Source organism: Toxotes jaculatrix, chromosome 21, assembly GCF_017976425.1.
Source record: "Toxotes jaculatrix isolate fToxJac2 chromosome 21, fToxJac2.pri, whole genome shotgun sequence".
Taxonomy (NCBI): Eukaryota; Metazoa; Chordata; class Actinopteri; family Toxotidae; genus Toxotes; species Toxotes jaculatrix.
Window position 1 is genome coordinate 1,200,444 of NC_054414.1, and position 144,179 is coordinate 1,344,622.

Consider the following 144,179-nt stretch of genomic DNA (forward strand, 5'->3'; position numbering starts at 1 on the left):
GTGGTGGGAGGGGGGGAGTGTAAGGGGGGGGGGGATCACACACATAACGAAACAAAGAAAAAGAGAAGGTTGAAAGGAAAGCAGGGAGGGAAAGACAGAGTAGGCGTGAAAGAATGTGTCCAGGTCTGGAATGCATTCAGAGGTTACCATCCAAGCACTTTTCCACAGAGACCGGCACTTAGCTACAAGTACCGAGGGAGTCGGGGCCGCCCGGTGACAGGCTGAGAGCGTTAAGACGGACAGCGAGTCTGGTGTAAGCTTACAGTTCAACCAAGGTGCATCAGTTAAATGAATAAAACAGGTATGAGAGAGGATAAAAGAAATGAGGATGTGGCTGGAATTTACACAGTTTTATTTTCTTGTCCAGAAGCTGGGTGTTTCTCTCCAAAACCCTCAGTGGGACATTTCTGGTTTAATAAAGATTAAAAAAAAAAATACAATTCAATCTTAAGCAGTCGTATGAATTTATCAAGATAATTCCAACTCAAGGTCGACCCACCTCGTTCAGAGCTTTTAACCCTATCACACAGCCTTGATCAGCAGATGGATCCATTGACAATTACACAGATTAGTTTTGACGTTTAACTTAATGTCGTAAAGAGAAGTGAGTTAAACACAGATAAATGTTTAAATCAAACATGAGCAAGGAAGCGAAAGCCGACCACCAGCAGCCACTGGAGACACATTCTGGTGTCAGAGTGTGAACTGTCTCAGCTGGATTTACACACAATCTGGATACACCTGGATACGCTGTAATGGGTCTTTGCTTTGGCGCGTTGCCACATCCTCCGCACACACACACACAAACACATACACTCACATATACATGCGAAGCCACCCCACCCACACCCACAAATGCACATTTGTGCGCACACATTCATCATCCAGTTTCACTTTATGCTGGTTCCGTGTATTCCCATGATCCATCACGCTCTGAATGTTTGCTCTGCTATCGGCCATCTTTCATTGTCACCTTCAAAGGGTTATCTTGTCTTCTACGTAGAGTGATGTAGGCGTGTGTGTGTGTGTGTGTCTTTGAGAGTGAGAGAAAAAGCAAGAGATGCTCACTGTGAGGGAAGTAGATGGAAATATCTCGAACTAACGGGTAAAAGGTTTTGAAACGAAAGCACCTTTTCACCAGCATCAGCGTGTACTGAAGAAGGCCAGCTCCCCTTTCATAGGTGAAAGTGTTCAGATAGAGGCTATAGAGATATCTAAATGAGGCGGAACCAGGCCATGTTTCTCTGTGTGTTTGCCTGTCTTTGATGGAGTCAGAGAGACGGAGGTTTCTGGCATTGCAGACGGCCTTCATTCAAAAGCAGAAATATCGGGCTTTAATTCTGGGTTATGGGAGATACAGGCCATAACCAGGGCTTGTTCACATCCACTGGGAAAGAATGATTTAGCCAAACATAATCCAGGTGTGACAGGATGCAAACTCAGACATAGAACACTTCTATTCACCAACCTGACGTCCACTTGTTTTCGGCTTTTGATACAAGATGGACTGTAATAGTGTCTTCTAGGTCCAAAGACCTCAGCACATTATGCTGTGTTGACATTAGATCTGGTCCTGAGAGCTTCTCTTGGCACACGGTCGAACTCAAGTAGGACTTTATCAGTTTTAAAGCTGAAAAGCTCCTTCTCGCCAGAGACAGCAGTAAGCAAAAGACTCGCTGTGTAATACTCAGATTAGCACAGAGATCCAGAGGCTGCTCACAGTCTATGTAATTTAGCAGGTCAGGAACAGTGTGGACAGCAAACTCCAAGCTCGTGCACTTGCCTCATTTAAGCTTAATAACATTTCTGAAAAACACAGAAGTTGCACTGCTCTGGCAGTTAATATCGCACTGCCTTCCTACTGTCACCTCTAGCTTTCCATCTTGTCACTGGTTACTGTTTCACAGTGAGTTGTTTCACATGTTCCCTTAGTATTGCTCTGCATTTCACAGATGAACTGAATAAACTGCCCAGTCATTGCAGAAGGACATGGACATCACTGAGGATTTGGCTGCATCTGCCACGACAAGGTTAAGAGTGTGACAGCTGCATGGGGGACACACAACGCCTTATGTCCCCCCATGTGTTATTTAACTGCAAAATTTTTTTTCTTACTGTGTGTGTTGCGTATGTGTGTGAATGTGCCACTAACACCAGCTGCGTTGTGACTGCGCTCTTCTTTTTTTACAACCATACTTGTGCACTGTGTGTTTAGCTTAGTAAATGCTTGCAACGCATTAATTATGCTTTATATTTATAGTTTAATCGAACGCACTGTCTCGTATCGTAAAGTGAAAATGATCAGATGTGTTTGCCTGTTTGATGCTGCTCCCTGAAGTAAAGTAAAACATGACACCTCCCAGACCTCACTGCTCCCCTTCAATTTACTAAGCCTTCATTAAAACCAGAGGAAATCATTTGCGGCACAGGGGAGTAACAGCGTAGCAACATAACAAGTCTGTAGTTATTAGAGCATCATTTCCACATGCGTGACAGTTGGCACTTGTGCTGAGGGGCTTTTGCTGACACCAGTAAAAGGTAGAGACTGTGACAGTCCCCACCCCCCCTCCCCCCTCCCTCTCTGCATCTCATACTGTTATCTGGCCTGCACATGAACCCTGCTCACCTCGTAACCCCAAAGTAGCAGCATGACTGGCTGTGTGTGTGTGTGTGCTTGTCTTTTTCTCTTGCCTATCACATCCAAACAGATCAGACACGAGTTTTGGGCATGGATAGGTTAAAACAAAAGAGAGACTAGAGGCAGACAATGAGTTGAAGAGAAGGGAAGAATTAAAGAGAGAGGGAGAGAGGTGGAGGTTCGGGGGGGAATGAATTTAGATTCTGGCTCCCTCAGAGGAAATCCAACTGAGGTTCCTGTGCAACAGTTCCTGAGCCCTGGGAAGAGTTGCTGTGATGGAAACAGTGTAAACGTCACAGAGTATAATCACAGGTAAACTTTACCTGGGGATGGTAAAATTGTTGACCTCAGTAACCGCTTGGGGAACCGACCCACCATCCCAGCATCCAGTAAACATCCAGGAACTGTGGAATGAGAGGAACCAAAGTCAGGAAGGAAAAGAACCATAAAGATCGGGCAGATTAGACCAGTCATGGGCTAAAAAACATAACAGTGACTTTTGTCATGTGTGTATTAGAGGTGACACACCTGAGTCTTCCTAACATGACATCTGCTAACACTCATACCAGTACCAGTTAAGCTTGTGAATTTGAGCTCTCTGTGGGGGAAACACTTCCTGCCTCTGATGTACATTAAAAGATCAAGCTACCACATCACAACCTCACACACAGAGACACACAATCTCCTCAAGGGTCATCAGGAAGAAGAGAACAATAGAAGTAACTAAAAGGAGGACTAAAAGACTCCTGGCTAATGGCTCACCACTTAGAGCTGACACACACACACACACAATCACACACAGTGAAGTTGTGGTATGTTGCACACCATACAGGTACGGAGGTAAACTAGAGGTTAGAGAATGGATGAGGAGAAAGAGACGGACGGATGGACGGATGGATGGATGGATGAATGGATGGGCGGATGGGTGGAGGGATAACATCAGGAGGAGAGAGCAGAAGGAGAAAAGCTGAGGATGAGGGATGAGGGGTATGACTGAGTGAGTATTGTCACTGCTGAAGAACAGCAGCAGCAAAGTTAAATGATGAGAAGGAATACTTTATATTTGAGGATTCTGGATTTGACTTTAAATATATTAAATTGTTTCCCTGATTGTGTTGTGGCAGCAGATGTAATAATCACTGCCTGGATCATGTTCAGCGAATGAGGGGTGAACCCAGGCTGCGTTATTTAGAAGCGGCCTACGACTAGAGACGTTGAGGAGACAAGCTCAGTCGCCCACTTCAAACAAACCTCAGACATATTCTTTTTAACTTGTCATAAAGCTAGCATCTCTTTCATTCATAATCACATATGGCAGATCTCATTTTCCACCGAACCTTTAATTAACTCTATTCTAAAGAAGATGAGGAGGGGTGAATAGAGGTGAATCAAGACTAAACAAGACTTTGTGAAATTGCTGGTCTGTAGAAGATTTCAGGGCTGTGGTGTGTGTCCCCGCACCTCCAGCCTCCTGTCCTCTCCCTCTGCTCTTTAAAGGCTCCTCACATGTGTGAAGGGCGTAAAATCACTTCCTGGGTTGGATTGCTTTTGACCCCGTCGCCTTGACGGGAGGTGGGACTGGAGGCCGAGCCTTTCACGGGGCTAAAAGGTGACCGGCTGTCTCATCAAGACAGATACGGACAGATGAGAGGAGGAAGGAGGAGGAGGAGGAGGAGGACAAGATGAAGGTTGTTGATGGTACCAGCTGGAAAACCAGTCAGAGAGGAAGACCGAGAGTTCAGGAGATAGGGAAAAACTGGTTTACGGTGGGAATTTAAAAATGATACTATAATATGTAGGATGTGAAATGTTGAAGAACATAATGTTCATATTAAAGGGACTTAAATTATTTATTTATTCACTCATTTATTGGTTTTGAATTGTTTTTGTTTTTTTGTTAAAATGATCAATTCAAATGTTCTCTCTTTAAGCTGTACCCTCTGAAGCCACCTCAACCTGCAGTACACACACACACACACACACACACACACACACACACACCTCCACCCTGTGACCTGTAGTCAACCTCTGTCCTGCTAACCTGTATTTATTGGCCATTAAAGGCCAATAGTTCACTTGAACCTTGACAACTCTGATTTATAGGCAGATTCATCACAACATGTTACTACAGCACATACACACTTACACGCCTGTGTTGAAACACAAGACATGGGGGGGGGGGGGGGGGGGGTGATGAGATGTATGGAGGGATGACAGACAGATAAACCTGCATGAACAGCCACACAGGATGAGTGATACAGTAAATCGACTTCTCATACACACACATACATACGTGTGTCTATGATAGTAAAGGGAGAGTCCTACCTTTCTTTTAACTGCATACTGTGTGTGTGTGTGTGTGTGTGTGTGTGTGTGTGTGTACCTTAAAATGAAGTGTGTGTTTTTAATTATGGCTTTATTATAGAGTTAACTCAAGAATAAAGGGCAGCCAGTCTGGCTCTGTCCACAATTAAAACATGGAACTACAAACATCTCTATAACTTACTCACTAAAACACTGCATCTTGTTTAGTTCATACTAAACAAAATTTTAAAAGTGGTGTTTAGTGAGTTCAGGAAGAGCTATAGGCTGGAACTGTTTCTTGAAAAAAAACAGCTGGACATGGGGACATACCAGTGACATGTTGGACTACATTCTGATGAATCAGTCCCTCCTGTCCTGTCTCACTATCACTGCATTTCTGTCCATGCACTGAAGTAACCGGGCTATAGTTGGCTTTCTCCTTTCAGCTGATTTCTTGTCATATACCAGGCAGGTAACATTTATCATTGTCTGTATTAGCATTTAAAATGAACAATAACAATCAGAGAGAAAGTTAAAGGCAACTAAATGTTGCCTTCTTAACTTTACTAGGGCTGTGGCCCTCACAGGGGAGGATTTAAATCACCATTTCGCAAAAAGTTTTGCGTCCCTTGTACACACTGAACCTCCAAGCTGCCATTTTGAAATGTACACACCCTGGAGGCCATTTTGGAAAAGCTAAATTTTAGCAGAACCGATTGAACCAGCTTAACAAGATGCATTGTTTATTGTATTCCACACTTTCATATCAGTGATTCAATTTGAAGGGTGGCTCTAAAGTTTCAGTCTGAATTCATGTATCAGGACAGTTCAGTATAGTGTGTGGTGACTGCAGGGTTAAAGCCTCTGGATCAGCAGTGCACTACCATTTGCTGTCCACCTAAACACTCACTTCACACGTACATAACAATCTCTCTCACTCACACACACACACACACACACACACACTGAATTACTGTGGTCTTGAAAAAGGCAGATGTTCCAGTAAAAGAACCAGAACCCAAAACATGCACATGCATGCCTCTGTGTTTATGTGTGTGTGTGTGTGTGTGTGTGTGTGTGTGTGTGTGTGTGTGTGACTGACTTTTTCATGACCACAGTCATGCAGAGTTCAGCTGCAGTTCATCCAGGGTAACACAGGGTACAGAGCGAGGCACACACCTCTCCCTCCTTTCTGTGAAACACACACACACACACACACACACAAATGTTTTGTACACAGAAATATTTCAGTTGAAGCTCTGCTAACAGATAATTAAATCAATTCATTGGACGGTTTGCCAATGTGAAATATTCTTGTGGAGTAATAAACAAATAGCATCTCTGGCTTGAATGTAGAGCATCAGACCTATCATTTCAGATTTACTTTCACAGAGTTGGAACTTTAACATAAAGACAGGGAACTTTTATTGTGAAGTATAAGCCTTTATAAGTGATGCTATTCAGACAGGAAGTCTTTTCACATGTGTTGAGTTGGTCTATCCATAGTCATCCTGATTCTGTTTCCTTGGCCAGACATTAGCAGTAAGTAGATTTTGCTTAACCACATTAGCTAATGTTTGATGTATATATTGGGAAGAAGCTGATTATTGCAGTTCTATATTTGCAATACAGATAGTGTGTTACATCGCTCACCCGTTCCTGTAAAAGAAGCATTGCCAATTATTTTATGTCCATAATTTGTCATTTTTGTGCTATTACTACAGCTACTCCAGGTCATTCACCAAAGCTACGAGAAAAAGCTGGTGTAACAGTCTACAGCCATGCAAGCAGCTCTGTGATGCTGTATTTACATGTAGTGGTGTTTGGAGCTGAACTTTAATCTTGGCATGCTCGCATGCTAACATGGTGGTGTTAAGCAGGTATGATGTTAAGATGCTATAAACCATCCTAATTAGCATCTTATGCAATTTGCTTACAGTAACATCAGCTAATTAGAACAAAAAAAATGGATTGGTCGATTGATAGACCGACAGGTGGACATTGCTATCCTGATTTATCAGAACAGAGTAGAATTTTAATTCATTTCTAATGCAATCATAGGGATCAGTGGCTTCATTTACTGGGCTGTCACCATAGTAACTCCACTCAGCAGCACTGTGAAGAAGACAACATCCTCTAAGCCAACTGCATGTGTAGGAAGTAGTGAATGAAGCTCTTAAATTCATATCTAAATACACAGAACAGCACAAAGACTTGTGTGTGTGTGATCATTTACAGCCACATTGTTTAAGGGTGGGGACGGAGAGCCTCTTCGTTGTGATTGTGTGTAGTAGCATGTCCATGGGAGCCCATTGAGATTATGTAACATCTGAACTTGAATCACCTCCTCCACAGTCAGAGTTCACCACATGTCGCTGCCTCGACCATAGCGACCAAGCATCTACCCCCCACCCTGCTTTCTTCTCCTCTCCTACACTGTAATCAGCACCTCCCGCTGCTCGTCCCTGCCTATTCAGTTTACCAACAGGGAGAACAGTGTCATCACCCTGTGCTTTTGGAAATAGCAAATACTGGAGATAAGGCTCTCTCAGTGTCCCATGCTTCCCATACTGCATGTTGTTTACTGTGTCATTTGAATTTCTCAGCCCTTTTTTCAATCCTGCAGGTTTTTTCTAATTCATGGTGTATGTTCATGTTACCAAGCAGAGCCTAAAAACTACCTACATTCGCATTTTGCCAGTCGTCTCTAGAGTTTATGACACGGACATCATAAATGACCTGAGAACTTATGGAATGACAGCTTTTACAACTGATGAATGCATAAACATTCATGGATGGTGGCTTCAGAGTCGGGCTGGGGATATATGAGACAATATATAATATGCTTAGATGCCAGTAAGACTACACGGTCTATTAACAGTTCTCCAGCTCACCTAGATTTACCATGCTGCTCTCAAGTCCACGCTGAGTCCACCTTATGATGGTCTGACTCATCCTTCGTTTCACCTTTGAAGCAACCGTGTTCTCTCAGATTGAAATCTCATCCTACTGAGATATGATCTGCACTCACACGCTTCCTCATTCTCTGTCTGACCGTCAAACACATTCCTAATACACTCATACTGAACACTGAGGACATGCACAGGTTCTCAATTACAAATCCCCTGTCTCTCACACACACACACACAGATAAAGAGAGAGCCACCTACACACACTCTGCCACACCTGTCCTTCCTGGCCTCTCTACCAGCTGGAGTCAGATTCCTGCAGAATGTTCCGGTAAAATGTTGTGGAGCGTGAAACCGGCAGTCTGTTCCATGGCTGCCAGCCCAGGACTGCTGGTGCTGGAAGGGCTGTGGAGGGTGTGTGGGTGTGTGTGTGTGTGCGTGTGTGTGTAGATATATGTGATGGCAGTGTTTCCTAACCAAAGACCAATGCTCAGACCTCAAGGGAATCAATCATATTAAACTACAATTAAACCAACATGATGACACCGGCACCCACCTCTTCCTCACATCAGTAACATCAGTAAGTGTCAAGCTAACCCTGTCAACATCGTCAGCATCTCTTTTCTTTTGTTTTTTTTTACTTTTGATCATTTACAAGAGCAGTTCACCTTTAAACCTTAAATCTTCAGGTAATCCAAGAAATGTCCGTCATGACCAAAGACACTGGTCAACTCTGAATCTCAGCCAGACAAGCTGAAGCGGTACCTCGGAATGTGTAAAACATTTGATAATATCAGGGTCACCACGCAGTCACCAACACTGCGCACACACACACACGCACGCACACACACACACACACACACACATACAGGACACACCCTCAATTCCAAACAAGTAGCATGTTCCTCATGGCATGTGTGCAAATCAGCTTATAATTTACAGAGAAACCATCTTTTCAGGATCACTTTGATCTCAGGTCAGTGTCTGACACATAACATGCAACAAACATGTCAATGGATTTTTAACCATTTGTTTGTTTCGACACAAATGGTTTGATGATTCAGCTACACAAATGCATGTGCTGTCAATACTTAATCCTACCTGTACTGCTTCTCTCTCTCTCTCACACACACACACACACACACACACACACACACACACACACACACACACACACACACACACATGCAAACACACATGCTAAGATGGGAGCCTCTCGTTCATGTGTAGAAGTAGAGGGGGTCGTTCAGAGGACAGAAACACACAGGCAGTCTCTCGTCTGCCCTCCACTTAAACCCTCGCACACACACACACAAACACACACACACACACACACACCTTCTCTCCTCTCTTTCCCCTCTGCCCTCAACTTAAACCCTCACCCCAATCTTACCCCAGCCCTCTCCACGTAGCCTTAACCCCCACCCAACATCCAATGCCCACTGCCCCGTTACCCCTGTTACCTCTCTTGCTCCTCCTCTGTCATATCAACCCACCCCCACCACACACACACACACACACACAACTATTCAAAATGACTTCAAATCCTTAATTGGTGATATCTGTAGGTGTCAGAAACAGATCATTCAGTGTAGTATTCACTGCAGTGCAACAAATGGAAGAACTATATAAAATATATACATAAAGAATTATAGTCCATAAAGTCTATCAGATGCGTTGAAAGTATGATGAAGTAAATGCAGTCCCCCCAGGTTCAAGTCCAAACTATGATCCCAATCCAGCTAAACCAGTCAACCGACAGGAGGAGCTGAAGGAGATGGACACACTGATACAGAGCTGTCCAACTCTCTGCAGCCGAAAATAACTTAATGTTCTCCATCCTGACTCATGAGAGATGTTAAAGTTACGTACAGTGCATCTTAACTCAACTTAACTATTATCTGTTGTACATTTTACAATTACCACGACTCTGAAAGCCTCAGTGTCCCATCGTGACTCACTCACAAGAACCAGGAAGGAAGAGGAAATAACTTCCTGCTCTCTGATTCATTTCAATCAGAACGCTGCAGGGTCATTGAGTACGAGAGCAAAAGCTCAGCACAGTGTTTGATGTAACACAACGTGACGAGACACTGCACTGGCCTCAATGCAAAATAAGGTTCTCATATTAGAACCGTGGTGAATTTTAAAGTTCATTCCATGTCTCCTCTGTTTATATGTGAATTCATTTGCTCTTTCTGGTGCATACAGATGTACAGTTGTTGTTTTTCTGTTGCAGCCTCTCAGTAACCAGATGTGCACTTTCCTGTTTGTTTTGTGTTGAAATGACAAAGTGTGTAGAATAAACCATCAGGCAGCAGGAATGTGAGACTGAGCTCAGAAACCGGTCTGAGAGAGTGTGAGAGACAAGCACCTGTGGTTCACTTTTACTGGGAGCAAACCTCAGTCAGCCAAATGGAGGCATGCTGCACACACACACATATACACACACACACACACGGACAGCCAGCTGTTGTCAGCGAGCCCTGAGTGAGTTCACGTTGGTGAAGACACAGTAGGAGGCTGCGACCTCCACACACAGTGATCTGATGGAGGAATCAGGGAGGGAGAGAAGGAGGGAGGGAAGGTGGGAGGGAGGGAGGGAGGGCTGTGCATCTGACTGATGTTGAACTCGCGCCTGAGCTGCACAGAGCCCAGCAGCAGGGAGACCTCTAAGCTGGAGGACATGACTCAAATGCAGTATTTTCTACTGATACTGGACTAGACTAGAGAGGGTCTACAGATAGCGTTAGCTGTTACTCCATCCATTTATTTTCTATACCGCTTGATCCATCAGGGTTGTGGGGACCTGGAGCCTATCCCAGCTGACTTTGGGTGAGAGGTGGGGGTACATCCTGAACAGGTCTCCAGTCTATCACAGGACTGACATATAGAAACAAACAACCATTCTCACCTATGGACAATTTAGAATCACCAATCAACCCAGTACGGGTAAGTATTTGGACTGTGGGAGGAAGCTGGAGAACCCAGAGGGAACCCACACAAGCACTGAGAGAACATACAAACTCCCAGGAACCCAGAACCCTCTTGCTGTGAGACGACACCACTAAGCACTGCACCACTGAGCTGCCTGTAAAGTCTGAGTTGCATTGTGGGAGGTTTAGGATTCAGCATACTATACTTGGGTACAGTTTTTGTGCTTTCTTATTTTAGTTTTCCACACCTGAAGCTGCCGAGGCCACAGTCTGCTCTCTCACTTTCTCCATCCAGACTCATCCTGTGAGACAGGGATCGAACCAGAATCCAGAAGCAGTCTCTGTGGTCCGACCTTGTTTACAGGTGTGTGTGTCGAACTCTGTGTGGAGCAGTGTCACTGGATGTCACTCAGACAGGGAGGAGCAGCAGGAAGCTGCCTGCTGTCCACACACACGATTTACGACACTCTGCTTCGCTTTGAAGAACAGTTTCTGTTTGTACACACTGACTGCTGCATGACAAGTCGCTCACACACACACACACACACACACACACACACACACACGCACAATATGTATCTAGGTTGGATGTAAATCATTGTCCCACAGGTCACACACACACACACACACACACACACAGAGTTTGCTCATAAAACTTTATCAAAAACGGTGAAAATATGTTCAGCTTCAAATATGTTGATGTCACGAAATATATGAAATAAATTGTACTAGAAAATTATAAAGCATTGGCATAAGGCATTATAAAGTCTAATCTTTGAAAGCAATAGTGTTGTAGTGTTTGTGTGTGTGTGAGTGTGTGTGTGTGGGGTGGGTGGAGTTACATTACAACTGACCTATGGCTGAACCCTGAAGACACTTCATCTAGTTGTACTTTGGGAGGGAGGGCGCACACACACACACACACACACACACCTGAGTTGTTGTGGTTTGAAAACAAGCAGTCAGCAAATAAGGAATCCTGTTAAAAAGCCATTAACACTGAGGGAGATAAAGAGGACAGGAATGAGGGAATGAAAGAGGGACACTGGGACAGGGTGACAGAGGCAGAAGACAAGAAAGAAAGAAAGAAAGTAGAAGCAGGAGAAATTAGAAATAGAGAAAAGGCAGAAAATAAAACAAAGGGCAAGAAAAAAGGGGAGAGGCAGCAACAGATAGAGAGACAGACAAGAAAGGAAGAGAGGAGGAATGAGAGAAAGAGGAGAGAGAGTGACCTCTGTCTGAACTCAATGGTGAACTTCTGCCTCAGTGTACTCCAGTTAACCTGTCACACACACACACACACACACACAGTGCCAGGAGGCGCAGTTTCAGCTTATATAATGGAGAGCAGGATAATATGTGTGTTTCCAGTTCAGCTTTGGGACTATGAATGGGAGCTGATCCCAGCATTAGTCAAGTCAGCACTGGCTCCTCTCTCTCTCTCTCTCTCTCTCTCTCTCTCACACAGACACACACATAAACACACACACGCACAAATGCAGGAGCAGACAACGGCACAAATGTGACCTCCAGGTTTTCACAAAGCAAACACATCACAGCAGAGAAGACATGGAGTTGGACAGAAAAATGAGCCAAGTGTCCATCCGAGTGTCCATCACTGTCTGTGACAGTGTTATATTACATTACATTACAAAAGAGGTTATCAGGTTATCAGCTGCTGGGGGGGGGGGGGGGGGGGGGTACCTTGTCTTTTCATTAATACCCTTAATTAACACACAAGAGACATCAGCTGAGGTCTCCTGTGTGTTGGTGTAACCCAGCCTGTGAAGCTAAGAGGGACGTGGACCTGTCTTTACTGGACACACCTGTACAGTCAGGACTGAGCAGAGTTCATGAGGTTCTCATTAAAATCAACGGGCTGTGTGTTTCAGGGAAAGTATGGTCAGAGGTGGTGAAGAGACTTTCAGCTCCACAGAGAGATCACACTTCCTTCCAGCATCACATGACCACAGGTACAAACTTCATTATTTCATTTCAAAGTCATATTTTCCTTCTTTTCTTTTTTTTCCTCACTGAAAAGAGCTGGCCCACAATTCAAACCCACACCCAACAACCAGCAGGTTGACCATAGCAGGTTATCAATAAATGTCCACCAGCTTTCCCTTCATCATGAGCTCCTAAACCCAGAGACCAGAGCTGAACCAGTCAGCAGGGCTGTGGGTCTAGATTCTGAGGTAAAAGGACTGGTGGTGTCCTCCAGATCTGGACACATGTTTTTGACTTAACAGGCTCCGTCTACCATAAATGAAATTAAGCTCAATGTGACACCCTGTCACTGGAAACACAGCTAACATTGAATAACAGCACCATCCAGTGGTGATGATCACACAGTGCAAGTTACACTGAAGGAGCAGGTCACTTCCCAAGTCTGTTTCCAAGTCAGGGACCTTTGGCCTATGATACTCAGCTGTTCAGTGGATGGACGTACTGTTGCACTGATGAGATGTCTCTACACCTTGAACAGTGTCCACCTGTGGTAAATTCGATTGTTTGCACACGATCCAGACAGACACACACCTGTCTATGGACGTAGCACTCGTGACGTCACCCACTGGTTTCGGGGAGTCGGTTTTGTGACCAAACCATAGGCATTTGAGCTGCGCCATCTTGGATTTTAGTGGGAGTGTACTTTCCAAATTTGGCGGAGAGGCCGTTACTCTATTCTACTCTACTCTAAATATATATATATAAATATGTGTAATATTTTATATTTACCGGCCTTCACCGGTGCCTCCACCCATTATCCACTTACAGTTACAGTAGCACACAAGCAACAGCAGCTGCTTACTGACGGAGCTGCTCTGTCCATGCAACGTCTGACTTTTTAAACAGAAAATTGAGACGAAATAAAATTATAGCCTAGTATTCCCACAATAAACGGACTCTGAGAGCACAGAACAACAGCGTTCCTAACATTAGCTGCTCCGGTCCTCTATCTGTATCAGCAGCGACCATAAATGGGCAATTAAGTCATAAGCCAGCGGCAAAAGTATGCTAATACATGCTAATTAGTGCAAACATTTGTGAGAAATTTACTTACCGAAAAAACTGCAACACAGACTCCTTCGACGGTCGGTTAGTACAGTCTACACTACAACAAGCCATATTGTCACAAAAACCTATCCGAAAATTGGCAAAAAAACACGGACACTGTCAACCGCTGAAGGTAGCCGGAGGTCTCTGGATGTAGCCGCCTAGCCCAGCCGATGCTTTAGCAAAGAGCTAACTGCCAGTGTCTGTCTATCGGGCTGTCACTCAATGTAACCACGCCCCAATTTATGTAAGAAGTTTTAAGTTTTGAGCCTCGTCTCTTTGTTCTGTTTAATTTCTCGGTTTGTTTCTGTCATTTTAACCGACTGAGCAAAACAGAGGCGCCAGACTCGTGGGTCAGAGCCGTTTATTGAAGCCTTTCTCTCTCCACACTCAGCAGAGAGTGTGAAAACCTCCTGAAAACCCTCAGCATCGAACACACAAACGCCAAACGTCTGATAAATCCATTTTTAATGGAAAATGTAAAACCCTTTTGAACTTCAATGTACAAAGCATGTAACACTTGCACTTTTAAAATTTTGAAATTGAAGCAAGCCATGTTTTTAAAAAAATACCTCAGTGAAAGTAGATATTTACACGTTACAGTTACAGTTTTTCATTATTTTATCTTTTAACTTCAAAGGTTCACCATAGTAAATCTTAACAAAACAACGACAACAAAAAAAACAATTATTTTCTTAAATAAATTACATCTTTTTTTTTTTGTAAATGTCTCCATTTTACAGAGAATACTTTTTCATAAAATGCTGTGTGTGTATAAGCCATTTAGTTTTTTTTTCTTTACATAATACAACTTTACACAGTCTTTACAATAGTTTGGCAGTTCATTTTCAAAAAAATGTATTTATGGCATGAGGACTGTGGAGCATCAACATTTCCCAAAGTTACAGGCATTAGCTGGTGTGTGTGTGTGTGTGTTTAGGTGTGTGTGTGTGTGTCCTCCATCACAGTAGAGCCGTATTACAACTGAAAACCACATAGCAAAAAGGAAAAAAACAAAACAAAAACTGTACAAGTCACATTTACATGAATGCTTTTTTTGTCTCAATAACACGGCATCATCACAGAGCTATAAAATAAATACATCTTCACAGAGGAAATAAAACAAGGTTCATATGGAAAAGAAAATGAAGGACAAAACAGCAACAGACAGACAGACGGACAGAACAAGGGGGGAAAAAAAGGACGAGAACAGACAAAGAACAGAAGGAAGGAGAAACGAGGGAGCAGCAGAGCGGCTGCTGACTGAAACAGCTGAGGTTTCAGTTTTGCATTTTTCCTCCTCACTTCCTTTTTTTCTTGATGCTTTTTTTTTCTTTTTTTTGTGTGTGTGTGTCTTTAAACATCAGAGATGAGAGTTCTGATCCTGATGCTGCTTTCTGCTGGTGATGCTGTCGTGATCAGCGAGAATCTTCTTTTCAGAGACGGAGCTGTGTGGCCTCTGCTGCAGACAGGGATTAAACCTCCTGGCCTTTATAATCCAATGCAGATTACAGTGGGAGAGAAGCAGGGGAGGAGGGGGACAGGGCGGGGGGGGGTGGCGGGGACTTGCTGTTGCCTCTCAGTCTCCCGTCATCACCGCTGCTACCGTCAAACCTGTGCACCGGAAAGTCTGAGTCGCCATGGAAACTGGATCTTAGCAGGATGCGCCATCAGTCACAATATAGAGTTCATCTCTGTTTCAGTGGAGGTGTGTAGTGGCTTCAGTAAGGCTCTGTCCTCTGTCCTCCCTGTGTCCTCTGTCCTCCTTGAGTCCTCTAAAACTCTGAGAGATGGTCGCTGGGGTTTTATCCCTGTCAGTCCAGTGGCCCCCCCCCCCCCCTCTGGTCCTGTGTTTGTCCCCTCTTGGCACTGAAGGTTCAGGGGTGATGATGATGCTGGAGTGCCTGCTCACAGGTCACCTGGACACGTGAGGCAGGAGGAGTCCCGCCCCACCCCACCCCACCCCCCCCCCCCGGCCGCCATGATGTGACACAAGGCCTCCTCGTGAAGCACAGGGTGCAGCGAAGGGAAGGTGCTGATGGGAGTCGTGTCCCTCTCTGGCAGATGCAGACGAGGCTGAAGCGGTGTGTCATGAGTTCTCTTCCTCATCATCTTCCTCAGAGCTGCACCTCTTCAGGGAGCTGACAGCCTCCTTCACACAGTGGTACAGGATGTTCTTCACCTGAGGAGGGAGAGGAAGGAGAGGAGGGAGAGGAGGGAGAGGAGGGAAAGGAGGGGAGAGTTCTGGTTGGTGAACATTCTCTACTTAAAGGATAAGGTCGCAATTTTTCAGATCTGTATCAAAACTTTGGTAATCTAATGATTTCAAATCCTGATTCCAGTGTTTATAGCAGCATTACTGTAACATGGAGGAAGTTCAGAACCACCAGGACTACTATGATCCCAGAGAGCACACCACTGAGACAGGGCTGAGCACGGCATTAGTGTTCACACATACCTTAAATGAACATCATGTTCTATTAGCTCTATGGTTTCTTACTATGGAATCATCATCCAGCTCTGATCAGCTGCTCACTGTCTTTGCTGAGTGGAAGCAAACAGTGCAGAAGATGGATGATGACTCACCTCTCATTTACAGGCCTCTCTGTGGGAGAGTGTGTGTGTGTGTGTGTGTGTGTGTGTGTGTGTGTGTGTGTGTGTGTGTGTGTGTGTGAGGTGTGTGTGTGCAGCGCAGACATCACTGACAATGACTCACTCTACACAGATATGTTCTCTAAAGAGAGAGAAAAGCAGGCTTTGACTGAGACAGGAGGACAGAGTGAGCTGGACTGCAACAGCAGAGACCACATCAGGTTTCCAGTCCTGTCAGCCAAGAACAGAGATCTGAGGCAGCAGTGGACACAGGCTCATTAAAACTGGACAGATGAAGACTGGAAAAACGTAGCCTGGTCTGATGGTGATCTGGATTTCTGCTGAGGCTGCAGATGGTAGGGTCAGAATTTGGCATCAATGAATCCATGGACCCAACCTGCCTTGTGTCCACAGTCCAGGCTGGTGGTGGTGGTGGTGTGATGGTGTGGGGAATGTTTTCTTGGTTCATTTTGGGCCAATCCATCATGGTCTGAGTGTCACAGTGTGTCAGGCATGTGTATGTGTCTCTCACCTGTAGTTTGTCCTCGTAGTTGACCTCCTCACTGTTGGGCCGGAGGTCCTGGGTCAGATGGAAGGAGTTGGCCACGTGTTCAGGAGACACGAAGTCGTTGATGACCTGAACACAGCTGTGGAGGTTCTGGACCTGACAGACAGGAAGAGGTGATGGGGTGTAAATAATAACAACGCAGAGTCAGGTCACATGACACATATCCAGTGAGGTGATCTGTAAATGTGTGTGTGTCTGTGTGTGTGTAAGCTCCGTACCTGGTGCATAGCCCCTGCTGGTATAAGGACAGAGTCCCCCAGGAACTGAACCACAGTCCAGCCCTGAACTCCATGCTCATCCAGCAGCTGCTGACGCTGCTTCCTGCTCAGATACCAGCCCTGCTCTCTGATTGGGTCCTGGTCCAGCGACACCTCTAATCCCTGCTCCTTGCAGAGCTGAGGTTTGGTAAGGGGGGGGGGTTGAGGAAGGGGCAGTTAGCTCAACACTTGTCCTGAGGTTCACTGTATTTTCATTTAAAGCTGTAGCAGTGACTGAACATGCTTGTCGGGATGCTCACCTTGTGCAGGAACTCTCGGACCTTGTCCATGTCTCGGTTGAGGTAGATGTGCCACAGCGCCCCCGGGGTCTCACTGGAGTCTTTGAGCCTCCTCCGAACCCCCTCATCTAGATCCTCCTCCTCCAGACGCTTCAACACTCCTACGCACAGACACACAATCAAATCATCTTTCTTTATTTAGTCTTAGTCACATGACTAGCTTTGCTCTTTCAAAATGTCAAGAAGAGTCAAAGATCCTGAACTATTCAGTTTATAATATGATGCAAACCAAACTTCATTTAATAACTAACAACATTTAATCTTTTTGCTTAATGAATGACTCAACTGTTTTTATATTATTCATGCAAAAGATGATATTTATTCATCCTTTCCAGTCTCACCAGTTTTGGACAGGACTCCGTTGCCCTTGGCTACTCCCACATAGACCAGAACAGACACGACATCTGACACTTCCACGTGGAGGTTGGCAGTCCCAAAGTCCTGATCCTGAGACGCAGCTACACCTAGAGGAGGACGGCGGACAACTGATTGATTAGGAGGACGACAGAGGGGGGGGATTCTACCTGCAGAGAAACTATTCTGATTCATTAAGCTGTGAGGATCTCAGGTCTTTTATATCCTCACTCATTTTCCCTCCGGGAATTTTTCCACAGACAAATGATGAACGTTGCCAAGTAAAGCTACATGTCCCTCTTACCATAGGCACAGCAAAGTCTCGGCCCCAGATCCGGCCTGACGAAGAAAGATGGCAGGTGAGAGGCCAGGTTGAGGCTGCCCTCTGGATCAGAGTACTCCGGCAGGGGCAGGTTCTTCATCAAGTCATCATATCTACAATAAAAAGAAAAAAACGGCTCATTCATCACTCTTGTATTGTTTGAATTCTGCTTTAGACTTTTACTCAGGAAATGTGTGTGGTTACCTCGAGGGCATGAGGGCCATGAACTCCTCTCCTGACGGCCAGTCCTTCAGTCTGTAGACCATAGGCTCTCCGTCCTTGGACTTGGGCCGCTCTGTGCAGTGTATGAAGACTTTAGTCAGACTCAATCAAACAACTGTGCGTCAATGACAGGATGAATGAATGTATCAGTGATGGGCTGGAAGCACATGTCTGAACCAATCAAACCAGAAGAGACTCACTGGTGATGTCCTCAAATCCGTCCCAGAACTCCTTGATCCCGGAGTTGGACACCACCTGGTCTTTGCAGTTGAGCAGGTCTCCTTGGTGGTCTGCGAACTCCTGGTTGAAAGAGTCCGCTTTCCACAGACTCGCGTTCAGTCGCTTATGGATCCCTGACACCAGCACAGGCTGCACAGACACATTCATATGGCTGTTATTATCTGTCATGTACCTACTAATAACAATTGGCACGCTGCTGTTGCTATGACTACAACAGCTGCTACTGCCAGTGAGACTGACGTGTACCTGTCCTTGTCTCCAGCAGTCTCTGAACAGCTTCCAGTTGTTCTGGTTGCGGTGATCTTTGAGCCACAGTAACCGCCTGTTGTTCAACCAGCAGTGGGGGATGTCTGGATACTGACTGGTCGACTCCTCGGGCGCGGCTGCGGTGACAGGCACCGACTTCTTCCTGTCTGGTTTGGCATCCTCAGTGACAGCAGGTGTGGCGGTGGCGGGGGCATTGTTGTTGTTGTTGTTGCCGCCGGCGGAGACGGGCTCTTGCTTGATTGACAGCTTGGTGGTGATGTTCTGGCGGCTGGCGGGGATTTTATTCTCAACGACTGAGGCAATGATGTCATCAAGGATGTTGGGCATGGTCCGCCCACCCTTTCCAGGCTGCAGAACAAGTGGAAGAAAAATAAATATTCAAAATTTTAAACTTTATTTCTTGAAAAAGATCCAGTTTGATATTTCTATATTAACCATATTTGATTTATAGTGTAAACACGTATCTATAAACCTTAATACTAGACGTATTGGATCCGTCTTTCGTGAGTGTGTCTGTGTGTACCTGTGAAGCAGTAGAGTACACCGGTGCGAAGGCGATCCCTGCATCAGTGGAGCCCAGCTTCAGTTTCCCCGCTGTGGTGGTGAGCAGGTCTCTGAGTGTGGAGCCCTGCTCCGTGCTGTTAGAGACCAGTGAGGTGGCCTTACACTGCTGCAGGACCTCCAGGCTCTCTCCCTCCTTGTCTTCTTTCAGTGACTTACCCAGAATCCCCGACTCCTTGTTTTCTGTTAGAAAGCAGCAGAGGAAGAGGGAGGTTACTGATCACCATCATATTTTCTGGAGGGGAAATATACTCGAGGGCTTCGTGAGGGAACATGGCCACTGATCCTGAACCTTCCCCCTCACCTTTCTTTTCCTCCCTGGACTTCTGTTCCGCCAGGTCGGCCAGGAAGTGCAGAGGGGACTGGGACTCCGGCGGCGTGACCGGAGCACTTCCTGCGTCGCTGCCTGGGCTGCTCCCTCCGATGCCTCCTCCGTTCGTCTCTGCCTTGGTTCCTCCAGGATCAGAGTTCTGCTGAGAGCCCGGCTCGGCCTTCACCAGAGACAGCTTGTTACTGTGGTTGAGGACGTTCTGCAGAACCTGACAGAGAGGGGCGAGAATCGGAGGTTAAATAAGAACAACAAGATGATTTTATCTTTTTTTTTTCATGTATATACATTAAATAAAGAGGAAATGCTCAACTTCCTCTGCACATGAATGTATTGACAGCTTACGTTCGTCCTGTCTGCTTGAGAATGAACGAAGGCACATTAGAGTATCAATCAATATCATTGATCAGTCTCAATCAATAGAATTAAGTAGTTGTGGTGTGCACCAACAACCACCAGGTAGTTTCTGCAAGGCCTCTGCAAACCAGGTGGAGCCCCCGTGGGACTGTTAAAGAGACAGACGGTAAAAACTTCATCGATTTTCTGACGGTCCATGAGCCCACTGATGTGGTGGGGACTATTTCCAGTGGTCCCCGATAACCAGAAAGACTATGACAGACAGGGTCTGTTGTCAATGGGAAAGAGAGAGGGAGGGAGGGAACAAGGAGGGGCTGAGGGAATCAGTGTGCCACGCCACACAAAACACTCTGTTTTTCATGTTATCGTGAGAAGTGGACTTTAGAAATTCACTGTATTTGGAAGCTAACGTCATTTGGTCTTCAATACATTAGGTGTCTAAAAACATAACTGTAACTTTATGGTGACAAACAGCGTCCCAGCCTTGGAAGTGGACTGGATTGGTCCGTGGTACCTGTGAGACTCCATTGGTGGCTGGTAGCTTGGTGAGGAGGTTCTGTTTGCTGGAGCAGGGACAGTGGGACCTGATGCTGTGTTTGTCTCTCAGCAAGTGCATGGAAGTCACCAACTCTGTCAGCACTGAAAGGTGGAAAAGACGCAGCACAATTTTCACTTTTCAGAAACAGAAAAACGACCAGAAAAAACAAACCTGGACCTTTAATAAAACGGAAAGTGATCCAGTCAGTGGGACATGACGAAAACATCTTTAATCACACACCAATCTACTGTATGTGTGCTCAAGAAATAGCGAGTGAAAGCAGCTGAGAGAGGACAGTGGAATGGAGACAGTGGTGGAAACAGGAAGATAAAAAGACAGCAGTGTGTGGGGTTGTACCTGTGCCAGGTATGATCTGTGTCGGCATCAGGTGTTTGTGATCGTGGGGTTGGCCTTTCACACACTTGAGCCAGGTGTACAGTTCTTTATCTAATCAGAGAGAGAGAGAGAGAGAGAGAGAGAGAGAGAGACACAAATCAGACGTTGTAATAATACACACGTGTAATACTACTGTTAGTCTCGTTATAATTAGTTCTACTATTTTTTTGGTTTGTGTTATTACTCGTCACCTTTGGAGCTCCTTCTCTCCTTGGCCTTGTAGCAGTCCAGGCAGACAACAAAGCCACACTTCTGACACACCCAGTGGATGTTGAAGAGCGTCGCCTCGCAGGCGTCGCACATCTCCCTCACCCCTCTCACCGCTCGCTTCCACGCCAGCTTGGCTGGAAAACAGAAAAACAGCTTCAATATAAAAAAAAAAATGCAGTAAGCGTCAGCAAATCAAAATGTCTTTTTTTTGTTTTTTGTTTTTTTTAAAGACAACCCACCATCCTTCTTGACCCAGGTAGCTGCAGTGTTCTCAGTCACAACCATCTGACAGAACTTGTCTCCTATGAAGCTGAGGATGTACTTGGCTGTGGTTTGGTCCAGGTGGCTCTCGTCCATCGCCCCAGGGGCCCACAGGGCCAAAGCCTCATCGTCAAACTGGTCTGGAGTGGAGAAGCCATCCATCCGAATGACTCCATTTTTACTATAGGAAAGCCTGGATGGGGAGAAAGAGGTCATAAGCATGACGGCATTAGAGAAATATGATAGATAGATAGATGTTGATAATATTTGAGATTGTGTAAAATTTTAAGGGTGTCCGAAAACTTTTTTTCCACCACTGTATATACACACACACACACCCTCAGTGTGAATTAAGAGTCAGTATCTGAATGAGAGGATGTTTTATCTTGAGGAGCCTTCTCTCCATAAAACCACCACTGTCCTTGGTGTCCTCAAATAACCCGATCAGCTGAGGTGAATGTTTGTATGAAATCCCAGTCTGCGTGGTCAGACAGTGGAGATGCAGAGAAGGTGGGGTGAGGTGGGGGGACAGGAGGGGGTTGAGGTGGGGGAGGGGGTTTGGTGATAGGGAGAGATTGCAGTGGCAGCAGTTCTGCAGTGAGTCAGTGAGGAAAAGATTATAGAGCAGAAAATCCTCTTTGGCAGATTTACCTTGTTAGACCCCAGACTGCAGCTGCTGCTTATCCAACACACAAGTGCAAGTCTGTCTCATACACACACACACACACACACACACACACACACTTCCTGTGTGTGTATGAGACTTTCACACAGAGGCAGGGCATACTGCACAAGCCACGTGATTAATAATCTATGTGTTGTAGCTCAAGCTGAAAAAAAAAAAGACTCTCTTTCCTCTCTCTTCATTTGTGGTGCTCTTTTCAGACACGCAGCCTTTTAAACCAACCACTTACTCTCTTTACAGAAAACTGGAGTGAAGGTAAATGTATGACAGGGCATCATAGAGGGACTTTATGTCCTTGAAGGGTAAATGAGGGGCATGCTAGGTGGATGGATGCAGCTGCCAGTGCAGTCAGGAAACTAGAGGAAAACTGTCAAATGAAGACAACTGGAAAAGGAGACAATATAAGGGGAAAGGAAGCAAATGTAAAGTAAGCGAGAGCTTTACCGTCGGAAGTAATAGAAGCGACAGAAGACGGGAGAATGTGCCTGCTCCTCTCCCTTCTTGCTGCGCACCACCCTGCACTCCCGACACTTCTGCAGGTTGGGCCCGATTTCTGAACACGAGTCGTCCTGCAGGAAGGACTCCCCCGTCTGCTTCAGCTTCTTCACCTTCCTCCAGTCCTTTAGCACGGAGCGGGGGATCCCGTCTGAGAAGAGCACACACACTCTTAAGTCATTCACAGTACTAGGGCTGTGCCATGTGACCATATGTATTGTGTGACGACAGAAAAATATGGTCATATTAGTATTATTTTTAAGTCAGAAAGTGTTGAGGGAAACTTTAGAAAGGCTGTCAGTGCCACAGTGAGTGTCTATGTAAGACTTACTGCTGCTGGCCAGTTTGAGTTTGGTCTTTTCTCTGGCTGATCTGAAGATGCCGTTGGGCTTCACGTCATCCTCCTCCTTTTCATTGTCTCCCTTCTTCTTAGCCATGTCATTCTGTTTCTTCTTGTAGGTTGGTTTAGGCTGGCGTTTGGCGCGGCCCTCCATCTTGCTCTCGCTGGCGTCAGAGTCGTCTCCGCCACTCTCGGAAGCGGACTCATAGGACCGCTTGTTCCCTCGCCTCAACGAGGAGGCTGTTTTCCTTTCCTCCCCACCTCCTCCTCCTCCTGCTGCCGGAACCTTGTCCTCCGACTGTCTCTCCCTCTCACCTTTCCCTCCACCATCCTTGCTCATTTCCACCTCGCTGGAGGTGGAGGCGCTGAGATTGACTGTACAGGGCTTGATTATTTCTGACATGGCTGTAGTGTTACTCGTGTTGCTTGTGCTGGTGGTGGTGGTGCTGGGCACTTTCTCTTGCTTAGTACTGGTGGAGCTTGTTGTAGCAGTTGTGTTCCTGTCCTCCTCTGAGTGGCGGGTTAGCCAGGCTTTCTTCAGCTTGTGGTAGTTGCTGGGCTGCCCGCTGCTTGCTGAGGCCGGTCCTGAGGACTGGCCGTTCGGCAGGGGGCTGGACTTGCCTGGAGTTGTGTTCCCGCTCGCTGAACCACTGCTGCTGCTGTCAACCGATGAAGATGATGATGATGATGATGATGATGATGAGGCTTGGCTAGAGGTGGGTGGAGGCGGGGAGCTGTGAATGGGAGCTTTGTCCACTGAATCCACAGACAGGGAGGAGTTTCCAGTTGTGATGGATGTGGGCACAGAAGAGAAGTTGCTTCTGGACTGAGCCGCAGCCAAGGCAGCTTTGTGCTTCTTGAGATGGACAAAGGAGGATGAGAAAGGCTGACTGGAGCCAGAAATGGAGCTAGGTGTTGGGGTGAGGCTTGGACTGGGTTGAGGTGTCCCTGCTGGACTAGGGGGAGGTAAAGACCCCCCTGGAGATGTGGTACGTGAACCAAAGCCCTCCTGGTAATCTCCTGGTCCTGACTGACCCTGCACCCAGCCGCCGATGGCCGTTTGTTTGTGGGCTGCAATCTCGCCACGAGCCGAAATAGAGTAACCCAGCTCACGGGTGGCTGAGCCACATTTACTAGGTGCGTTGAAGTTTGATAAGGCTGAAACGACAGTCCTGCACACAGAGTTTGTGGTACTGGCTCCCATGGCTCCCTGCATGCCACACATAGAAGTCTTTTTTTTATACTGGACACAGATGTCCTCCATGTTCGAGTTGGGCTGGATAACCCTGCCATCTCTATGTTCTCTAACAGCCTCCCCTAACCTAATGCATTCCCCCTGAAGGTTGGATGGGTAAAACCTCCCCTGGGGGAGATCCTGATGGATAATAGCACCAGATTTGTTAGCACCGACAGAACTCTCGTACTTAATGGCCGTCGATGGACGTACAATGACCGACGCCACCGCGGCTTGGGGCTTGCCCCTCAACGCTCCTTTCTCCCCAAGGTACACCCCTCCTCGTTCCTGAATGATCTCCCCACCTCTCCACCCATCTGCTGATGAAGTCATCATCTCCCCACTCATGGCAGAGGCCATGGAGGTGATGGCGACGATGTTTCCATGACCTTTGATGTCCCTGAGTTCCGGCAGCAGCGTCGGGGGTTTCTGCTGCTCTGCTGATGTTTTGCCACCGCTTGCCACCAAGTTAACGGGCTGGATGGGTGTGAGGGTTGGCGGAGACAGGCGTCCACCATAACCTGCTCGCTCCCTTTCTTTCTCCCTCTCCTTCTCCCGCTCCCTCTCTCGCTCTGCGGCCTCTTTCCGTTCCAGCGCGTGCTGTGTTGGGGGGTGGAAGACGGGCGCTCGGTGGAGAGATGGCATTGCCCTGAGCTGCTGCTGCTGCTGCTGCTGTTGGTGGTGATGGTGGTGGTGGTGATGATGGTGGTGGTTGGGGGCAGAAGAGGAAGAGGAGGAGGAGGAAGGAGAAATGGCAGGGCTGCGGCGTTCTATCCTGTCTATACCTGCGTGGTGCTGATGTTGAGGCTGGACTAGTGTTACCTGCTGGCTGAGCTGCTCTGTGATTTTCCCTGCTAAACCCTCTCCTCCCTCTGGCTGGTGCTTAATGAGAGGAGGGGGCTTGGAGAGGGAGGCTTTGGAGCTGTGGCTGCCCAGGGACAGAGCTCCCTGGCTTGGCACGGCAGCCCCTATACTGGCTACAACCCCTGGAAGTCCAACAGATGCTTTCTCATAGAAAGGGCTGAGCTCCTTGGAGGAGTACAGCCTGGGAGGCTCATTCACCACACTGTTGGACAGCGTGGTGAAGTAGTTGCTCTTCTCTGACTGGATGACGTGGGGATGGGCGAGGCCGGCCTTGGGGTTGGGGGAGGTGAGAGCTGATATTCGGACAGGGAAGGCGGGATCTCTGCCTCTGTCCCTGTCTCTGTCCATCCCGGGGTCGCTGGAGCGCTGGAACTTGGCAGTGAAGGGAGCGACTTCGATGCTCTCTTTCAGGATTTGCCGATTCTCCTCTTTGTATTTGTTGGCTCGGTCCGAAGCCTGAACAGCATCCTGGGAGAGAAAATGCCATCACTGTTAAGGAGGGACTTTCTAATTTTAAGGTAATTTAAAGGTAAGGTAAGAAGGGAGGGATCGAGATTTCGAATGGTTTTGTAAAACAATATTGGTAAAGTCGAGTAACGATGCTCATACTAGTATCAAAGTGCAGTGTACCTGTGTGTTAGCCAGGCAGGCCTTGCTGAGGGGATCTAGGTAGAGGCGGTGTGAGTGAACGTCTTTCCCCGTCGGGGTGTGACTCCTGTCCGTGTGCTCCTGTTTCAGCTGGGCCAGCGTCAAAGTCCGGATCGGGTCCATGAAATTTTTCTTATCCACATCGCTGCATACAGACACGTCATTAGGTTTCATTCCATTTTACGGTATATTTCCACAAACTAAAAACAGACAGCCTAAAAAAAAATGGCAGCTCGTGCTTTTCTTTCCTGTCTTTGCCTAAAAGTATTTTACTTTATCAACATGTGAAACAAGCTGAAAATTCATTCATACATCCCGTAAAAATCCAATTTGGACTAGTAGCAAACTACAGTTAATCTATTATCCACCAAACAAACAGAGCGTTACTGCCTGTTCAGCAGTTTTAACGAACACAACATAACGAGGCGGGCGAGACAGGCCAGTGATGTATGATGCTTCCTCGGTGATGCTGTGTGTCTGTGAATATTCAGTGGCATCTGAATAATGGCCGGTGGTTACATAAGGAGAGCACGGGCTGCTGAATGAACAGCACTCTGTCTGAACCGCTTGAATATTGGATTAGTGCCACTTCACTAACTCGGCTCTCTCTCGCTGCTCTGTGCGCACACCGAGCGTTACAAACGGAGAGGAGCAGACCGTTCGAAATGTCCACAGCAAATATTCCCTATCCTCGTTATTCCCCAGTGGCTTTTCATTTCATTCCATCTCCCGGGTGTTTCATTTAACTGCAGACAAAAGGAATGCCTCGTTCTCCCACTGACTCTATGATCTTTTGCAGAAATGTTGTTTGTACTTTCTTAGTTGAAGCCAATCCAGCATTCTCTTGAGAAGAACTGATCTTTGTACTCACTCTTTATGAACATCCACGCCGACTTTCGAGAGCGGAGGGCTTGCGTGCGTGTTGATCTTGACAGAGGGGCGGTGGGCGTCAGCGCTCGCTGGCCGGACAGGAACATGGCTCAGCAGACCCAGACCGTCACCAGCGCTACTGGCAGCCTGGTGCAACCATGGACTGGCTGTGTTCTGTACACACAACACACACACACACACACACAGATACAACATCACTGAAATAGTACGTGCAAACACACCCTGTAAAAAGCTAATGTTTGTCACCATGAATTGCACCTACACACACATTCAACAACATTGTCTTAAACTATGAACACTGATTCTAATTGGAGGGATGGTGTGGATTATTTTCACATAAGCACACGAGCGAATCCTCCTCCCACACACTCCTTCTGGCTGGAGCGGTGAAGTCAAAGTCAGAAGTTTTCTTTTATGTAATGTAACGTGTAATGTGGGCACACACACAGCTGACATGCTAACATGTCATAGACTATAACAAGAAAGCTAACCACTGAATCATGTACAAGTCCTCCAAAACACACACACAAACACATGCTAACACGAATTTGCCTACCCTCCGGAGAGAGGCCTCGGAATTCACGGTGACGGGATTTTCCGGGTGGACCCACTTAGCTGTAGGAGGCAGGTTGAGTCCAGGGGGGTAGGAGGGTGGTGTTCCATTGGGGTACTGCCAGAGGATGGGGTACAGGCCCAACCCTGCTGCCCCGCTGTGAGCCTGGGTTAGTAGAGGTGGGGGAGGGGGGCCCTGACCCTGAAAACAAAAACATTTTTTTTAGCTTATCTTTTTGAGAGAATGGTGTGAATAAAGTTCATAAACCCCACCCCCACCTCAACCCCCACAGCTGGTTTTTACATAATAATCCACAGCGTAGTGTGTAGGTATCTGGAGTCAGACCTGTAGGAACTGCTGCTGGTGTGCGGCTGCCGGGTGAGGTAGGCCGAGGTGACCCAACGCGCCGGGTGAGTCGAGCCGAGGGTGGCCCCCGAGGAGAGAAGCTGAGGGAGGGGGCATGGCCGGGAGCACCCCAGGGGGTAAAAGGTGCGGATGAGGTAGGGCGGAGGTGTGAGGGGCAGCGAGGAGGTGGGAGGTGGCGTGGGGGTGGGTTGCAGGAGTGAGGCACGGGGAGTGGGGGGATGGGGAGTGCAAGGTGTGCAGGTGGGGATGGAGATAGGCCGCCACGTGGTTGGAGGAGACGGTGGCGGCTACAGAGTTTTCTGCGTCGGAGCGCACCAGCGCCGGGTCCCTGTAAACGGTGAAGGTTTCGTTCTTGTCGATGATCAGGGGGCTCTTGGTGCTGCTGCTGCTGCTCATACTGACTCCCCCCGACTCGGGCCGTACCGGCACCGGCTTGAATCCAGAACGCAGAGGTTCTGCCGGTTCAGCTTTAGCGGACAAGCGGCCTGTCGGAGGCGGCGAGGTGTCGGGGTACTTCGGTATTTTATGTTTCGAGACCTCTGGGGAGGTGTTGGGTTTAGGTTTGGAGATGTCCAGCAGGCCCGGGTGGGACTTAGCTTTGAGAAGTTCAGAGGGGTTTGAGTTGGGGTAGGGGTGGCTCTGAGAGTTGTTGGGGTGCTGGGGTTTCTGTTTCGCGGAGTCGGGCTGTGGTGGGTTGGGGTTCGGGCTGGGGCTCATTTTGGATTTGGCTAAGTCGGGCGAAAGGACTGTGTTCATCTTGTGGGGGGGCGCTTGTTGCTGTGGGTGTTTTCTCGTCTCGTCAGACAGAGACGGGCTCTTAATGCCGGGGTGGACAGATGTGTAGTGTTGCTGCTGCTGCTGATGATGCTGATGATGCTGCTGCTGCTGCTGCTGCTGTTGATGATGATGAAGATGATGATGAGGAAGGACAGTTTTCTCCTTCTCCACCAGCACCATGTTATCAGCCACTGATGTGACAGACCTAAAAAAAAACAAAAAACACAGAACAAATGGTATTTTGAGGCTCACATACAAGACTCCCTTTACTTTTTATTTAAATCTAAATTAGGGAAAATGCTCTGGTTTTACTCCTACTGTTGCATGAATGAACATTAGAATTACACACAGAAACTGTTGGTCATATTATTACTACATGAAGATTTTTTTTAACAACAGGGGAAAAACAGTTTTCACAGACTGATCTGATGTCAGAAGATAAAATGGGCTCTTTCACAGTGTGTTGTGCTGCTGCAGTCCTTTCATTAATTCTCGTAATATTGTTGAGACTTCACAACAAAAATTCTCCAGGGTGCTGATTTAGACAAGCGTCTAAATCGACTCACTGGGTATTAATAAAGTTCTATGAATTGAATAGTAGATTTCTGTCCTCACCTGATGACCTCAGAGGGAGCAAACTCTATCTTGCTGCCTGAGCTCCTGGATGCTGCCATGCAGCCTCCTATGAAGGTTTGCTGCTGCTGCTGCTGCGGGTGCTGTTGCTGCACGGGAGGCTCAACATCCGCCCTCCGGCCTCCTTCTGACGGCGAGGGGGAAGGTGGAATGGGAGGCGAGGAGACCGGGGAGGGGTTGAGGGGGAGGTAAGGCGAGAGGGCCGTGGACTCGGCCTTCTGAGAGGCCAGCAGGGCTGACACTGCCTCCGAACTCTCGCGGTGCACCGTGGCCTGGGCGTCATCTGTGATGTCGATCACGCCGCTGCTGTGTAGGTGGGACGATGACGGGGTCTGGGATCGAGAAGACGCTAAAAAAAAAAAAAAAAAACATGAATAAACTATAAGGATGAAACATTTACTCATAATCATATATATATATATGACAGTCATCATGTATCAGATTGTACCTTTCACAGTGTTCTTGCTGGCCTCCATAATACCGCCCTGGATGGCGTCAGACATCAGAGACTGTTGCCGTGGAGACTGAGTAATCTGCGTCACTGCCACCAGTTCCTCCACCTCCTTCATTATCATTTTGCCCGTTTCCTTAACCACGCCCTTCTTGCTCTCCTCTGCCGCCTGAAGATCCACCCACGGAGACAGCCGGCCAATGACGGAGGACGAATTGTTCATTTTGGCGCCCTGCGTCAGCGGCTTCTCGTCCTCCTCCATTTTGGAAACGGCACTTGGTTTCACATCGCTGCTGCGAGTCTTTAGTTCATTCTCAGAGTTGGGCTCTGAGGAGGAGGAGGAGGAGGACGATGACGACGAGGACGATGAGGAGGAGGAAGAGGAGCATGAGGAGTGGGCGGTCCTCTTGTTGTGTGGGTTTTCCGAGTCGCTGCTCTCCGACTGATCCGACGTCATGTCGGTCTTCAGCCTCTTTAAACCTGCCTTCTTCTCATCTTCCTCGCCCTTCCTCCGTTTGTTCACCGCCTGCTTCACCTTGGATTTGGAGTCTGGACAAATGAGACAGAAACAGATGTGACTTCCCTTCAACAACTGGTGTCAATCTTGAATCCTGAAGCCAGAAGTGTTTCTTTTTTTTTTTTTACTCTGTATTAACGTTGTTTATTCCAACTAGAAGAAATAAAAAAAATGTGTGAACTGACGTACGTAGAGCCTCAGAGCCCTCCCCCTTAAATATGTATATAGAAACTTCTGATCTCAGCTTTACAGCGGGGTGTGACAGTGACTGTCCTCACCTCTCCCTGTGGTCTCCTCTCTCCTGTCCTTGTCTTCCTCTGGGACGCTGCTGTCTGATCCTTTCCTCCGGGACGAGCGAGAGTTGCGCTGCTCCCTCTGCTCCCGTCCTCCGCCGCTGCCGCCGCCGGGCGAGTGGTGCGACTGGCCGGCCGGATTCTGGCTCTGCTGCGACTGGCTGTGCTGCTGGGCCAGCGTCCCCTGTGAACCTTTTGGGTTGGGGCCTGATGATGATGTCATGATGGGGCGGGGGCTGTTGGCTTGGGCTCGCGTGTAATGACTCTGTAAGAATTCCAAAAAAAAAAGGTCAGAACATGCAGACAAACACACTGACCAATCACAAATATTCCTATGATTGTTATTCTGGTGTTATATTGGACTTAAACTACACCGGGTTTATTAGGTCCTCCAGCCTAATTCAATAGTCCTACAAAAAAAAATCTAACCTTCATGGAGGTTTTAATGATCAGTTGGTGTTCAAACTGTTTTAGAGCAGTGTTCATTCCACTCCATGGAAAACTGGAGGCTGTATTTTGTGCTGCAGGTCACCGTCGAGCACCATACACCATATGAAGGGTGGAAGCAATCCAGAGGAAACATAGCAGAGAGAAGGATCCTGTATCCTGCTGCACTGATGAGATGTCTCTACACCTTGATCAGGGTCCACCTGTGGTAAATTCACTTAACTGGACATGATCTGGACAGACACACACCTGTCTATTTAAGGTCTTACAGGTGACAATGACTATCAGAGCAAAAAAACAAGCCATGAGGTCCAAGAAGCTTCCTGTACAGCTCAGGGACCGGACTGTGTGGAGGCACAGGTCTGGAGCAGGCTACAAAAATAACTCTGCTGTAATGAAGGTTCTCCAGAGAACAGAGACCTCCCTTATTCTTAGATGGGAGAAGTTTGGAACAACCAGGACTATTCCTGGAGCTGGCTGCCCGGCCAAACTGAGCAATCAGGGGAGAAGGTCTTTGGTAAGGGAGGTGAGCAAGAACCTGATGGTCACTCCGGCCACGAATGACATCCTCCAAAACGATCATACAGGCAAATCAGTGTATTAGTTTCAGCTGGGAGGATCTAATTCAAGTATTCTGCCCCCAGTTGTATGTTAATGGCAATGAACAAAATATATTTCTATGTCATGTAGTCCAATACAACACAATGGTGTTCAGTCAGCTAGATATATATATATATCGCATCAGGTATAACAAAATTTCAGTCCTCCAGGAACTGTATGCACGGAAAACTATACTGCAATGTTATCACCCTCTGCAGCAATTCAACTATCCTTTGTAAAATTCTGTAAAATTCAATTTGTAATATTCAATTTTTCTTCAGTCACAAAGCAGGTGAAGAGACAGTATTAGCAGAGTAATATGTGTTTGTTTTTTTTTTACACATTGGATTTGAAACCACATGAGTGAAAGTGTCATTTGACTGAGTGAAAGTGCTGATTTTCAGCTTAAAACCCGAGCCAAATCACTCAGACAAATTTGCATCATTACTTCTGTTATTATTTCATTACTTCTCTGCAGAAGGTAGAGCCATGAGTAAGTAATGCGGGCCTGGTGATGCAGCAACAAGGAGGAACAGGAGCAGTTAGGCCAGGCTCTGAGTCCACATAGGGGACAGTATCTGCAGGGGTTTGTTATGTATGGAACCTCCTCGGCCCCTTGTGCCAAGAGCAGGTCAGCGCGTCCCCGTGCTCCGGACGCTGCTCCGGGACATTGGGTCATTTTCAAACATGCTGAAAATTGCAGGGCGAAGTGTCAAATGGGCCTGTGACTGTGTGTTTGGCTCACACCCAGGTGAATTTACAGTAGCATACAGAATGCTGTGCAAGTACCTCAGCAGAGGAACTGAATATCATGGGCTGTTCCAAAGAAGCTCAGAATATCTGGCACAGTGAGTCCGATCCTAGTTATTAATGAAAGGCTAACGAACGCTACTGGACCTCAGCACTCTCTTTGTGATCCTAACACAAGCTAATCGTGCACTGGGCTGTTGAAGTGGATGGACAGGCTAAATAAGAGCAGCAGACAGGTCACTGTTGGACAGAATTAGGAACGGGATCTGGTTTCGGGATTTGTATCAGCATAAAGATTCTGCATTTGTCATCGACCTGTAAAGCTGCACTTTGCAGATATGGGTTCACATATGTCAGCTGGAAATATGTAAAGGTTAAAGGTTACATGGAGGCTTTGAGAACGTTACGTCGTCTGTTAGGGTGACTGGTGGCCAAATGATAAAAAAAAAGCAGCAATGGAATTAAAACACTGATTCCAGATTGCAGGAGCGTCCGTTCTCTGAGAGAGTTTTCGTTTTTGGTCTCTCTGAATTTAAATTATTTACTTAAATTGGTCCCGTGCTGAAACTTCCTGCCAATTACCTGTGACACTGTGAAGGACAGAGAAATCTGAGACACCTCAGCCTGTTAACGTCCTACACAGCTGATTGATGGTCCATGGATGTGTCAATGTAGACCGGGAGTTTTAAAATATGGCCCCCCAAAATGTCACTGCAGCTCAGTAACGATGTTTCTGAATCACAGCTAAATGTCAGAAACTCAACAGTGAGCTGGGAGGCAGTGTTCAGATTTGGGGCTGTGCCCTGGGCACTCTAAGAAAAGCAGTAAAGTGGATCTTCAGGTGGTGGGATGCTAAAATATTTCAAATAAAATACTACTACTACTAATAAAACAAGAAGCTTTGAGTCTACAGTTTAACAGACTTAAATAGACCTTGTCTCCATTTGTAGTGGATTGTGGAAAACATGGGTATGGAGGGGAGGGGTGTGGGGTGGATGTGAAGTGGATGTGGGGGTTTGGGGGTACCTGAGTGTTGCAAGTGGTCCCGCCGGGTCTCCCTCCTGCCATCTTTAACGTGTTAACCAACAAGAAAAAGAAAATCAAAAAAAAAGAAAAGAAAAAAGAAAAAAAAAAAATAACACAATGAAATTAATATAAAGAAAATGTGGGACAAGGAGAGATTTTGTTAATGAGTGCGGGACCAGAAATGACTGGCTGACTATTCAACGGACCGGTTCACCACTGAGCTCCTTTCATCAACAGGGCGTCTTATCATTTTTCGACCAAACAACGCCAAATTCTAATTAGCGTTCTGCCGACTCATGAAAGGAGCCGACTGGTAACCAGTACAACAGTGTTTGTCTGTGTGTGTGTGTGTGGTGAGTTTTAATGTGAAGCTAAACCAAACTTCTTTTACACTACAGCTATCAGACAGCAGACATGGGACTAACAGCTCTAAGAGAGAATTCAAAGATAACCATAGTTTATTGTCTGATTTTAGGAAACAAAAAGGATCTAAAATGTAGTGGAGCTCTCTTGGTGTGGACCTGTGCAATGGTAAAAGATTTGGGAAGCTATGTGGACCAATGTCTGTGAGACAAAGAGACAAACAGACGATGATGCAGACGATGCTGAGGGTCTAATGAGTGGCTGGTGAACAGAGACGAGCAGCGGTCTTCACGCGAGGACTGGAACGCAGCAACGAAAGGCTCGTGCTGTGGCTGCGTTCGGCTAAAGCAGACAAGAGAGCGGCTCAAGGGTTTCTGACACTTTGATGAATCAAGGGAATAATCTGCTGATTCATCGCTAATGAAAATAATCAATAAGTTGCAGGTGTGTAGATGAAAAATGTGAAACAAACTGGCCCACGTGTTCATGCCGTCTTTGTCCTCCTTTAGCACGAAAAAGGGAACTGTCACCCGTTCACCTGCTTGGCCTTCATACACCATCAATAATCCATTCATTTCATATCATCTGGACAAAATCATGTCCTCAGACAGAGGCCCCAGGCTTGATTTGAAGCTTTGTGAGCTATGTGAGCTCTGCTGACTGTACATGAAGCTACATTTCCAAACTTCTCTTTCTATATGATACACAGCACCGCCAGCTGACGTTAGGAAGAGGTTAACAGCTGTGCACATGTGCGGTTGTGTGTGTTTTTCGTGTGTGCATGTACTCACATGGGCAGTGTTGTTGTTCTGGCTGGATCGTGACCTTCGCCTGGAGGTGATGCCGATGTTTTCTCCTTTCAGCAGGGAGTGGACCACGTCATCCAGAAAGGTCATCTGGACCATGGACGGATCCACGTTCTGAGGCTCTAGCACCTGAACACATATAGGATTTGTTTTACACACACACAAAAAAAAACTAACTACAGAAATCTTACTGCAGGAATGTTATCCAAGGTTTCAGCTCAGTACAGCTACAATAATCACTAGTGGGCAGGAACAACTGGATTCACTGAGGAAGACATTCTGCAATTTACTGTTACACAGGTTACACAACATTTAATAGACGTATGGTGAAAACTGTGTGCGTGTGATCGTACCTGGTCATTCATAACGACCATGTTTCGACTGAAGAGGTCGTGGTGTGTAATGATGCCAGTGAACCACTGGGTGGCTGAATCTTGTCTGTACACACGCACACGGTAGCCATTCAGTGAATAGGGACCTGGAAGCAACAGGACACAGCAGTTTCATCGCAGTGTTGTGCTCTCACTGCAGAAGACGACTGACAACATGATGAAGAAAACGGGCATCAAAAAAAAAAAAAAAAAAAAAAAGCTTTGGAACAAATAACAGTCGCAACTTCTCGCAATGCAACGCAATCCACTGTAGCAGTGACACAACCTACGTGTAACGCTTAACCATTTAAAAAAGGACGTCATTAAAAGCTTACCTTGCATGAAAATTTCCTGCACCTTCTGGTCTTTGAGCCAGCTCTTTACCTCTTCATGGAGCTGAGGGTTGTCTCTCAACACTGGGTTCTGACTGTCCACCTCATCCTGAGAGAGAGAGAGACACACACACAGAGGATGTAAAACACACACTGTTCACACCATTTTTACTCCTTCAGCTGGCAAACAACAAAACACCAAGGACGTGGACAAAGCCCCGTTCTGCTGAGACTCATCTGGTTCAACATCTGTTCTGTTCTCCTTCAGCACTGAAACTGGGATTCACTCATTATTTTCTTTCTGTTTTAAGACGCCTGATTTCTTTTTCTGCCACCTGTTAAGTTTTATTTCCTTTCAACATTATTTATTTAGGGAAGTTTTCCTGAGAGCAGCGCTCTCTTCTGTGGGAACGCAGCCATCACACACACACACACACAGCGATGCACCTTCTCCTCCATCAGAGCCGTTGGGGTGGTTTCAAGGCCTTGCTCAAGAGCACCTCAGCGGTGGTAATGAGGTTGAGGCAAGTGCGGCTCTTTCATTTTTACAAACCAAGATTTATTGTGCAAACGTGGGGACTGAACCGGTGAACTTCTGGTCCAAAGCCTGTAGACCGTCACCCACCTCAAAGGCAACTGTAACTCACACACAATGTGAAACTTTATTATGAGGCATTGTTTAGGAAAATTTCTTGTCTTAACCACTCGAAGCACTATTACACTACATTCACACACATTCACACACCAATGGGCACATCGGAGGCAATCTGGGGTTCAGTATCTTGCCCAAGGACACTTCAACACGCGGACTAGAGGAGCCGCTCTATCTCGACAGTTCAAGTGACATTAAAGGACACGGCCATGCAGAAAGGAAACACGAGTGCAACCTGAATATCTCCTCACAAAGCTGAGCTCACAGAGAAACACGGAGGCTGAGACTCAGCAGGAAGCAGAGCAGACTAAATAAGTCTTTCATTTCACCTCCCCATCTCTCCGTCTCGTTCGCTCTCTCTCTCTCTCTCTCTCCGTCTCTCTGTGCAACTACTGCAGTGTTCTATTTTCCCAGCCTCGTCCAGCTCTAACTTTAAATCAGCGTACACACTAAAAATAGCTTAGCGGAACGCAGTGCTACAGAGGTCAGAGTAGATGCCTCCCATATTTTCTTACTATTTGTTACTTTAGTCATTTCTCTTGGTGCCGTCGTGCCAATCATCCATCAGACAGACAATGACGCTGACTCAGAATGATGAAAGAATGGATGTCATGTCATCTTCTGACCCTAGATTCACCTCAGCTTAAAAAGCTGTCGGTACATGATAAAGAATTTAAGCTATTTAAGCTAACAGCTATAAAACTTTATGAGTGTCTTTGTGTTCACCACTGTTTTAATTCTCTACAGCCTTCTTCATATATCACCGTAGGTCTGGACATTGACCTTTCACACATGCAGCACACAAACAGGAGACTGTCCCTGTGAGACGTGAGATGTTCTCACCTACTGGACATACTCTGTTTGGTTTAAGAGAAGGGTGGCGCCTGGGTAGAGCCTGCAGAGGGCAGGACAGAAACCTCAAAACAACGCTGTGAATTCTCCCGACACTGACCTGGTCCATTTATACATGGGCTCAATCGGGTTAAGTCTGTTCAATGTCCAGTTCAACTGATTTAGGGAGCCATGTGCGTTAAACCATTAAGCTCCAGGGGCAGGCTTACAGCAAGAAGGTTCTGGGCTGGATCCACTTTTTCTGTGTGGAGTTGACATGTTCTCCCCATGCTAGTCCTCGTAGGTGCCTTCCTACCACTATGTCTATGTCTAGAAAAGTTCAGGGTTGCAGTGCATGTGTAAATACACTGTCAACAAACACAGTAACTGGAGGTTCACCCACTAACACTGATATAAACAGAAGTTTTTTTTTTACACAGCCTCATAAAACCCTTACTTTCCTGTGGTAACTATGTTTAGCTTCACACTGGCCCCAAAATAACACACACATGTCTGTGCCTGTGAGTCTATTTCTGCGACCACCACTGCAGTCTACTCTGGCTCACCATAGGCCTGTTGAGACACGATACACGCAGAACAGGTGTTACCACGGCAACACGGGCCACCAGAAATGGCATACGAGCACAGACTCTTGGGTACAGATGTTCACTAGGTGGGATTCAAGCATGTCATCATGTTATAGATAAAACCTTCTATCACAGTATGCAGCGTAGTATTTCATTACACAAAACGAACACTAAATGTTCAACACAACAACAACGCAACACAAAGACATGATCTGATAGGAAACTAGCCTCTGGAGTGAAACCACTCTCTCGTTATTCTAAATGGACTTTAACGTCAGAGGTGATCAACATAAGCTGAAGATAAAGACCGGCCTTCTGACAGTAAAATGGAATTTCTTTTGTGCTTTAAGATCATGATGCTGTTACTTGATGATCCACTAATGAAAATACACTATGGATAACAGCTTTAACTGCTGTCTTCAACCTCCTCCTGGGGTTGATTCTGTGACTGAAGGCTATTTTGTTAAAGCTCCACTGTGGATACAACAAAGGCAGACACACCACAGTGTGACATAAGGACTTCTTGTAATTAGCAACAATACAATAAATAGCAACAACAATAAATACGACACGCGTTCACGTATACAGAGACAAAGAAAAATGGCTTGTTAAAGACCTCGAACACTATTCCTTTCAGCGACAGTGCTTGTTGCCATGGAGACGGTGAGGCTGAAGCAGGAGGTTACAAACTGCAGGAGAGTTTCTGATGCTGTTGGTCTGTTAAATCCAATGGTTATAGTGTTGCTCAGGGTCTGAAATGATGAACATGTGTGGATTGTCCACTCCATTCCAAAGGCTTTTCAAAAATTGAGGTACTGGAAAATTATAAAAACACAATTTTTGATGTCACAGTAAGATGATAAATCAGTTTTAGTTTGATAACTGTTGGTTTATTGGTATACTGTTGGTATGAATCAATGTAAATGTGTTTTTACACCTAATTTCCCAGTCTTGAATTTCAGCTGTCTTCAGTTGGTTAGTTATCTACAGAAAAGTGGGACTGCTGGTTGCTGTTGGAGCCCCCTGGTGAGATACAGTTACAGTCTAAGGCTTTTATTGTAAAAAAAACAAAAAAAAAATCCAACTTTCTAGTAAGCAGCTACCATCTGGGGGCTTTTATTTTGAAAATCTGCCATACCCAGCCTTGGCCCAGTAAATTCTAGCATCCCTGACTCCCTGTCTGTGTGTGTCTGTGTGTGTGTGACTCCTAGCTGAGGCTGCTCACATACTGTATATGCATCTTTACACAAAGAAATAAAAACTTGTTTAAATAATGAAAGCAGCTGAATAGTATTAACAGTTACAAACGTGTAAAACGTTTTTAACATTGAATGTCGTCTGAGTGTGGTTTCTATTTCATACAGCTCCCCCATGTGTGAATCCATCTGGTGTCGAATGGGAGACTCAGAAATCCAAAAACAAAACACAATCCAAATCCCGAATTCAACTGAGCCAATTCCAAAGGTCTAAACTTAAGCAGTCCAACAACAAGGCAGCGTACCTCCTTAAATATCTGCCGTCTAAAGCTTGCTAACATCTGACTACCAGATTACTACTCTAGGAGGCACACTTTACCAATAATGAGCATGTAAAGCAGCCTTCTGCACCTGAACTACACCACCACACTGAAACAAAGCCAACTGAACTGAACCATCACTTACATGTTGCATGTACTGTAGGTTCAGTATCCAGTATGTATTGAATATGAATTATTACTTTATAACTATTATTGGCAACTGCATTTCTGTGTATCTCTGAAACCTATCTTCAGCCACATCGAAATAGTACACACATCTGCTTTAACAACAAAAAAAAAACACACACACACAAATCAGAACACAACCAAGAGTTTCATTTGTCCTTTACACTGATTATGAATTTAATGTTAACAATCCACAGCTGTTACTGCAGATGTTATTTCAACCAGCTAAAACAACTGTTAAAGAGCTGGCAACCACATGGAAGGCAAGCTCCATATATTTCTAGCAACAGTGTGACCTGATACCACAGGTATCTGTGTGAGCGTGTGTTTGGGTGTGTGTGTGAGTGTGTGTGTGAGTGTGTGTGTAAGCACATGAGATGCTGTCACAGTAACATGACACTGGAATGAATGTGGAAGCATGTGACAGCAGGGGAGGAGGGAGCAGGTCCAGGAGAGACAGACCAGAGCGAGACATAAAGACACAGATTCAAAGGACATGGTGTTTCTATCTGCGATTGATCTGAAATCTTACAGTATTCCTAACACTGATCACACGATTTGTGATTTGTGTAATTCACATGCCAGTTCCCATGCCAGTGAAGCCCCTTTCAATGGAAATGAATGGAACTGAGAGAGAGAGAGAGAGAGTACTTTGTAGTCAGAGCACTGCAGGGCAGAAAGCCACGAAGTTCCACCAAGGCAGGACTGTCAACTGAACAGCATTCAAGAAAAGAGAGAGTGTGTGTGTGTGTGTGTGTGTGTGTGTGTATGTGGTTTGGTCAAACTCTTGAGTCAGCACTAACAGTTTTATTCTCCACCTCCTGTCCCTCAGCCTCAACACACACCATAACTTTCTACCATCAGACACTCACACACACACACACACACACACACACAGACAGACTTGAGCAGCAGGCTGGGTTGGCCCACTACACAGTGACTTCATTGTACCGTTTATGCCAAACAGATTGTAGCCCCCTCCCCCTCTCTCTCTCTCTCTCCCCCCTCCCCCTCTCTCCCTCCCTCCTCTTCCTCCCTCCAGTCTTCCTGTCCAACTGGAAAAACAGAGAGGGGCGTGACCATGGCTTCACTGCTCTGAGTGTGTGAGAATGTGTGTGTGTGTGTGCATGTGAGGGGGGGAGAGAGAGAGAGAGTCGGAGTGTTTTTACTGCTCTGTGGGGTTCAAAGGTCTCCAGAAGAATGGGCAGCTCTGTACGACAGGCAGAGGAACGACAGAGGGCTGGAGCTAGAGTGTGTGTGTGTGCATGGAGGGGTGAAAAGACACACACACATACGCTTGTGCGGTTATTTACTAAAAGTCTAACACGTGTGTGTGTGTGTGTGTGTGAGATTAGTATAACTCAGCCATGCAGGCCCATGTGCATGCACATCATCTGAACTCTGTCCATCTAAATGTGGACCACATTAGAAGCCTGGTGTGAACGATTATTGAGAAACTTTCGATATTGTGTATTTGGTAGTCAGTCTCTGGTTGGTGTGTGTTCAAGCTGTCACTCTCTGCAGCTGAGGAGCGACAGAGTGTCTTGCTCTAACACAACACAACACAACACGTTGGGGTGGGATGCAGCCGTCTGCTTTCTAGTGCAGCTGGGTTAGCAAGTTCCTCTGTGTTACATAACGCGCCGTCTACTATAATGTGTTTTGTCACTAGTCCTCTCTGTCCAAAGACAGGACAGAGAGGACATAGATTTTTTTTTTTCAAATGATCAGATTAACTGAAGCTCAGTATAACAGGTCAAACTCTGAGTCAAGCGGTGGCTGCAGCATCACAGTGTGACAGCGTGAAAGGTGCCAAGACACTAAATGGACGGGCTTTTACTCTGAAATACAAGCAGGACATCCTCCTTTATCCAACTCCTAAGTAAAACATATTACACTATCAAGTTACACTGTCTTGACGCCGTCCAGTTTCCCCACATTTAACACATTTCAACACACTCACCCATTTCAACTGTGGATGTGTGTACGCTTTTAAGACTCTAGTTTAGTTCAGTCCCGGTCATGCCAGACTCCATGGGGAGACAAATAAGTCTACAGGCTGTCACTGTCACAGATATCAGCTGTGTGTGTGTGTGTGTGTGTCAGCTTTCTGTGGTAAATAGGACAAGACACTGGGGATAAGGAATTAATGCAGACAGTAGACTATAGGCACAAAGAGCCAAACCTAACACTAACGGTCAAAAGTTGTAGAACACCCCACCTCCTGTTGCTGAAGACTTCCAAACCCCTCTGTCTGTGCAAAGACAGTGATGGATCAAACTGTGTCCCTACATCCTCTGATGCTTTATTAGGACAATACTGTCCTCTGCAGGAAGTAGGACTGTATATTTCTATCAGAATGAAAGACAAGAGACACTGACAAAGGAGACAGAGCTGGTTGGTCAGAGCTTCATCCTACAGCTAAAGATAATGACCCAGAACATTGGAAGAACCGAACCAGACGGTGGAGAACAGCACAGTCTCCAGACTTAAACCACACGGAGTACACTGAGACATTAAACTATACGAATTTCAGTCAAAAATGGAAGTGTTCTAAAGCTTCTGACTGGGTAGTGTCACACGGCAGTGATTTAGGAATGGACAGCCTGTTCCATAAAAAGTTAGCTAAACACACCGCATGCTGTTATTTTGGTATAAAGACGAGAGTTGAACGCTCCCTCTAAGGAAGCATCACCGTCCAATGTGGACAAAGCATGCACCACAACACCATCAACCAGACCAGGAGCGAACCTTTAACCTCTGCAGTACATCTCGATAACTGACTGATACTGGCATTTGCTTTGCACCGCAAGGGGACAGCCACAGAAACGGAGGATTCAAAGCGGGAGTCACCAGAGGACACGGAGAACGGCGGCTCTTAGCGTCTGACTGGCTGCAAACAAAAGGAAAAAAACTAGGAACAGTGTTTTACTCCTGGTATTGGGAACGTGTCTCTGAGCACAAACTGATGAAGGATGGTCAGAGTGTAGAACACAGTCTCCCCGTCTGGTTGACACTGAGTGGAACATGGTGTTCCAGCCAGCACAATACGAGCTGTGTTCGGCCATGGAGCGCTGACACCACACACACACACACACACCCACACACACCCACACACACACTCGTAATTAAATACACAGAGGCACAACAGAAGTTTTACATCCCTGTGAATTACTGCAGTGTGTTGTGAAGATACAGCATCTATAGCTTGTGTCTGTGTATCAGTGGGTTTTAATGTATGTGGATGTGGATGTGGAGCACAGCACCCAAAGCTGGCGGCTCTCTAGGGCCGATGGAACTCCACGGTGGGAACTAATCGTGGGTGACTAATTCTTCGTCAGCAAATGAGATCCAGCTAAAACGTGCACATCTGCCAGAGCAGACGACACAACGGAAACCTTTCATTCACGTCACAACGGCAGGTCGTTTTTTTTTTTCATCACGCTCCTTCCAAAATCAACACTCCTGCTGTGCTTTAATCCACCACCTCTACAATTCAACAGCTTCCTTACTCCATATCTTTGTTCATGTGGATGTTTGCTTGTTGAAGACCTCGCTGATCAAAACACCGCACTACTTTCAAATACCGCAGAAATTTCAGTGTGCAGACAGCCTCTTCTTTTCTATATGTACCTGACCTCTGACCTCTTCCAGGGACCTTAAGTGCCTGGTAATACTCCTCTGAACACGGCCAATGAGCTCGATTTCATTTTTAAAAAGAGGCAAACTGGTGGTGGTAGAATTTACTGAAATGCATATGAATAATTGCTGAATCACTGTGCCTATGACCCTACGGCCAACTCCAGGAAGAGTCCTGGTGGTTCCAAACTTCCTCCACTTCACACATAGAGCTCCTTGCTCTTCATGTCTTATGAATTGTGGGACCTTATATACACAGGGGTGTCCAATCAGCTCAAAGTTAGCACATATGAGCTCCACCTAACAGGATGCACCTGAGCCACAGCAGAGCAGAACTCTGAAAACATGTTTTCAAAGGGTCTGAATTCTTCCTGAAGCCACTGTATCTGGTCACACAGGCCCATAAAGCTACTTCACAAGTCCTGAGTAACCACTGGGTGCATTTCTGAGCGTGATGATTACCTGGTACGGCTGGTAGGTCGAATGGTCCGACAGGAAGTCCAGCTGTTGGTCTAACAAGAATTCCACCGCTGTTACCGAAGACAACAGGCTCTTGCCCACCACTGGCTTAAACGCCTGCACACACAGAAGAAGAAGAAGAAGAAGACATGGTCAGAAAACAAAAAAAACATCTGCACTGTAACATAAAAAGAATGAACTTATTTTAAGCACAATCACAATCAAAACATCCCTTCAGAATCAATTCAGGGTATGTGTTTTGTAGAATCCATCAGTTCTATAATAAATATGTAGTAAACAACGCATGTATAATTTATTTTGGAGCTGCAGTTCTCTGTGAAAAAAAACAAAAAACAAATGTCAGACAACTGAGGCAGAAGAAATGAAGGAATAGAGATGAATGAAAGAGCAACATAAAAGTTTAGAGGGAGAAAACTGCAGCAGAGAAATGATGAAGAGCGAGAGAGAGATGGAGGAGAAAGAGAGACAGAGCCGGGGATAGAAGGAGAGCTCCAGAGTGGTGAATAAATTAATGAGCAGAGGAAGTCTGACAGTTCAAAGGCAGCACACTCCACTTTGATGTTGCTTCTTTTACCCATACACACACACACACACATGCACACGCACACACACACCAATGATGTCTGTCACCCCGCACATACAACACAGACGCCAGGCTGCACTGGTTTCCCTGCTTCCTCTTTGGATCTGTGTGTGTTCACGTGACTGTAATGCACTCACACCATTTGCATTGCGTTCATGGTTTCTCTGCAACCACATCACTTCTCATTTCCTATTTTAATGCATGATGTCAGTCAATCAGTCCGAAAACGATGAACAGAGTGTGTGTGCGTGCGTGCGTGTGTGTGTGTGTGGCGAGGGTCGGCGCTGCCATGATTTATGGTTACATCACAAGGTCAGTCTAATAGAGAGATGAGACATTAGAGGTGAGGAACATGACCGCCATGACCACCCCCTCCTCCCCCCATCCTCCCTCCCTGACAGACGCGCAAACACACACCCAAAGGAGGCAGGAGGGACATTGTGTGTGCAAGCTAAACATGACAGTGTCTGTGTGTCTATGTCTGCAGCTCTATTTCCGTCTGTCTATACATATCACAGGCCACGCTGCTGTTATTATTATGATTATTATTTTCAAAATGATTGCTATTTATTTTTTGTGTCCAGCTTTGACAGTGGACTGAGTCTTGACCTGTGTCCCGTTCTGGAGACTCCCCGGGGACGCCACACTGACAGTGAAAGTGTGTTAACATACACACTTCTAACTAAAGAGACAAGCATATTAAACCAGAAATGCCAGTTGGACGGTCAAATAGATTCAGACAACCTCCCCTCACTTCCCCGCCCCCACATCCTTCCACTGTGTCCTCCATGAGAGACTGTCTCAGTCTGTCCCCCGTATTGGATTGGTGGAATCAGTTTGTGCCAACAACAAAATAAGTGCAGCCGTGATCAGTTTCCACCTGTGGATGGATCTTTTGAGTGTCCACTGCACATGCTGCTCTTATAACCTGCATCTGTTACAGATGCATGATGGGAAATACTAATGAGACTTACAGACCGGATGCAGGGCAGAGACAGTTGTCATAGAATTGTAGGTGTTAAAATTTCCACTTCCTTCAAACTATACATATATATATATATGTGTGTGTGTGTGTGTGTGTGTGTGTGTGTATAGAAAAGATCATGTGACACAACTGAAAGTTCACCAGCTGCTTCAGACTAATGGGCCCTGTGATGAGACTGTATCAACTGCTCTTTCCATGGGTAAAAAAAAAAAAAATAAAGCTTCCACACTAAATTATACACGTGTTGCTTCTGTTGTCAGTAAGGAAAACAAAGAAAAAGTTGTCAGGATGAACGATTTCCAGTAATGATTCATGTCCTGACTCACTTTAACATCGAGTCATAGCTTTGATTCTTAGTCATCTGATTTCCTTTAGACAAAAAAGGCTTTTTGTGTTTGCTATTAAACTTATAAAGAATAAATTAAACAAAATCAAGGCCAAATTTACTCTAATTGACTTTAACTGTTTGATGAAGCAGACCTCCACTGCTGAACCTGGACCGGATTCATCTGGACTCGCTGAAAGGCCAAGTACGGGGTGAAAACATGAGACTTTCGCTGAGCTGGATTTAAGACGTTTGATTTTGAACATGAAAAAAAAAAAACTTCGCAGCTTCAAACACAGAGCACGGCTGCTCTGATTCCCCTCTCTCTCTCTCTCTCTCTCAGGCTGAAAGGAAATAACAGTTCCTTCATCTCCTCTAAAATGACTTGTCTACACACATACACACACACACACACCCACCACACTCAACCACAATTAGGTCACATCTGCCACAGTGTGCCAGGAAAAAGCACTCTGTCACTGTGTATTTCCAGACAGGCTGCAGGAGAGTGGATGAACAGATGAGAGACACGTTCACTTACTGTCAGTACACAACACGCACTAAAGCCCGTGGATCCACATAGGAAGAAACGCGCACTAATGTCTCTATAAAGAGAAGCAAAGATGTAATGACAAAGCATATTTATGGCCGCACAAACACACACATACACATACACAAACACACACACACGCTCTCTGGCTGCATTAACATCTGAAGAGGACAGACGTGAGAAAAAGAAGCAGATCAGTCTCCATGAAAACATGTGTGTGTGTGTGTGTGTGTGTGTGTGTGTGTGTGTGTGTGTTGAATAATTGATAAGGAGAAGTGCTGCAGAATGTAAAGGAAATGAAGAAGGGATGATGGAGTTCATGCATCACTAAGTGACCTAGAGAGGCTAACACACACACACACACACACACACTAAAGCTTTGTCATCCAGGAGGCCATTATCTGATGAAGGTCAGACACAGAGAATGAGAGTGTCACGAACAGACAGAGTGTGAGAGTTATATTTGTAAATTGGTTTAGATGTGCATCCTGTGTACATCTCCGTCAGTCTGACTAACATTCAGGATGTTGTAACCAGAGAATGTCTGGTATTTCTGCTTGATTGCTGACTTAGGTTATAGTATAAAAACTCCTTCTAACATGTCTTCTTCTAACAAACATGTCCTAATGTGGATGTGTGCTGTCAGAGGCCTCTGTGATCCACATCCTCATTGAACAGCCTGGCAGAGATAATCCCTTCTAAAGTTTCTGAGTGAGCCTTCGCCCCCTTCTAACCAAACATCACACATCTTTGGACTACTGTCCAAAGTACTGTCCAAAAAATGTGGCTGTTGCCAGCAGGATCTACCACGTCAGGCTCACTTCATGTCCTGTCCAACAGGCCTGGACCTGGTAATGTTTCAAATTTTGTGTATGGAGATTGTCATGTGAAATTGTAACAGTGAGATTCAAGCGGTGGGGTGGGTGTAGGGCACAGATATGTACAGAGCATTGTCACATTTGGCCACTTAAGCCACATGTGTTATGTGTTGTTGCTTTGTAAATTATTTTTCGGTAGTGATATCTCTCCACGGTTTGAGGGACAGTGGGTGTCTCTGTGGTCTCAACACCACAGTTTCTAATAATAATAATAATAATATGACAACATCCTGACTTCTAGAGATGAATTGTCCCTGAATGTCACTTCTCAAATAAACAACGCGTACACACTGACTTCATTTAATTGATTTTATACTAATGGAAATGTTTTATCACCGATGCCTGTCAGCATCTGACTTGTATTCAGCCCACGTGGAGAGCAGTGCTGCAGTGGAGCTGACCCGTCCACACTAATCACTCTATTTGCCCGATGTCTTACCGTTAGACATGTGCTTTTTAAGCTAATGAATGTTTAAATCTGTTTATTAAGTCAACTGTCTTATTGTTTGGACTTATGTTTAGGACAGGACATCAATTCAAAAGTTCACTGAGAATGATATAAAAACTAGTTTTACAGAATTCTAGCATAAACAGCACAAAAAAAAACATGTTAGAGGATTTGCAGGATGTGTGGCAGTGCCGCACTGATGAGCCATGTTCTCTAAATAGGTCACAGTACAACAGCTTCTTTTCTACACACACACACACACACGCCCACAGACACACACAGACACACAGACACAGACACAGACACACACACACACACACACACACACACACACACACACACACATAAGGACAGGTTGTGTTCTCATCTGCTTATTGCTTTGATGGTAAATGACCGGAGTTGTCAAAATACAGCTGCTCACGCACGCACGCACACACACACAGCAGCGTTCCCATCACTTCAGCTGGACATTAAATTGACTTCCATTCATTTCCTGGAGACTTAGCCTAACCATAACCATAATCACTACTTGCTAAACCCTAACCCTCAGCCTAACTTCACCTTAACCTTAAACCAAGTCTTCATCCTAAACTTTAACATTTGGGAAACTTTTCTTTTTGTCCCTAAAAGGACGATGAGTCCCCACAATGTGACTGCGTCACTATGTTTATGTCCCCACAGAATCTGACAGCAAAAGTCCCCCGTCATATCCAGTCAGATAGCAGCAGCTCATACGGTCCAGCTGTATAAGGGATGAAAGACACGAACAGAAGCAGGTGGCTGAGTGCTTTTCCTCTGCGACACTCAGCCACCCAAACAGCTACTGCAGGTGGCAGCTCGAGCACCGGGTGACGACCTATATCCCACGGTCCTACGTAAGATGCAGGCAGAAACAAACGAGGAAGACTTTTCATTTTGAAAATCACCCACCAGTGAAAGAGGCTTCTAAAATGTCGGAATTATGTTAGAAATCCAAGCAGCAGAATCACTCAGCTGTTCATGAGGTTCATCGGTCAGAATAACAGGTGTTTGGAACCATGAGATAACACACACACACACACACACACACACACACACACACACACACACAGAGCTTCCACAACTGCCACTGCATCACCTCCTACACATTTGAATTATTTCATGCGAGGGGGAACAGTCACGAGAATCGTGACATCTGCCAAAGACAAAAAGTGCGTTGATGCAGAGGAAGTGAGGTCATGAACTGAGCGTAAGTGACAGAGTAGTAAAAGTGGTAACAGAGGAAACATATTAGAAGCCACAGCTGGGGCAGAAGATGCAAATGTGAGCCATTTCATTTGCCTGTTTTCCTTCTATGTGACTTCATGTGTGTCTCTTTCACTTGTCTATGGCCTGTATGTATGTACACACACATATTAAAAACATAGCCTCAATCTGCAAAATGAATCCTGCTGCACTTATTTGTTAAATGGCAATCTGGACACGTTTCCATCTAAATGTGGAATGAATATGTTTTCAAAAACACAGCAAAATAAAACACAACTCGTCATCAATGTGTGTTTCCATGAACTGCTTTTATATTAATAAATTATAATGTTACATACTTATTTTGTAAGTTGTGTCATCTTGTTGAGGATATGGCCCTCAGGCCTCCAAATGCTCATTAAAGAGTTATTCCAACAATTCAGAATGGCCCGTCCATACAGCTCCAGGACAGGAGACAGAGACTGTGGTTTTTTAGCTGCCAATGAGTCAAGCTCCAATTCTACACATCCCATAATAAAACTCAATGGTGTCTCACTGCCCTCTCTGTATACCCCCACATCTTTCCAAGCACCATGCCCACAGTTGGTGGCCAGACTTTCCATTAGAAAGCCTCTAGCCAAATCCCAGATAACCCTGATGACATTCTCAGGGTTTGTTTTCTCAGACTTGACAAAGCTGCTCTGGACCCAGACTGAGCAGTACACCCTCAGTCACTACACGACCAGCCGGGTAGTGTAAATAAAAACTATGAGGGAGACCGAAATTAGCCGTCGCTATCCCATATGATTATGAATCAGACACACACGCCATGTGCCGAGCCACATGATTTGAATAAACTCAGGAAAGAAGACAGAGGTAACTTCTGCTCATCATAACACAAAGTCAAGTGCTTGAGATTCCAGAGCAGAGTCTGAGACACTGATGTGGTGAAGAAGAATGTGTATCACAAAAAAAAACCCCGTCGCAAGAATCCAAACAGGAACAGATTAGGACTTTTTTTTTTTTTGTAGTAGGTATGTAGTAAGGTGGTATAGAAAATGCAGCTACCTTACAGCATCTTCAGAGAGCTTACAGGCTTGACACACTGCTGCTACACAAACACACAGACTCACACAGATACACCCTACATGTCGACTGCGAGGACAGAACAGATCAGGATGACCGTACGTTCTATTCTGGGAAATATCCACAGTACCACAGGCGGTTTGTCGCTTCAGTCTCACGGACTCTGGTTTGATGGACAAATGAGAAACAGGGAGGGGGAAAAAAAAAAAAAAAAGACAGAGGATATAAAACTGTAACATTACCTTGCTCGTCCGACTCCAAACAACGTCAAGGAGCAACGGCTCCGAAGAAAAACACTTGACAAAACTAGCTTTGATCCAACAAGCAGAGAGGAGAGAGACGGGAAGAAGGAAAAGAAAGGATGACGAGGGTACAAAAGCGAGAGAGAGAGAGCAAGAGACAGAGAGAGAGAGAGTGTGTGGTTTCCTCTTGTGGTAAGAAAAGACAGATGGCCAAGAGGCAGAGAAAGCAGAGCAGAGGACGAGCTACACAGCCGACATTTTAACTGCTGCTGACGCTAGGAGGGACAGAGAGGAGAGAGGGAGGGAGGGACAGAGGCAGAGGCAGGGCCGGCCGACACACACTTCCCCTCTCTCTCTCTCTCTCTCTCTCTCTGTGTGTGTGTGTGTGACGCAGGCTTGTTTTTTCTTACTCACTACAGCCGTCTGACTTGCTCTCTCTCTTTCACTTTCTCACCCTGCCTCTCGCGCTATATAGCGCTGTCTCCCTCCCTACTCCTCCCCCTCTCTGATCTGTTCAATTCAGCTTTATTGCGTCATTTCCTTACAAACACATACACACAAATCTCTGTATTAAGACACAGCAGTAAAGGAAAGACTGAGGTATGTTTCAACAGGGTGTGGGTAACGTGTTAACACTTTCTAATAGGCCGCCATCGGTCCAACCATCTGCACTGACCTCCACCTTATGAAGGACGCCTCTGCTCGAAACAAACAGGGTGGGGACAACAGATGCTACTGAATGATCAGACTGCACAATCACACACAGACACACACATAGTTATTGGCCTAGTTCTCAAATGTATGATTTATGAATTGCTTTTCAGCACCAATCGATCGTGAAAATGCTAAAGCAGACCTGAATACCACCACCCATAGTTTCCACTCAGACCATCATTTCTGTATTTATCTATTTCATCCTGTCCAGTAATGTTCATCATCTGCACAGAATGACAGGGACAGGTAAAGCTCACCGTGTGAAACTGATTCATTACATTGATCTAATACGTTTATGCAATTGTGTTATTACAGTCATGGACAACATGGATCCAATTACTCTGTGTAATGTGCATGAGGCTGCTTTGGAGTGATGAACTCATGGAGAATTACCATCGACTGTGCGGTTCCCCTCAGGTCTGTGGGGCCTTTTAGCCTCTATTATGTTTATATGTTTACATCTTCACTGTTTGTTCAGTCTTCAGAGCACTCATCAGCCCGGTATCCAGCAGCAGCAGGCAGCTGTTTTCAGGGGAAAGGCTCTGATAAACCCACCGTACGCTAACTGCCCGGCAGCAAACAGCAGCGTTCGGTGCACAAAGGCTTGCGCGGGCAGGCGTTAGCGACTATAATGCAAGGAACACAATGGCTAGCAGATGTGCAGGAACACACCTCTCATATACTATCACGTTAGCTCTGGAAATATACACTCACGGGCTGAATATAAACACTAACAGTGTATGAACATGGGAATACACTGAGCTCACATGCACAGAGAAGGACCAGGTACAGGAGATGTGGGTGGAAAGCATGAACAGAAGAATGGCCTTTCATCAAATGCAAAGAACCCACCACTAACCCTGCTGAGACATCATATAGTTACATTCTGACCCGGGTTTCATGTCAGTTTATCACAGTGTGACAGATAGACGTACGTCTGTGTGCTTTAAACACATATAGAGCATTCGCCAATCCTTGATGTGTGCTGCTACTATGGCTCCACGTGTTGCAACATTAGCTGAGAGGAGGGATTATTATTTATCAGGCCAGTTAAGCCTACAGTGTTCTGCTGTAATCCAACCTATGAAGCTGACAGGAGTGATGCTGAGCTCTCTAGAATGGACATACCTAGCTGTGTACAGTCAGTGATGGGCTGAGTGAAGGTATGGAGTTTCTCAATTAAAACATTTAAACATTGTATTCCAACAGCGCTGTCAGACACAGGGACAGTTATACATTTGCCTTAACGCGCAGGATTCTTTACCAAACAATAAAGAACAAATAAAGGGGAAGACAAGTATTTAAAGACTGCACCGGATTTGGATTTAAATAGACCTGACTGCCCTGTTGCTGAACTCTGACACAGACAACACACACATTCCTAACAGTCACCTTTGACCTCCTCAGCTGACCACAAACCAGCTCTGATTAATCTGGCCACCCGCTCGGGCAGATTTACGCTCTGCTACTGTAACAGCACACACACAGAAAACACACAGAGACGCACGTACGGGTGCTGCGCGGTAATATTCTGCAGTCCATCTGCCACATGGATGGATTAAAGCTGCGTTCACACACATTCCACACACAGCCTGCTGTAAACCCTGAATCACAAATAATAATTTAGAATAAAGTGGATGAAATGGTACACTCTCCATCTACTCTCTAACAATCTTATTTTCTGAACTGGCATAAAAAAAAAAATGGAGGCCTTAAAGAAGCCTGAGCTAAACTGAGTGAATTCAAAGTTCGACTCAAATGCTTTCTTGTTGTGCTGCTACTGTTTGTCAGTCTGTGCAGGGATAAATGGGTTTTGTTTTTTTTTTGCTGCAGCTCTTGCTGCCATAAAGGTAAGCTATAATTACACATGCACACACCGATCCACGGGAGGCAGGAGATTACACTAGCCCAGCTCCATCTGCTCAGGGGGGGGAAGAGGGAGAGACAGAGGAAGAGAGAGAGAGAGAGAGAGAGAGAGAGAGAGAGAGAGAGAGAGGGAAGGGCGGGGGTTGGCATTTTTATTGACCCAATTTCCACCCACACGGTCGACTTGTTTCCTCTCTGGCTGGCTGACAAGCCTATGAGCAAGGCACAGGCCCCCAGACTGTTGCGGTTGGGTATGCGGCGTGGCGGCGTGTGATGAGGCAGGCTGTGTTATGGTGGACGCAGCTGAGAGAAACAGCTTTCAAAAGGAGAGCATGATGAGACTCACTCTCTCTGTCTCTCTGCTTCCTTTGTTCTCCTGTCATCATACACAGAGCCCGTACAGTTACCAGATAACAAGATGCCTGCTGATATCTATTTGGGAGTGTGTGTTAGCCTGTCTTGTGTGTGTGTGTGTGCGTGCGTGCATGCTTGTATTTCATTTTACAAAGTGGGCCATTGTTGCTAGGTAACATAGCAGGACTTGAGCAGTCTGCAGCCAGGAAAGAGAAAATTTATAGATATTACATTCTGGCTCTTTCCTTCTCCTCTCTCCGTCACTTCCTTACACCTTGCCACACCTTAACCACACGCACCTGTGCAGACACTTGATGCCGTATAAACAGAACCACAGAGTGTTTGCTGCTGCATGTGTGATTCAGAGCCATTAGTGTCTCCAAAGTCTGATGAATGCCGGCGACAAAACCTGGGGGTGTGGGGTTATCAGACCTCTGTAGGCCCACTCCTCACCTCTCCTCACCCGGCTCCAGGCTACATTAGCAGCTACTAACATAAATGGACTGCACTTCCTCTCAGTCACCCATTCACTCTCACACACACACACATTCACGCACCAATGGCGATGGAGCTGCCATGTAAGCCCCTGGCTTTCACAATAGGAGCAATTTCAAGTTCAATGTCTTGCCCAAGGACACTTAGACATGTGGACACGAGGATCCAGGGATCCAACTGCCTACCTACAGATTAGTGGACGAGCTGCTCATCCTACAGCCTGCCCCCACAACACGCAAGACACACTCCAATCTCTGACTCAACTGTCAGTGGTCGAGTTGCATCGGGGATGATGTAGTAACTGTGTTCGAATGAGACAGAAGAGTATGTGGAGTAGCAAAAAGATATGTGTTCGAGCACCGTGAGTCCATCGACAGGACGGGGTACTCTCCTAAGACTTGAAGACAGATGGGCAGACAGACTGAGTGACTAATAAAAGGCTCAGGGAAATCCTGCAAAGTAAAGTCTGTCAGTTTTCATCCATCTAGCTCACGTTGGGTGGAAGATCTGAGAGATGTGGGCTGACTTTGCAGGGCTTTCCCATGATGGTATGATTATAACAGCAGTGTCACCTTTTGGAAGTAGAATGAAGGTGTGATGGAAGAATGATGGCGCAGCACAGCTGTTCTTTTCTTTAAGAGAAACCCTGGGAACTGGATTCTGACGTAGCTGTGTTTGCAGAATAAACTAAAATGCTGGTCAGTTACAGCCACACTGCACACCTTACGAGACAATGCCTACAATGTATATACATACAGTTAGCCACTGTAGTAGAGATGACTTCAACAATATGTACTCAAACTGCATCAGATCCTTCACATCAGAGATTTAAAGCGATGGCCGTTACCCTTTCTCTATGCCATTCTCCCCTCTCACTCTCCCCATCCTCCCGACCCCTCTCTGTCACTTTAACCAGACGGACCAATAGGATGACAGTCTCCGCAGCACATGTGATGTGAGAGAATCGAGAGGCGAGGGATGATGACACTTCACGCACACTGACACACACCGTGTTTATACGTGTTAGTCTCTGAGGCAGCGGAGAAAAGAGGACAGATCCTGCGACTAAAAAAAAGCGTCTCCTCAGCTTCAGCTCTCTCATACACAGTGACAAACACACAGCTTGCCACTGACCCAAATACCACTGAAGAATACAATGTCACCCTCTGAAGAAAGCGGCAGGTTTTAATAGAAGCCAGACCTCTCCTGGGAAAAGCATAGGTCCGTCACAACTTCCATCCACGTTCAAGGCACTGATAAAATACTGGTCCAATCATGTAGTCTGATTCATCTCGACTACCAACAAGACAAGGTCAAAACCAGCCTCTTTCAGCCCTTTATCAGTTTACTCGTCTCCTCCTCTCTGTGCTCACATATACGGTCATTAAATACAGCTCAATTCACAACAAAGCTGCTCTCGCTGACTTGTTTCTCTGCTTCTGTTGTCAGACAATGGAACAGCTATGAAACAGAGACTGAAACACTTTGCGTATCTAATTTTGGACACCAGTGTATGCACCGCTGCCATCCTCAGTGAATCCTGTCTACGTGTGTGCTCAGTGTACCGTACATTCATCAGTTACTGTTAGAAAACCAACCAAAACTGACATGAATCACTCGGTTTCTTAGGAATCTCTGTGGGAATACGAGCAAAAAAAAAAAACACACAACACAAAAAACAACAACTAATAAACAGAGACAAACTCTACACGCTTATGAATCACAAATCAGCCCAACTGGTAGGTCTAGATTTTTTTTGGTGGTGGGGGGGGGGGGGATATTTATAGCATCTCTTCGGGGATGCTTGCATGAAATCCTCTGTGCTGGCAGCGGCTACAGATTTAAAAAAAAAAAAAAAAAAAAAAACCTCCTTGGGAATTCAATTCTAGAAATAAATAAACACACACACACTAACACGCTCTAACCTTCAGTCCTTGAAATAAACAAGATCTGTGATCTCTCTCTCTCTCTCTCTGTCTGAAATTAGGATAGAGGAGAGCTCTGCCAGATAACATTGGTGTGTAGCAGCACACGGGCACTGAGCCAGAACACAGCATGAAAGTGTGTGTGTGCCTGTGTGTGTGTGTGTCAGCTAAAAAGAGAGTGTCCTATTAGTTTTAATGTTGGCTCTGCACCATTTGCCTTTGCTGTAGAGGTGGCAGACGGACACATTATCGTGCAGCCCTGTCAGTTCAGCATCCTGTCTCCATTTACAGCAGGGACAGACCTCCTCATTCTGACCTGCAGGGTGTCCACTGGGCAATAGATAGGGTTCGAAATTATATTAAGAACCCGGATCATCTCATTGGTACTGGAAGAAAACCAGGGAGTGAAGTGAGCGGATCATTGTCCACCACAGGAGAAAATGACACCGGGGCTAAACTTATCTAAGTTACTCTTACTTAAGGTAACAACATCTATGCCTGTTACTGTCAGCGCAAAAACAAGCTTACAAGTAAAACGCCAATATGAGTATAAGCACTGCCTCACGTGACCTCACGTGACCTCACATGCTCTCATGGGGAAGCAGATGTAAACGAAACTGGGGCACGCTGGTGCAACAACTTGCTGTCATGTTCGCAAAACTGTACAGCGAGGAAACACAAAAGCAGAAGTCTGAACGAGTGCTGATGTGAAAATGGTTGGAAAGTTGTCAACATAGTTTTAATATATGTCAACACACAGCCTTCTAGCTAATGTTAGCCTCGAGGGCTAGAATGTTTACTTGGCAACACTATCAGCTGCTCTGGGACTAATGTTAGCTTGTAACACACGTCGAAGTACTGATGTAATCATAATCATAATCATAATCATGCAGAATTCCATCTGTCCATTATCTATACCACTTACAGATAATGGACGGGGGGGCTGGGGTACACCCTGAACAGGTTTCCAGTCTGTAGCAGGGTTGACATGATGAATGAACCCAATCTGCCGGTGGATTCAAACCTAGAACCTTCTTGCTGTGAGGAGACAGTCCCCCATCTTCATCCCAGGACAGAACAGGAATAAATTCTTTTTAAAGCCAAAGTATTTTTCCTGGCCATGTGAACGTACTGAGATGTGATTTGACAACTTTGGAGCATTGACAGAAACTGACAGCAGAACATCTGCATTAGAAGCTGATGATGTTTTATTAAACGCCCTGCATCCTTTCCTCCGTTTCCTGCGATGGTGCGATGCAGCATGGCGTGTCGCTCTCTGTCTCATCCCTTTGTTCACTTTCACACCGCGTGTCTCTCTGCCCTTGGGTGTCGTCTGGTCAGTGGAATTCACTTTGTGTCTTTGATGCTCTGAGCGTCTAATGAGTTCACACAGTACTCGATGCTCCCTGGGAGACCGGGAGATGATGTAATATGTGGGTTTGAGAGGCAACCACACACACACACACACAGCAAAGGTTAGAGTGAACACGGGGGCTGAGGGAACAATAGACAGATGTACAGAACAGCAGGGCTTAGACTCTTTAAAACCATCTCCATCTCCCTCCCTCTCTCTCTCTCTCTGAGTCACTCTCTCACCCTCTGTTCACCAGTCTGCGTTTTCCCTCTCTCTCTCTCTCTCTCTCACTCTCTGTTCTGCCAGTCTTTCTCTCTGCTGGAGTTCTCTCTGGTGTCAGATGACATCTGATCCAACGTCGGGACTTGGAGGGTGGGGGGGGGGGGGATTGGCAGAGCTGAGCAAATTCAAATCTGTCTCAGGAGTCAACACCTGGTACAGGCCGCCAGTGATTTCATAAACAACTGTGTTTTCTGGGCCTACTGAGGAGAAACAAGACAGTGTTGATGTGGCAAAGGGAATTAAACTTCCATTTGAATTACAAAATAAAACCCCGCATCCCAACGAGCGAGCGCAAATACTACAGTTCTGATCTGTTAAAGATGGCCCATGTTACAAACGCCAAGAAGAAGTCATGCAACAGTGTTGCTTCATTATTTTCCTCTGCTGTTGTGTAATGCTGGCTTAAGTAACGGAGTCACGTCAGTGTGGGAAAGGAGAGAGAGCGAGGTCCCTGCTGATCAGTGTAAAATAAAGCTTTTTGTGTCAATGCGGGGAAGCCTGGAGACGCCATTTCTGAGCAGGAGTACAAACACAACAGTCGGGCAAATAACTAGATAAAAGCAGCCACTGTCGTCTTTATTAGCTCCGCTAATGGGACCAGCCTGTGCAGACCGATGCTGACTGTCAGGTGGGACTAATGGGCCCAGATTTCAGCACAGGGTGTGGGGGTGGGTGTGTGTGTGTGTGTGTAGTACTCACACATCGGATCAGCTGAATGAACAAAGAGCTTCTAACCCGTGCCTACCTATCTACAGCAGTCAAGTTTATTAATAGAGCCCATTTAAAAACAAGCAGAGGTGACCAATGTGCTGTAACAAATGATAATAAAAAAGGGCAATAATAAAGACAACAATGAAAAGATAAAACCCAAGGAAATACAGAGTGGGATGCAGTGGTCACAGAGGAGAGAGGAAGAAGAAAACAGTGGCTGAGGGAGCACATGTGCACACACACACGTGTAATTTCAATCTTGTCATGGTATACATACATACAGATGCTGATGTTAGGAAGAAAAGCAGCAACCTGCTGTTTTACCTGATGACAGAGACTTGAAATCATGTCATTGAGAACGAACACAGCCAGGCCGACAAAGGATTCCCAATATAAAATCACTCAGTCACTCAAATCAGGAAACGGTGTTTTTTTGTAAAACAAGCACTGCATGAGAAATAATAAGCGTAATATTAGCTGCTGGCAGATGGAAGCCAGTGTGTATTAGTGCACGTGTCAATTCATCCTGCATTATCAGAATTTGTCTTATTTACTACCACAGCACACCCACTTGAAGACCTACGTTACATCAGCACGTTATATCACATCCTGCACATTGGCAGCTGTCCTCACATAAGAGGTGTAATGGTGTGTGTTTGTGTGTTTGTGTGTGTGCGCGCGAGGGGGGAGAAGTCATCACAGGCCACATGTCACACACACACAGATTGAGGAGGAGAAAGGAGAGCTGAGAGAATGGGTGAGAGGCTGAGTCACTATGTGTTTGTGTGTGTGTGTGTGTGTGAGAGAGAATGGCTTACACAACCCAATACAGCAGGAACCATGTATGGATGCAGCTGCAGTGGTTCCGCTACAACCGTTCACTGTGGTAACATTATTTTTCACATGTCATTCTGTTACTTAAGCACTAAACACTATACTACATTTAGTACAGCGTTTACAGATACTTCATTGCAGCACACCAGTGGCTGAACAACACTATTGTTTGTGTACTCTTTTCATTCATGGATAAGTTTTTCGAAGAATTCACCAAGAAGGTGATGCAACTTGTCCAACTTCCCTCCCCCCGTCATCTGTCTGAAGAAGGAGAAGAAGAAAAAAAAAGCCAATACCAGCGCTGGTTAAAAGCCAAGGGTTACACCAGCCAAGAATCACCTCGGCTTAAGCGCAGCGTTTGGGTATCGAAGAACGGTCCTGAACTTGGACAAGCTCCTAATTTGTTAGAGCCGAGGATTCCTTTAAAGGTTCCCTGTGGGGGTTTAGACGTCTTCCTAAGGCTGTGGAGCTGTTTTTTTCTGGGAGTGGGTCTCCATTTTGTTGATCTGGTTCTGGGACACACAGGGACGCACATGCACAAGCATGCACAAGGGTGAGGCAATACAGATTTCTGTGAATGTTCCTGCACTATTCCACTGATCCACAGGTGGATATAAAGTACCGAGACAGACGGGGGGGGGGGGGGGAGACTGCAAGCTGGTAAACGTGGATGTTAACAAGGCTGAATACTTACACTTATCTGTCACACGGTTGTGTTGTGACTAACTACAACACAACCTATGCTACTATCGAGCTTAAAGTCTGACCTGAAAGGCTGCTGGGGAAGGAAAAATGTGATCTCTCTTCTTTGTACTAAAGGCTGCATGTTCATGATTAATGTGGAACGACAGTTTCATGTAGAATAACACACATACAGCATGTAGACTCAGACAAGCACACAGAACCTCACACAGGAACCTTTTAAGGACATTTCTTTTTAATGGAGCCATTCCTGTAGAAAAGTAGAAGAGTGGAATCTGCAAACGCGTATTCAGAATCTATGTGTGTGTGATCAGACCTTCAAATGTGTAGGTTATCTGTATTTGATGTGTGAGATTTGTTCATGCGTAGACAAATTGTGTAAATGGTGTAGACGCTTACAAGTCATAGCATTTGCAACTCTGCTATATGAGACCGTGGGAGGGCGGAGAATGAGGGAGCAGACAGTAAAAAAAGAAGCACCAGCAAATCCTGCTTCACTAAACACCTTATCAGTCCCTCAGCAGACAGGAAACCCGCAGAAGGCTTGTTTCCTCTACACACACACGCGTACACACACACACACACACACACACACACACACACACACACACACACACACACACACACACACACACACACACACACACACACACACAGTAGAGAAGTGAATAGGGAGGTGTGAGCATTTCCTCTCTTGTGAACAAAAACAATATGAGAGGAAAGCAAAGCAGCCAAAGTCGGACTTGCTCTGTGTGCGTGTGTGTGTGTGTGTGTGTGTGTGTGTGTGTGTGTGTGATGTCCAGGTGTTTCAGCATATGTGCGTTCATATTTGTGTGTATGCATCTGTGCAAACAGTGAGTGTATTTTTATATGATCATATGATGTGTATATGTAGTAATAATATGCTTGCATGGTGTGTTACTGTGAGTGCACACACACACACACATATGCCATGTGTTAAAGGGGTAATATGAGTATGTTATGTATTGTGTTGCAAGAGGTGTTTCAGCTAGTGGCCCGAGGAGGATCCTGGTCTGACTGTAAGAAACAGAATTTCACTTAACCTTAAGTGTTAACATGAAGTAGCTCATCTCTGTCGTCACAAGATATATAAACTCAATCCACAAACAGAATATTTGCCAGTTATTTTTCTGTTAATCGACTGAACTATTAACCAGTGAACTGTTTCAGCTCTACACCAGCACTAAGCTTTATCACCTATAAGCAGCATGTAGCATTACTTCTTCAAGTATGTTGTACTGGGATACCCAGTGGACCCACAGTGCTGCTTTATATGTGTTATTCACGGGTGACACGACATGCAAACCATACTCTATTTAAGCCCATTACATGCATACAATCACAGAAGTATACAATTAGAAATGATCATGCATAAAAGCATGATATCCAATAATGAATGTTTTTACTGGAGAAACTACAGAGGACACGCAGACAGTGTTGTTCAGCTGTATCTATGGGAAACCAGTGGAACGGCAACACAACCAGAGAAAAACAGAGCGGGGGGAAAACACAAGAGGGCTAAATTAAAGCCAAATGTGTGTGTGTGTGTGTGGGGTGGGGGGCGATCTGCCTCAGTGAGTTATGGAGCTGTTGTGAGCAGGGTGGGGTCATTGGGAACTTTACAACACAACAGACCCACACAACAGACTCAACCCGAACACACAGCCTAAGGCAAGTCCTGGCTCAATTGACTGCTGCCATTAAACCAGTAGCTCCTCACACAACAAGGATCATCTGTCTCTCTGTCTCTCTCTCTCTCTCTCTCACACACACACACACCTTATAACCTTATATATACCAGCATGCATATTACTATGCTAGCACTCACAACACTTACACAATTTTACACAACACTTCTCATTAACTGCCAGGTCTGGTCCTCTCTCTCTGCTAAAGATGCCTGAATCAGCACTAAGGATAGCTGCACACACACGCACACACACACACACTTGGCTGAACTTTAATGGATGACTATAGTATGAAAAGGAAAAGGTCACAAACAGTATGTGTGTGTGTGTGTGTGTGTGTGTGTCTGATGAAATGAGCAGTTTCCATTAGCTAACAGGGCTAAGGTTATCCTACAGGAGACATGTCCCTGCAGCCTTACATCCCCTGACACCACTGGTCATTACACCGACACACACACACACACACACACACACACACACAGAGGAACATGCCTCATACACATGCACACATGCAAACACTAATGCACACACATACAAAATACAGCACCGACTTAACACAGATACCACTGGCCTATAGCTTTAGAACACATTAAAAAGCTCAACAACTTCCAGGTGTTCAATGAGCAACAGCTCTCTCATTCATCTGTCTTTCTCATTGTTTGTTGGTAAAGTACACGGAAGAGCTTTTGAGTGCTTGCTAAGCTGCTGACAGTCGCAGAGATAAGGGGAACAGTCAGTCAATGGCATTATGAGGCACTAAAATAAAGAGATAAGACCTATCACATCAGGCCTTTGTGATACAGAAGAAGATCTTTGTGATTCAGCTGTGATGAATTTAGTCTGATGCAAGGTGGGAAATCTGATGCAGTCTGGGATCTTTCTGAGTGGACAGTTCAAAGACATACAAGTCAGGGTAACTGGAGACTCTAAACAGGAACTACAAAACCACACTGCAGACATGACTGCAGACAACAACGGACATACACTGTTTTCCATAAAGTTGGAATAAAATATATTTGACCTCTTCTCATGAAATGATTGTGACAATGTGATTTATTTTTGATAGATAAAACTTTATTGATCACTCTCTTCCAATGTGATTACTGATGTGTATAAATAGGAATAAAAAGAGGAATGTGTCTGAAACAAAATGAGTCCAACTTTATGGACAACAGTGCATTTAAGTGTGACACCACTGCTTCCCGCGCTCTCTGTTGTACATGTCCATATGGATACATATAAATAAAAAAGTAAAAAAACAAACAAACCGGAGTTTAGAAAAAATCTGAAACACCACCAGGCTCTTGCTAACTGCAAATACGTTTCAGCTCCACATGCATGAATGAAACAAAGATATACATATATCTATAGAACTAGACCGGAGAACCTTACTCCAGTTCCAATCCTGGTTCTCGGATTACTGCTGCTCCATATACAGCTACTACTGCTGCAGCTGTTACTACTACAAGCATTACATGTTCTATAAATACTCTTACTACTGCTGCTGCTATCATTAGCATCACTGAAGTGCTGATCAATCCTACGATAGTGGACCAGAGGCATGTTCTGCTCAGACGTTCTTTACTTTACAGTCCCTCCTCTCTGTTTCTCGCTAACCCTCCAGCCATTAGGCTGTTTAACCACATTTCTCAGCAGCTGATCTGTTATCAAGGAGGAGAGCTTACAAAAACATCACCTGCCTCTGAGTGAGATTCCCCACACTGACTGAGGTCAGTGGTTACACACAGGGCTCAATGGATGCACAGCAGCTGGGGACACAACCATTTACTGCCACACCAAGGCTTTTGTCATTGTTAAAAGGGGAGCTAATTGCTGTTACTTTTACCCATTTGTGGAGCTGAAATTATTAAATGATTAGTGGAGTCAACAGAAGATGAATGATTATTCGTATCAAGCTTAATGGTTTAAGTCACTGCACGGTGAAATAAACTACACAAGAACACATTATGTAGCATAGAAATCTATATTTTCCAGTACATAACCAATGTACACTCATCTGTAACGGTCTACAGGCCTCATAAAAACAAAAGCTGAGAGAGCGCACCGGAAACAGAGGGATAATAAAGAGAAGAAAAGAATGAAAAGAGACACTGAAAAAATAAAACAGACTGAGGCAAAACAATGACAACCATGAATAATAGAGAAAACAAAGGAAAAAAAAGCACACAGTGTGTGTTAGTGTGTGAAGGTCACAGGGGTTTAGTTATGTAACCATGTAATAACTAGACAAGCTATCTGCTGGGTCTGTCTGTCTGTCTGTCTGTCTGTCTGTCTGTCTGTCTGTCTGTCTCTCTACTAATCTCTGTGTCTGACTCTGGAGTTCGTCTGTGTCCAAGTGAATGTGTCAATAATAACCGGCAGCTGTGTTCAAAGCCTGAGCATGTTTCAGAAAAACAAGTCAGACTTTCTAAGAACTTTAAATTCAGAATTTAAAGGAGGAGTCAGAGATTCCAAAGAAAGACACTTGATATTTGAACTCAGCAGCAAAACAAATGCACCCCTCCCTTTCAGGGCTGCCTCATAAACTCCACCACCCCAAACTCACAGACGTGCACTGTCAAGGCAACGGCGCTAACAGCTGGGCTAGCTGACCAGGAGAGAAATACGGTGGAATCCAGACCGTCTTATACAGAAGCAAACAGCACGCACACAAACACAACACCTAAAAAACAGTAAAAACTAGCAAGAGTTAGCTGCCTAGGTTGTTTGTAGCTAAGCTTACAAGGAAGGTAGCATAGGATTTTGAATTACACACCAATCCAAATAATCCTACTGTGCTAACAAGCTTGTATGTATAGGTCTTTGTGGCTATAAAATCCTCCACATGCTGTATGGATAAATACCATAATTTAGACAAGCAACAAGACAGCAAGTGTTGGAACTAGTGTTAGCTAGGTTGTGTGTTAGCAAACTGTCGTGACAGTTGCTGCTGCAAAGCTAGCACGCACAGAGAGCGAGACGGTTTCCCAGAGCCAGCACACCAGACAGATACTCACAACTCTCCTGCTACTATAGATAACATCACACCAGCAGCAGACTAGAAAGTAAGCTAAGTAATTTAATGTTACTGGACATGCTAACGTGACACAAGTACCTGCTCACTAACTAAGCACTTAGGATTAGCTACCACAAACATTAGCAAACGGGACAACCCGTTGAATTAGAAGCACCTTTCATGAAGAAGAAAGTCAAAAACCACAAATAAAGAAACATGGTGAGATGCTGCTTCTTTCTTATTCAAGTAGTAAGAATGCAGCACTTTATATAAATCTTACTGTCACTATTCCTCTATCGTAGTCTCTTGGGGACACTCAGGCAAACTGTTCCCGCATTAGTTTCACAGTAAAACTCATCCACCGGTGCCTCCTTGTTTCAGGCCTTTAATCAGATTTTTACCACATTCCCAGGAGTGTAGTGCTCACTATGACAGTGAAACTGTGTGACAATTTCTTTTGGTACTTTCACAGTGAAGCACCCGCAGATTTATGAGCCTCAACTACAGACAGAGACAGGTGTTAATCTACCATTTCTCCTTTTATAAGTGTACTTTTAACAGCCATCAGAAAGGAAAAAAGTCCAAATGACTGACAACAGTTTTCTGTTAAGAGCAACTGAGAGCAGCAGGGTGGTGAGTGTGACATGACGATTGTTATATTGATGGAATCAGTGCTGTGGAAATGTACAGAAATACTGAACTGGGAGTTTTGTCTGCCACGTTAAATGTACTTCATCTGGGTAAAATATATCATGATAACAAGACAAACCCACTGAGGTAAAACTCCCATTAACACCAGTAACAGAAAAGTAGAGCTGGAAAACAAAGTGAAGCCTTTGTATTCCAGTGTGAGTGTGTGTAGAGCTATTGACTGAACGATCTTTTGTCTGAAAGGTGCTGCTTTCGATGAAAAGAACATTCAAGCCACAACACAAACATTCAGCCGTAATGAAAACAAAAGGCTCCTCACACGTTCTGTTTAATGTGTCATTGATGTCAGTTAAAACCTAATGTGTAATCTAATATTGGATTTTCTAAAAATCTGTTATTCGCAGCTTCTTCAGGCTTACAGCTTCATTTCCCACTATAAGTGCGTGTGTGTGTGTGTCTGTACTAGATTTTGATGTTGTTGCTATGACAATAGCAGAGGGGGCACTGATATGACGAATGAGTGAAACAAAAACAGGAGGAGGAGTCAGGGAGGGAGGGGAAAAAAAAAAAAAAAATCAGTGAAAAACTGTGTGTAGAAGTCTTTGAACTCTTATCTCCCATGCGTGTGACAGATGGCGCTGTGCACTCACTCTGCTATTACATAATCAAAACAGTGAATCACATTTCCATGCACGCGCTTGCAGCCGCTGCCAGACACACACACACAAACACACACACAGACAAACATGCACACAGTCCAAAACTAAATGCCATCAATGTCAAACATTTATGAACCAAATCCCTCGGGTCAGGGACAGACTAAACTAAAAAAAAATACGAGTTCACGGCCTGATGCAAACACACACAAGTGCGGCACTAGCACGTCTACACAGACCACTGTCGTCTGAAGTGTGTGTCTGTGTGAGACACAGCGTGCGTGCGAGAAACGGTGTGACATACAAACAACAAAAACACCACAGCGACCACACTGTTGCCACACCAAAGCGCGCGCGCGTGTGTGTGTGTGAGATGACAGAGACACAGAGCAGACTTGGCATCAGAGTGCTAATATGTTCACTGATAATGACACACACACACACACACAGAGACAGACAGACACAACAGACAGTAGAGAGCAGCACATTCAAACTGAAACCACTGTCAGACAAATGCATTTTATACGTGGTTTCAGCTGCCGCTTTACTCCCAACAGTCACTCCTCTATATACAGTCACTCCTCATTCAGCAGCCCTGCAGCTCTGACCCACAGTAAACCCAAACATTTTCCCTTTAGCTCTGGCATTTTAAATACTACCCCCAAGTTATCAGCACCAATCCTAAGTTATAACTCCTGCGTGTTTCCACTACCAGCCAGCCCAGTGTGTTGGAGAGTGTAAGAAAACTAGTAATTCAAGTCTTCTGCAGCTTCCTTCTACATAAGCACATCCACATTTGAATAACCGCGAATTAGACCAGTAACAGAATGACAGTGCTGTTTAAGACTCTATTTTCACACACAAAGCAATAGGTGCGTCGTATTGTTCTTTGTACATAGTGTATATATTGTGTAGATGAGCTCGATCTGCTCAGTGTCTGATGGTTATTTCTTTCTGACCGTTTCCTAACTGCGGTGAAACAAATACAGCGGCACATGAGGCTTTGTATCTCTCCTCCACTTGACGGACGCCCTCTTATCTCTAGCTCCTGAAGTGGAAACAAAAACTAAAGTGTGTGCAAGTCCTTTAGAAGCTCAAACAGACCCCAGCAGAGCAGAAATAGTACTAGTGTCAGGCTCAGCAAAACAAAACCGATGGAGACCAAGCTGGTTACTGCCACTCAGAAACAACCTCTATCCAAGAACACAGGGACAACACTACAACAACACAAAGGGAGGATGAACAGTGACCCTGAGGCTTTGTGTTTAGATGAAGAGCCTGCAACACTTTGTGGTAAAAACTGAGGTGTTTAACATCACAGACAGCTTAGTCATAACATATTCTCATTACTGTGTCCAGCCTAGAAATAGAAAACAAAGGTCTTACCAGGGCAGGCCACTGTATGTGTTTGGCCTTGGTTGCCTGCAGCAGGCCTCCGGCTCCTCCACCTGCTCCTGCTCCTGCTCCACCTCCTCCTCCTCCTCCTGCTGCTGCTGCTGCTCCCTCCTTCCTCTTGGCCCAGACCAGCTGGTGCTCCAGTAGAAACAGCTGGAAATCCTCATAGACCTTGACCCACTCTCTCTTCTCCCACTCCTGGTCATCAAACTCCACATATACCTGCGCACCACACAGAGAGAGAGGAAGTTCAATGACAACATCACACACAAAAAACTCCACCAGCTGAGAGCAGAGACTTGGATTAAAGCTGCATAAAACTGTTCAGACAGTTGGTTTCAGGTGGAACATTTGGCATTGTTACGCAACATTTTCTACAGTGCACGCTGACCTTGCAACCGCTTAGCAACAAGACCTACATAAAAGCATTAAACACTTCAAGAGAAGAAGAAAAGATGGAAAAGAAAAGAAGGACACAAGGGAGAAGGACTTTGGCTTGGAGGACAAGGAGGTGAAGAAGGAGAAGAAAACACGTTTGTCAACTGAGGGCGGGTTAGGATTTTCACATTTTATAACAGAATAAAAAACTGAATAGTTTACACAACTATCAGCTTATCTTCTGTGTGTGTGTGTGTGTCTGCATTAGGCACCTTTCCCTCTTCATCGCCTCATTTCATTTTCACTCTCTCTTCCATCTTACGTTCTCTCTCCCTGTTCCCTCATTCCTTCCTATACATAACTCACCCCCGTTCCTCACTCTCTACATCAAGGCAGCGACATCAGTATCTACCTGTTTATTACTACTCACCTGTTCATTGCTACCTGGATCCATCCTTCATGTTTCTATCAGCTGACCCACCTCCCTCCACACCTCCATCGCTTATCTTTCTCTTTCACTCGCATCAACAGCAGTCATTCCAGGACACAGATTTAACCCATCACTCCCACACACTCAACCATCCAATATCTACTCCTTCATCTTTAATCAATTCCACACTACAAAGTTTAACCTCTATCTGCCACTGCCTGAGTCTCACGTCATTAATTTATTTGAATTAACAGCTCTTTACCTCTTCTTTACAGACTTGACAATGTGCCACACCTTATATTTGTGCTGTATCTTGTGTGTGTGTGTGTGTGTTTTTGTCGCAGGGACCTTCTGCACAAAGGGGTGAGCTACCAACAAGTCTGACTTTATTATCACTCACACCCTTCAGAAAGCACATAATCAGACCTACTGTCTGAGTTATGCACAGCTTCAAGTTTCTAATCCCGCCCATTGTTATTGCATGTCAACATTTTAAATTCAATACAAACTGCTTTCATTTTTGTGTACCCGTGTGTGCTGCCACACACAGCACCTGTGATAACGCACACTGGTGATAGGCCTGACAGTTTATTTGTGAGAACCTGATTTGACGCACAGAAGAAAATCCAGATGCAATGAGTCAATCATGCACCTTCTTCTATTTGTATGCTCCTCATTATGATTATTATTACAATATGAATTGTGCGTCCCTAACACGACAACCAGCCTTGTTTATGTCTGCTGATTTCACTCTGCCTCTCTGACAGGAACAAGACGGATGATGACAGCGAGAGTGAGACATTCCTGTTAAGCCTGTTGTGTCAATAGGTTTATGTGTGTGTGTGTGCGCGCACGTGTGTGTGTGTGTGCGCTTGTAGGTCTATCTTTGTGAGGGCCAGTCTAAGCACAGACCTTAAGAGGTGAGGACATTTTGGGAAAGTGAGGACGCTCTGGTCGGTCCTCACAACTTCAAAGGGCTGTTTCAGGGTTCAGACCTGTTTTTTTTTTTTTTTTTTTTTTATCAATGAGTGACCTCACAACGACTGAAGTACTGAGTCTGTGTGAGTGTACCAGAGCAGCAATGCTTATACACCAAGTCTTGATCCTTCAAAGTATCAATGAACAAACCTAAGCCTCAGGTTTATGTGTTTGTAGCTCTCTGCAAAACAAACACAAACACCTCACCACAAACATGCAGAGCAAGCGCTTTAAATACATGCGGCTCTATGCTGCGGTGTCTTTGTTTCTGCTGCCTGCTTTGGCATCTGCCGTTTGTGAACATACACAGTACACGCGCGGGATAGGTGTCATCTGTCTGCACGCGCTCACCGCCATCAGCAAGCATATTAATAACCCTGACACGTGCAGAGCAGGCATGACACTGTATTCTGTCTACACAAAGACACGCACACACAAACAGCAACACTGAGTACACCGAGTATTCATTTGAGGAAAAAAAAGACATACACATGCCAGGGAAAAAAAAAAAGGGAAAACTCAGTGTCTGGTGGGTGAGTCGGTTGCCACAGTAACTGGAGGCAGCAGTGAGCACTGGCCATGAACACACACACACACAGCTCTGATTCAGTAGGCTCCTACCCGCCAACAGTGAGCAGAAGAAGAGACAAAGGGAGAGAACAAAGGAGAGCAGATGCCACACTCACAACACTGTACAGCATCTGATTTTATCAATATCAGCTCCCACTATCACTACAGGCTGGGTGGCACTCTCTTCTTAAGACCTGCTGATAGCCCCCATTAAAGACACTGACCTACACACAGGAATGAGGCTGACCACTGACCAGCCGGTACAACCCTGATCCACACTGTGCAGATGTGTGTGTGTGTGTGTGTGTGAGACTGAGCGATTCAGGAGCTCAAAGCTGGAGCCCCAGATTCTGTAGCAGAGCACCTGACGACCCTACCTGTGTTTGTTACATCACATTGAAACCACTTATCATTTAGCATTAATTAGCTAACATTAATTAATTGATTTGTGTATATTTTTTACTAGTGCTATACTAAAAATGTACATTTGACTCAAAGGGAGGAACACACTGTGTCTTCACTAAATAATAATACCATACTGCTCACTGCTTTCTGTTCAGCCTGTTCAGTACTGACATGTATCTGTGGTTTTCACAGTGTGAGATATGTGTTCGGTAATGATGGGAGAAGCTACTGCTGCTGTTGCTGCTGCTGAGCTAAATGTTATCCCAGAGTCTGACACTACCGTCCAGCACCACCATCTCAAGACGTGGCATCTGATCTGAGGAGAACCTCGGCAAATCAGTGGGTGAGAAATCCCAGTGATGTACTGGTCCAGCAAAAAAAAAAAACCTCCAATATGGACTTGAAACAAAAGAGGAGTGAAGCGTCACCTCTCCAAAAAGGCTAGAAAAGTGCTCATCCCCTTCACTTCCACTCATGTGTATGAGTGCAGGTTTTCTGTCACTGCTCATGATTAAAAGCAAGTGTCAGTCGATGCTGCAGGTTGGAGGATGATCTCAGTTTATTCCTTTCTACAATGCATCCCTGCATCAACCGCCTACCTGCATCAAAGACAGAGACCCGTTGTCCTCACTAAAGGAGGGGTGAGCAAAACAAGGAGGCAAAGCTGGCTATCAGTTTACTGCCGAGAGCATGTCCGGGTGTTGAGACCGTGATACGACAAGCAGTGAAAAGCCATGCATGATGCCCAGTAATGGTTTGGTTTGCCCAACTGACTTTGTTATGTTTTACAATGTATGGTTTTGTTGAATTGAGGTTATTTTAGCAGGACTACTTGTTTAGTTACTGGACTGTGGAGGATTAACTGTTCAATAATCTGAAGTGAGAGCAGCCCACAGTTAAAGTGTGAAGGTGGATGAGATGTTTAAAAGTCTTTCAGGGTTGAACCTTTATTCAAACAGTGAGTGTTTAAAAGATGACAGCTGTTTTTCTGTTCTCTGAGGGGAGGCTCACTTTCCCACACTCTGAAAAACTCTGCTGTATATCGCTATTCACACAACATTACAAGGTTAAATTACAGGGTATGAGAATGCCAGACAGAGAGGAGTGAGAGGACAGTCAAAGTGAAGAGGGTGTGCACGCTCAATGTCAAAGCGTGAACACTGCTGTGTAGGTACACTCCCAGAGCACTGTATTAGGCTACCGTAACTCAGGTAACCGCTCTTTATAACTGTGATGAGCAGAAAAGCATCGTCAACATGTCCAACCTTGAGGTGAATGAACTGTAACAGTAGAGACCACATCAGGTTTCCAGTCCTGTCAGCCAAGAACAGAGATCTGAGACTGCAGTGGACACAGACTCACCAAACCTGGACAGATGAAGACTGGAAAAAACGTAGCCTGGTCTGATGGTGATCTGGAATTGGAATCAGTGAATCAATGGACCCAACCTGCCTTGTGTCAACAGTCCAGGCTGGTGGTGGTGGTGTGAAGGTGTGGGGAATGTTTTCTTGGTTCACTTTGGGCCTTAATACCAATCAATCATGGTCTGAATGTCACAGCCTGTCTGAGTATTGTTGCTGACCATGTTCATCCCTTCATGGCCACAGTTCACCATCTTCTAAAGGCTACTTCCAGCAGGATCATGCTCCATGTCACAAAGCTAAAGTCAGCTCAAACTGGTTTCATCAACATGACAGTGAGCTCAGTGAACTTCAGTGGACCTCCCCCAGTCTCCAGACCTGAATCCAGTAGAACCAAGCAGGATCTCAGAGGAAGGTTTCCAACATCTTGAGGGATCAAAGAGAGCAAAGGGAGGAACTGCCCAGTGTTGGTGAGGTGTTCTTAATAAAGTGCTCAGTGAGTGTATGTTTAAAGTGTCTCTGTGAATGTCTCTGTGTGTTCATGCTCTCTACATGACTGTGTATATATACGGGTATATGTGAATGTGTGTTTAGCTTTTGCACAGTGTATAATCTGCCCATCACTAACGGCTGCAGAGCTGCTTTCTGGCTGGCTGCACGAGAGGCTGCCGACAGCCAATGAGCAGGAGGCGTGAAAGCACAAACGGCCAATGCGGAGAGAGCAGCGCGATCTGCCTTTTAAATAGAACGGCACAGAAAAGCTAGAGAAAACACATAATATAGAACATTCAGAATATAGAAAACAAACAGGAAACAGAGGCTTTACAGTGACTGGTTCCACTAAGAGGACAACATGACGAGACATGAGGACACAGATGAAGCTGTGTGTATTTGTATGATACTCCTATCTCTCTTTAATGTGAAGTGCCAGCAATCCTGGATCAATTAGTCCACGATCCTCACCCACTTTCCATCTGCGGTAATGGCGTCATTGCATTTTAACCCTTTTTGATGACTTCATACTCGACCCTTGTCCTCCTCTCTCCTCCACTCTCTCTCTCTCTGTCTGTCTCTCAGCCTCAGCCTTGCCCTGCTGTAAATCACGTCCAGACACATGCGCAGACGCATGCGCACACACACACACACACACTGTAAGCTCTATCCTGTTCTCCAAAAACTCTAATCTGATTTATTGAGCTTGACTGCACAGAAAACATGTCGGCTAGTTGGGCTAAAAAGACTCCTTTATCCCCTTTTTACCCCCACCCCACCCCCACCCTACCCCGAGCCCACAACCCCCCCGGAACCCGACAGACTAGCACACGCACACATAGAACACATAGTCCAAAGTGTGTGTGCATTGGACTCACAAAATGACAACTAGTTGGGGTATTCGATTCCAAACCTTCACGCCATGATATTCAACGACAGAAACAACAGCCACCCCTGCTGGAGGAAATGTCACAAAGAAACCAACATAAACACAAACAAACCATGGTATTGTTTGTTTTGTGCATTTGTCATGAAAGGGATATTTGATGACACAGCACTGTTGTGTTGTGTTACACTAGTAAAAGATAAAAAAAAATAAAACACCATGTTCCACTGCTAGAAATATGGAGAGAGAATTAGTATCTGGGACTTTGTAGTTACAAGATATGTGCATCTTGGACCACTAGGCCACCATGACCCACCAGGAGACTGCACATTTATAACAACAGGCTTTGTTACAAAGCAGTCTGGGGAGGGGGTGCAATATGGAAAAAGCAGGTACGTGTGCTTTTAGGTCTTGTCTCATACAAGGGAACAGATGTCAAGACATCTCAGCCTCTGCTGCTTCTATTTTAAGTGCTAACACTGAATTTCTCCATTTAATTTAATTAAATCTACAGTCTTCATGTTCCTGCATATTACTTATTAACAGCCTGCAGCAAACATTGATAGACATATTTCTTAGGATGAGACAGACAGACAGGATCTTGGGACATGCAAGCCATTGCTTAAACCTTGTTTTCATTTCAAACAAACAGGAGAATGTGAACCTTTTCATGCTTTGTATTCCAGTGGTTTTTGTTTATTTTTTTTCTCCTGCCACAAACCGCCTGTGCTGGAAACAGAAAATGTAACAGCCTGCTGGCCATCAGCTAGCTTATATGACGCAACGGGTCCTGATGGAGTGGACACATTAACGCTGCAAGAGTCCCCTGAGTGGCCGATGAGGTCTAGCACAATACAACGAAAAACAGAGCCATCAGAGTGCTTGTATTTAGAAACCAGCGAGCAGCTACGCCAGTAAAAGACAAGTTGCTCACGTGCTGGTGTGAAATTATAGAGAGCTCAGACCTGCAGGTCCTGGGAAGAGACAGATAAGACAATAAGAGGTAACAGGAAAAGAATGTGTGAGAGCAAGGTATGAATAGCTCAGGCTAAGAGGAGCATGAGAGAGGACAAGAAAACAAAGGAATAATTATGTAAGGAGCAAGTAAATAACAACATAAGGGGAAAAGAAAAGTAAAAAACTGTTTTTTTTGGGGGGGGTGGTGGTTGTTTATTCGTCAATGAAAGAAAGAGCAGTACCAACAGAGGAAGGAGGTGATGAAAGAAATGGATTCAATGGGAAGGAAACAGACAAAGAGAGGCAGGGAAAAGATGAAAAGGAAGAGGAAGTGACAGACGTCAGTGTCAGACAGCAGAAAAAATGAAGCATGAAGGAGAAGAAATGATTAAGAGGAGGACAGATGAGATGAACACACACACACACACAAAAAGAGGAGAGTCATCTGCCTGGAAACCCAGCGACTAGCCTACCATAACGGCAAGCAGGTTGACAACACTGTAACCAAGGTGCCTCGTCCCTGACAACGGACCAAATGATGCTGCTGCTGCTGCTGCTGCTGCTCTCTACTGCTAAAGAATATCAATCAGTGGGGGGAGAGAGGGAGACAGACTTTGATAGAGAGATGGTCCCCCAGAGGTACATAAATATATGAAGCAGCTTCAGAGTAGCTGAGCTGCTGGCTGGCTGGCTTCCCCTCGCAATTACCAACAACCAAAGGAGAGCGAGAGAGGGAGAGAGAGAGAGAGAGAAATGAAGAGAGAGAAATCTCATCATGCAAAACAGAAATTCAAGTAGGGCTGCTGTGGGCAAAGACATGTTTGATGTTCTCACCTAATACAAAACACAGAGACTCAGAGAGACTCTCTGTGTGAGTATGTGTGTGTGTGTGTGTGTGTGTGTGTAAGGGTATTGTGACTACTGAAACTGCTGGAAGAGAGAATGGTGGGTCAACTGTGAGACATGACGACGAATGAGGACAAAGAGACACGGAGGGGCAGAGATGGAGGGACGGCAGCAGCTAGTCATGCGTTATTACACTGAAGGAGGAATGGGCCGTGCAAGTTATGTGCCCACCTGCATTCTGAAGCTTAAGGTGCTGAATTTTTCAAGTCAACGCAAAGACGTGGACAGTCGCAAATTTGCATCAGGTGATGCCACAAGTACGCACAAACATGAGGGTTGAAATTATTTCAAATATGTCAACTATTTCAACCTTGTACCAGCTTTCCAGGAAAATGCAGCAGTAGTGGCTTCAAGCATGGTGGGCAGCAGAAATAAACATTAAGGTATGTGGTATCTCTGGAGGCAAGCCCCTCCTCCTTTTGAGAGGAAGTACTCCCACACGTGAGGCGAAAACTGGCTTCAGGTTCGACTCCTTAATCATGTGTGCAAACAGTATTTTAGGTCCTGCTGTGAGGGAAAATGGCAACTTAATGCTCCCGCCAGGGTGAAATTACAGTTTCACTGAAGTTAAGACAGGTGGCCATGTTCAGTCGGTCAGTCTCACTGATAAGCCAAGAGTTGCACGTGGTTGCACGCATGCATTATTTTCCCCTTGCCTGTAGTGAGAGAGGCTAAAGAGACGATCTAAAGAGTGTGGATGTCCACAGGTGACAGTTGGACATCGCAGCGACATGCCCATAACTGCTCAGGTCAAGGAAAGATTTGGAATGTTGTGTCAGTTAAGTCACCAATAAAATTCCTTCAGTGTGGTTAAAATGGTCCAAAGCAGGTTAAAGATCCAGCACGGCAGAGACAGACAGGACCGAGCACAGAGAGAGGGGGGACAGAATGGCTCTGTTGTGGAGGTTCGCTGGGATGTAAGTAATGGGAAGGAGAGAAATGGAATAAGAGAGCAGATGAGCTGAAGTAATAGCCAATGACAGCATGAAGAGACATCCCCTGTTCTACAAGGTCATCTCTCCCTACCCCTCCCTCTCTCTTTCTCTCGGTCTGTCTCTGTCTCACTCTACCTCTCTGTCAAACCCACATGGGAACCAGAGCAGACACAAGATGGCAAGAACGACAGAAAGTGTAGGGACATGAAATGAAGTACAGATATTTCAAAGAAATGAGGGGGGAAAAGTAGCGAGGAGAAGAGAGGAAGAAAAAAAAAAACAGGCAGACTCAAAAACAAGGACTGAGAAAAAGATGGAGAGCGAGCAAGAGAGAGAGAGAGAGAGAGAGAGGGGTAAAGTAAACAGCCTTGAGCAGAGTGATGTGACCCAGCTTCCCCCATCCTCCTTTATTCCTCCTTCGTCTCTTCCTTAGCAAGGATGCGTGGGGCCCAGGAGAGCGGAGGGAAGGAGAGGTGAAAGGAAGAGATGGAAGGAAAAGGCTCATCCAGAAATAGCTCTGTTGTTGTTGTAGACTCATTACTAGGAAAATACTTACTCAAACACTTCCTTCTGAGATTGAGGATTTCAGGCTGAATCTGGTTTATCTTTAATGTGTTTCCACATTTCCTGCGTTCGCGCTGCGGTTTTTGTCCGACGCAAATATGTTTACTTAGCCATTACAGCTCCAAGGAAATGAGGCGCCTCTCTGTAATATATCACTTAAGTTCATACGATTTTTGTTACCTGACTAATCAATATCATGTTCAGTTCATACTCACACCAACAAAGTGTCAGTGCCACACAAACGCCACAACAGTCATCTCCAAGCCCACTGATTCCACTAAACTACAAATTACATACACTTAAATGTGTATATCCATACATATACAAATTATATACACAAACACACACACACATATATATTTAATTGCATATTTACATGTATATGTGTAATTTAATTGTCCAGTAATATGCAAAAAACAGATGGCACACACTTTTTTTTTTTTTTTTTTTTAAATCAAACAGGAGGTAAAGGTGGCAGCACATTAATCCACATTTGGTGCTCTACTTTGTATTTGGGGCAGCAGGACGGTGTGTGTGTGTGCGTGTGTGAGAGTCAAAATAAACGGCAATGTGTGTGTTCATGGTAATGAAGGTATGTGTCACCCAGTGCTAAAGTGTGGCTCACTGGTGTGTTATTAGAGACACATCAGTGAGAAATAAGATATATCAGGCTGTGATACACACACAATAGGTGACAGTATTATTATTATTATTCATTTATTATTCATTATTCAGATTACAGGCTTTGTCGGTGATATAGAAAGCATGGGTTATTACCAAATGTATACATTAAAGGTCAGAGAAAAATAAAAAAGGACTTTTTCCTCTTCAAATCCACTGCTGCCTTTCTGTATATGATCCAGAGTCTGACTTGCAGACTCAGACCTGCAGGCAAATCCTATTTGGTTCTCCAGTCCAATCTTTAGCGCTGTCTCCCCTTCATTTGTAAGTGTTCAGGTCTGATTTGCGTGTTCAGGCACCGTTAACCAGCCAATGGACTCTGTCTGCGGCGGAAACAACACTGGTGAGCATATGTACGCTGCTAAACGAAGATGGCTGTCTCGCCCCACATACTGTATTTCAACGCAGAGATGTTAAATATGGAACACTGGAGGGAACGCTTATGACACAAACCAAAAGAGACAGTGCTGAATATTCAGCAGAAGGGCTGAAGGACACGCACCGGAAGAAAAAAAAACAAGGCATGCTTTTCCTTTTTCTCTCGGCCACTTTTTCTCCTTCGCCGCATTTTTCCCTTCCTTCCTTCCTCCCCTCTCACTCCATCTCTCCTGATAATACAGCTCTAATAATAGCCCAGTTGCATCGAGACAATCGTTTGGTGGAATCTAGGGCAGCCGCTGCAGAGGCAGTATGGGAAAATCCCTGTTGCCTTCTCCAAGCCTGCCTGCATGCCTGCCTGCAGACTGCACACGTTTGTGTGTGTGTGTGTGTGTGTGTGTGTGTGTGTGTGTGTGTGTGTGTGTGTGTGTGTGTGTGTGTATTTCAATTCGTCCTGCACAGGAAGAAAGACACACAGGACCTGTTTACTTTTTACATCACACCTACAGAGCTGACTCTCTGTGCCAAACTTTCACATAGACCTTCAAAGAAACAACAGGCCTGGATTTGTGTTCAAATCAGACTGAAAGAAGCACAAGAACAAGGTAACACTGAAAAGAATCTAAAATAAAACCACCACAACAACAACACAGTGCTATTTCTTCACATGTGGGACAAGGATATTAGGATTATTTTGGGTTGGAACATAACATGTGTGTCTGTTCCTTGCCAACCGTTTGGAACAGGATGCTCCTCTGATCTTCCTGCAGCTCAGTGCACCTTATGAACCAAATAATTAAGTGTCCAATAAGTCTAATAGACCTTAATCAGGTATGTGCCTTAGTACATGCAAAACAGAAACTCTTAAGTTCCTCTCAGGCTGCTGTGGCAGTGAGTCAGCTGTTGTCTGTTAGCTAAGCCTTGCTAGCTGGTTGTGTAGCTCATACGGAGAACGCAACTGAGAAACTAGAGTCAGTCATTCAGATCCATCCATCCATCCATCCATCCATCCATCCATTATCTATACCACTTATCCTCTTAAGGGTCATGGGTCCGTGGGTTGGAGCCAATCCCAGCTGACACTGGGTGAGAGACATGTCTCCAGTCTATCGCAGGGCTGACATATAGAGACAAACACTCACACCCATGGACAATTTAAAGTCGCCAATGCATGTCTTTGGACTGTGGGAGGAAGCTGGTGTACCCAGAGGGAACCCACACTAGCACAGGGAGAACATCCAAACTCCACAGAAAAGCCACGGACCACAGATTCAAACCCAGAACCTTCTTGCTGTGAGGCGACAGTGCTACCCACTGCACCATTTAGATCCATTGTTTGGTAGTGGTCTGATTTCTCAGTGAGTTATAGCCTCACTGGACAAAGAGCAGTGGAATGGATGAAAAACAAACACTCAACCTATACGCTACACTGTGTGCGCAACAGCATCACCTGGCTGCATCTGCTACAGTGTATGAGCCCTGCTATGATAACCACCCCCCCCCCCCGACACACACTGTGCATTTCAGACTATCTGCAGCCTGCTGTGCTTTTCCTGGATGGAACAGACACAGGCTGCAGTCGTTGCAGTCATCCAGGAATTTCTCACTGCACCAGCAGCACTGGACTACAGAGAGCTACTTACAATAGTCTTCAATCAAAATAACCACAAGATGTTCTTCTGACAACAAATGGTGAGCATTACTGACATATTTGGATTTTTATTTTCTCATTGTGCATATGCCAGTGTTTTGAGCATTTTATTTTTTACAGTAAAGTCATGGCCAAAGAGGCTTTAATGTTTTTTTTGTCTTTTCAAAATAAAGTTTTGCTCTACAAACTAAACAGTGTTCCTGGAACATCTGAAACAAAATATGTTTGTAGTACATGTTTTGTTGTTTGGTTGTAGCTGTGTTGTGTAATTTCCTAAAAAGTATTCTGATAACAGAGTGAATTCAAATCAAGATCAAAGCAAACATAACCTGGATGTTGTGATTCTTTTCCTTTTTTTTTCTCTGCAGTGCATCAATGGAAGTGTGTGGGCTGCCTGCTCCTCTGACACGTGTCCACAATGTGTGAGATCAAGTGACAACATCAGAGTCTTCGGGACATTTCTGCATGTTCTGACTGAATTTATTACTTATAGTGGAGACTCCAGGCTCCAGAGTGCGACCAAAAATCTGTCAACGGCGACTAAACATTTTTCATTGGTCGCACTGCTTGTGCCTGACATTTACCAGGTCTGTGTGGGTGTGTAGCGTTATTTCTTTTTTTCCCGCCCCTGATATTCTTCTTGGAGGGGGGGGGGGGGGGGGGGGGGAGAAAACAAGGCGCATGTGCAACCACACCCTGTCCTCCTCCTGGAGCAACATCACAACAACATACCAGTATATTCAATTCACTTGTTTTTTTCATTAAGAAAAAAATGCTGCGGTGCCCATTACACCGTACACACCCTGAGAGGTTCACCCCCAGACCCAGTCAGATCCGTGGTGGAGAGAAAGTTCCCATACAGCACTGTAAAAACTACAACATGAAAAAGCCAACTCTGACAGACATGACTGACAAACGTGCTTCACAGATCTACTTAGGTACAAAGCTATGATCACAAATGTACATGCGAATGAAAAAAACAGTACGCAATAAAGAGATAAAACACAGGCCTGATACAAACACCTAGCTGCCTTTGAAAAGAACCCACAGAGTCAGCAGACCGTGAGGGTGTGGGCAGAGCTTTCCACAGTTCAGGTGCTGCAGCCTCAGAGGGTTCATTTTAAACCAGACCATGGGGCAGAGAGTACATTTTACTCCTTCCTAAGTAAAAGTACGTAAGTATTAGCAGCAGTACTGGTTTGGTTCCTCTGATTGACATAGTATTACGTACAACATTATTCCATTCAACAGTTTTAACAGAAACCATGTATTTGTTGCTGCCTATCTTGGCCAGGACTCCCTTGAAAAAGAGGTTCTTAATCCCAATGGGATTTTCCTGGTTAAATAAAGGTTAAATAAAGGTTAAATTAAAAAAAAAATCATTTAAAAATGTGAGAAGTTCAGAGGGAAAAAATCACTGTAACAGTTGGAGCTGTAGATATCTGAAATGTAACCGTGACTACACTGCTGCTTGTAAGAAGACAAAAAGGTTGGAAACCACTGATTTAATCTTCACCAATCTCTTGTACTGTAAAAACTTCCCATGTTATCTATTGCTTAAAAACCTTCATCTTAAAAGTACCCCAGTAACTAAAGCTGTCAAGTAAATGTACAAAAGTACCTCAAAACTGTTCTTAAGTACAGAACTTGAGAAAATGTAATTGGTATGAAATACCTAATCCTGACCCATCTCGCTCAGAGTCAGAGTCACAGCCTGCAACATACACATTTATATGTACCGTTCACAAAGAATGGCTTGCAACAGTCACAAAACATGTTACTGCAGCAGTTAAGGCACTGTGAAAAATCCTGGGTGCGCTTAAAAGCAGATGTTAGGCACACTAGTGCAACCAGGGGAGATCCCTGTCAAAGTCATTCATGCTGTGTGTCTCTTGTTAGCAATTCCCCAAAGACCACTGACATTTAAATCAGATTTGATATTTTAAACGAATTAGGCAAAGACCTTTTTTTTTTTTAAATATAATAACCTCTACTATAGCCTCCGTGGAAATGCCTGGACATGACAGCTGGTGATGTCACAGGTGATTCAGGGGACATTCGGGGAGACATTTAAGATGGACAATACGTAAAGATTAAGAATTCAGCAGTGAGAGACCAGAGCAGTGGAGAACCACACACACCTAAGTGTGTTTGCTGCACACTAAACGTTACGGTAATGAAACGCCTGGAGACCACAGCTGTGCTCACGTCTCGTGTTTTACGTCGGATTGATGTGAACTCTCCGTTGTTTTGTATGTGTTACATAATCTCGCTTCTACAGGCCAAACTCCAGCTGTTATCAGCTGGAAAGGGGTGATTGTGAAACACGACACAGTGGGACAGTGATGTCACGGCAGTGAAACAGCAGAAGTAGGAGCCGTTCAATTATGGCTGACTGTCAGAGACACAGTGGGGACAAAGGGCAGCTCGGTAGAAATACACTCATAATGTATTAGTGATGTCCCGAGACATGCTTACACTAGATTTATTACAGGGCTGTCACATTTCCTGTACAAATTTGAAATGACATGCAATTTGTACAAATGTGGCTCGGATATAGATAGAAAGACAGAAAGATGGATGGATGAATACGTTATTCATCCCCCAGGGAAAGTACTGTATCAGATTCCACACCAGTATTAATAGACTCTGCAAACAGGGACAAATAAAAATCATATCAAAAATAAACACTACAAAAAAAATAAATAGACGTCATACTCACAAATCACACACCAATACCACAGTCACACACACACTAACACACCACAGCTAGTCAGATTACCATCACGTGAATACCCTGTGGACCGTGCAGGGCTGGGTCCTACTACTGATTCATGTGACTTCACTAAGATTCAGCTGTGTGTGTGTGTGTGGGGACTGGAGAAGTGGCATGAAGGAGGGAGGGAGAAAAGAGAAAAGAAAATGTGCATGTGTGTTTCTAAGAGAGAGAGAGAGAGAGCACGAAAGGACAGAGGGGAGGCCTCTGGGCAGCAATTTAACACACACACACACACACGCACACACACACAGAGCAAGAGAAAGAACTCTGGGGTTGATGTGGTGAACAAAAAGACCTCTATTTGAGCGAGCATGCAAAAGTAGGTCTGCGTCAGGTTTGGGAGAGCTACAAGAACGAGTGTGTGTGTGTGTGTGTGTGTGTGTGTTGCAGAAGACAAATGGTCTCTGACGTCTCAGGCTATTACAAAGGAACGGCCTTGTACGAGAGAGAGAGAGAGAGGGAGAGAGAGGGGGGGGAGGGAAAGAAAGGGAGGATGAAGATGGGCGGAGGAGCTTGTTGATGTCCTTAGTTTCTTCCTTCACACCTTCCACCAGCTCAGACGTGATCCCGTCTCTAACAGCATGACTCACAGCTTCATGAGCTGCTCTCTCTCTCTCTCTCTCTCTCTCTCTCTCTCTCTCTCTCTCTCTGGTTCTGGGACTCTCTCCACACTCATGATGCTAAATGCTATTTACATATTCAAAACAACAGAATGCTTTGAATGCTGCAGAAGTACTGCTGTTATGGTTATAGTCAGGTTTCCCTTCCCCTCCTTGCCTTGGCTTCAACCTACAACCAGTTACCTTTGAAATGCTCAAACAGCTGTAACATTAACCTACATTATTAAGCCCTAATGCCTTAAAGGGGGGAGACATGACACATTTATGAGAGCACACACAAGGCTTGAGGAATGAGGATCATCATCTTGAAAAAAAAAAACAACAAAAAAACACAACTAGTCTGATGAAGTGTTTCATATCTTCTTGTGGGTGCTGCTTTTTTTTTTTGCTTTATCATTAAAATTAAAATGAACATGGGCCATAATTAGCATGCATTCTCTACCAACCTATTTTTGGACTGGACTGGCGGTGCTACAGCAAATGCTGCAGTGGCTTTCTTGCATTCTTGAGGGGAAACTTGCCAAATGTAAGGTTCAGATTTCTGCAGGGTCTGAAAGAGCCCTCAAGACCGGGGTTCCTCCTCCGGCCTGTTCCTTCATTTCCTCTGGTTTTCCCCTCCAGTTGGTCTGAAAATATCTAACGTAACTATTGCATAAAAAACTAATTATTACTGCTATATGAAAGGAATCCAACCAATGCATTTCATTAGAATCATCCCACAGGCAGCCGTTGTAGTTTTGGAAAAAAGAAATAAAGAAAGAAAGAAAGAAAGAATGGTATTGGAAATATTTAGCAGCCTGGTGTACAGGCCTGAGAGGTGTTGTCTGATTAGCGCAATCATTCTCTCCTCCCCTCTCGTGCTTGGGGTGTGGAAGGATTCCAGTGTTACCTGTCTGACATCTGAGTCCAAACACACCCACAGACGGTTTCCAGCAGCCAGGAGAGTAGAACAACTTGTTTCCAGAGGCTGTTATTCTCGTGGTGTTAATTACCATGAATGAACTGGCTCAAGACACACACACAGCGCGTCTCCCATTTCATAGCATGAGACACACGACTTCAGGCACTTGGGCAAATTGAATTGTCTGTTACTACCCTTTCACCCACTCCCCCTTTCTCTTCTCTACCTCCATCGTCTTCACTTTGCAGAGGGAGTTACAGTTGGGACACACCAGCCTGTTATTACAGCCGTCAGGCACACATTACAGCTCCGTGAGCAGACAGGTTTTGTATGCTATGTAGTTCTAAGAGTAAAGCTATTAGAGGTCAAAAGGAATGAGTTGTAGTTTACGATATAATATCAATGCAACAACCATAAACGTCTGAGTTTACCTCGTGTTATCAGGAGCTGAAGTTCCCTTCTCGCGTCACATGATGACAACTCCGTAACAACTAAGCCAACCATTCCGTTCACGGATGAAGGCAGGAAGATGGAAGACCATGAAAGTTCCACAAAAAGCTCAGCTCGGTCTAACTGTTGGACCTAAAGCTGGAAAGCCAGGCGTGTAGAACAATGAGGGTGTGTAATGTGAAGCACATTCACGGCTTGGATCTGCACACAGAACAACATCTGGTGGACTATTCAGAGCTGAGCGTCTGAAACGCGCCCAGCTAACAGCAATGAGACACCACATCAGCGCTCCCCTCCTCCGCAATTCATCTCCCACAGACTTTCTGTAATCGATAATTCACGTTGTTCTATGAGAGACGGGGGTCGTGTTTCTATTCTCACACACACACACACAGACACACACTAACACCAGAGTACATGTGGCTGCTGCCTTATTCTGTCATTCAGTCAGACCTTCCAAAAAAAAAAAAAAAAAAAGCTAAGGAAGGGTTATCAAACGGAATAGTTGTACTCCCTCTGTTCATTTATCCCTGCATTTGTGTGTCTGTGCATCTGCTTGTGTTCACACACAACAACTGAATGATTACATTTTAAATTTTCAAGGTATTAGCGATTAAATATTTAGTGTCTTGATGTCTGAGAGAACAAATGAAATTCTAGTTAACTGGGTTAACTAAGATAAAGCTTTTTGTGAGGCTTTAAACAGCAATTACACTAATTCAACCACACATATTACAAAGGGCAATGATTTTAATGAAGACTAAAAATGGTGTTTGTAGTCCAATGTATTCTGCCAATAAAAAATGTGTTTACATTTGACTGTTCTTGTAAGGGGATGTTTGTTTTCCCATCGCAGGAAAAACAAGAGAAACATGTTTTAATTTAAGCTAGGACGGCCCACCACACATATTCACTGAACAAGACACGTATTAGCCGCATAAACAAATGGATTTCATGTCAGGTTACCACACTTCCTCTAGAAATATGAAAATCAGACATAGGCAGCCTAGAGGCTGTTTAATAAAAACATATAGTAGCAGCAAACAGACAGGGAGTGTAGCAGTCCACCCAGAGCTTTAAAACGATCGCTAAACAATCAGCCAAATGACGGTCATTATTGACTGGCAGCTTACCCAACTTGACTAGTTACTTTGGCAGGTCACCAGCCTCTGTTCAGACTGTGCCACAGATGGAACGTGTGAAAAAAAAAAAAACAATCTTCTGGCAGCTCAGACGTTCAGAAAAATCTGAAACCTCTTTCCTTCCTTTGCTGGCTAAATCAATTACTTTCATAACACACAAATTAGTGAGTGTGTGTGTGTGTGCATATGTGTTTGAGTGAACACATGTGATGGTGATGGTGGAACTCAGCTGGTTCAGACTAACTCCCCCCGGGGGAGAAGAGAACGAGTCTAGCGAGTAAATGAACCCAGTGACACCACTGGTCAGATTGTATGTAATGGTGCACATACACGTGGTGAGCTTATCCTTTAAAAGCCTTCCGAGTTAAAATGCCTTATTCTGACCGCTTCATGAACATGTAAGATAAAGCATTAGAGGCAGCCAATGAATTTAACAGTTTCCATAAATACTTGAAATAAAAGGATGAATCTAAGGCTCCGTGTGTTCCTGGCTCTCTCTCAGCCTGTCCTACGCACAAAGATTTAGCTCATTCTCCAACAAATGGAGACATCTATTTATTACCAGCCATAACAGAGTGGATGGTATTGTTTTCACCTTGTGTGTGTGTGTGTGTGTGTCATCGTGGGAAAATGTCCTGGAGACACCTTCTGTAGTGGGAGCTACCACAGAGGAAGTTTTCACATATGAACTCCGTACAATGTCCGGACCTGATTCCCTGGACGTTGACCTTTCATTGACCTTGCAGTACACCGCTGGAGATACTCCACATGAGACCCATTCTCACCTAGTGGAAATCCTCCATTTGGTTTGGGGCGAGGGGTGGTGCCTGGGTATAGAACGCGCAAGAGTCGCTGTGAGTTCTCCGGACAATGACCTGCTCTATTCACACATCGGCTCAATCGGACGTTACAGGGACTTTGCACTAGGGAGCTGTCAGGGTAAAGTCTGTTTATGTTCGGCCCCTTTGCTTTGTCACACAACAGCTCCTCTGGGTGATGTCTAGAAAAGTTGTGGGTTGCATGTGTGAAACTTTTGTCACCACAACAGAGCCGTTTTGCTGCTCAGACCCCTAAACACCTAAGAGACTGTCAGGAAACGCCGCAATACCAATGTGTGAATCAGCAATCTTTCATTTTCAGTTTCATTCATTGTTTCGGAGCAAGCCTCGCTCCTTCCAACCAATCAGAGAAGGGCAAAGTCAGGGATTGGGAGCTCACGGCTGTCAGTCAATATTTGAGCATGCTTCTCAGCTCCTCAGCTAGCATTAGCTGCCGGAAGACATCGCTTTGGCCAAATCACGGGCTAAAAAAAAGGGTGCCCGATTCCTGCATTAGCTGAGACAGCAAACGTAGAGAGGATGTAGGTGAAGGGCTAGGTGGAGCATAACAGACCAGAGAGAGAGAATGATATGAGACTGATAGAAGCAGAAATAAGAAGTCATTTGGTATTTTTGTAATGATTACAAAGATTCACATCAATCAAGTACTCCACAAATCAGCTGATTCACTCAACGCTATTTAAATATCTGTACTATAATGATATAAACAGTGTGCCAAACTCTATCACTCACCAATTTTAACTGCAGCCAGAGAGCCTTACTGAAAAGATCACACACACACACATCCACACCCACTCTCAGAGGCTGCTGCAGCTTGCTAGCCACCATCTGTCTGATAGCAGACCTAAACAGTACAGTGGTTTAACCAGGCATTAGCACCACATGTGTTCACACATACACACAGTCACAGTCACATCCACAGGGGACAGATTAAGCACTTCTACAGTGTCTGTAGTCTGAAATCAGTGCTTTCCCTCCGCTGTGGGTTTCAGAGCAGTAAACACTGGGGATGTTAACAAAATACTGACAGAGCCTGACAGTAACAGACACACAGAAACACAACTAAGAAGAAAGCTAATGTGAGCAGTGTAAACACAGTCGAGCGACATGTTTGAGCTCTAGAATGTATATGGCAATGACGGCTGGAGACACTGTGGTCTCCAGAGAAACAGAGCAGCCATATCCAAAACCTGAGAACAGGACAGGACAGGACGACCAGCCAGATGGACTGAATCTCCCTCTTTGGGTCGACTCAGGCTTCAGAGCATAGAGGGAATAGCTTGTGCGTATATATATCGTCTTATCTTCAAAACTATATTTTCTCTTGTTTTTGCCTGCGCCATTAAAACGTGTGTGGTGCTGTGAGACTAGATGCTACTGTACAAACAGGAGGGAGTTGTGTGTGCAACTCCTTCGAAAACTCCAAACAACTCTGCCAGATAAAGCCAGCACGTCATAAGTCAGCCACAACTAGGCAGCCTCTCTCTCTCTCTAGGACAAAGTGGATCACTCAGAGTCACTTTGTATCGATTTGCTGTGATCCCCTCCCTGTAAGGGGACAAGTGGACCCAAACCATGCCAGCAAACTGTCCCCCATAGCATAACAGGACCATGGGATCCTCTTACCGTAGGTGTCAAACATTCAGGCCTGTACCCGTCCCTCTTGGTGTACTCCACAAATGCACTCGTCCACTCGTAGAGAATATGGTGAAGAATGAGTCATCTGACCATATCACTGTTTTCCACATCTCTGTAGACCCATTCCTATGGTTTTAGCACCACTGAATTCTCAAATGTGCATTCATCTTTGTAATGAGGGGTTTATAAACTGAAACCCTACTATAACATCCCTCTCTGGGCTCCAGGCTGTGACCAAAATGGTCGTATATGTGACCTTTTTTTTTTTTAAGAGTAGTCCAGTTAAAATCTGCTTTCTTCCCGCCTGCACTTCATCACACACTGATGATCAAACGATCCATTTAGCTGTCACCGTGTTCCAAAGATGACGAGGCTTATAAAAAACAAAACAAAAAAACAAACCAGAGGTCCCGACTTAGACACAACTGATGATGAGAGTAGGCAGGCAGAGACCGAGCGAGCAAGTCAAGAAGAAAATGTACGACTTTCAACCACAGTGGCTATCGCAGCAGCCTTGGTTGCGGTACAAGGGGAATGCTAAGCTGTGTGTGTGTGTACTTTTGACAATGAGGCTCGTGCATTGCAGGAAACTCTAAATTTGTTTCCAGGTCGACAGGGTTTAAGCTTGGAGCTTTAAAGACAAACAACAACAACCGTCTTGATTCAAGTGATCGTGACGTCAAAGCTTGGCATGCAATGACACAAGCTTTGAAACAAATAGCTGCAGGAGCAGTGCACAAGTTTTTATATATAGAAGGAAACTGACCAATTAAAGAATAGGACCAAGCATGGGAAATAAACTACACAAACATTTGGTGCATGATAACAAGTATTTATCAGTTTATTTGTCTCAGTGCAGACAGTCCACAGAGACTCTGTGCAGACCCTTGAGGACATGCTGATGCAGAAACCATGACTTGGCCTTAACACTTCTCCCCGTTCTCTTCCTGTCTCTCTTTCATGCTCTTCCTCCGTCTGCATCTTTCTCTCCTTATGGATATTTTCCTCAGACTCTTCATTTTAATGATTAGTTACCACAAAACCACGCTGGTGACAGGGTGAGTGTGGGAGCACAGGCAGAGAGAGGGGGAGAGAGGGGGGGGGGGCAGCAGACAGAGTGACGGACAGCTCTAGACTGAGCTGGATTTTTCTGGGTTCATGTCAGGGCCAGTGACTGACATCACAGAAAATCGCTTTTCAGAATTCTGCATCATTACGACCACTTGTCAGCCCTGCACTGACAAGGCCACTGTGTGTACACAAGTGTAAGTGTGTGTGTGTGTGTGTCCATTTCCAAAAACAAACACGTCTTTCAGCAGCACTTGTACCAAAACATGAGCTCAGAAGCTTTAGTGCGCCCTGTTCATATTGCAGTTCATCAGCATGCTTTCTCCCTTCCACTCCAAGTACAACTACAGTAACCAATAGAAACACGTGTGTGTGCATAGACATGCTGTATGCATGTACGTGACGTGTAGAAGCTGCAGTGCTGTCTATGTTTGTAGGCTTGTTAAATCTAATCACAGATTGGTTTAAATTTAGCTCCGGCTTAATTACACAGCACATGAGAGTCTAACCTCACTGTGCTATTCTGGAGCCCAAAAATATAAGAATGGTCTTGCTATTACAAGGCCTGTTTACTGTTGGGTCTGTGGAGCCAAAACCATGGACAGTAACAGTCCACATTTCAACAAGGGGACAAGCTGGACAAAGCACCAACTCCACTGTCCAAAAGCAAGAAAAAAAGGAACAATATTTTCATCCCTGAAACTGCTGAATTTTTAAGTTTTCTTTATAAGGAACAGTCACGTGAAACTGTTTTATGTCCCCTTTCTATGTAAATTTAGTAAAAAGAAAAGCTTAAGAAGACACAGGATCTGTTTGAATGTGGACTTGGACTGAAGTTTGAGACATACAGCTGATTCCAAAAAAACAAACAAACAAACAAAAAAAAAAAAAAAACAGACAGAGAAGACGTGACTCAACCCAAAACTATATGAAACAAACATCAACAAAAACAGTGTGTGTGTGTCCATGTGTAGCTGATGTGCTGATATGTGCGTTTGCTTGACATTGACCCAGCAGAGAAGCAGAACGCGCAATGTGCCTTGTCAGAGGAAAAAAAAAAAAAAAGCTTTGAACTACTTAAACTACAGCAATGTAGCAATGAATCTTTCCCAAACATTGTAATTTCAATACATGTGTGGTTATGGTTAAAGGAAGCAATGATGTCTATTGGTTTCAAACAGGAACAGCATGAAAGTGTTTCTACTATGCAGTGAAGTACAAAATGAATGTTTAAATTACATTAAAATAAAAAAAATACAGCTAAATAATTATATATAATAACAACTGGAGGACTGACAGTGACAGAGTTTTAGAAACTGAATGCTATAATGACATTATATTCACTGTATATCAGCATAAGTCTGTCAGAAACATGGATTATTCGCTCAATAATTGAGAATAATGACTCCGGTGTTTTAAGTTTTAAGTCTTACACGCAGATACTTCAGAAAATAATATTAAACAACATTTTTCAAAACCAGCTTGTGGAGACACGTTTGTGTTGGGAGTCTACTGTGTGACAGTCGCCGTTAGTATGTGCAGGGCAGCTCTGCACACTGACTAATGAAACAGGTAGAGCTGTAGACTGCCCTCCTCTCTCTCCTCAGAAAGCAGCTTCTCTGCAGTATATAACAGGAGCTGTCCAGACAGAGGTGAGCAGTCTGCAGTTTAACTGGCAGCCACGCTTTAAGTGATGCTTGTGTGCCAAGATTTTATAGTGCGAGTCATTGGTTTGTCAGCATAAATGTCAGCCAGAGATTTTTCATTTGTTTACTTAGTTTAGATCCTCATCACCCACTGTATTCTACCTGTGGCTACTCTTACCTACGGTCCCCCAGCAGGCTTTTTAAACAATACTTCAATAACAGAACATACTCACTATAAGACTCACAATACCTAACAGAACCACTGCAACACAGAACAACCATAAGGTAGCTCTATATCATAATTTCATTTCTTAAATAAGAAAGAAAAAAATCTATGAATATATGTATATGGTTAAGACATTATATGTGTTGCAATGAGTGTTGTATGTGATACTGGCACATGTATTCTATATGTTATCCTATATAGCCTGCTGCAGACACAAACTTGTACTTCTCTCTTTGTGAAGACAATCACTGACATAATGCCTTCAATAGCCCCTTACCCTAACTTTACCCATTCAAACTAAATGCCAAAGCCCAACCCCCAATCCTAACCCTCAAACGCTGTGTGAGAAAGTGACGACCAGCGAAAATGTCCTCCATCCTGAAGGTCTATAACTCAAACTGGTCCTCACAAAGATAGAGGTACGACTATACACACACACACACACACACACACTCCCCTCACATGTTCATGTGTGAAAGCCAAGAGACAAACACAGCAGGATTGTTGAGCATGTTAATTGAAACCAGACACAGTGAACCTCCGTCCTCCATCTCTCTCTCTCTCTCTCTCTCTCTCTTGCGCTCTTCTCTGTTTCTCTCCTTCCAGTGCCCTGATCTGAGGATCTGACTGTGAATACAGTTTGTATCCGTGTCCCCCTTTTGTGGGAAGAGAACCCCCAACCCTCTCACTGCCCATGCCTTGCTCTGGGAAACTGAACCCCTATTCCGTGTTTTGTCGCCAGAGATATATTTGTTCTGTTCGCAGCCTCTCCTTCTCCGCTGCCTCTTTCTTCCTCTGTTTAATGCACACTTCTTATTCTTATTTCTCCCGGCTGTGTCTGTATTTCACCACTGTGCTACCCCCCACCACCACCACCACCGCCACCGCCTCCCCCCTCCCCCCCTGTCTCTCTCAGAGATGGTTTGAGGTCAACCGGCTCACGTGTCTTCATCGCCTGCTACAGCATGTGGGTTAGAAATTCCACCATCCCACCGTTTCAAATTGCATGTTTCCTGGCTCGAAAGAAAAAAAGGAGCGCTCGCGCGCACGCACGCACACACACCGCCTGCCTCCTGCAAAATGGAGCACACGTACCCTCACAAGCATACTGCATATTATTTACTTACATGCACGCATTCTCATGTGCACACACACACATCTGAATAGACATTATATAAGCAAAAACCTGCTAGTTTTTTTTTGAAAGGCTGAGACCATGCAGTCATTTTAACAGGGAATACTGTGGCTTTTTATTCAATAAATGCCTTCAATTTATCAGTCAGTTTATTTATTTATAATTAAGTATCTATTTATGTTCTGATAATCAAAGAAATCTTTGCCAACGGCGACAAACTAGCATTAACGAACGTCAGCCAGTGTCAGAGCAAATATTATCTAACAACCCTTCAGTGACTCTGCTGACAGCTCCCCCGCTCTAACTGTGAGCTATCATGTCATTCTTTTTAGTCACAGACTGAGACGTCCAACTAGTGTCATTACCTCCAGCTAGTTACCAGGTTGCTAACTACCTGTCTGAAAATGACAATCGGTTAAGGCCGCGGCCACATGACGCTTCTACTCTGATCAACTGGGGTTCTATACAACTGAAAACTGAAGCATATATTAGCATTTTTAGATGAGGTCTCCAGACAGCACCCGGAAGACTCGCAGGTCTAACAGTCAGCCAATAGAAACTGTGTTGCCATGGTAACAACGTGCCATTAATACCATTAAAATTTGAATGGTTTTTATCACATTTTACCAGGTTGTGTAATATCCTGCTCATTGGGGGGTTGGCGGTCGGTTACATTGTAGATTTGAACTTTCTTGTTCTGCTTTTTTGTCATCATGTTCTTCATGATGACAAAGTAGAGGGTGAGATCTGAATGAACATTATTAGTTATTCACTTTCAGTGTTTCATATTCATGTTCTTTCTCTGTGGGACTCAGGCTGTAAGACTTTATGTCGTGATGGTGAGCTAACGACGGGCTACTACTTGGTGAGAGGGTATCATAACCACCATCTATCTCAATATGATACAAAGTTGCGTTTGTTTAAATAAGATCTTGACGACTGAGGAGAACGTTTAAAAAGACAACAGCCAATAGTTTCATTTTCTTTAGTCCTCCCGACTCACAGAGTTAATGACAGATTAGCTCCTGCTGATAAAAATCCCTTAGCAGCTGTCGTCATTTCAGGCTGATCTGTCTCGGGCTGACGGTCACGAAAAGAATTTCTTCAAGTGGTAAACAAGTCAAACCTTCAAAGTAGACACATGCAGATGCACACACAAACAAATAAACAAACAAACAGCGTGGGGCTCTCCCCGAACAGCAGCCAGGCGGTGTGCTAAGCTGAGAATCATGTGGAGATAACAGAGTTTACTTTCTCTCCTCTGGTAAATCCCTCTTTTCTTGCATGTGTGCGTGCATGCGTGTGTGTGTGTCCTCTGGCCGTCTCCACCCACTAAAATACATCCTCATTCACATAACAACTCAACACTGATTCATGCTTCTCACCATCTTCAGAACATCTCTATTGTCGAAAGTAGAATTCACCTCAACTTCATGTTTGTCAAACATTATCACACCACCGCAAAGAATAAGCACTTACTACAATAATTAATCGTTTAATTGTGTTTTACACAACAATTTGCTATTTGAAATGATTAAAAACGGACATTATATTTGCAAAACCATAAGATATCATGACAAGTTAATAAATGACAACACAATGAATCGTGGCCCGGCCCTAGCTGTAGCAGCCGATAAAGAAGTAGGTGATTAGGCTTTGTGGTGATGGAGAGCTCAAACACAGCGCCACTACAAGTTTTATCACGACTGATAACAGTGTGTGTGTGTGTGTGAGTGTGTGTGTGTGTGTGTGTGTGTACATTCGCTGTAATCCTTGACGGCCACTGTACTAAAACGTGACTTTCCTTCCTGGCTGGCAGTCAGTGGCCTTGTAAATCCTCTGGACTTCACATCTCTGCCTCTTTGCAAATGGACACAAATGAATAAACCGCACAGGGAAAACTATTCAGGAGCTTAAGCAGAGGCTGAGACAGCCAGTCGGTGTGTATGTGTGTGTGTGTGTGTGTGTGTGTGCGCTGTGGTGGGAGGGCTATGTGGAGACAGGTTACTGGGACTCAATCACCCTTTTCAACTGAATTAACATCACAGCCGCGCAGCCTGCCTTTATGGTGACAGCGGCAGTCAAACAACAGCAGCGCCAGTAATGGTGGTAATGGAAGCAGCTGGAGCAGTAATGGTACATGCAACTGTTCATATCCCACAGGTCCCATATTTTAACACTAACACTTTTACGCTTATATCTGTACTGTTATTGTGTGTCCTATTAAACTGTTCTATAATGGTGCTAACAAAAAAAAAGTGCTGAGAAAACAAATGAGTCTGTTTCTTTCCCCAGCCACACACACACGCTCAGATGTTGCTGCTAAACAGAAGTAACTACCCACTATTCATCAGCAAACTATAATGAAACAGCTGATTTCATCACATTTTAATCTTCAATCATTCAAATCTTCATAAGTAGAATTCATGTGTGAGCTGTATGTTCTGGATTGCATTAGATTTTACAGGTCTTCCTAATAAACTGGCCACTGATTGGGTAACAATTAAATAAAGAAAGAAAATGTGGGGGCACAAGATTTTACAGACTGCCACAGCTTTACAGGGGGCAATGGGGATTCAAGGACTTTGGCCTCTTGACCACAGAATTTCTGGTCACGGTCCCTGAAGCGAAGCAATCACAGCCATGGCAGGACTACTGCTAACAGCAGCAGCAGCAATGAAAGTAGCAATGAAAGCAATAGCAGTAACAGTAGTAGCAACGGAAGCAAAGTAGTAGCAACACTAACAGCTGTAGCAGCGTACTAAAGATTTTATGAATTCTTCCAGTTGCCTATGAAAGCAGTTAACGCATGCTTTTGAATACAGATGATTTGTGTCTACTTCTGAAAGCATAATCATAAACAACACATCTTAGGAATCGACACTATTTAAGCCTAATGGTGTTTCCCGTTTCTGAAACGCCACTGACAGGTATGCAGACGCTTTGAAACCTCTCTCTCTCTCTCCATCATGCTAAAGCTGTCTTAGAGCTGTGAAATACTACAGAAAGGCGACACACGGCGCTCCGCTGGCCCTAAAGCATCTCTAACGGCACTGCACCTCTGCATCACTGCTGGGATTCTTCTAGTGTTGTTCTTTAATTAGTAGAATAGAGTATGCAAGAAAATGTGACCACTAACTGCCACTAAAAGTTGTGTAACTTCAATTTTGCAGAGTTCACAGGTTACTTTCTGTAGCTACAATTTACAGATGGCCCCTAAACACCTCACATTGGAAGATGCTAGCGAGGCAGCTGAACACACAGAGGAGCCTCTAGATCCCACTCAGCGTTACTGCAGCACACACAACTCAGACAGGTGTGTGGCCTATGTATGTAACTGTGTCAACTGTAAGTATTATATGACACTGATCATGTTGGACATTAGGAGAGGACAGGCACACAGATGAAGACAAAGTGATGAGACACACACAGACTGAAAGACACCTACAAACAGAAATACTATGAGCAAGAGCAGCACAGAGTAGAGTTGTGTACTCTGTCTTGTGTGTGTCTGTGTGAGTGTGTGTGTGCACGTGCTTGCGTGCATGTCTTTGGCAGCCTTACAGACATCTGCTGTGAAGGTCAAGTTTCAGTCTGTATGGAACCAATCAATGGAGCCAGCACTAGAACACCCCTCCCTGCCTTCATCTGCTGCCCTGGGACACACACACACACACACACACACACACACACACACACACACAGACGCACACACAGACACAGACACACACACGCAAAGCAAGTATTCACAAAGCCAAGTATGACTGCACACATACAGACACAAAATTAGCACGCATGCACAAGCCTGGTTCTAACACACACACACACACACACACCCCCATACTTCTCCACAATAGCGTACTCTCGAACCTACACATTTGCTGACAAATCCCGTCCCACAGGCAGATACACACAAGCTGGTAAACTTACACACACACACATAACAAACATGCATACACACACTTGGAAGCTGCCAGCCGAGCGCAGCTCGCACAGACTGACACATGTGGAGAAGGAACCTTGCCCTAGATTCTCAAGGAACAATCTCATGTTACATCTCTGGTATAGCCGGCCTTTGTCGAGGCTGCACAAAAGTCTCGCAGGCTGGCATGTGCAAAGCCCTGCAGAAGCGACGCATCACGCTCAGGTGGACGGCGCACACATTTTCATTCAGTGACCTTTGAGCTGCGTGCTCCTGTTGTTCCACACTGTAGTAAATAAGGGTTTTAGAAAGCTTCTTGCATCAGACAATGGTTACTCGTGGTTGAACACAGAAACCAAGCTGGTAGACTTAAAAAAAAAAAAGGACAACCTGTTTAAAGGGAAACCAAATTTTCCCATGGCGTTACACTTTCAGGTCTTAAACTTCCAAAACTTTTTTGCTGTTTAGATCCAGAAAACATCATTTTGCAGTGTCCTTAAAGTGGAGAGGCTTATACTGCTGGAATCTTTGTAATGTTTTCTTTGCATATATAAATCATATTTCATATGATCTACTTATTTGACAAAATAACACAAATGCCTCACAATCTAATAAAACAACAGTAGATGAAAAAGGTAGGAGAGTAGATAGTTGTGGGTTTGTAGTGCTGCTTTTCAGCTGTAACAATATAGTGTTGTAATGTCAACAGAAACTTTGGACTTCACACACCACTACATCCACTATCTCCTACAGGACACACACATGCACAAATACACAACCATACAGACAGCACATGTACACATGACATTTCAGAGAGCATTGTGGCATTTTAACTAGTTCCAACTTCAAACAACAGCACTCGCAGATCTAATTTATTAAAAAAAAAAAAAACAGTTTGCTTGTTTGTTTGTGCAAAGCTTAATATTAATGCTTCAGGGTCAGGTTATCCACAGTATGCATGAGCTGCAGCTGCAAAAGTAACATTTCCAGCCTCTGTTCTCATGCTAAAGTAGCTGCAGGTCACCAATACTGATCAACCAACCTGATTCTTGAACAGGATCTCTGACGTAAGCTTCTCTGCCTAATAGGTTGAGCACTAAGGAACATCTCACAGTCTTGGCTGTTGGGCATTAGTGGGAATTTCCCTCCTTTGATTTTAATAACAGCTCTGGCTTCATTACACTTCATTTAAGCTTGAAATAAAATTAATAAAAGAAAAGAATTAAGCACGAACCAAGCCTGAAGTTTAACGGATTAAATGAAGTTCCCCTGAAAGACATTGAGAAGGAGCCCCCCCTCATCATGACAACATCTAAATAAAACCGCCGCGGTGCTTCTCTCCCCATTCAACAAGCCTCATTACACTGCAGGACTCCACTACCTCAGCAGCCGCTCCTCACTACACAGACAGCGTATGAGTATGTGTGGCTTTTCAGGGCACTGAGACACACCCAGCACACTTTTGTTTGGTGGTGTGTCATGCTGGAGCTTTATTCCACTCTCTTTTCTGCTCTCCAACACTAGAAGTGACAAAGCAGGCTCAACGTGTGTGTGTGTAAATATTTCACTCAGGCTTTTCTTTCCTTTTCTGTCGAGTGCTGAGGTACTAGTAGGATGGAAAGGTGGAGGCTGATGGAGGGTGGAGGATGGACTGCTGACTGACTGGATGACCCAGGTTACTATAACAGTAATAAGTGCAAACCATCGTGTAGAGCTATTAGAGCTATTAAGTACTCAACAACATACAATCTATAATGAATAGGTATGCTGCAATTAATTTCAATACTTTCAATACAGTAATTCGTGTAACAACAAACATCACAAGCAGGTCATCAATCATCATTACATTTGTGTTTACAATGTCAAATAACATGTTCATTTATGGAAAACAAGGGCAGCTTAAATCACATGGAAAAAGAGAAATAAGATATTTATTTCAGTCCTTCATGTTTTCATCAGCTGTTCTTTTCTTTTTTCTTTTTATCAGTTTGTACCTCCGTTTGTGTTACCTGCATTCAGATCGGCAGATGTGTAATGTCTCCCAGCGCGCACACAGAGCTCTGTTCATATCCATGTGATTTGACGACGGCTGTGTGTGTGAGCGCAGGTGATGTTAGGATGTGGTGATGACACATACCATTTCGGCAGACTGTACCCGTGTGAGACACTATGAAGGAATCATACCTGTGCTTACTCAGTTCATCAATCAGCCAGTCGAGTGACAATTCATCCGCAGCACCTTTGATGAGTGATTAGTCATTTAAGTCATTCATTATGTTAAAAAAAAAAAATGCCAAGCCTCTCACTTGTAAAGTGTTGCTGCTTTTCTCTGTTTATATCCTACTACTATAATTGGAGAGCGGTTTGTTTATGTGTGTGTTTGTGTGCTGTGTGTGTGTGTGTGTGTGTGCACGTTTGTCTGTGTCATCTGTCTAGGAAGCAGCCAGGAGCATGACATTTTAAAGGAGCCTAACCTTCATGAGGCCTGAGTTTGAGCACTCTGATTGGTCCTGATCCTGGTTCTGGTCCTCTTTCGGGATCATTCGTTTTTGTTTTTTTTTTAATCTTTGAGCATTTACTGTGTGACAAGTGGTAATACTGTCAAGAGGCGAGATGTTCTGCTTTTATTGATTCCAGTTAAATTCACGTAGGTGTGAGCTTAACTGGCATAGTAACCAACAAAGGTCCATCTCATTCATCACACATCTTACTTCTTTGTAAACTTCATTAAATCAAGAGTCATTGATAATACAACAAGATTGAGAACTACCGTTTACTATGTCACCTTAGACTCTGAGGAAATGTGACACACACACTGAAAATGATTATTGAAAATAATCACCAACTTCAGCTCTCAGACAGTACTACTGACAGACACTGCCTGGTTCTCAGGACAAGAAAGGGAGAGAGACAGGAAGACAGCAACAAGGAGAGAGAGAGAGAGAGAGAGAGAGAGAGAGAGAGAGAGAGAGAGAGAGAGAGAGAGAGAGAGAGAGAGAGAGAGAGTGCTGACAATAAGAGAAGGAGCTCTTTGCGAGGGGAATCTTTCCTCTCTGAGGTAACAAGAGTTAACTTGTTTAATTGCGGTCCACATTCCAGCTGAGACACGTCAAATACTGAGTCTACTCTCACCAGTGTTGAAGCAACACGAGTTTTCAAGGCCAGTGTACACAGCGATATTCAGCAGTTCAAGCACTGTGTAGCTGCTGCAGCCTTCTCAAAATCTTTATATCCATTGTAACAATTATACTTTTTATTATACGCTGAGGTTGACTAATCACATAAATACAACAGAAGTGGAATCTCTTCGATGCTAACGTACAATGCTCAAACAGAAAATAATACTAATACTAATACTTAAACTCCACAAAGGCAGACCTACAAATAATGATTATTTCCCATACATTCTATTTTTACAGCTAATGATTATTATTAATCAACTAATAATTCACACATTAGTCCACACAATGTCAAAAACAGAAAGTAGCTGGCTACCACTGCCTGAACTCTCTAATTGTATCTGATCGTCTAACTGTATGTACATGAAATGGACAGATAGTCAAAAAATATTGGTTATAATATTAAGATGAGAAATACAGAAAATCCTCACATCTGAGCCCATAGAATACATCTCTATTATTTCCAACTTTATAGTTAAAAACAGGGCCATAGCCAAAAATTTTCAGGTAACATTGATGTCAGCAAATCGAGGCTGGGACGAGAGGAGAAGCGAGGAGAGGAGAGTTAACTCTATACCATCTGGAAAGAGTTAGCTAGCTCTTGAATAAAAGGAAAGGGGGGGGGGGGCAGAGAAAAAGACAGAAACAAGCTCTCTAACTTTACCGCTTCACCCTGTAGCAAAACTGTGATTGTGATCCACTAATTCCCAATAGTCGTTAACTATGGAGCTGTTCCACACCTTTACACAACACAAAGCATTGTATTAGCTCCAGTCAATGATTCTAAATCCTCCCAAATACCCTCAAATACCAAGCATGTTTTTCATTTTCATTTCCACTTGATCCCTGCATGCACACACTGATACTGCCAAGCTATGGACCCAGGCAATTATTGTAATTCAATACATTGGTGGAAGTCACAGTATAAACTAGGCTGCAGGACTACAGTGGAGTCCCATTATGGCATTAGAATGGTTAAAATATATACCCCAACAACTGTTTTGTGTTATTATAACTGCACTGTTGTTTTCAAATCTGCATTAGCTATATGACTCTGGATAAAACATGCCTTGGCAGCATTGCCTCTGGTATACAGTGATGGAACCCTTTGTCTTGGCCAAGAGATTTGACTTCTCTGTTTGCGTTTCATTTTCACTGTGACGTTGTGCAGATGGAGCCGGGAAACCCACAGAAACCAATTTTGTCGCACACTGGTTCCAGTCAACAATCGTTCCACTGTTTCCTTCTTACGCCAAACAGCGGAATGGTTTCACTGTTCAATTTCCACTTGGTATAATAACTGTACGCTCTTTCTGCTCCGCTCTATAGGACGGCAAACCCTCTCTTTGTGACAGCACTCTATTCCAATCAATATGACGGCATTCTGTTTCTTCTCTATATGATAGAATTCTATTCCTCTCTATCTAACATCATTCTGTTCTGCTCTATATGATGGCATTCTATGATGATATTTTATTCAACTCTGTAAGATGGCATTGCAGTGAAGAAGTTAAATGCCAGGGAGTCAGTGAACACAAAAGAAATCCTCTTTCTATATAATATGTATTATACGCTGTGTTTTATATTGTCTGATTTTCAGTGGGAGGAATCAGACATGACAGCGCGTCATTTGTATGTTTATTCTTTCCAGAGTTCTGTCGTGTTCTCTGGCTCCGTGCCGCTGTGCTGTGCCATAATCCAGTGCTGAAGGGGTTAAATTCTGTGCAGTGGGTGAACTCAAAGGAACTGGCGTTCACGTGGCTAAGCCGCTGTTGCTATGGGAGAGAGGCCAGACAGAGGAGAAAGAAACCCCTCTCTCTCTCTCTCTCTCTCTCTCCGTCTCTCTCGCATTCCCATTTTCTCTCTCTGTCGTTCTCTTTCCCTCATCCTCTGCTCTCTTGTTCTTTCTCTCTCTACCAGAGCTGTGCAGAGCTGAGAGAGAGCTGTGGACTCTCATTAGTTGTTTGGTTTTCCAGCCAACTAATGAGAGTGCACAGCTCTCGCTCTCTCTCTCTCTCTCTCTCTCTCTTTCTCCTCATTTTTCAAATAGCATAACACTCAGTTCAATTCAAAGCTGCTTTATGAAAGTTGCAAAAACTATGGAACCAAAGCATTAAATAAAATGTAGCCAAGTACACAACAAAGAACAAGAAAAACAACACAAAGATCAACATACATACATATATAAATGATATATTCACAGTCCATTATACCCATGTGTGGCCTCAGTTTGTGGCATGTTGACAGATATTGGAGTCTGTCTCATTTTTCGAGGAATATTTTGATCTTTGAGATGTTATTTAGTCCAGTGAAACGTGGAATTACAGAGCTGAATGGGTTAAAGTAAATGTTCCTTATTATTTCACTGAATTATTCATGTGTTAGGAGGAAGTGCATCTGTGTCTCAACCTCACCTGTGGAACACTGACCACGTTTTCTTTCACTTTGTCTCTTTGTCTCTTGTTCGACTGCTAGTTTGTGGTCACTGAGCCTGCATTTGTATTATATCATTCCTCCCTTTCATCCCTTCATCTGCTCTCTCTCTCTCTCTCTCTCCTCCTCCCTCCATTTGCAGTTATTAAAGGATACTCATTTACTGTCATACATGACAAAGAAAAGCAGCACATCCAAACCTCTGAGAGGCTGGAACCAAACAAATGTTGACAGTTCTGCTCCAAAAATGACTGAAACAATGAATCTATTCTACAAATACTTGACATTTTTTTCTTATTATTGACTGTATAATTAATCAACTAATTGTTTACACTCTATTGGTTCCCTATAAATAAATGTACCCAGTGTAAATGTTACTGTGCAGAAAGCAATAACAGATCTCAGCCTCAAAATGAATGAATATTTTGCATTATTTGTGCTGATTTGCAGCCCAATCAAACAACACTCACTTCTATCCATCACTGCAGAAAAGATCTAGTACAAACCGTGCTACTTAGGCAAACAACAAAATAACAATATGAACACAGCATGAAGCTGACTTGATTATTTTATCTCGGGAACCTTGTAAGTGCAGCGCGGTTGTGTTTGCAATGCCTGGTAATACACATAATTGAGTTAAAGTCTAATGCGTGTGAAAGCGCAGACTGGGACAGGACAGGAGAGATCAGGATCAGACAGGAAATGTGAGAACAGGTCGGGGTGGACCGTAACACAGGACAGGACTGGGATAACAGCACAGCATATAACAGCGAGGTGCAAGAGAAAACAGAACAAGACAAGCTGCAGTACAAACGCTAGTGGGGTTCAGTAGCTGCAGCACAGCTAATCCAATACTCTAAATGTCTGTCTGTTCTAGTTGCAGTAGTAGTAGTAGTAACACAGGTCACTGCCCTGAGGACACTGGTGCAATATGCAATTTATATTATTACTCATGAGCTTCACTATCAATTTACAGTTTAGATTAGATTAGATTCAATTTTGTCATTGCACAGTAGTGAGACAGCACAGAGGTGCAAAACGCAGTGCAGTGCAGAGCAACAGTGAGAATAAAGGGCTGGATATGACTATGCGTATACACTATAGGTCAGAAATGTACAGTAAATATGGCAGTATAAATATGAGAGCACTGCAGAGCAGATATATACCATGGTATAGATCAGTATGAGTATGAGTATGGGGGGAGCTGGACAGCCTCAGTGGTGGGGGGGGGGGGGGGGCGAACCACCCTCTGCTGTGCTTCCTGGTCCGACACAGAGCAGCTGCCCTCACATACTGAGATGCAGTTGGTAAGAATGCTTTCGGCGGTGCAGAGGTAGAATTGGACCAGAATCTGAGCAGACATGTGGACCTTCTTGAGTCCGTCACTTGAGCCGCTGATACAGACCGGGGATGTGTGTGTGTGTGTGTGTATGTGTGAGTATGTGTGTGTGTGTGCTGCCTCTGCTGCTCTGAGAGAACAAACTGTTCTTGAAGAACAGGGATCCTGTTTGAAATGCATCTGAGGCAGGCCCTATTGTTATTCATCCTCATGTTGCGTCCCACTGGCTCTAAAGCAGCCATGTTAATCCAATGAATTAGTTGATGACAAGATTAAGTGAATTACATTACAGGGTTAACTGGTGTCAGTGAGGATGACAGACAGGCACATCATACAGACAGGTAAGGCTACATTCCATTGGCTCCAGCTTTTTACCAGCAGGGAAGGAACCAGTGACGGTGACAGGCTGACCTCAGGGGGTGGACAGCAAGACACTTTACTCAGCCTGTGTCCACCGTCCCATGAACAGAATGCAAGCAGCAGCAGGTGACATCTCTTCTCACTAGGAAAGACGCAGTGGAACTAGACGAACATGCATGAGCCGCAGTTGCTCAGTTCAGTCGGGAGATGTTCCAAACTGAACAAGCACAACCTCCTCATTACTAGCTACACCAAAATAGCTTCCCTCGCATTCTTTGGTGAAACAGTCTCGTTAGAGGGCCGGCCCAGTATTCCCTGACAGCGGTATTTGAAAATACATGGGACAGCTCTGGGTCCAAGGAACGGTATGGGCTGAAAAGACTCCTCAGGAAAGGACATTTATTAAAAACACACGCTGTGTTGGACTGCAGTGGGACTCTGCCACCACAACAAGAGCCGAAATTTGGATGAGATACCAAGTAGGTGAACGTTTTAGACCGAGAATGCCAGTTTGAGTCAAAACCATACCGTACTTTATCAGCCCTTCTGTCTCCAAACAGTGACGGATGGATTTCACTCGGAGCAGTTGGGAGCACACAGGCTGTCTCACGGAGTGATGGAGATAAAAGCAGTCAGACAGGCTGAGGTTTACTCATTCCATATTCAGGACACAGTCACAGTCACAGTCTGTCTGGGCTGCTTTCTCACTGAATGTTACTACACACTACAGATCTACTGTTGCAGATAACAGCATTGTGAGCCGTTGTTATGTCTCTGTTTATCACTGATTATCATATATCAACTAAAAGCAATTTATATTCTATTTTTGTATTTTAAACATGTGCCTGTGCAGAGATGCCTGGCTGTTATCTCCTTCACTTATCAACACAAATGACTGAATGGACCACTTCCTGCACTGTCACCAGTCTGGTTGGTGTTTAAATGGGGAAACAACACAATGGTCGTTCTGAAACGATTGTCAGACTTATCCTAAATTATCAGCTCCAATCATCCAGTCATTCACCCCAGTGCTTACTTTAATCAAACTTAAAAATCGTGTTAAAGCTGAGGTCATAAGGTGAAGTGACTTTGTGTGGGGCCAGTTTAATGCTGCTTTGTGTTCAGGTATTGTGTCCTGATTTACCCATGATATCTACAGTAGATAATTCGCCACAACACAATCTATGTAGAACTGAAATCAATTTAGCGGTTGGTGTGGTAGGTTTTACCAGTCTGTGGTGCTTGGCTCTTAGTGGTTTTGGTTCTTACTTAGTTCCACGTGTGTTCTTCAGTCAGTTTTCTAAACAGCAAAGGATGTATTTTTAGCATTATATGTCTCTGAAATACAAATTCCACAGCCTAGCCATGAGAATAGCAGCAGTGTAGATGAGTATACAAGGAAACCACAGCAGCTGTTGAGTAGTAGAGCCTAATGTATTCCCAGGGTTATCTGGGAAGCCTGTGAGCCTATAGGAGGCTTTATGGCTGCCGTATGTAGCACTGTGTGTGTGTGTATTGCTGGGATGGGGGGAAGGGTACGTCCAGCCAGAAATCCAGCCAGCCCATCCTGGCTTCAGATTACATTTTGTTTCCTTAGGCACCAAAAAACAAACCACTAACACTCAGTGTATCCAGTTGCCCAAACAACCACATAACCTGGAAGTCGCGCAGCAGTTCTGCAGCTCATTGTATGAATGTCAGCCTGATAAATAAAGACCAATTATGCAATCGCTCTACAGGCTACATTTATGTCCCAGGCTGTCCTGAAATTGACAATTGCAGCTACTGTTAGATGCTAAAACAACAGCAAGACACAGAGATGGTGAGGAGTGTCTGTCCTGCCTGTGGACGTCAGCGCAAAGACATGATGCACAGTGAGTGATGGGATCCATAAACATTAAAACACACCTGAAAGTTACTCAGTGAGAATAAACATCCCTGTCTATTAAGTCAGTGAAGCCATTATGTATCTAAATCTGTTGTTATGTTAAGACTTAGTGCACAAAAGCTAAATAAACCACCAGATTACACTATTGCGAACACTAAAATCACAATATTATAAAATACACTGACATGTGCCTGTATTGGAGGAGTACCTGATGTATAAGAGTATTAGTTTATTCATTCATTTAACATAAGGCTGGGAAATATGGTTGAAATCGTTATTTCAATATTGATAAGTGCATTTTATGGCATCTATACAAATATATATCACAAGATGCCATGTGTATGCAAAATCCCATAAAAATGATTCCACTTGATGTTCAAATCACTGATCTGTTCCAGATCAGATCAAAATTTCTGTTACTGCAGCTTGCAGAGAAAACGCGCCAAGAACATATCTTCACAGTGTTATGCAGATATCTGATAATAACTGAACAAACAATAATAATGAACTGCCAGCGCAGGGTTCTGGGCCTATTTTTTTTTTTTCAAAAGTTACCAATATATAGTTGACTGTAGAATTTTTCTCCTCATATTTCAGTGCTAAGCTGCTTAAACCCAGAAAAGGGAATTGTAACCATCTGTTACCAGGATGTAACAAATTTGGCAGGCTATTAATATAAATAAAAAAAAGAACACTTATTTTAATAAGAGCAAACTCTAATATATTCAATACACTGAACAGAATTGGAATGGTGTAGACAAATTCATATCATATCTGGCACTACTGTCGCATCGAGGTTTGATGGGCACCGCTTCTCTCCGGGCCATGTTTATTCTCTGTGTCTCTAGTGTGTGTTTGCACTTTAAACAATGCTGCTATTCACAACCTCACACACAACTCGCGCACAGCTCAGAAATGTTTCTAAGCTGGCTGAATTGCAGCACTGCAACAACCATGTGGGGCGGGGGGGGGACTCTGTATGTGGAAGGTTCTTCCCTGGTCACAGCCTGTCATTTTCTGCTGATTAGCCACATGGAGATAAACTTCAGGCCACAGCCCTAAAAACAAACTAGCAGCACTGCTACTGTAAACATACACTCACACACACGTACACATATATACACAGTGGACTGTAATAGGAAACAAAGGCTGCTATAGGCAGCGACCTGGTTGCCCCGCTCTTTCCATTCATTGTGAGTCCAGATGAGTGTGAATATGCCAGCGCAGGGTTCTGCTGCTGAGCTTTTTCCTTTCCTTTCAGCTTGGACCAGTGTCCCCCCTAAAGACTCACCAAAAAGTGCCTGCAAGGGAATTACCATGCTGTTTAGATGCTCTGTCTGTCACAGATTCTCAGCAGTTTTCTTTTTTGGACCAGCCCTTTAAACACGAATGTCTGTCGCTGAGTGATGAAGTTACACCACTGGCTGTTGTTCTTTCATCACGAATTGGTGTGAAAAGTTTCTAGATTTTTCACACCACCAAAAAAAAAAAAAAGAATCAAGTGACAAACCTAGCAACTTTTGGGACAAACCTTTGCTATTTTCCCCATAGAAGAGAGTCACCAGTATTACCACATGAGGAGACTTTCCCTCCTCAGACACACCTCTCTATGTGTCTCATTCACTTGACCGCACGCCAGCTGACATAGGCGTCAATGAGCTTCTTAACTTTCTGTCCGACTGATCATTTTACGGGTAAATACAGCTGAAATCACAGCACGGCCGTCGCCTTTCACTTGTGTGTGTGTGTGGTGATTCTGTCAGGCGACGTCGTGGTTATGAAAAAAAAAAATCAGGATTTTACTTGTTCCATTGTCTGCCACAGAAACAGAGAAACGTGAATGAGAGCAGCTTCATTGTGAATTCAGCTGCATTAAATGACTGTATATGTGAAAACAGAGAGAAGGAGAGAAACAAACTGATAAAGGGCTGAAACTGACTGACGCCAGGCAAAACTCAAATACGACGTCATGATGTCATGAATGTGGTAATTAGCATATTACAACTTTTCAAGAAGGCTTTAGCTACTATCCATAGAAAGCAGATGTGGTGGTTCAACAGCAGGTTTCATCTATGCCTCAGTTTCACTCATTGACCACAGGCGGCCCAGCCAGATACTAGGTTTGACCGAGTCAAGCTGCTGTTTATCAGACTCTCTCGAGGCCGTCTGAACTCCTCTGCCATGTATTTTTTCTATTCTCCTGCAGCACCAAAACTGGGTTAACTGCAAAATAATTTACAATGCCATTAACAGAGCGGCGTATCTTAATACTTGGGGGCGTTCTTGAATTTGATCTTTTTTTTTTTTTTTTAATTTCAGCACCAAAAACAAAAATGTATTCTTCCTCCTCAGGTAATTAAAAGCACTGTCATATTTCTCAGGTAGAGAGCACTCAGACAAATGGGATTGTGAGCAACTGCGTGACTGCTATAAATATCAGTGCCAGCATTTAGCTCAGACATACAGTAAACAAAACCGGACTGACTCTAACCCTTTACACACACCATTAGTTATCGGTATCATTAACAAGCAGCATTAGGACATGAAAATAAACACCCAGACTGTGTCTCAACCCACTGTTTCATCATATCAGATACATTACATCACATCTGCTACTTTCTTGTGTGCTTATTGCATAATGTGGTCTTAGGTTTACACACACAAGAGGCTGTCCATTAATGGCCTGCTACTGAGCAAAAGGAATACCCATAAAAATAAGTCAGATATGTACAAACAGTCAACCTACAGGTATTATCACAATAACTCTATATTACAACACATTGCTATCACTGCCATCATATTAACTATGTACAGAATTGGCTGTTATCCAATTCAGCAAAACGCATCAGTAATTCTATTATTATTTGCTTGTCCTCATCTTCATTGTTTAGCCCACATCAGCTAAAAGCCAGCCAAACTCGCCTAATCTCCTGCTAGATCAGATGTCTATTACCGGGCCACCCTAAGCACAAATACACCATGTGAGATCTTCAATAATGATAATAATGATGTTAATAACCACCAGAATAATGATCAGCATTTGCTTCACCTGGAACGGGTACACACAACCATTTAGTTTTACTTAAGAAGTTGTAAGGAAATATTTTTCTGTCACAGGAAGAGTTATTACACTTGATTACACCAGCAGAGGAAGTATATCATTACACAGAACCCTAAACTCCAATACATACTATGAGAGGATAACTTGGACTATTGCACAAGTAAGGTCCCATCACGTGCAGTGATTATGCAAAGTGTACACGATCAGGTCCTCTGTAATTATTTCTTGTAATTATCTTGTTAATTGACTTACACAATACATCAACACTCTGTTTTCAACTCTGCTGCACATCATGATGAAGTATAAGTCAGCACTGTTACATAGAAGCAAATCTCAAAATACACTTATGCTGTCTAATGAGGCAAGAAGATTTCACACTTTAACATCAATGCTCAGACTAGGGCCACAACTAGTGATTATCTGCGCTATCGATTAATTTTTTTTTTTTGGCTCAACTGGTTTGACACATTATTTTGTTCATCAAAACATAAAAGGAAATTGTGAAGAACGCCCATCGCTACTACCCAGAGCCCCAAGTAACATCTTCAGATTGCTCGATTTGTCCAATCATACCCCACAAACATTTAGATCACTATAATTTAAGACAGGAGGAAAAGCAGTAAATGGCCACCATTTGTAATGTTGGAAACATTAAATAACCATAATGTGAGAATCGAGTTGAGCTGATTTTCTTTTGATGTGCAGATCAATTAATTGGTAATTTCAGATTGCATTATTCGTCCACTAAGATACCACAGCTATGAAACAATAAGCCTAGGTGAGCAATTGCTAAACCCAGTATTCTCCTGTGCTACTGGCCTACCTGACCACAGACACTTGACAAAGGCCTGACAGCTTGGCTTGACACACTTCTTCTAATCTAATCTCCAATCCTTCTCAACTGTACTCACTCAGCTAGTTAAGCCCCCCTTGCTAATGAGACTGTGCCCCACTGTATGGAATTAAACCAGAACACTAATCATTACCTAAATTGTATCACACACACACAAGGACCAAGTCTACAAGGGAATTAAGAAGCTGGGAGTGTGTTTGTGGTGTGATACAAACAAGTACATGAAATACGCTGTGCAGACGAGGGAACGTGCCATTACACATGTGAGAGACGTTTCGCTATTACTCTGTAATCAATCCACAGAATTATGCCATCCCACTAGACCTGTCAAAAACCAAGACCACTTGATGTAAATGCATGATTAGGCGGGACATTATGACACTGGGAACTTATCTAGTGTCTAATCCCACAGAAAACACCACACAAGTAGTCAATGACACGTGAGAGTGGCCTCTGACACGTATGCTGGCCTAACTTTCTAAAACTGATAAACACACAGGAACAGAACTACCACAGACATGTCTCAAATTAAGTCACACACAAAGAAGACCCCTACCTCATACCTGCGATCATTAGAAGATCATATGTGCTGATAAATGTCCTATCTGACGACCTGCTGTCCTCAAGAAATGGCACATGTGTGCCAAGACAACATGCTAAATAATCAAATCTGAACTGTGCTTGGGTTTGGCCAGTTATCTGCATAGGCAGACAGAGGGATTCTGTGAACAAAAGAAAACGGGGAACAGGCACACTGTACATTGAGGCAGTACAGTGTATATTAGCCAGCCAGGAGCTTGTCATGGCAGATATTTCATTGTTTGCAGGTTTTTGCATCATGAAAATACCTCTGTTCTTTTTTTTCCCTTTTTTTTTTTTAAGGAGAGGGAAAAAAATTCAGACCAAAATATTGCCAAGATTTTCATCCATCACTCCCTTGTCTTCTGACTGTAGCAGGAACGCAATAATTACACATCAAGCTGGAAACCTATCTGCTCCTGAAAGATCTAAACGTGACAACACGGCAGTTGTTAGAAATGGAAATTGCAGACTATATTTTTTCATGACGATAAACTGCCCATTGTTCAGCCTGCAGCGAGCCAGTTTTATGTTTTTACAAGTCTTAGCATTCCTGCGTCCTTGTCCAAGACGGAGGGGGCTTGTTGTCCGCCTGACAAAAAAAGGGGGGAAAAAAAAAAGAAAAACACAGGCAGACTGGGCTTTATGGTCGATCATCGCGCACAAATAACGCAGATTGTGACCAATAACCACGAGGTAACAGGGATTAGTTCAACGTAAAGGCTGTAAAGCGGGGTAAATCTAGGAAGCCAACCTTACCTCCGTCAGCTGATTTGCAGTATACAGCAGATTAAAGCATTTAGCTGCTCGGGACTCAAATTCCTACACATGCTTTTTACAAATGTAGCTTCCCTCAGACGACAACACTATATCGGCTCGCACTCCAGGTGTCTCTCGTCAACAAATTGATTATAATGAAATGAAGGCTTTCCCTTTTGGCTTGAAGACACACTGTACCTACTCGGAGCCCACTGTGTTTTGCCATTCCTAGCAATAACTACACATGAAAACATGGAGGTTCGTCTTTACCGCAGTAAAGGATGTATCAATGAGCTAGCTTACGGATTTTGATGTAAATAAGCCGTGTACTGTTTGGACGAATGCTAGCTGTTTGCTTTCCACAACCCCCCTGCTGGTAGTCTGCCTCCCATTAACTGACTCCCAAGTGGTCAAATAACTGGTGTAACTTGTCCACTCAACAAAGACAAAAAAAGATAAATACAAGCAGTGTACTCCTTGGTCCAATGAGCCATAAGAACTAAGACAAAGCCACAAAATAATTTCCGCCTGGCAAGCCGACAACATTGCCTCGCTGGCTAGCCACCAACCACAGAGATTTTCCCATTTGCTTTGCATGTAACAGAGTAAAGAGAAAGACAAAGTCGGCGTTTTCCTTACCGTCAGGTCGGGATTGTCGCTGTCACGATGGTTGACGGCTCGTATGACCCCGGACCTCCACGGCCAGCGAGCGATATCGCCGATTTCAGGCGGCTCGTCCCCGCTGACACAGAGGAACCGCTTCCCGACCAGCTCCGGCCGAGCCTCGACTGCCATGGCCCTTTTGCTGGTCCAAACCCCCCCCCCTCGAAAAAACTTCCTAACAACGACGCCCTTACAGACCTGTCATTTACGACATTAATTCAGCTCTACGGAATCCAACGGTAGAAAGAAAAACCAAAAAAAAAAAAAAAGAAAAAGTTGTTTGTTGCCGAAAGCTGGGGGGGAAAACCGACCCGGGTGATTTAAATGTGTAACAGTCTCCACCCGCTCAAGCGTCAGTCTCCTTTCTCTGTGCCTGAAAAAAAAACGGTGGAACACTGGACCGCATCACCGCCGCCATCCATACTTGTCTTTCTCCGCTGGATCCCATGACATTCACAGGACCGCAGCACTGTTGTGTCCCTCCGCTCAATTAAAAACCCCCCATCGGTACTATTTTCGCAAAACAACTGCTCGAGCTGGCAGAACTGCCACGACAGCTGTTAGCAGCAGCTGTGTACGACTTCTACCTGTGTTACATATGTAATAGCACCACTACTACTGTTAGTTCTAGTGCTACTTCTGGTATTACAGCCGTACTATTATACACAACAACAGCTGCAATAATGCAGTCTATAATAAGCGGCTAGAAAGAAATTAATGTCATGTTCATAATTGTAATCAAGGCTGGATTACCAACCTGGCATGGTGGGAAGCTGTCCAGGGGGGCTCCCAAAAACCCAGATTTACTCCATATTATTTGGGTCTACATAATCTGATTAATCAGAAATTTGGCAGAAATTTGTGCCACTGAAGTACAATATCAACCAGGATATGAGGGAGTTCGGGAATTTTTCGGTAGGCCAGTTTTCTTCTTTTTTTTCTCTTTTTTCCCCCCATACCCATAATAAAGACTACTACAGATATTCAATAATCTGAGCTGCAGCGACACTGCTGGTGAAACCTGTAATAGCAGTTACCATCACAGCTGAAAGTATGGAGCACTCGTGCAGTTAGTACCTAGCACCTCCTTAAAGGTATCCAGCACCAAAAAGTAAAGCTTTGAAAAGTGTGTGAAGTTAGTAAAGCAGTCTGCAGGTGATGATGATAGCAATGATGATGATGATGGTTTTCCTCAGTCCTACTTTGAATTAGAAAGTCAGTGACTCAAAAAAAATTAGCATTTACAACATTTTTTTCTGTTTTCAGAAAAAATGCGTATGTAAATGTCTGATAAGTATAAAAACACTGAGTAACCAGGGCAACCAAATGGACAGCAAGCGCCCATCGTCCATCATGAGTAACCAGCCAGCAACCTACAGTATGCTCTGTGTGACACAGTGTAAATATAGTGTGCTTTGTGTGAATTTGTAGTGTGAGTACAGTGGGAACTGTTGACTGTTTTGCAATATTTTAAATAATAAAGGTTTTGAGTTCAAATCCCCCCACAGGGGCTTTTCCGTGTGGAGTCTGCATGTTCTCCATGTGCCTGTGTGGGTTCCCTCTGGGTTCTCCGACTTCCTCCCACAGTCCAAAGACATGCATATTAGGTTAACTGGAGACTCTAAATCGTCCATAAGTATGAATGTGAGCATGAATGGTTGTTTGTCTCTATATGTTATTCCTGTGTTGCTCATAAATTGTTCTCACTTCCTTTTAATACTTTAACAGGATCTTATTTTCCCCAAACCCAGCAGGGGAAGAGAGGCTGGAGAAGCAACAGCAGCAAGCTGGACATCCTTCCCTGCCATGCACAGTGCCATGGGAAACTAACATAGCATGCAACAAATAAGACCTCATGAACAGCGTGAGGGGAAATACCTGACACTGTGAGGAAAGTCCACCCGATCAGGAACACTGCAGTCCTGAACCCCCAGAACAGCAGACCACTCTGCCAGGGCTCTATCACCATCTGCAGCTGCCTCATCCAGCCAAGCCCCATCCAGTCAGGCTTTTGTGTTGTGTTGTGATGTGATGTGAGCCATGTACTTTTCGTTTGCAATCCAGATGTGTGCTTGGATTTTCAATTGATCAGCATTGTTTGCTTTGCTTGTTTTATAGAAAAGAAATATAACATCCCAAGGCATGAACACAAAGCTTGATCCTTTTTGATTTACCTCACGTTACACAATGAAAGGTGTAAAACAAAGAAGCAGAAAAAAAAAAAGATCGCACAGTTCACACGTCTGCACAGTCATGGTCTCTCAGCACGATTGGCAGCTGAAACCTTGACAGGCAGTCTTTCCCTGATGCATAAACCAATCACTTCCCTGAAGTCCTCATGCTCTTGTGGTTCTGGAGGACCAGGGTCTTCTGTAAGAATGTCCAACTCCATGGTACAACAATCAACAAATGTGTTCACACAAGGAACACAAGGGAACATTCCATACATACACTGGACAGTTGGGATATATATTATCCTCTTTTCTCAGTGGTTCAAAGCATTGATTGTTTTTTTCATTTATTTGCATGTTCTCTTTTCCTCTAATCCACCTAAGGCTGTAATTAATGATTGTTTTCATTATCCATTAATCTGACAATTAATTAATTCTTTGGATTAATCATTTAGTCTCAGAAACAACAGAAAATACTGTACAGCCCAAGGTGATGTCATCAAATCCCAAAACCATTCAGTTTTCTATACTGTAAGAAAAGGAAATGTGACGCCCTCGCTTGTACTCTTTGAAGTTTGTTTCTGTTTTTATTTTGAAATCACTCACCTTATGTGTACATGGCTGGTTAATTTCCTGCCTTTGTGTTCTTTTCCGCCAGCTTTCTGAGTCACCTGTGTTTTGTCAAGCCATCAGGACGTCCTTGTTTCGAGCTGAGTAGCCTACTCCTTGTATGACTGATTGACTGATTGATTGTTTTGTTTTTTTGTCTGTGCCTGCTCCTTGCATGTATTGTTTGCCTTACTGACTTCTTGTGGATTTATCTGATTAATTGATTATTGCATTCACATAGCACTTTTCTAGTCTTATCATCTACTTTCTATGCATACAGGGCTTTTTACTCACACATCCATACATCAAGGGGCACATCAGGCAATTTGGGGTTCAGTATGTTGCCCAAGGACACTTCAAAATGCAGATGGAGGGGTGAGGGATCAAACTACCGTCATTCTGATTAGTGGACGACCCGCTCTACCTCTTCAGCCACAGTTACACCTTGTCAGCAACCAATCATTACAGCTCTAAATCCACCACTCTGAACACCAAGTCTGCATTTTATTTTTGTAACTTACACCTTCATTGTGAGGAAAAGCAGTACAGTCCTTTCAAATCAGTCTGCACTTAAGCTGCATTACAGTGCGACAGCTAAAAATGAATGCAGACGTGACGTTCTCCGTAATGGATTACACAACTCCAGCTCCAGGCTTCATGTAATTCTGCTAATAGATTCTCATAATCATACTGAAATGAGTGTAAACCAGTGACTGTGTGGAAAGGAAGCAGGAATACATCCAAATATCAGCAACATGTCTTGCGTGCATCTGAAAAATGATCAGCATGGAGGTAAAGTGGGTTCAAGGATGAAATGGTCCCTAAAAAAATCATAGTAGACTACCATGTTGCCATCAGAGGTAAATAGATTCCTCGTTTCATTCATGATTTTACACCTTCCCCGTCTTGCTCTGTTGCGTGAATATTTCATTCAGAATTTAAAATGCAGCTGACATGTTTGCTCTCTTTCTTTCAGCAGGGATTTTAGTTTGCATGGTCCTGCACTGAGGACTGCAAAGACCGAAACACACAGAGAGTCAGTGAACAAGAGAATAAGGCAGAGGAGCTGAAGGAGATCAAGGGAGAGAGTGTGTGTGTGTGTGTGTGTTGAGCGCACATCTGGCTCTGTGCAAGATTGCCACAGTTGTGTGGTTTTGCTTGTGTGAGCATAAATGTGTGTGTGTGTGTGTGTGTGTGTGTGTGTGTGTGCGTGTGCAAAGTGCAGGGATCTTAAGGACAGAGGAGAGGTTCGTGTGTGAAGCATGTAGAAAGCAATCAGCCCGGAGCGACCTCCAGGGTGGGATAAAAGAAAGGAGGAGAAAAAAAGAAAGAAAGAATGAAAGAAACTAAAGTGAATGACAGAGGAAGAGAGGCAGGGAAAGAGTGAAAGAAAAAGGGCGAAAGATTCTGAAAAAAAAGAAAGCCACTCTAAGGATGCATGAGACAAAAGAGGAAAGAGGTAAAAAAAAAAACAATTGAAAGGAAAAGAACTGAAGTGAGACTAGCATATTTCTTCTCTCATTTACATATCGTGTCTTGTTTATTGAACAGGTGGAGAACAGTTCTTGTGGCTGTAGTTGGTGATTTCTGGGGAGGTTTAGATTTCAGAGAAAGCCCCCAAAATACAGCTGCCAACACCTGTAGAGCACAATAATTATCATGAGGCATGTTTAGCCTGTGCACAAACAGAAATATAAAACATGAGAAGTTGTGGTTTTAGAGGAGATACATCCATCCATCTATTATCTATACCGCTTATCCTCTTAAGGGTCAGGTAAAGGGGGCTGGAGCCAATCCCAGCTGACACTGGGTAGGAAGTGGTGTACACCCTGAACAGGTCTCCAGTCTATCACAGGACTGACATATAGAGACAAACAACCATTCAAACAAACACTGCCATGCAAGCAAAATCCTAAATCAGAAGCATTAAAAAATACATAAACATGAACAACCCCAGTAATATGTAACTGCATTGTACCATATATCGTTCAACATAGTATTAACTGCTGTGCTGTTGAGCAGGTTGTTAATGTCTCATTGTTTTCCTAGTGGCTGATTTTCAGAATATCTCTGCTCCGTTTGATTTACTTGAAAATGTAAATGTTATATTAGTATAGAATATTGTGAGGTTAGCAGTGAGCAGCTGAATGCTTGGCGTGGAGGCATTTTTCTTTTCAGCTGTGATCCTCTGATGCTGTCCCAGACAGGCTGTGTGTGACCAGAGAGGCTCCAGTGGGAATCTACCTCACACAGCTGCACACCGCAACAGCCGCCTTCATGAATAACAAGTAGCTACGAATCCAACGCCACCCCACCCCACCCCCTTCCATGCACACACATACACATGCTTATACACACACACACAACATGCATATATCTGCATGTGGTCACAAACATGCACGTTTGCAAATATATAAAACCGCAAGCTCAGAGCTGCACATGTATAAGCTCGCACACGTTTATGTGCTCAGATGTCATGTTCTACACACACACACAAACACACATGCATGTGCACACACAAAGAGAAAGGCTTGTTAAAGCTCACAGATGGGGTTTGTGTCTGCCAGGTACTATGTATGGAAAACTGCAATGAATATGATTATGCCCTAAAGACTGGTGTGGTTTATGTAATGAGCAAGACAAAGGAAGTCCACTTTATGTCAGGTATCCAGTTGGTTGCCCCTTTTAAAGCCACTAACCTTAGGCCACCATCCATTTCATATGTGTGTGTGTGTTTATATGTATGTATAAATATACATAGTTTAAAGTTTATTTTTTAATGAACTATTCCTTGCACAATACACATTGGGCAAAACTTGTTTCAGGATTTTGGTTCTGGGCTGAGAAAATTCCTGAAGCTGCGATTTCTTGATGTGGATTTGAAGGTGGGATTCCACAGTAAAAATGTGAGGGTCCCACGTATGTGTTTATTTTCCATCTGTAACATGTTCTCTCATTCCTCTTGGCCCTCAGAGGATTATATACCACAATTTAATTTAAAGGAGAATGTGTTTCTTCTGCATAGCAACAAGAAAAAGTGACTCTTTATTTGGTACATTAGACTAAATTATATATTTTTAAGTAGCCGTACGGTAACATACAGTTATTACTTGACAAGGTGCGCTTTCTGTGGAAGAGGGCGCTTGTTTTAGCTCAACGTGTACCCCATAGAGGCGGTCACACTACTAACCTACAGGTGTTCATTTACATTTCCTTTACTAATATGGAATAAAAACATACACTGACATATCGGTCCTCTTTTCTAATATTGCGCCCATGTAGGCATACTTATTGAAGACTGAATCCGCCCATCCTATGTGCACTGGAATTTAAAATAAGATCACCTTCCATTTTGACGGTAGGAAACAAGCTGCCCCAACAGCAACGCTTGGAATAGCCACCGAACCCCGTCATTGCTTCTCTTTCCCGTTGGCTAGAATTCGCCACGATTCGACAACGGACCAATCAGAGAACAGGTCGCTGAGTTTGAAATTCCACCGCTGCGAGCAAACGTAGAAGTCACGTGGTCCAATGTGGCCAGCCAATGACAGTTTGCCTTTGTTGTAAACAGACTGGACCGGCCAATGGAAGGCGTCGGGAGGTTGTGTTTTTTTATTGTGTTTACGTCACTGGGTATCTGAGTATCGCTGTGGTGCCAGGAACTGGAGCGCAAAGCAAAGTGGGAAGGAGGAAACAACGACTATCATATTGGATATATTCCATCGCTTAGCTATGGCTACGAAGACAGGACAGTGAGACCGGGCGTTTTTCAGACATGTGAGCTTCCTAGCTGCTCCTGGAATCTCTCGTCGAAGTTTTAGCCGAAGAAGTTCACAGCGGTACGGCTAAGCCATTATCGTTTCCACCGGGACTGTCTTCTGCCTCTGACACAGCTCGACACTACCAAGACAGAAAACATGGTGTCCTGGATAATTTCGAGAAGCGTCGTGTAAGTATAAACACTGTAAAGAGTCGTGAAAGTGAACTAAAGTATCCTTTTAACTCTTGGAGAAAATTAGGGCAGCTGTTTGGATTGAGCTTTGTTAGCATACCTGGCTAACAGCTCCCGTCCTTTATCTTAGTTATGTCCTGTGTCCTTATCAAATTTGAGCAGAAAGTTTATTAAGAAGAAACAGCATAGTTTAGGTTAGCGAATAGTTATCAGACGCCTCAAACACACTGTATGGCGTTTTTTGCAAATATAAGTCGTTTAACTAGCTAGTTTGGCCTTCTGGCTGGTGATTTGCCATTGTCTCTGAAGCTAATAGGCTAGTACTGTCTTGTTGATGAGTAATGTCCATGCATTGTGCTGGTGAGTCAGCTATAACAGTGTGAAACTTGTGTTATGGTGAGGTGGAACTTTTCAAACCATTTAACGTTCAGTGTGTGAAGGAGTGGCAGGTACTAGTGCCGTGTTGAAGATATTATTACTCAGCCCTACCCAGAATAACCTGGCAACCCATGGTTTGTTGGGACTCAGTGAGGAAGGTGCCCATAAACAAATGTAAACGGCTTTGTGTGACTTTGTTTGGTTACTGGATCCTTATTTATCTATTGTCTTGCCACTGAAACCACTTGTGAGTATGGTAGAAGTCAGCGATGCAGGTATGGTACACCAGAGGGAGAATAGATGTGTTTACCTTCGGGGCAAAAATTCCTATTCTTGACTCAGCAGCATGCCTTTTTACCATCTCTGTCCTCCTCGTCCCCCTGTCTTTTTGTGGGTTTACATTCAGGAACAGTAGTTGCATAACAACTGGTGGAAGTGTAATGGAGGATAGGAATGTGGTGGAAAGGACAGATGGGAGTGGTGGAGAAACACGGAAAGCCTCTCCTTTTTCTCCTGTGCAGCCATCAAACACAAGCCCACTGTTGTGGGATAACGAACACGCAGTATCAAACTTTTGTCACAGATCAGTACATGGTTCCTAGCTGTTCACTCCAGACCTGGGTTCAGGAAGTTCAGGAAGCAGGTGGGCGTAGAATTTAATGCCTGCGGGTCCTTCATCTCATAACCTGTGCACACACTCCCTCTGCCTCTAAATTCTGCCTTTAGCCTTTGATCCGAAGAATGTGCCACATTTACATTTACAAGACATTTTGGAATCACTATACTACAATATACTATTTATGTAAAAATCCTGGGTAAAGATAAACCCATTTTTTACCTGGTATAAAGGAACCTGCCTAATAGTAACAGTACAGTGACAGCAAATATGTCGTCACCTGTTAAGTGAAACAGCAGACACCATGAAGGAATGTAACCATGTAAGGACAGCCCCACAGAAAAACAGGAGGACACACAGAGGATGTGGAGGAGGAAGGAAGGGACAAGGGAAGAGAACTGAGTTCAGGCAACAGAGACTGATGGAGAATAGGGTATCTCCCTTCTATCATCATGGATAGCATGAGATAGTTGGACAATGAGATGGTAGAGTGCAGTGTTATGTGTTTCACAAAGACATGCTTTGGATCCCATTGCCACCGTCGACGGATTTCAGACGGTTTGGGTGGACAGGAAAAAATCTGAGAGTGGAAAGAAAGGAGGCATTTGTATTTTTCTATTATAAAGTTGAAATTATTATTATCACTGTTTTGTATTAATATTTACTTTTATGCTTATTTATATACGCATTCATACAGTGCCTTTACTGTGATATAGTAATATTCTGGTTAATGAACGTCATGCTCTACCTCCTGACCTCCACAGCTGCCCCTTATTACTTTGATTACTTCCTCTTTCCTAACTGTGTGTGGAACAATTGTAACAAAGAGATTTTCCTGTTGGGATCATTAAAGTTTTTTTTCTGATTCTGATTTCGACAGCACAGTTTAGTAGAATGGATAATGGAACAGTCCTGTTATTACTAATACTAATATATATCCTGCTTCAACTTTGACCTACTGTATATGTTATTGCTTATTATATAAAAACTTGCCACCAGCATCAGCTTTAAAGTCACAGTAATGACATTTTCAGTCTTAACTGTAGAAATGCATGTATAGCCATTCTTTCAAATTAAAGCTGAAGGGCTAATGCTCATTGAGCACGGCCATTCAGATCTCACCACCTAGATGAGAAATAAGTCTTTGGCCTTGATCAGGCCGTGTTTGAGGACACATTTGAGGGTGATCCTTGGAGGGAAACACTGACATAGTTTTGCCCCTTTAGGGGGACCACTTGACTTAAAGTCATCATATTTGGTGTCAGATCCTTTGCAGTAAATGATGTTATAACCCGCAGGCATCTGGAAAGTAAAAAATTGTAACACACCCGATGAGGCAATTTAGTGATTATTATTACAATATAAATTGTAATTAACTTTACCTGAGTGAAATAAATAGAAGTGGAGTTCACTGTGTATACTGTAATTTCATCGACACAAGCTAACACCTTTCTGGTACTGTTCTGGCCTAGATCATGTTCTCTGGAGCTTGGGGTATTGTGTTTCTCATGGTCAGAAGTGTTCAGACATTTTCATTACAAAGGCTTTTCAGGCAGTGTTAGTGGGATGCTTTAAGCTTTCAGCTTATACATGATGTTGGAAGTGAGCAGTGTTAAATTCTTTAAAAACTTTTAAGGTTAACCCTTTTCTCTAGTCGACTTCTCAGCAGACCTTTAAACGTAAATCTGTTAATGGTTTAAACGTGTGTGCTTTTATTCATTAACCAGAAAACACAGCGTCTTTCCTTTCTCCTCTTTCACTCATCCTTTCCACCTCTACGCATCTCTTCTCCAACAGCTATCTAAAGCGTCTAGTCATGCAGCAGTTAAAAAAAAAAAGTCAGACACAGATTTTCAACTCAGTCCTCCGTGACCAACTCATTTTAGGCAGCAGCTCTGCAGTCTGCAAGGAGTGGCTGCAGAATTGTTGTGTCCTGTTCTTTCTCTTTGCCACAGTCGCCCGTTTGTTGTTAACAGAGGAATTTTTATTGTATTGAGAGTTTAACTGCCATGAAAGATTCTGAAGTATGTGAACCTCTGGTAGGGGCTGTGAATTCCTCTATAATGTAATACAGTTTGATGCAGAAGCTCAGGTAGCTTAGAATGTTCTGTTCTGCAGTCATCACAAAAAATCATGACTTTGGGAGCACTTTATTAGGAAAATCTCACTAATACTGGGTAGTTCCTCCCTTTGCTGTCATGCTGTCATCATGATTCCACAAGATGTTGGAAACCTTCCTTTGAGATCCGGTTCTGCTGGATTCAGGTCTGGAGACCGGGGGAGGCCACTGTCGTGTTGATGAAACCAGTTTGTGACTTTAGCTTTGTGACATAGAGCATTATCCTGCTGGAAGTAGCCATTAGAAGATGGTGAACTGTGGCCATAAAGGGAAGAACATGGTCAGCAAATACTCAGACACACTGTGACATTTAGACCATGATTGACTCAGCAGAAATCCAGATCCATCAGACCAGGCTATGTTTTTCCAGTCTTCAGCTGTGCAGTTTTAACGAGTGTGTCCACTGCAGCCTCAGATCTCTGCTCTTGGCTGACAGAACTGGAACCTGACATGGTCTCTGCTGTTGTAGTCCGTCCTCCTGAGTCTATCTGAGTTAGTGTAGCCTCTTTGACAACCCCAACCAGTCTGACCTCTCTCATCAACAAGGTGTCCTCAGTTTCACAAATACAAATTTCTGTCCATTCTGATGTTTGATGTGAACATTAAATGAAGCTCCTGACCTGTATCTGCACTTCTGCCACATGATTGGCTGATTGGATAATTGCATGACATTGCAGATGTACAGGTGTTCCTAATAAAGTGCGTGGTTTGTGAATGCATTTGCTGCAGGGCTGGTGTTTTGGATAGCAACACAAAGTGTTTAGGATACTGAGGTAATTAATAATAGCTTGAAACGTCAGGCTGCAGATATTCATGTTATTCCTGGGTGTGACTTTATCCACTTTGTAAACTGAAAGCAGGGGGTGTTTCGTACGACCTGTCTGCTGCAGTTTGCTCGTACTTCACAGCGAAGTGAAGAACAAGCCTTTCAGGATCAGTAGGATTCATGGTTTGCTCTTGTTGCCTGTGGCACAAAGTAACCGCTATTTATGTTCATTACTGTTGAATAATATGCTGATATAGCCAATAAACAATATGCTCGCACTACAGGCACTGTAAACAGATTCCAAATCAGTTGTTTACTATGAGCGATAGGCTCCTACATGGGCATATATATATATATATATATATATAGTCAGTTTGAAAATGGTGACGTCAGACACTTCTTTGCACCAATCAGCATTTAGTAATATTTGAATCAAAATGTGAGGAGAGTCGTGGATGTTTGCTTACGTTTGCTCAAGCCACACCCACACAGCCCTGGTGATGAATCACATTCGTTTTTGAAACTCTTAAATCAATAACACCTAAAGAAGTTTGTTTTTCCATGTTTAGTCGTGTGTATTTAACCTCTGTAAACTAATTTTACAGTGGCTTTAGGGAGAAACATCTGCTTTGCATTCACATCTGCTTTACTGCTTATCTTTTTAACTATTACAACATATGACAAGTGCATAGAAACACCCAAAGTGGGAAAATCAGATATTTGGCAAAGGACAGCTGACAGCTTCATTTGTATCAGTAGTAAAAAGTCATCAAGTTAAATGCTTATATGTTGAAAAAAGCAGACCGATGGCTCTGTTGTCATTAATCTGCATTCACGCTGATTATTTTAAGATGACGTTGCGATTCTAAAATGATTGTTATTATTATGAAAAATATGTTAAAGACAAAAAAAAGAAGAACTATATTGTGAATTTGGCTGCTTTTAAAACGGCAGGAGACTGAACGGAGGTGCAGCGGGCTGACACTGCACTTTAAATGTCATTAACAGCTGTTGTCATTAACCTGTATTTATGTCGACTGACTGTCAGACAGTGTGGCCATGTGGTAATGATTTGATGGTCAGTCTGTCTCACTGCTCACCAGATGTTGGCCGTGGTGTGGTGGTGGTGGTGTTTTCCACCTGAGAAGAAGGTGGAAAGTAGAAGAGATGTAGCTGTGTGATACATTTTTAGTGCAGATTGTTTTTGCACAAAAAAACTGTTCTGACATGAAATCTGACTTGTTTTCAGTTTTTCTTGTCTCACTGCTTGTGTTTCTTTACCCATTGAACGATATTATAGCAATATCACTGCATTCTCAGACTTCAGCTGTTAGCTTGATGAGTACAATGTTGTTGTAACCCATACAAGCCAAGCTTTAATACACCAGAATTATTTTTTTTGTCTTATGCAAGTGAGTCTCTCGTTTGTTATTATTATTTAAAGGGTCTTTCAGTCGACCTCAGTATTTTCTGTGGGGAGATTTATGCCTCCAGAAATATGCTTAAACCGCTGAGCTAAAGTTTGAACTTGTGAATGATGTGTTAAGCCAGTTTTTGAATGTGGGAGGACTCAGAGAGCTGTGAGAGCAGTCTAAATGATATATGCCATTTATTTCCCTGTGAGGAAATATTGTGGGGAGGTACAGACCTGGACTGTAACCAGTTCCCATTTGCTGTAGCAGCACTTCTCTCAACAATCCTCCCTCTGTGTTTTTAGGGGAAAAGTCTTGTAATCAAATTCTTATTCCTGAAGCTCAAACCAGATGGTGGGAGCTCAAATCTTGGAGATCTCTAGATTTTTTTTCCCTCCCCCCTTCCTCTATTCCATCTTGGTGTGTCTCCTGTTTTTTTATTTCTCTTGTTCTCTCTCTCTCTCTCCCTTTGCTCTTTCTCTTGTCTTCCTCCCCCCCCCCCCACCCCCCCCCCCCACCTTCACCTCCATCTGGTTGTTGTTGGTGGTGTACGGTGTCAGGAAACCAGGGAAATTGACCTGGAGCCCAGAGTCAAGGCCCATCTAAAAGCAACGGGCTATTTTCTCAGCTGCATGCAGAGCGAGAGAGAAGGGGGGGTGTTGAAATGGGAAGAAGGAGAATGAGGAGAGAGAGAATGGGAAACAGAAAGATGGTAGTTTTGGAATGAAGAAGGGGCCCTGCTTTTCTCTAAATTGTTTCAAGAACATTTCTGTGCATGTCCAACTTCTTTTGTGTGAGTTTGGGGCAAATCTCTCTGCTGGTCCTTAGTGAGACAGACAGAAAGAGACAGAAAGTAAATGCACATTTTCATTTGAAAAAAAATAAAGAAATACAGTAACTTTAAGGTCAGAAAATTGTTGCCCTGAAAGGTGAACCATCGCCCCACTCTCAGATCTCTGCCCGAGGACCGCTTTGTATTTGGCTGCATTCATCCTTCCCTCAGTTCCAACCAGTCTTCCTGTCCCTGTCCCCTCTATGTCTCACTGTAGTGATGGTATAAGCCAGGTGATGAGCAGTGCCTGATGTTTGTCAGATATAGTGTTTTCAGTTCTGCTCAAAGGGTTCAGTTTTTGTCTCATCATACTGGAGAATCTTTGTCCAATCAGTTCACTTTGCCACAGGTGCTTTTAGACTCATCTCAAGGATTAATTAAAGCAAACAGGATGCACCTGACCACAGCCAAAGGATCTGAATCCTTGTAAATGAGAGATCTCAGGTTTGGATTTTGAATTAAATTTTTAACAAAAATGTTTTCAGTTTTTCATCGTGGGTATTTGAGTGTGGACTGATGGGAAATAATGGCTATTTTACCGATTTTAAAATGAAATCAGCAGCACAGAATGTGCAACAAGCGAAGGGTCTGAATGCTTTGTAAAGCCACTGCAGTTCTGTGTAGGCTAACAAATGATAACCTTGTATTTGAAAGAAACTGCTGCTGCTGTGGTGAGGTGATATGGTGCATGGCCATTGCCGTAGAAGATTTGTGATGTACTAGTAATGGTGTGTCTCGTCAGTGAAAGTTGTTCATTTAATTAAATTTTTTTTTACAGTCAGTACTTTCAAATTGGAAATAAAAATGATGGCTCTGGGCAAACAAGGACATACATGTAGATCAGATACTCATACAGTCCAGTCACACTCCTCCTCCAGAGGAAGCCCTCTGAACCTGACTGATACAGTTTCATGTAAATATTTCTTCTTCTTAGAGTCATAGTCCTGTCACATACACTTTCCAGTAATAGCAGCAGCATCTCTGACGTTCAGCACACGTCTAATGTTTGATCTCAGATACTCATTGCGCTAGATGTTGTCTTTAGCATCGAAAGTAATCTAAGCGTATATTCGTAGTACTATTCACGCTCCATATTTACTAAGTAGTGCACTGTTATTGCACTCCATTATAATATTCACTGTCTGCTGCTTACATTTATCCAGGATGTAGAGCCCTTAAAAAATTCCACAATGGAAGAACATGTGTTCGCATTCATTCATGAATGTGACAAAGAATATAAATATTCAAACAGTTTGAATTCAAGCTTTATGGTCTTTAAGTGTATCAGTCCAGTTGTTGGGTTCCCCTTCAGAGAATAAGTGGTATAGAAAATGGACAGATGAATGGATATATACCAAAATATGGCATACCTCATTGAGACATAGTAAGTACAGTGACTGTTCCCAAAACCTGTAAAGTAAGGAAGTGATGTGTTCCTTAACACATCACTGTGGACCAAATAATTGGACACATCAAACTACCGTAGAAGAGGGGGCAGTGCTCACTGTGTGCACACAAACATGCCCACATACCACTGTAAAGGAAGAAAGAGATTCATTATCCAAACTTCAGTGTTTCGTGATCATGCTTCTGCGTGTATTGTTCTCTTACCTTTATGCAAATAAAGCACGGCGAGTGGAAATTACAGTGTGACAAAGAGATGTAGACACGAAGAGAGAGTTTTTGAGCTGTGGCAGTTTTGCTGTTACTATAGCAACAGCAGGAAAATAAACCGCTGTGGTTGTTGGCGGCTCGCCTGCTGCTCAGGGGACTCTGGTCAGAGGGAGTGTGTGTGTGTGTGTGTATACAATGTGTGTATACAAGACTATATACAGTCTGTCTGTGTGTATTTAGTTGCTGTTATGTGAAATCCTCGTACCTCCAGACTTTTATGGTTTAACTTTAGTTAAAGGATTGCTTCCTCCTATATGAGTATATATATATATTTATATATGATTATTGGGTTGACAGAGATTTCTATTGATTTGTTGGGAAGCTCTGCACAAATGACATGCCCATGGGTCATTATTGTGTTGATACTGTGTAGTCTGGTCTTAACCTTAGCCCCTATAAAGGCCATAGGAAATCTTAATTCAGGGTGCCCCATACATTCAGCATGCTCACTGATATCGCGTTCATTTGTTGAGACATAACAGGCAGAAATCCCCGTGTAATATTTTCTACAGAGCTTAACATGACGGTTGAAGCTGTTCCTGTCTTTCAGAGATGAACTGTGAAACCAGCATATAGAAGAAAAGGTTATCCCCTACCATTATAAGACTCAGGCACAGAGCCTAAGTGTTTTTACACAGCGACTTTTAGTATCAAAAGTACCTACCTGTGTCTTTTAATGGAGTGTTGCATTATGGGTTGCTTGGTAGTCTTAATGCTGCTAGGCTAGCGAGTGCTTTCAGGTCCATCTATAGTTTGTCTTTCAGAATCGGGTCTCAAAGTGACTGTGTGGCTCAGTTTATGCTGCAGGAGTTTCTGAAGGCTGATGTAACACACTGATGTTTTGCTGCCACAGAGGAAATAAATAAAATAGCCAAGAATTACAGCTGTTACAGATAATGAGCCCCCCGACCCCTTCAGTTTCTCTCTGTCTTTTCCTCTCCCTCCCTCATTTCTTTCCTACTTGTCCCCTTTCAGGATCACGTTGGTATTACCAGTTGAGCGACGTAATTACTTTTTACCCCCGTGCATCAGTTTTTCAGTCAGTCGTGTTCAGTCATTTACAGCGGGGTGGTATTCCAGGGACACTTCATTATCCACTGTAGATATTAATAACTGAAGCATTTTGCTCCAAGAGCTGGAAATACAGACAAGTCATCACTTACAGCTCAGGCGGGCCTCTCAGCTCGCTGTGTTGTTGCAACACTTCTGCTGTGGCAGAGATCTGCAAACTGTCAATCTGTATCTGTCTATATATAACTATATATATATATATATATATATCTATATATATATGTGCAAGCACTGTGTATGTAAGAGTGCAGTACATTGAGGTGGTGTTCAAAATCGGCATTGGACCTGACATGGAACCAAACCCCACATTACCCCCAGCTGCTGTTGCTGCTGCTGCTGCAGAAGATTACAGAGGAAACACTGAGTCATCGTCTTTTTTTCCAGCGGTTTTCAGACTCTGGGTCAGAACCCAACACCCGATCATCGCAGGATATAAATAAGTCCCCCAGGTTGTTCTTCATGAACAGATGATGGCTGGAAAAGAAACAGATGAACTGGAAAATCACAATTTTGTGCGCAAGCCTCAGTTTGTGCTCCGAATTACACTGAACAGCCATTTTGGTTTCTGTGTAAAAATCCCCTTCACGAGTACGAGTGTAGAAATCAGATTAGAAATGTGGAGACTTTAAACGGTAGGCTTATGTAAACACAGCAATTGTGTTTATCAGTGTTTCTCCCAGACTGCGCAAACCCACCAATACAAATTCAGCAGATCTCAGGCCTGTATTCAAATGGTCTGTGTATGGTTATTTGAATGAATGTATTCAGATCATATTTTTTAACATGTGGAATATGGAATAGAAATGATGAGCTCGGTGTTGTGTGTGTTCTCTCTCCCTGCAGGCTGGTGTTTGGGACCCTGTATCCTGCATACTACTCTTACAAAGCTGTCAAGACCAAAAATGTCAAGGAATACGTAAGTTCATGAGCTTCACTTAGTATTTATGGATGTGCTGTTTTTTATTTTTATATTTTTTTTATAAATGTACATTACTTATCAATAGAGCTGCCTTCTGTGATTGATGTTACACTCACTGAGCACTTTATTACGTACACCTGCACATCTGCTGTGTCGTGCAGTTATCCAATCAGCATCGTTATGTGTTGCAGCCGTGCAGATACAGGTCAGGAGCTTGGGTTCAGGTTCACATCAAACAGTGTTAGTGAAACTGCTGATTTTCACACACAGCATCGGAGTTTAACTCCAGAATGGAGACAAAAACTAAAACCATCCAGTGAAGCAGCAGTTGTGAGAAGGGAAACACCTTGTTAATGAGAGAGGTCAGAGGTCAGAACGGCTGGAGCTGACAGAGAGGCTACGCTAACTCAGACATGGCTCAGGTGGATGGACTACAACAGGAGAGACGACGTCAGGTTCCAGTCCCGTCAACCAAGAACAGAGAACCGGACAGTTGAAGACTGAAAAGACGTAGCCTGGTCTGAAGGATCTGGATTTCTGCTGAGGCTGCAGATGGGAAGGTCAGAATTTGGCATTAGCAGCTTGAATCCATGGACCCAACCTGCCGTGTATCAACAGTCCAGTCTGATGGTGGAGTTGAAATGGGCCCCTTAATATCGGTCAGTGCTTTAATGCCACAGCACGGGGTAATAGCAACGCTCCATTTCCTATAATGGATTCCCCTGTACGATGGTCGGTTAATGTTGAAGGAAGCACCTGCTCTGTGATTTTTATTTTAATTTTTAATGTGACTTTGTTCAGTCTATATTTGTCAAATATTCTTTATTTTTTCCATCACATTTCATTAAATGTTCAAATCATCCCCTGAGGCTAATTAAGAAACTCTAATTCCCAGAAATCTCTTTGGAGGATTTCACACCAGAATGCAATATATAAAATTTTGAGAGGAAATTATTACTCGAGCTTTCCTTAACAATTCGGTGCCTTCTTGAATATTTGATGTCGAATTTTCTGTTAATGGCGTTTTGTTGCAGAGAGACAGACTTAAATCCTGTATCTTCTCCATTTTTTGGAATATCAGGATGTGAATTGTGTCTTAGCCCTGCTTTCATTTAACCCAGGTTTTGACAGAAACCATGAACACACGAATGTGGATTTAAGGGTTTGAATGTGCTTTTTCGGATGAAGCAGGGTGATGTAACTAATGCCAGCGAGAGTGAAATCAGTCCACCGAGTTAGTAACACGTTCACACACAGCATTAACACACCAGCGCAGGGGTTCAGACGCAGTAAGCAGGGACTGCTCTGAGCCATCTTTCCTCTGTTTGTCTTCCTCACTCTCTGCTTCTGTTTGCTTTCTCTCCGCTCCCTTACCGATTCTCGAGTCGGCTTCCTTTTGTTGTGTAATGCAGCTGGGTTGGTAGAGGTACGTGACATGTGAATTTCTCTTTGCAGCTGCAGAAAGGAAGGCGTGAATAGAAATGAAGATCAGTCAATACAAGATGAGCCAGACTCATCATATACAGCTGTTTGCAGATAAGCTTCCAGTCTTTCATGGTCATCTCACCAAAACAAATTCACCAGATTGAATGTATTTTATTTTTTTTTCATTAAGCACATCCCCAAGCACATATATGAAAGATTTTATGTATACACTGAAAAAGAGTTCAGTACTTTAAGATAGTGGCAGCTCTTCTACAGCAGAAACAGGCCTGTGGCTGCTTTTATATGACTCGAGTTGCAACACACCCTGTTAGAGGTTACTCCAGTTCATGACAAAGTTGGCTCTAACCATTCATTCCACACCAGCCCCCCCCCCCCCCCCCCCCCTTTTTTTTTTTTCCCTTCTTGTTTTTATTACTTTAGCGTGTGTGCCTTTGTGTGTCCATGCTGACAGAAAAGTCTCTCAGGCACTGTCTTGTTGAACGCTCTCACCTCCTGTAAAAGTAAAAACCTCCTCTCCCTTCTTACATGGATTCATCCCTCCTTTCAGTCCATCTCATTAACCGAGTTAACACACGGTTGGAAATAACATAGCTGTGCACTGTCCCTCGCTGCTGCCCCTTGCTATCCCCAGCACTGCTTGACACAGCATTGATAAAGTGCTGAATGAGGGTAGTTAAAGCCTCTGACCCTAGGCTACTCCGCTCGACGCTGCTCTGTTTTATACAAATGGGCTTTTATTCTGAACAGTCTGGATCCCAGTGTGTCTTGAGCAGACATGTCTGTTGGGCGGTGTTAGTGCTGAAACCACAGAAAGCTAGCAGGAACTGATTGTGTAGACTTTGTGGAAGTTTAGACAAACCTTCTTAGTCTTCTGGACTGACTAAGATGAAGTGCCAGCTTCACTGGGAAGATGAATGAACAGAGAAATCAGGATGATTCAGCCTTGATATGATACACTTACAGGCGACATGGTGGTGCAGTGGTTCGCACTGTCACCTCACAGCAAGAAGGTTCTGGGTTCAAATCTGCCAGCCGGAGTGGAGTTTGTGGAGTTCCCTCCAGGTTCTCCAGCTTGCTCCTACAGTCCAAAGATTAGGTTCAGTGGAGACTCTAAATTCTTTAATTAATTAAAGGACAGGCATGGATGTACACTGACCTCATGTCCAGATAGGCTGTGTCCTCTATCCACCAAACCCTCACCATCCTAAAGCTGCAATACCAATCTCATGACCTCCTCAAGCTCACCTCACGTGGCTTCTCATATCACTGCTACGCAGACGACACCCAGCAATACCTGTCATGAATCTTGGCTCGTCTCTCAGACATATCTATGTGGATGAAGGAACGCCTCCTTCCTCTTTGTCACTCCTGTCAGTCAGCCTCTCCATCACAATATCAACATCAAAATCTCCTCTTCGTCTTTTACCCCCCCCGCCACCCCCAGCCAACAGTTGGGAGAAACCTGGGCTTCATGTTTCATGTCATGTGTCTGGACAGACATGGATGTAAGCTGCAACTTGTCCGGTCGGTGGAGGCACGCAGCTGCACGGTGGCGATTCTAGTTTTTCTTTCTCTTCTAATGGAAGGCAGTTATTCATAGACGGGGCTAGTAAATGTCTGCTATTGCCTGAGGAAGGCAAAATGGCTGCTGTATATTTCACTGAGGTCATGTCTTAATGTCCTCCCTACTGATGAGATGAAGGAGGGAGGGAGGGAAAGAGGCAAAATGCTGGGGGAGAGAGAGAGAGAGAGAGAGAAGGGGTATGAAGTGGAAGATGAAAGGCAGAGGTGGAAGAGAGACAGGGTCGGTGGAGGCAGGAGGAGATTGAAACATATAAATTAGATGTCCTCTCCATCTCACTGGCTCTATGCTTTACTCTCTCTGCTTTACATTCATCATTCCCATGAGCCTGTGCATGTGAGTGAGTGAGTGAGTGTGTGAGCGAGTGAGTTCACGATGAGGTCACCAATTAACCAGTCCAGCAGTAATGGTGCAGGCAGTGGAGAGACAGTACAGTGTGTGTGTGTATGTGTGTGTGTCTGCGTGTGAACATTGCCTGCCTAATGTTAGTAACACTGCAAGAGTGTATTTGAAATTGTGTGAGTTTGTACTTGTGAGACAGGTGAATGGTTGTGTTTGTATTCACGGTTCCTCTCTGGCGCTTTCTCTTCACTCTCTTACCCATCCACACACACACACACACACACACACACACACACTCACTGACATTTCATTAGCTAGTGTCAGTGTGTGTTCAGTCATGCGGCTGCAGCCCGGGTCTGGCTAATACCTCAGCCTTTCGCCATGTGACCGTCTGCCTGCCTGCCTGCCACCGTCTACTGCTGGCTTTGATATGGAAATCCAGCCAGAAACAGCCTGGAAAGCCCTTAGAGAGGGACAGCAGGAACAAGGGAGCGCGGAGGATAGCAGAAAAGCAGAAAAGCAAAAAGCGATATAAAATCCTAAACCTCAGTACGACTGGCCTGAGAGGGGGCAGGGTGCAGGATAAAAGGAGAAAGAAAAGAGTACCATTTAAGCCTCAAATTATCCAACTCTTAGGCCTTATAAGTATAATACTGGCGTAAATTCAGTTATTAAACTGCTTAAGCAATGACCGTAATGACCATGTTCTCTAGTTCAAATCAGGGTTAGTGGAACAATAGGTACTACATCAACTCTGTTAAAAAAAAAAACAGTCATAACTCATGTCTTTCCTGTGTTTTCTGTAACAGCTCTGCTCAGTCAGACGTTTCTTTTAGCAGCTTTTGGTGATGGCAAATACAAGAACAGCAATAGCAAGTGCCTGCAATATGATTTTAATGTTCCGTGTCGTCTCTGTCCAGGTGCGATGGATGATGTACTGGATCGTATTTGCCCTCTACACTGTGGTGGAGACCATCACTGACCTAACACTGGCATGGTGAGTGTCACACAGTTATGAGCACACATCAGTAAACACACACATACACCTTTGCTCATATGAACTATGCTGATATTTGAAATTTCGTTGTGAACTCATCTAATTAGAAGGGCCATGTGGGAATGAGGATGACAACAATGGGGAAAAGTGTTCACATGAACATGCAAGAGCCAAGCAGATACACATTACGCACATAAATGTCAGACTGTGTCAAACTATGTTTCCCCACTGATGTGTATTTATTACGGTCAGACCCTTAATTCAGCCCCTTATGGCAGCAGTTACAGCTTTAAGTCTTCTTGGTTAAGTCTTTTACAAGCTTTGCACACCTGGACTTGAGCAGTGTATCTCATTGTTCATGGCAGAGCCACTAAAGCTCTGTCAGACTGGATGGAAAGCATCTGTGGACATCTTCAGGTCTCTCCACAGATGTTCTATTGGGTTTAAGTCCAAGCTGTGGCTTGTGGCTACTCAAGGACAGTCAGAGACTTGTCCTGAAGCTAGTCCAGTGTTTAGATCAGCTTTTAGATCCTGAGCTGTGCCCAGATTAACCTCTAAGAGCTCCACACAGCAGGTGTGTAACAGACAGACAAAGAGCTGATATGTGTCTAAAGACCTAACGAGTTAATATTAACTGTCCCTGATGCTGGGTATGCTCCCTCTGTTGCGTGCACATTTCCAGGTTTCCTCTGTACTATGAGCTGAAGATAGCCTTTGTGATCTGGCTCCTCTCCCCTTACACCAGAGGAGCAAGTCTCATTTACAGGAAGTGTCTGCATCCTCTGCTGTCCTCCAGAGAGAGGGTAAGATCACCCATCCATCCATCCACTCATGTCCACCTCTGTATAAACTCATTATTTGTTGTGGAGAATATTATAGTCACTCTGCTTTTTACTCGATGAAACTGTCTACTAGAGAAGTGTTATTGATTGTCTCCCTCCAGGAAATAGATGAGTACATTGTGCAGGCCAAAGAGAGGAGCTATGAAACCATGGTGAACTTTGGCAAACAGGGACTGAGCATCGCTGCCACCGCTGCTGTCTCCGCAGCTGTCAAGGCAAGTGTCTCTATATATTCTGTTCTTTAAAACGTGCAGCTTCTCGCTGGTTATTTTCATCGTTACTGCACTGTGATTATCACTTCCTTTGAGATGCCTTTTTTTTTTTTTTATTTACCAAAAATAGCAACAGTAGCATGGCTGAAGCAATTTGGACCCTATATCTCACTCCAGACATTTTCCCATAAATCCTGTTCCCTCTCTCCCATCCTCACTCACTGAAGAGGCTCTGCCTTTGGGAGACGCTGCCAAAGCTTTAGCTTCCTCCGCTCCGATACAACAGCGCCCTCTGCCTGCTTTGTACAACACCCAGCAGGTTGTTTTGCATCCAATTCAACCTGTTGGCACAGAATGTCCTGATCAGACCTGCTAAATCACACTGAAGAGAACGGGGACAGAAATAGGGCTGTTAGTGTGTAAATAAATGCAGGAGAGTTGCATTTAAATACAAATAAAATCTTAAGTTGTAGATGATGCAGTGTCTGACACACTGCTCATGTAAATGTATCCTTTGTGTGTGTGTCTCTGAAGCGCTGCGTTGTCCTTCAGCTACCACTTACTGCCGAGTCAGTGTAAATGAAGTGTTTTTGGCTGGCTAATCAGCATTGCATGAATACCTGGGTGTATCAGATAATCCCTGCTGATCTCCTGTCTAAGGCTTCACTGCACTGAGGTAATCCCAGGCAGTGGGAATCCACCACTAAACAGAATTAATCACGTCAGGCTGTTAGCCATCGAGCACGATGCTGGCTTCATTAGTCGCTTTTATTATTATGTGTTCAGCAAATTCTGAAAGATGCAAAGATGCAGAAGTAGAAGGGCCGCAACTAATGATTATTTTCATTGTCGATGAATCTGACGGTTGGTTTCTCCATTCTCAGAGTCCTCCATGATTCCTTCGAGTGTCTGATTTTGCTGGCACAAAAGCAAAAATATAAAACAGAGAAATTACAGAAAATCGTCCTGTGTGAGACGCTGAAAACAACAATATTAATCCATTAAGTCATTTTTACATTTGCACTAGTATCCTGGTTTTCGTGGGACAGTGGGTGTACTCCATATGCCACAGGATCCCGCTTTCTTTCAGAGCACCTCTGGCTTTCATATTCAATTTTTCGCAAAACTAAAACTGGGACCAGGCTTCTTCCATCCTGTTTTACTGAGACTGACCTGTACACGTGTGCATGCTCATAAATGAATGAAAACGAAAACCTGGTCAGAAGAGAAATGTGAGGAGGCAGACTCACTGTTTGAGTTGGCAGAGCCGTTAGGATTTCATGTGTATTCATCCTCTTTCATGACTAATGTGAAACGAACGCTGAGACTCGTCTAATAAAAACACTCTAAAAAATGAATGACTCGGGGTGTGTATGGATTGAAACAAAGGAGATATGAATCAGAAGGATTAATGCCAAGGGTGTGACTGTGAAACTGTTGGCTGTACCTCTAACTTCACATTAATGTTATTAATCACGGCTCCAAAGCTGCATCTCTCTCTCTCACTCTCCAACTTTCCAGTCTCATACTCGCTGTGTACCACCCTTCCGCGTTTCTCTCTTTTTATTTGTCTTTTCTCTGCATGAACACTCCTGTTCGTCCTGTCTTCCCTCTCCCTTTCTTCCCTGTATTTCCTAAGTTTCGGTCGCCTCTCTTTGTTTTTTTGCTGTTTGCTCTCTTCTTCTGTGTTTTAAAAACAAACCAAACAGTTTGAAAAGTCTGGAGCTGTGGTTTTGTTTTACAGATGCACCTCAGCATTTAAGCTGTGGGTAATCCGCCATGATTTTTAGCACGTGAAACTCCCGAGACTCACCCAAGGCTAGTATATGCAACGTCTGATTCATTATGCATGCGGCATGCGTGCATATTGATGTGCATGTAGCCTGAAGCTGATTTAAATTGCACATGCAAAGCCTCCGCAGGTCTGAAGAAACAGGCTGGTTTTGGAACATTTCTTTTCCTTCTGATTTCTTCAGTTGTGGCTGTTTGTCGGTTTGTCTCTCACCTCTGGAGATGCACCACAGCCGATGGATTTAGGCCCCAGACAGAGGGGTTGCATGTCAGCCGGGGGTCTGTGTCTGAATCCGATTCTTCCTGTTCGCTTTATTTACCGCCTCCATGTTGGAAAGGGACTGGGTTGATGCGCACAACAAGACTGCTATCAAAACATTCACACCCACATTAGGAACGCCACCACACCCATGAGGCTCTGCAGTTTTTTGGGAGTCTCTGTTTTTATGGGATATTTCTCATGTGTCTCATGGGGTGTGTTGGGTTGAGTTTAACCAAGAAGCCACGGCATTGACAAACAGTTATGTATATTTTATGCAAATTCAGATGCTTTAACCCTGGTCTGTGTTTTTAAGATGCACAGCTTTGTTACTGAACTGACCTGGCATGCATTGAGGTATGCTTTTACATGTCCTCTCCTGCAGCAGTACACTTGCTGCCATCCTTAGGCCCTTGCCCCTTGATTCTCAGTGCAATGTAATATTCTGATAACAATTTATAGATTTGCATTACATCCAGGCCACAGGTAACTTCCTGTGCTTTAAGTATCTAACTGCTGTGTACACTGATTTTATAAAGACTTAAAAGGCACGATATATCATTTTTTAAATTTTCTTGCATACTGGCTAACCTGCTTGTGACTCTTGTTTCTCTCTCTCTCTCTCTCTCTCTCTCTCTGTACTGACATCCTTCCTTCTTCAGGGTTTCTGTGTGTCAGCAGGCTGCTCTGGGAGGTAAAAAAAACCCCAAAACAGTCAGTGTAAGCAGCATGGCCAAAATGTTTCCCTGCCATTTTTCATCCCAGCATTTCTTCCATTGATCTTCCCCATCCATTTTATTCTTTGATCAGACCTAGCAGCAGAGGATGAATTTCACAGTTTATTTCCACCTTCTTCTCAGTGTAGTAATAAAGAATCAACAGTGTGTGTGTATATATATATATATATATATATATTTTTTTTTTTTTTTTTTGAAAATACATTTAACTCAGTATTTACCACCTAATTTTTCTTCATTTCTATTCATTAATGTTTGAGTTTTTTTCTTTCCTGTGTTTAATGTTTGATCAAAAAGTATTTTTATTAATTTTGATTTTTTTTTTCTGTCCCTTTGTCCTGTTCCTGGTGCTCATTTTGTGAGCTGTGTCTTTATCGTTGCAGAGTTTTTGGTGTCTTGTCAGTAATATCCCTAATGATCAGAACATGTTTCTTCAGTGTTTATATTAGTATATTATATTTATATATATATATTTTTTTAGAAACACCGTAATCATTAATTTAATGTTGAATTGGCTGATCTGATGCAGATGAGTGATTTATTCCTGTTTCTCAGCATGTTTAACATTTCTGCATGTGCCATCTGTGTGTGTGAGTGAGTGTAAATGCGGCATGTTGTGTAAAGCTCTACCATGGACTCCATATTTATTTATCCATAGATGTTGTTAGATTGTGTTGTTATCTTTAAGTTTGCATACAGGTCTTAAAATGATGACACAGCATCCTGAAAGCTCAAAGCTGCCTGCCAAATGAAGACATAAACACAGCTGCTGTCATTGCTACCAATACAAGTGCCTTACCACAGTAACTATGCTCTCCTCTCAGTTGGTGAGAGCCTGTCTGTCAGCTGAGAACTGAGGCTGAACAGGTACATATGAGTCCAGAGCTGGAGGTGTGTTCAAGGCAGCTGGAGCTCAGTGGGTACTTGGGTTTTCTCCAGGCCCCCCGGTCCATTTATCATTTACTGGCCCCGATAGGCCAAACTGTTTCCTCAGCCCAGGTCTAAGCTGTGGTCAGGTTTCCCCTCATACAGCTCTCAGGCTGCTTCTACGCTTCTAAGCAGCATCCGATCAAGCAGAGTCACCAGTTAAGTTGTATAACAGTGGCCTAGAAATTTGAAGATGGTCGTACACAACAGGACAGACTCATGACAATCATGTACTCGTGTCTTTTTATATTTTCAGTGGTAGATGTTGAGGGAAGGAGTCTGAAGCTGTGTTCGCCTGTCTGTTCCATCACTCTGTTGGATTGTGTCCTGTTCATCCCTGAGAGGCCTAAAGTGCACTTTGCTACTGATGTCATATTAATTGGTGTCTGTGTGTGTGTGACACAGGGCCAGGGTGCTATCACAGAGAAGCTGCGCAGCCTGAGTATGCATGACCTCACACAGATAAGCCAGCAGGACGACAGAGGAAACCAGCTGTACCAGTACAGCTCCCACTCAGCCAACCCTGCCGTCAGGAGATCCCAGAGCACTGATGCTGCTGACGGAGCAGGTACACACACACACACACACACACACACACACACACATACTTTACAGCTTATTACTAATTATATTGTTTTAGAAATCACTTCTCACTTATTAAAAAAGAAAAAACTGAAATATCACACAAACCATAAGTATTCAGACCCTTTGCTGTGACCCTCATATATTTAACTCGGGTGCTGTCCATTTCTTCTGATCATCCTTGAGATGGTTCTCCACCTTCATTGGAGTCCAGCTGTGTTTGATTATACTGATTGGACTTGATTAGGAAGGCCACACACCTGTCTATGTAAGACCTTACAGCTCACAGTGCTTGCCAGAGCAAATGAGCATCATGAGGTCAAAGGAACTGCCTGAAGAGCTCAGAGACAGAATTGTGATCTGGCCAAGGTTACAAAAAAATTTTCTGCTGCACTTCTAAGTGCTTCTAAGAGCACAGTGGCCTCCATAATCCTTAAATGGAAGACGACCAGAACCCTTCCTAGAGCTGGCCGTCCCGTGCCTGGTAAAACACCCATTTTAAGCTGACTGTGGTTGATTCAGCTGTTCAGTAATCTAACAGCTTGTGGTAGGGAGGAATATCAGTATATTTCTCTCATACAGCAATGAACGGTGCCTATGTATTAGTGTACAGACATCTGCTGTGTGTTTACAACCTGCAGACACTCAGCACAGAGGGTGGGGGAAAATGCTGCCAAAGGAAGTTACCAAGAAAAATCAAGACAGTGAGGCCATGTCATGCACATGAGTACACAGAGAGGGTCGTCAGTATTAATGTAACACAACACACAGCACCACGCCACATCAGCGGTTTATTTAGCTTTTCATGTTTCTTTGTTCTTCTTTTCTTCTTCCTTCGTTCCTTTCGACACTCCTTTCTTTCTTTCTTTTTCTTTTTTTTTTGGGTTGTTGAGACCTGCAGGTTGGCTTACATTTCAATGAAAGCACTCTGGAGCTGTGTGTGTGTGTGTGTGTGTGTGTGTGTGTGTGTGTGTGTGTGTGTGTGTGTGTGTGTGTGTGCGTGTGCGTGCGCGTGCGTGTGTGTCAGTGTGAGAGACCTAGAGAGAGATGACTTCCCAGCAGACAGAGGAGATGAGATGAGGTTTAGCGGTATGCCAGTGGAATGTCAAACACACACACACACACTCTCCTCTCTCTCTCTCTCTCTCTCTCTCTCCCCCTCCCTCCCTCTCCCTCCCCTCCTTCTGTCTATCTCTCTTACAAACACAGAGCCAGTCAGTGAGGCACGGAGAGAGAGAGAGTAGGGGGTGGGAGTGGAGGAGGAGGAGAGGACAGAGATGAATGTATAGGAGAAGAGTGGAGATGGATTGAGGGAAGGAAGGCTGGTAGACAGCATTAGCATACTGAGAGAGGAGAGAGTGTGTTCTGTATTCAGCTCAGCCAGCAGGGAGACACAGAGAGATGAGGGGAAGAGGAGAGGCGAAGGAAGAGAGGTGTTTTCACCCTTGGACAGCTCTCTCCCTCCCTCTCCCTCTCCCTCTCTCTCTAAGTTTTCACAGAACATCACACACCCTCCGGTGGCCATACTTGGAAGCCGTCTGTTCTCGGGTTCAGTGGGTTTGTGCAGGTGATTGTTTGTTGAACAGACGGTGTGACTCACAGGAGAACTCTGGTGATCCACAGCTTAGAGCCAAACCAGCACTGAAGTCTCAGAGCTTCATTGTCTCCAGAAACAAAATCAGTGAGCCACACTGTTGCTGTGGGTGACACGTACCTTCATCACCACACACACACACACACACACTGTAGTCTATTTCGACTCACACACTGCCCTGCTGCCACAAATACTCACTAGAGCAGCAAATGTGGATTCATCCGCTGCTGAAAATAGTCCCCAACAAATGCACTGTTTCCTCCTGTATGAGTGAGGTCTGATTAAAAACCACAGCACCCAGCTGTGGGATTATAGGGCTAAAGTAATAGTTAATAGTTGTAGCTGCATCACAGACTCAGCAGAGTCGCTCACTGGTGCACAGAGCTCAGGTCTCCTCCTGTAGCAGCAGCAGCAGCTGGTGTTTGCTGAATATCTGCTGACCTCTGCTGGAGCAGCTGCCTCTCACACTCACACAGAATTAAAGCCAACACTGTTCCCCTCACATAGAGCTGAAATGATCAGCAATGTATTTAAATCACACCCAAAAAAATAAAAAATAAAAAAAAATAAAATAATAGCTCTGGAAATACATCGCAGGTATCGTAAATTCATCGTTCTGACCCTCAGCCGTCAAAGGAACCTCCACCCAAACCTGGTTTCTCAAAGACCTTTATTGTCAGGACACACATCTGAGTCTGTGTTTCAGTGTTCCTGATGTGTGTGTGTGGTTTTTTTTTTCAGAGTACTTTTATGACCAGGAGGACAGGACGGACGAAGAGGCCGAGCCGACCTTTTCTGAAGACGAGGCTGTGAGTCAGAAAGGACTGCGACGGTCTCAGAGCGTCAAGATCTCACGATCCAGAGTCCGCAAAGACGTAAGTCCTCCGACCATGAGAAGCATCTGTGATGTTATATATCATATTATTATTATTATTATTTTTTTTTTTAAAGAGAAATAATCAGAACGACAAGAAACTCATGGTCACTCTCATTGTGCTGTGATCAGCAGGCTCGCTATGGATCCCTGAAGATTAAAGGAAAGAAGAGACCAGCTCTGAGCTCTGTTAACTATGGCATGTGAAGAGACTACACATACACACACACGCACACACACTCTTCCTGGTCTGGGGTTTGTCCCCTCACTCTGCTGAACTCGAACCAAAACAGAGATTTCACTCTCAGAGAACTACGATGTTTGTCTTTGAGAGGATGATGACGTACATACTATTCGTTTTTTGTTTGGTATTTTTTTTTCTGCATGTATAGTCTTTAGGTATGATGTTATATAAGTGTGGTCTTTTAGATTTTAGATCCATCTGTAGTCTTTCTCTCTCTTTCTCTTTTTTTTTTAAATTTCAGTACAAGTTTCATGAGACCACTTTTTAATAAGGCATCCTCTATGGCCGGCTCATACATGGAAACTAGCTAGTTATTAGCTCTTAATAATAAGATAACAACTTCTGCGTTGCCAGGTTTGGAAACATCCCTGTAGCTGCTGTTTATCCTCCTCCAACATGACGCGTGCTCTGTCAGTTTCACGGGGTCAGGGAACAGGACTACAGGGCATCTGGACCAAAATACGTTGAGCTCTCCACTTATTCATTAACATGTATAAGTGTTGATTTTGTAGGTTGCTTGTTTCAGTTCTCGGGGGGCGGTTGTTCTACAGGGTTAGAGTCAGGGTTGAGGGGGTTTTCCAGCTACCCTGAGCCACCACTTGTCTTATTTTACACAGATATGGATTGTAAATGACATGGCTGAGTCTGGTCACAGACTCGTCTTAATGTTACACTACGTTTTAAAAAAACAAAACATTTTAATGCTTTTATCGTGATTCAATCAATTGGATGTGGATGTGCCACTTACAGCAAACAGCACATGAGGGGGAAGGACGATGGTAGTGTAAGTGCAGTGGGTGTTGATCAGGATCATGGGGCCAGGAAGTGGTTTACAATCACACATCCACACCGCTGCAGCTGTGTCCATGGGAAGTCCCCCTCAGGGGCAGTCAGGGGGCCTACAGCAGTGTGACTAGGAGATGGTTCAAGGCAAAGCCTGAGCCAGAACTAAAGGTCAAAGAGGACAGTTTACAGCCTAATCTTAAACGTGTGTGGGGGGGGGGGGGGGGGGGGGGGGGGGCATGGTCTGCCTCCAGAACCCAGACTAACTGTGGGAGGGGTTCCTGGTACTGATGAGTTATCAGACGGACACAGTCTGAGAGGAAAAGAGGAACAAACATCGTAACAAGCCAAAGATACTTTTTTTTTTGTTTGTTTTTTAACAACCTGGCAACCCAAAAGTTGTTTTACTAATGACTTCTAAACGAGCCACAAAGCTTTATTAAATGATTTGAATACTCGTTAATTGATCTTTCAGTTTCAGCGTATGTCCCCCTTGTAAAGAGAACCTTCTTAAACTGTGGGACCAGTTTCGCCTCAGCTGCCTTTCAGGTATTTTATCCATGAGGAACTTGTTCCTTGGAAGCTCTGACACTAGCTTTGGACACTCATGAGCCCAAACCCCCCTCCCTCCCTCCCCCATGAGAGAGCCTGAGCCTGAGTGAAGAGCACCAGCAGATGAACACTATCCCTTGTCACCGTCAGAGGAAGATGAAGAGGAGGAAAGGGAAGAGAGAACCAAATAAACCAAGCAGTGATTCTTCCAGGTTCCTGTCAGAGGGTCTCTCCCTCTCTTGTCAGCCATTGTTTGTTATTTTCCTGCTTTGTACTCATGTTATTTCTGAGGGTTATTGACTTTATCTCCTCATCACGTCCCCTGGTTGTAAATTTTGTGCTCTCAGTGAGGATTAGCTGTTTGAATGTTGTTATTTTTGTGTTACCTTTTGGATCAGTCTTTTTCCATTGTAACCACCTCTTTTTGCACATATACCTCCTCCCAGATTTTTTTTTAAATTTTATTTTAATAAGTGCTGTTGTTTGCTTATCATCTCATTTTATAAATGTACTTTGCTGTGGGAGGATGCAGCACGCAGAGTGAGCTTAAAAATTCCAAAATCAGTGAGGGACGCTAGAACAGCCTCTTGTTGGATTTTACAGTTTGAGTGGTTTTTGTCCTCGAGGACCAAAGTCCTGAAGACTCCTCCAGCAGCTGCTGTGGAGTGGACAGACAGAAGAGTCCGTTCATATCGTTTCTCTGGCAGAAACATCGTCCTTCATTATAATGTCGTCTGAACTAAAACCTAACAGCCTGTAAGCACAACAGGCCCTTTGAAGTAGTTTGTGTTGTGGTCCAGCAGAGGGCGCACTGTAAAGTTATTATCTTCCTGACCAACAAAGCTCAAAGACAACAACAACAAAAAAAAGCAGCTTCCTGAGTCTGAGGACTCACCTGCTGCTGCTGGAGCCCTGGTCCAGGTGAGGCACCAGAGACCAGTGGACCAATGCAGGAGAGCTCAAAAAAAACAACAACCCCAAAACAAACATATTAGCTCCAACATATGTCACTTATTGGTATTTTCTGTTTTTGTGCGGCTGCAAGGGGTTTTGTGTTACACACATTTTTGGAATCGTTTGTGTGGAACGTCTTACAAAAGCAGCTCACCGCTCGTGTCAGTGGAGAATACTCTGCACATTTGGAGGATCCTCACGCTTCAATGGACAGGAAGCACCAGACCTGTCTGGTCTTTTACTGCTGTTCATAACTCATGACTCATGATACCAAAGCTTCATGTTCACACCCACAGCTGTGTGGCTGAGGGTGTGTGTGACCTGTGGAGGTAAAATGTCTGGTGTGTGTGTGGTTTGATGAATTGTAAATCCAATTTAAAAAAAAATAAAGGCTGTGCGATTACAACCAGAACAACAGAGATGGTGTCTGTGACACTCTGAGACTTCCTGTTTCAACTCCATCTAATAAAGGCATAAAGAAAGGTGTGGAACTGCTGATGAGTGTCACTTTGTGGGGCTTTTGTGCACTAAGCTAACAGGCTCAACAACTTGTACCAGATTTAGCTCCTGTTAGCCAGAGCAACAACAATGCAGAACTAAATCAGTATTTTCAATCAATATTATTACTGTTGCTGTATCATATCAATATGAAATAATATTGATTTATAATAACTTTTGTTGTTCTGAGTGTGTAGAAGGGTTTTATATATGCATTATTACACACACATATAAATGAGTCCACGTTTGAGGTCTTCAGATCAAACAGAAGAACATTTGTGAGACGCAGAACTAATGAAAGGATGTAAGAACAGTGCTTAATACCATCAGTCAAGCATGGTGGAGGCAGCGTGATGATCTGGGGTTGCTTTGGAGGTGGTAAAATAGGACATTTGTACAGAGAGGAAGGGACCTTGAGGAAGGAAGGCTATCACAAGATTTTGCAACGCCATGCCATACCCTGTGGACAGCACTTGATTGGGGGCCAATTTCATCCTACAACAGGATAATGACCCAAAACACACCTCCAAAATGTGTCAGCAATATTTAAAGAATAAGCAGTCAGCCAGAATGGAGAAAGACTCTCATCAAGCCGATCCATCTTGTGGGAGATACTCCAGGAAGCATGGGGTGAAATCTAAAAAATTGCCTAAGGTCTGCCAGGCTGTGAGTGCTGCAAAAGGTGGGGTTTTTTTTTCATTGCAGACAAAGTCTGAAGAACACATTCATCATTTCCATTAAAATCATTATTTCTAACTCTGACAATGTCAACATGTCCTGTTCATTTGTTATATTTCCTATTCAGACTAATTTCATGTCCCTCCTCTGTTTCAGGGTGAGTTCATGATGCTTCTTTGGGGGGAGCTAAAGGCATCATGGTAAATGTAGGAAATCACTAAGGTCATTATGCACAGGGTTTCTTCAGGAAAACACTCGAGTACAGACACACTTGTAATTTTTGGGCCATCAAATGTTTTATTCCTCCTCATGATACCAATGAATACCAGCATGAATTATTAACTTTAAACCAAAACATAGGTAACACGTGGTTACAGTAGGCAGGTAAACCTGAACCTGAACTGGCCTTCAAATCCCCCCCCCCCCCAACACATACATGTCCCACACCACATGAAGAACACAGCTCTCACAGACAGCATTCTGTATTCCAGGTGGTAGAACAGAAACCCATCAGTCTTCCACACGATTAGTCCAAATCACACGATGTCACATAGAACAACACACTTCATCTGAAGGGAGAGAGAGACAGAGAGAGAGAGAGAACTGGTCTGGGTGTTGAGGTGAGAGTCCGATCCTTCAGCTGTGCGCACTTCTAAAACCATCTCAGCTCAAACCATCAGTTTTTCTCAAGTGAGTCTGCGGATCGTTAGCTGAAAATACAGCCAGTTAGCTGAACTCTTCTTTGTTCTCCTGATAATCAGGGCGAACCAAGCCATGAGCAACTGCAACCTTTCAACCCCCCAGTGGAGCAGTAGGAAAACTGCAGTGTGAAAGGTGAAACATGGAAGCCAGTGAGCAAACAGCTAATTTCCTTGGCAAGTATGTCGCATTTCCTGTAGCTGCTTCACAGTAAATACCTCAGAAAGCTGGAAGCTTTTAATGTGAAGCAGCAGCAGGAAACTGCACAGTTTTCATCCGTTAGTCAGTAAACAGTAAGGTTGGTATCTGTTTGGTATCAGAGCAAGACCCAGCTTTGGTTTTCAGGGGGTTTGAGACCATCACACGTTGGTCTCTGTCAGTTCTGCTACCAACGAGGTCTGTCAAAACCAGTTGTCCCCTGGTTGGAGTCCACAATGGAAACACAGGATCATGGCTTGGCTCAGCGTGGTCACAGCAGGCTTCAGATCCCTATTCTGATAAATGAGTTATGTCACACATGCAAGATGTGGGTTAGAAATTCGGTTCAAACAGGACTCTGAAGAGCTGAGATGATTTCAGAACCGCTGCGTTCAGTCAGCGTTTGTCTGGCTGGACAGTTTGGACAACCAGCCTGTCAGACACATGTCAAAAGATAGCTGCTTCTGTCCGTCTAGAGATCCAGAGATATGACTGCCACCAGAGTACAGAAAGATGTCCAAAGGCACGGGTTGGGTTTTGCTGAGAAGGTACAGAGTTCTGAAGAGTTTCTGAAGTTTCGGTTTCGGCTACTGTGGTTAACTCTAGCCGGCCAGCCGGCAGTTTAAGCTTTCATTTTGTCCTCCGGCCACTGATTCCGAGTGAGAGGTGACTCCCTTTAGCTGTGTATGAAGTGTGTCTGTCTTCGTGGTAATGCTGCGTTCAGTAGTCCCTAATGACAGCCACGATCAAAACAACCTGACCAGCTGTTCATACATTTCAATTCAGGAGTCCGTGAACGTGGATTCGTGTAAAGACCGGCAAGCTCTTCATTTACCCTCTGACATTTAACACGTAATGACTAATGTATGTTCAACATTCCACTGCAAATCAAAAGTCATGTCGATGAGAAAACAAACATGCTGCGAGACGCCGTGTCCTGCTGTAGCTTCGGAGAGCTGTGATCGCAAATGATGACAAAAATCATTTACTATGTTAGCTTTATTTAAAAAGAACATTATTTTCTACAGTCGTCCACGTGTCAGCGTTAGGCTCAGTCCCAATGCTGCCCCTTAGTAAGCAACATGGGTTTTAGTATTGAACAGCTGAAAGCTGAGGTAAGACCATCCTGAGTATTTTACCGTTGAAGACGTGGATCTGTCAGATTTTGTGAGTCCATGAGTGCGTACATGCATTCAGTCCGCAAGCAACACGGTCAACAAGTTGCCCCAAGAGCTTTTCTTCAACTAGTGTCAACATCCAATCACATGCTATCATAGATGGATGAGTAATCCAAACCTTTTTAGCCTCTTTTAGCTCATGGTTTTGGTTTTACTGCACATGTTATACATAGTTCAGTCTATGTGCTCTGATTGTGCCCCAGCAGTATGAAGTAAGTAAATTTCAATCAACTTCCTACAGAGCTATTCAGTCCTCTGTACAAGAACCAGCACAGTGTTCTTGCATGTTCACCTGATATGTTACCACTGCACGGCAAGGCACTGCAAATCAGTTTCCCCCTACAACTGCACTGCCACATGATGCAATGTATTATGTAACTCAAGCATGATTGATTAATGAATTCATTGTTCTACAAGCTCTACAAGTGAGTCAGACGTGTCTGTGTCTGTCTACAGGTCTGTCAGCTGATACACTCAGTACAGATGCTTTATAGTGAATAAGCTAATACATGCACAATCCCTGCTCTGCCTTCCTGTTGGAGAGCATTAAAGACATGAACTGCAAACATCCTGTTCCTGTTGCAAACCTTGACGACTGCTTCTGAGAACTCAAGTCAACTCATCAGTCTAGGTACATGCAGAGTGTGTGTGTGTGACTTTACACCTGACTCTTTTCCTCTCATCTGATCCAAAATCACACTGACAAAA

General features: G+C 44.1%; 3 protein-coding genes across 7 annotated transcripts in view; 1 reads left to right on the forward strand and 2 right to left on the reverse strand.

The window, feature by feature from the left end:
* Positions 1-14,292: 14,292 nt before the first annotated feature.
* On the reverse strand, positions 14,293-109,339 carry jmjd1cb (jumonji domain containing 1Cb). Of its 3 annotated transcripts, XM_041066746.1 has the most exons (31): positions 108,960-109,339; positions 65,923-66,153; positions 42,929-43,042; positions 35,059-35,164; positions 34,706-34,830; positions 34,338-34,481; positions 33,184-33,225; positions 30,346-30,625; positions 29,548-30,099; positions 29,082-29,448; positions 27,669-28,671; positions 27,327-27,524; positions 26,751-26,923; positions 25,862-26,024; positions 23,125-25,699; positions 22,743-22,944; positions 21,592-21,806; positions 21,334-21,486; positions 21,104-21,193; positions 20,723-20,847; positions 19,828-20,062; positions 19,486-19,706; positions 18,942-19,310; positions 18,656-18,824; positions 18,438-18,528; positions 18,216-18,346; positions 17,899-18,021; positions 17,519-17,658; positions 17,220-17,396; positions 16,966-17,097; positions 14,293-16,023 (listed from the first exon to the last, which is right to left on the reverse strand). In XM_041066746.1, exons 1-31 carry the CDS (start codon positions 109,113-109,115, stop codon positions 15,931-15,933), a joined length of 8,895 nt encoding a protein of 2,964 aa, XP_040922680.1. In that variant the 5' UTR covers positions 109,116-109,339; the 3' UTR covers positions 14,293-15,930. The 3 variants fall into 3 exon arrangements, with proteins under 3 accessions (XP_040922680.1, XP_040922681.1, XP_040922682.1); XM_041066747.1 differs by lacking the exon at positions 33,184-33,225; XM_041066748.1 differs by lacking the exons at positions 65,923-66,153; positions 108,960-109,339 and adding an exon at positions 49,268-49,410.
* Positions 109,340-115,410: 6,071 nt separating this feature from the next.
* Positions 115,411-138,948, forward strand: reep3b (receptor accessory protein 3b). Of its 2 annotated transcripts, none has more exons than XM_041067231.1 (8): positions 115,411-115,712; positions 125,427-125,499; positions 129,793-129,869; positions 130,552-130,672; positions 130,813-130,926; positions 135,043-135,205; positions 137,555-137,688; positions 137,820-138,948. In XM_041067231.1, the coding sequence occupies exons 1-8, from the start codon at positions 115,681-115,683 to the stop codon at positions 137,892-137,894; spliced, it is 789 nt and encodes a 262-aa protein (XP_040923165.1). In that variant the 5' UTR covers positions 115,411-115,680; the 3' UTR covers positions 137,895-138,948. The 2 variants fall into 2 exon arrangements, with proteins under 2 accessions (XP_040923165.1, XP_040923166.1); XM_041067232.1 differs by having other exon boundaries at positions 137,823-138,948.
* Positions 138,949-141,676: 2,728 nt separating this feature from the next.
* nrbf2b (nuclear receptor binding factor 2b) overlaps positions 141,677-144,179 on the reverse strand; it is a 9,166-nt gene continuing 6,663 nt past the window's right edge. For both annotated transcript variants that reach the window (XM_041067457.1, XM_041067456.1), the window contains one exon: positions 141,677-144,179. This exon is cut by the window's right edge. The gene's annotated coding sequence lies outside the window, so the exon portion shown is untranslated.

Bases quoted from the DNA above. Each gene is read 5' to 3' on its own strand.
- jmjd1cb (XM_041066746.1), bottom strand. From the start codon at position 109,115: ATGGCAGTCGAGGCTCGGCCGGAGCTGGTCGGGAAGCGGTTCCTCTGT. The intron at 30,626-33,183 runs GTACCCCCAAAC...GAATTCTTACAG, and splicing joins GGACCACTTGCAACACTCAG to AGTCATTACACGCGAGCCCA. The intron at 19,707-19,827 runs GTGAGGGGGAAG...GCTTTCTAACAG, and splicing joins GTCCAGGGAGGAAAAGAAAG to AAAACAAGGAGTCGGGGATT.
- reep3b (XM_041067231.1), top strand. From the start codon at position 115,681: ATGGTGTCCTGGATAATTTCGAGAAGCGTCGT. The intron at 125,500-129,792 runs GTAAGTTCATGA...GTCTCTGTCCAG, and splicing joins CCAAAAATGTCAAGGAATAC to GTGCGATGGATGATGTACTG. The intron at 130,927-135,042 runs GCAAGTGTCTCT...TGTGTGACACAG, and splicing joins CTGTCTCCGCAGCTGTCAAG to GGCCAGGGTGCTATCACAGA.